The sequence below is a fragment of the Miniopterus natalensis genome, chromosome 1 (genome assembly GCF_054644295.1).
Source record: "Miniopterus natalensis isolate mMinNat1 chromosome 1, mMinNat1.hap1, whole genome shotgun sequence".
Taxonomy (NCBI): domain Eukaryota; kingdom Metazoa; phylum Chordata; class Mammalia; order Chiroptera; family Miniopteridae; genus Miniopterus; species Miniopterus natalensis.
Window position 1 is genome coordinate 172,151,225 of NC_142081.1, and position 144,179 is coordinate 172,295,403.

General features: G+C 41.9%; 1 protein-coding gene across 7 annotated transcripts; it reads right to left on the reverse strand.

Annotated features, from left to right (window-relative positions):
• Nucleotides 1–43,229: 43,229 nt before the first annotated feature.
• KIT (KIT proto-oncogene, receptor tyrosine kinase) lies at nucleotides 43,230–120,908 on the reverse strand. 7 transcript variants are annotated; one of them, XM_016207249.2, is made up of 21 exons: nucleotides 120,786–120,908; nucleotides 88,070–88,339; nucleotides 85,016–85,297; nucleotides 83,842–83,978; nucleotides 79,360–79,528; nucleotides 75,307–75,496; nucleotides 73,120–73,235; nucleotides 59,949–60,063; nucleotides 58,148–58,329; nucleotides 56,878–56,984; nucleotides 56,653–56,779; nucleotides 56,057–56,161; nucleotides 55,857–55,967; nucleotides 54,575–54,725; nucleotides 52,656–52,744; nucleotides 52,012–52,139; nucleotides 50,849–50,971; nucleotides 47,273–47,384; nucleotides 47,058–47,157; nucleotides 46,623–46,728; nucleotides 43,230–45,497 (listed from the first exon to the last, which is right to left on the reverse strand). In XM_016207249.2, the coding sequence occupies exons 1-21, from the start codon at nucleotides 120,850–120,852 to the stop codon at nucleotides 45,369–45,371; spliced, it is 2,916 nt and encodes a 971-aa protein (XP_016062735.2). In that variant the 5' UTR covers nucleotides 120,853–120,908; the 3' UTR covers nucleotides 43,230–45,368. The 7 variants fall into 7 exon arrangements, with proteins under 7 accessions (XP_016062735.2, XP_016062731.2, XP_016062723.2 ...); XM_016207245.2 differs by having other exon boundaries at nucleotides 52,656–52,747; XM_016207237.2 differs by having other exon boundaries at nucleotides 52,012–52,142; nucleotides 52,656–52,747.
• Nucleotides 120,909–144,179: the final 23,271 nt, after the last annotated feature.

Consider the following 144,179-nt stretch of genomic DNA (forward strand, 5'->3'; position numbering starts at 1 on the left):
CTCTGAAATCAATAAAGATATGTTTTTAAAAAATCTGATGGCCATTATTTTACTTTTTAATTATCCCATATGATATATGTCTGGTTTGAGCAAAAAATTTTCCAGTCTAAAGTACAGAAGCAACAAAAAAGCTAACGCTGACAGCTTTATGCTTGGAAGTTTAAATCTAAGCCCGCAGCAATCCACAGTCGCTGCCCTGGCCAATGGCTTCTTCCAAGCCCGGCCTTTTGACGCGGGTGGTGCAAACATGACTTCTGACCCAGTTCGGGCAACTCTCTGGATGGCATTTTCTGTCCTCGCACAAAGGGGACGTTTGCTGCATGCTGGCACTTCACCTCCTGGAAGGCAGAGCGGTGTTTGCAGTTCTTGGGCACCTTCATCCCTTGAGACTCTCCCCCTTGTCACATAGTTGTCAGAAACTGTCCCCTGCTGACGTGTGAGCTGCCAACCTCTCTGGATCAGCACAGACCAGAGTAAATTGGAGCTAAGGAGCTCTCCTTGACTCCTCTGGCTACCTCGGAGGAGAAGAAATGCTCGGCACCCAATTAAAATCCCCGCAGAGAGGACCCCTGCCTTGCCTGGCCCTCCCGGAGCCCACACCTTCACTCGGCGCTGAGGGTTACTCACCCCTCTCAGTGCTCGGTCCTGTTCTAACGGCTCCCTGTAAGAATGGACAGATGGAATAAGGAAAATATTTTTTAAGTTAGAATTCTGCAGAAAGTCCTTTGGGAGAAAACCGATTATTGCTAGTATTATTATTATTATTATTTTAGAACCCAGTTGAACATGGAGTTACCGCATTGTCACCTATCATTATAGAAATTAGATGGGATTGCAGCCTGTTTGTTGTTGGTGGGCACGACAGAAACCCCAGGCTGCGGGACTGGACGGATGTTGAACACTAGTTAGTTCCATCTCCCTTATGCTGCCGAAACTCCTTTAACATTTTCCCCACCACCTGAAGATCCAACCTCTATTTAAAGCCCTTCATTAATGGCAGCTTGTTACATTCCTATGCAATTCAGTTCCAAACAGCCGTGGGTGCTGGAAAATCCCTCCTTCCCTGTGCCTGCAAAACTAGGTTAAGTGCCCTTGTCTGGGTTCTTGCGACACCTGTGTGACCACATCCGGACATTCCCCACCCTTTGCCTTGTGATTGGTCATTAGCTCCCCAGGCTCCACCCCCTGCCTCTCCATGCTGCAAACTCCTTGAGGACAAGCGTTGTGTCCCTCTTCAACATCACCTAGAGCACAGAACACTTACCAGGTAATCAGAAACTACCTGTTGAATGACTGAATGAGTGAATGGTGTGCGTGGGCCAACATCCTTGTGGCCCCCGGCTAAGGCTGGAGGAGAGTGCTCATGACAGCTGTTTAAATAACACAGCAAATGTAGCAGCTGCTAAGTGCCTTCTGCTCCTGGTGTCTGTGTTTCCCCATCTTTATAAGAGAGAACTGAACTCCACTGTGCCCCACCAGGGTGGTACCAGTCCTCCCCGGGAGGCGAATGGAAATTTGTGGGGAACTTTTTGGTCGTCACATGGTTTTCACCTAAATGCTTCTAGCAGGGGCCAGGGATTCAAAATGTTCTGCTTTGTCTGGAACAGTCTAGCACAGGGAAGAATTGCTCACCACACCACACCCATGAAATATTGATAGCACCCCACTGAGAGCTCCTGTGGATCAAATACATGCTGTGAATTGGGGGAATAGGAATCTAGTCCTGATTCTGCCACCAACTAGCATGTGACCTTGAGCATACTGATGAACTTCTCTGTGCATCGGTTTCCTCATGTTACATGGGTATGAAAAAAAGAAGCCTGATGTTTTTCCCTCCCAGAGCAATATCAAATAATCATGGTAAACACCCTGCAAAAAATGTAGGAGTGCCATACACATAGGCCCCATTGCTATTCTATGAGGGGTTTAGCAATTGGGCCAGCATTTCTAGAAATAGGAGGGATTATCCACAGAGTGTTGCCAAGGAGCGGCATTTGTTAGGTCCCTGACTGTGTACACTAGCCCTGACCTCATGGTCATATCAAAGGCGCTGCTGTGATGGGAAGGAGAGGAGGAAGGGGCTGGAGGACAGCATCAACCAGAGGAGGCACACTTGTGGGAGAGGGCATGTCCCACCTCTGCCTGGAATTGCCTTCTTCTGGATTTCTGCTGGCCAAATCCTGCTGCAATCATCAAAGCTCGAAGTCAGATCACACCCCTGTCCTGCTTTAAGCCCTCCAGTAGCATCCCATTGCACCAAGGACACTGTCTGCCACAGCTCACCAGGCCAAGAGGCCTTCTTCTCTGACCTCATCTCCAACTTTCCCCTTCCTTGCTCACTGCTCTCCAGCCACACTGGCTTCTGGCTGTCTCTTTAAACCTTGCTTTGTTTGTGATTAGACCCAGCTAGTTTTTACCTTAGAGCATTTACTCATTTCCTCTGCCTAGTGCTCTCACTCTGGACCTTTGCATGGTTTGTCTCCATCCCATTATTCTGATCTTGACTCAATGTTTCCTCCTCCAGGAAATTATCTAAAATAGTCTCCTCCACAACATCCATGGACCTTGAGGGTATTATGCCAAGTGAAATAAGTCAGATGGAAAAAGACAAATACCATATGATTTCACTCAAATGTGGAATATAAAAACAAAAACAAAACAAAGCAAAAGCAAACTCAAAGAGGTAGACAACAGATCGGTGCTTACCAGTGGGGAAGGGGGTGGAGGGAGGGTGACAGATGGAAACTACACTTCTAGTGGTGAGCACAGTGCAGATGTCATATTATAATTCTGTACACCTGAAGCTTATGTAATGTAATAAACCAATGCTACCTCAATAAAAAAAGAAATTTTAAAAAATAGTTAAGAAAAAATGTATATACAAAAAAAACATTGAGGCTCCCATTTGAAAAACAGATGAGGCAAATTGTAGAGAGGACATTCAAATGGATGACAAAATTCAAAATGTTGAATCTAGATAATCTAGCAAATACAAATGTTTTTAAAAAATTAAAATAGTCTCCTCCAGCTACGTGTCCAACACCCCATCACTCCCCATTTTCTTCTTAGCATTTATCTATCTTGCTGCCTGAAGCCATTTGCATATTTATTTGTTTACTTGGGTATTTTCTCTCTCCCTTCAGCAGAATATAATTTTCACAAGAACTGACACTTTATCTGCTTGTTCACCACTCTAACCGCTGCATAGAGCAATGTTAAGCACATAGTAAGCAATTAATGTGTATTTGCTGAATAAAGGGATGGATGTATGGAATACAGATGGATGGATGGATGGATGGATGGATGGATGGATGGATGGATGGATGGATGGATGGATTCTTCCAAAGTTAGCTCAGAAATCACCTCCTCCAGAAGGCAGTTTCTAACTCTTCCAGGGGCATAATTCTTGCTCACATGCCAATCACAAAGTTGACCAGCTGGCACAAAATTCTCTGCTTATCTCTCTGTCTCCTTCCCAGGCTGTGAGCCCCTCAAAGGCAAGAATTATGTCTTCTTCATGATTGTATCTTTATTGCCTTGTCCACAACCATCTAACTGAACTGAACTGAACTGAACAATGACCAGGGCAACCCACATTTTCTTCTTGGAAGAAATCCAGTGAGGGGGTAAAAGGGTGATCTGTTCACCTCCTAGTGAGCAAAGCCCACAGCCCCAAAAGACTTTGGCACGAAGTAGCCAACATAGCCAGCTGCCTCCAAGTAGTTCTAGGGGCCACCACCTAAAACTGAGAATACGGTTTCAGATATTCCTGGTATCTGTTATAGACTCGCAGGATTTCCCTTTTTATTTTGATTAACAGATATGTTCCTTGAGAAATGCATAAATATTAAGATTTTGCCCTTTTAGATGGAAAATTATTTAATTCAGAATTAACTCTGAAAGATTTAACCTTGAAGTTTAAAAGATTTAAAAAATATTTTTGATAACTGTCTTGCACCAGACACTATGCTAGGTATTTTGGAATTTGTTATCTCTTAACAGTCCAAAACGTAAGTGTGAAGTATGCTCAGAAGAAAAGACGGGTTCAGAGTGGTTTCGTTGTCCAAGTTCTCACAGCTGATATGTAGCAGGATCTGGGTTAGATTTCCTTACATATTTTGGAATTTGTTATCTCTTACATATTAGGTCTGTGTATCTTCCACAACACCATTGGAACACAGCAGGAAATCACTCCTAATTTACCTGCTTTGTTGGTTAGAATTCTTCCATCTTGGGCTTTTTTTTTAAAGACAGACTCTCCAGAATTCCTTATGTCCCACCACTGGGCCTCCCCATCTTCACAGCTCGGACCCTTTAACTGCTGGCAGGGGTTAGCCCCATGAACCAAACCGACTTGGTCTGATATATGGGCATTCCTACTTGAAAGACAAATTGTTTGTGCAACATGTCCCTTTATAATAAAAATGAGATACTTGGAAGATCGAAAGCAATTTGGGTTTAAATCATTGCTGGCTTTGTGGGCCAGGGCAAATCAGCAAATAGAAAAACATTTGCCTCCTTTAAAAATTGTACAAAAATGTCATCACCGGGCAAAAATCAAACTTTCACAAAATGGAATATTTTGGCTACAAATCCCTATAATAATGATCACATTGTCTGCAAGTTCTGGCCATACATTATTAATACATTTTCAGAGAAAGGATTTTAGTAAATGCAGGTTTTATGGATTTGAGTTCAAGTGCAAATATGTCAGTGATGTTTCAGGTTGAGTTTCTTCATTGGCTGTGTTTTGGCAAGCAAGAGGTGGAGTGGCCAGTGGTACTCGAGAGATTAACTCGAGTTTATTTTAGAATTCAATTTTTTTTTTTTTGGGGGGGGGGTTGGAATGTTTGTACTGATACAATAATGTGGACTTTAAATCTGCCCCTTCCGTTATTCCTCCTTGGCATCCTTGTTCAGAATTCCCACGGCATTCAGGGTAGTAAGGCAGTGGGTGCAGTGAGGAGCGCGGGCTCCCCCAGACCATCGCCTGGGTGCCCCTCATTGTAGAGAAAGGGAGCGTGTTGTGTCCAGATCTTGGCCTACCCCTTCTTAGCTGTGTGGATTAGGACAAGTTGCTTAAAGCCCCAGTTTTCTTGACACTGAAATGGTGATAATAGCACGTGCTTCAGAATGTTGCTGCAAGGGTGAGTGAGAGAATTCGTGTGAAAGTGCCGGGAATGGTTCTGGGACCTCGAGAGTACCCCTTGCTTTACCAGTTATGGGGTAGAAAGTAGTGGTATGTTACTTGTAGTCAAACTTTTTACCAAATTAAGAGCATGGGTTCCCGCTGGACTCATCCAAAGCCAATCATTGGGGTGTGTATTTGTGTTTGAGTCCACCCATGTGCTCCCAGGGGAGAGGTGACACTGTGATACACAGAGCCCCCCGCACAGAGGCTGAGGGCACGAGTTCTGTAGACAGGCCGTGTAGGTTTGTATCCTTGCTCCGCCGTGTACCTGCTGGGCGGCCACAGGCAAGTTCCGCAACCTCTCTGTGCCACTTCTTTGTCTGTAGAAGGGGAGAAATAACTTCGGTATGTTGTGAAGGTTAATTGAGTTCATGTATGTTAAGTACTTAGTATCAGCTACTTTTATTTAACTCTGTATTTGTGATTGAGCTGGAAACAGAACTCTCTTTGGCTTTTAAGTCCCCGAGTCAGTAGCTATGTTCTCCATTTCTAGGATCAGCCGGACATGGCATCAGACAAAACTGCGGCAAAGAAAGAGACAGAGATTCCAGGAGGTCTGCGCTCAGGGCGGTGCCAGGGCAATGACCTGTGATGGGCACAGGCCGTGGGATGACAGAAGCCAAAAGCCTAGAAGAACAAGAGGAGAGGGGGAGGGAGAAGCCGTACGGGGAGGGGAGCACCCAGGGCCCAGGGGGCCGGGGCGCAGCTGCGCTCTCCGCCTCCTGCTCATGGCGCTGTGTTGAAGGTAGAATTTGAAACCCGGGGTTTGGGAACGTTGCAGGCTTCCAGGGTCAGCTGGGCAGCGCAGAAGAAGCCTGTAGACTGGTGTTGGTAGAAGTGGTGGAGCCTCTTCTTATAACATTGTACCGAGTGTGTTAGTTAGTGCTGAAGGCCCAGCGTTCAAGTGGACACATTTCCCCGAGATTTGGAGGAACAAAGCAACCAGGTACTTTGTGGTGACATGGGGGCAAAGGCGTCCAGTACAATTAGCAGGAGACAACTAGGGCTGAAGATAAAAGAAAAGCTAAATTACATAAAGTTACCCCCCAGTGCTCAGATCTGTGCTTGTAGATTTAATGTAACATAGACCATTGTGTGTGCAGAGTTCTGGGAACTGGGGGCTTCTCGCCAGGCTAAATATGTTATAGCTGATTACAGGGACTAGAAAGCAGCGTGTTTCTACTACTTCCTAACTGTGTGGTTTGGGGAAACTTACTTAACTTCTCTTTGATTCAGTTTTTTCATTGTTATGGACTGAACTGTGATCCCTCCAAACTAATGTGTTGAAGCTCTCACCCTCAGAACCTAGGAATATGACTGTATTTGGAGATAGGTCCTTTAAAAAAGAAGATTTAGATTAAATGAGGCCATTAGAATGGACCCTAATCCAACCTGACTGGTGTCCTTATAAGAAGAGAAAACTTAGACACAAAAGGAGACACCAGGGATGTGCAGGCACAGAGAAAAGGCCATGTGAAGAGGTAGCAAGAAGACAACCATCTGTAAGCCAAAGAGGAAGGCCTCGGAAGAAGCCTTATCTTGGACTTCCAGAACTGTGAGAAAATTAATTTCTGTTGTTTAAGACACTGGGCTGTGGTCTTTTTTTTTTTTTTTTTTATAGCAGCCCTAGCAAATTAATACACTCACCTCTAAAATGAAGGTTAAAAATAATATATACCTTATGAAGTTGTTGTGAAGTTTAAATGAGATATTCCATGTAGGCACTTGTTACTTTGCCAAGGCCACAGTTAACTCAGTAAGCATTAGAATTGTAGAAGGTGCACCGACAACTTCTGTTATATGATGAGGTGGGGTGGGATAAGATAGGGTGAGAAGAGGTTCTCCAAAATACGTGGGTGTTGGCTTAAATAACAACTATTACGTATGAAGTGATTATTATGTGTGGCTCCTGTTTAGGATTAGATTTGGTTGCAAGCAACAGAAAAAGACCACAATAATACTTAAATCAGATAAAATGTATGTCTCTCTCCACTGCAAACAGTTCTGGTACTCCATTATGTTACAGACTTGAGCTCTTTCTATTCTGTTAAATTGTCATATGTGGATTTTATTCCCTAAGTCTCCTCATTGCCCAAGATAGCTGCAGGAGCTCCCACCATTGTATCCCAATTCTATTCAGGATAAAGGACAAAAGGATAAAAAAGTGCAAACCTTACTTTAAAGACACTTCCAGAAAATTAAACACACCTCTTGCACTTGTATTTCTTTGGCCAGAATTCAGCTCGATGGCCACACTTGAATGCCAGGGAGACTGAGAAATATAATCTGTATTCCAGACAGCCAAGTACCCAGCTAAAAATCCAAGACTCTGTTATTAAAGATAAAAGGGACAAGAAATATTTGGTAACAACAAATGATCTGTGTCAAACATGCAATGTGTGTACTTATGAAACAGGCACCATTATTACGTAATGTTCTTCAGATGGGGAAACCTGGCCTTGGTTTCTTCTTCAAGAGCCCGACAGCTGGGAAGTGCCCAGGCTCTGATCCGACCCTCAGGCTCTCTCCTACACTATAATCCGTCCTCTTAACAAGTAAGGTCGACTGCTTCTCACACAGTCAAGGATCCTCAGGGTGATGGTGACAAGCTCCCCAAACCCCCAGTGCCATCGGACAGAAGACTGTCAAGTTAGATAGCAGTCGCTTAAGCCAGACATGGAGAAAGTTCAAACCTTGCCACAGTGATGCATGGAAACGGGCCTTGAAGAAAAGTGTAATGTCATCTTGTCATTCCTGGGAGATGCTTAGTGATAGGCAAGAGAAAACTGTCTGGGATATTTTGGGGGGGCTCCTCTCCTGAAAAGGCTTCTGGTGAATCTGTGGTTAGGAACAAAGGGCTTATATACATGAAGAAAAAAATAATCGCTGTATCTGGTTAGCTTAAAGATTCCCAGGGAAAAAGAAGTCTGACAGAAAAGTTGAAGGAGTGAATGTTAGACTGGAATAGAAAAAAAAGCTTTCACCAAAATCTCAGGGGAGAAAGAAGTGCTGGGAAGTGAGGCTGCTAATAAGTGAGCAGGGGGTAAAGCTGGCAACAGTTCTTAAAGGGGGGAGTTACTGAGCTGCTTTTCAAAATAATGTTCATCTCTTTCTCATTTTATTCAGCTCATTTATAGGTGTCCATTACAGAACATCTAATCTTATAGGCGACTAGGCTAAATAGAAAACATTAAAGAAGTCTCACTCCGATGAATTAGGCCAAGGCCACAGCTCAAGGAAGCCCGGGAGACTGTGCGGGGCGTTGAGAGAGTCTCAGAAACAGAAATCTCTCAACCAAAAAAGCAGCCAGTTCCCAAACCTGCAGCGATGCGTTAGACTAAGGGAGGCTGGGTGGGGTGGAGAGTGACTGAATCCACATGCTGCCAAGGTGCATGGAAAAGAAAGGACAACTGCCCCCCCCCAGGGTAGCTCTGTTGGTTGGGCACCCTCCTGTGCACCGAAAGGTTGCAGGTTCAATCCCCAGTACAGTGCCCACGAGAGGCAGCTGGTTGACATCAATGTTTCCCTCCCTCTTCCCTCCCTTCTGTCTAAAATCAATTTCTAAAAAATATTTTTTTTTAAAGGAAGAACAACCTAAATCTTGCTTGAAAGCTAAGGTGTTTGCCAGATTTTTGTTTTAAGGGGTCCTTTAAAGCAACCCTGGCTGGAGTTTTCTTTTATAGGCCCAGAGGAGAGAAAACAACACTAGGCCTCATTGAATGATGTTTCTCAAAACCATGAATTCTTCAAATGGCCACATGTGTGGGGTGAAGTAGGTAGCCCTGGTGTGGTCTGAGAGGTGAAGAGCAGCTGGTACCACACAGCACCACACACCCACACACCCACACACCCACACACCCACACACCCACACACCCACACACCCACACACCCGTCCCTCGCTCTCACCTAGTATTTACTTAATCCTCCCTGTGTTAGCCCTCCGCTGGGTTACAGTGTTGTTTGCCCAAAGCACCTGTTAAAGGGCAAAGATTCCCTAGCAGGGTAACCCACTAGCACAAATGTGTTTCTTTTTTTTTATTGAGGTAACATTGGTTTACAGCATTATACAAATTCCAGGTGTACAACATTATCATTTGACATCTGTGTAGACCGCATTGTGCTCGCCACCCGAAGTCTAGGTTTTGTCACCATACACTGAACCCCCTTTACCCATTTCACCCTCCACCCACCCCCCTTCCTCTCCTGTAACCCCTAACCTGTTGTCTGCCTCTACAAGTTTGTTGTTGTTTGTTTCTGTGTTTACCTTTAGATTAGGAAGACCTGAAGCTGGGTGCATGGTCCTGATTGGGACCTTCCAGAGGTTCAGGGAAAGAGAAGGGGAAGGGGGAGTGTGGCAAAAGGGAGAAGCACTGGGCACTGAAGATGCAGGAACCGGGTTAGGAAGGGATCAGAGTTATAAATGGGGGCAGGGGGGCGCCCTGAAGGTTTTCTGTGTCCCTCACAAGTTCTACCAGGGCCAGGCCTATTCCTTCCAAGGGCTCGTCTTCCTCCTCCAACCCCCTGGTGACCTCACCCTGGAGTATGTGCCTGGAGAGGAGGCACTCACCTTCTTTTAATTATCAAAACAATAAAATAATAGCACATTCCTTATAGATACGATTGGTTCTTAACTTGGAAGGGAGGTGGTAATCAAACTCTTGTGAGAATATAATGAAAACTCTGCTTCCACTTCTCCAAAAAATGCATTTTATCTGCAGCCACACAAAATATTATATATTTTCTCTTGATTTATGGGCAATATGAGAACCTATCTTTAGATCCTGTAAGAAACATGTTCCCTGCTTTAAATGTTCTGATTTATTTTTTAATAACCATAACACAGAGATTTTACTTTTCTGCATTTCTGCTAAGTCTTCCATATGCATGCAAAATTGTAATTGTGCAATCATAATCTATCTACAGGCAGTTTATGTGTTCTATTTTATAAAATCTAACATTATCTTGTAAACATTTTTCTATGTTCGTATATAGTCTTCATAATTGTAAATTTGAATGCATGCATAATATTATATTGAATTGTTGCAGTGTAATTTTCTTAACCATTTCTCAATGATTAGGTGTTTAAATGGCTTCTAGTTTTGTAGTATAGATAATGCTGCACTGAGTATCTTTATACATTATCTTGCTGCTGTTGACTGTTTCCTTCAGACAAATTCCCAGGAGGGATTTTACTGAATCAAAGAGTAAGAACACTTTTTCTGGCTCTTAAAAAATGATGTCATGTTGGTTTCCAAAGGGGTTATAATTTTTGTTACTGACAACAATATATAGAAATGTCCTAATTTCACCACACTTTTGACTGTAATGGGTATTATTATCAAAAACCCATTTTCTTCTAATTTAATAGTTGTCATAGCATCAAGGGGACAGCTTGCTGTTGGATTACCAAGGGGTGACATAGAGAATGAGAAGAGTCTGTTGGGAGGGTAGGAAAGTTCAAGTCTGTAAGGGGAATGAATAACATGTCTCTACTCTTGAACAGCAGCTGGAACCAGGCAGGAGATGTGCGCTAAGGAGAGCACCCAATGACTTAGGAAATAATACATTTCCATTGTCTGTTCAATCCCTTCTCAAACCTTCACTTGTAAATTCTACCATCAAAATGGAAACTGATAGCTGGGTTTAATCTGAACCAGTAGGGTTACCCTGGGTCACTTTATGGGGCTACTATTTTATAGTCCATATTGGCGGTCTATCCCATGAGCATGTTGCTCTCTCAAAAAAATTGCCCTGTGCTTGATAGCAACGCCATTCAATGGAAGCATAACGCAAGCCACACACGTAATTTTCAAGTTTCTAATAGCCATATTTTTAGAAAAGTAAGAAAAAGCAGGTGACATTAACTTTAATAATATATTTTCTTGAACCCATCATATCCAAAATACTACTTACCATTTCCATATGTAATCAATACAAAATTATTAATTAGATATTTTACATTCTTTTTTTTTTTTCATACTAAATCTTTAAAATTCAAAGCATGTACTTAGAGGACATCCCTATTCCAAATAGCTACATTTTAAGAGCTTACTGGCCACATGGGTCCTGAGCAGCGAAGGTCTGTAGTCCCAGCCCATCAGAGGATAATGGGATCCTTTTAATACTTTGAGCTACTGGGAAATCAGAACCATGTTCTTTATCAAGAAAGAGCATTTCATTAAAAATACAAAATATCCTGGGCCATATGACTCATGGTGGTCTAGGGCTACATATTTTGTTAAAGTGGGTTGCTAGTGCCATTTTTGACAATTCTATGGCCACATCAGAATAGGTAGACTCTCAAGCCCCACTTCAGACATATTGAACCAGGATCTTTGTAGGGAGTCTGGAAATGTGTACTTCTAAAAAAGATTTTTAATTATTGGTTTTAATATTCTAATAAATGTGCTGTTATTAATGGGAGAAAATTGAGTCACATAGAGAGTAAGTGACTCATGTTTTCATAGTCAGTGGTCAGCCAGCCCTCGAGCCCTGATCTGACCAGGCTCTTTTCCACACCACCACGCTCACTCGCAACTATTCTTTCAGCATAGGTCCTGCCGCAAACACCTGTCGTGAGTGATAGGTGGTTTTTAGGAACAGTCAAAATATCTTTCTGGAAAGGTAAAATATATTAATCCAATTAACCCAAACAAGAGGAAAAAGAATGAATTTCTTCCTCTAATTTGCCTTTGTCTCAGGTTGAAACTGCTCTCTTGTCCAAACAGTTAGAAGCTGATGGTCATAAGGTTAGTAGGCCAAAAATGACACTCATCGTGGCTCATCTGTCACAAGATATACAGCCCAAGTCCCTCTTCTTGTTATTACTATAGAAATATGCAGGTGAATGCTTCGATAGGAAGGTTTGAAACAAAAGCCTTTGAGGAGTTTCAGCAACAGCAACCAGCTAGCCAAACTGCCTGCTTCAGCCAGGGCCATGTGGCAAAACACTCTTCAGACCCAAGTATGGTAATGAAACAAGAACAGCAAGAACAGCAGGTCTGTAAACATCCTGATGACAATGGGAACAAACAGCTGGGCTGAGACCAAATCCGTTCAGGCAAATGTGCTCGTGCTTTGGATCCAAGAGCAAGACAAGCGGATGCAGGCGAGGCGGCAGCTGCAACACAGCTGTACTCGGGAGGCCTGCGATAGTGTAACTTGCAAATCATGCTTGAAGAATTCATTCTCTCGAGCCTGGACGGGAACACAGTCACATGGCCCCCAGTCAGCTCGCACACTGCAGCCAGGAGGGAGACAGAAACGCAACTGGGCTAATAAGCAGCATTGGCCCCACTTCTGGCTGGACAGGGCTGTCTTTCAGGGAAGGAATTGCACAGGAAATGCACTATATTTGGAGATGGCCCTAAATTTAGAACTATTTGAATGATGGACTGGCTTGAGCAGAGAGTGTGACTGAGAGATGCTTAAATGTCTCCGATAAGCATATAAGGCATTTGTTAGGGTCTTGATCATAGGGTCTAAAATAAAGCTTATTCTGATCCCTACTATTGGTCTGGCACTTTGGGTTTGCAAAGAGCCTTATGTTAACTTTCACTTCACAAATGAGTAAATGAGGTTCAGAGAAATTAAGTAAACATTGGATATGTGTGTATGCACTATATTATATATATACACTCTATGAATATACACATGATATTACATATATTTACACATCCTATATTATAATACTATATATAGAGATAGATATGTCTACCTGTGTAGAAGTATAATCATTCATTCAACAAATATTTATTGATCAATTACTAGGTGCTAGATAGACAATATAGGTGCTACATCAACAAGTGTAAGGGATCCAGCATGGTCCCAGGTCTCGGCACTTACAGTCTATTTGGAAAGAAAACATTAAATAAATAATCAGAGCATAAATGTATAATTAGAGTCTGAATAAGTGCTGCAAGCGAAAACTACAGGGGGTCATGGGGACGTATAAGAGGGGTCTAGCCTGGCCTGTGGTGTCAGAACACTTCCCTGGGCTGAGCCATCAGGATGAGCAGGGGCTACCTACCATCTGGACCCTGTCTGCTGAGAATCTGGGAATAAAGCCACTGGTGTTGGGGGTTTTACCAGGCACAGGTGAGGCAGGAGGTTGTCCTAAAAGTACTAATTTCACAAAGTTAAATCATAATTCTCACCCCAATTAAAAAAAGTTGGAACTTCATGGAAGCCAAGGTTAAGCAAACATCGGATAAAGTTAAAGTCCAATCAATTTAATAAACACCATTTTTCATGTAAAATGCTATCACTTGTGTTCTAGGTTCCAAAATTTTTAAATGTATCTATGACATAGCAAAACTATCACTGAATCACAAAAGCAAGCTTTTGTTTATATTCATACAAACACATGTAATAAATACAAAGGGTTTGTTGGTGCAGGCTAGAATCAAATCGTTTTTCTAGTATCCAATGCTTCAGGTCATGCTAATTCTAATAAACTAAGCCAGCCTCTATCTCTCATCTAAACTAGCCTTGAGGGCCTTCTTAAGCACATATCATAGCATTATAGCTACTTTCTTAAAAACTGAAGAGTTTGAATTTTTACTGTAATCATCTCTAAGTAAAGGAGAGACTCCTTGCCACTGGTTGCTCAGATTCCGCAGTTTCCGAGAGGCAAGGCCATCAACAATTTGGCAGAGGCAGGGGGGAAGAAAAGGCCAGTGGAACCGAAGCGAAGTTTCAACACAGTGGTTGCCTTGGAACCCGTTTGACTGCTAAGTGTCTCCAGCATTTCCTTACTTAAGGAGATTTGTGCTCCAATTCCAGCCACATTCCAGCTCCAATAAAACAGCGACAAGATGCCCTGGAGGGTTGAAGACAAGCCCGAGGGGTGCAAGCAGGGTCAAATCACATCATGGGAACAAGATGGGGTTTTACATAGTTGGAGTGTTGACTGTTTTCCACTTGCCAACAGTGGGACGATTGTTCTCGTTGTTAAATAATTAAATAGGCAGTTTGTATTTATTTAACATACAGACTCGAGCCAATTCCTGCTGACAGCTACCAAAATAACCCCACATTTCCCCATTCCCAATGGCTCGGAGACTGTTCCGTGACTGCGGGGGCCTCGCTGCTGCAGAGTGAAACGCTCCTGCTAGTCTCCGAACACCTTTTTTCATCACTTCAGACAATAAATCAATTCACAGCATGTGATCCAAAAACAACAGACCAGTTTTATTGGATGCGGCTCCATTCTCTGAGGCGCTTCCCACTACCAGCGTTGAGCTGTCCTGAAAGCAGATGCTCAACTGTGGGTGGGAGAAAAAGGGTACACTTTTCCCTTATTTGTGCTTGTCCAGTAAAGAAAGTGAATGTTGACCTAATGATTTTTAAAAGGGAGTGATGAGTTAGAGCAGAAAGTCAGGAGAGCGGGAGAAGCAGGCCAATGAGGGAGCCAGGGAAGAGAAGCGTTTAAATGCCGTGTTGGGTAGTCTGTGAAACTTTGGAACCATCTGTGATAACAGTAAAATCCTTGGCTGGTCCCCTGAGATGGCCACCGGGAGAGGGGGAAATACTGAGCCACCAAAGACAGCATCCTCTTAGTTGGAGGAGGGTGGAGCTAAGAGAGATACTAGGAATATATAGATGTTATTAAGGCTTGCACCCTATCATCCATGCAGGACATATCAGAAGACATACAGACCAGACCCCTCTTGAGGTTTCCTGGGGCCCACAGTGTGTAGGCACTATCTGCTAAAGAGGGATCTTTAGTGGGAGCTTAAGTGGGAGAAGAAAGCTATTCGCCCTGCCCTGTTTGGCTATCTATCCATCAGCCAACAGCATGACAATGTGCGGGTATCATCTTCGCGATGCTCCCATTAAAGTGGGCACCAAAGGAGAAGAAGCCGCCAAAGGTAGGAAGCAGAAGGGAAGACCCAGTGGGAAGAGAGATTATTTTCCTTCTCACATTTTACCCTCGCCCCCGCCCTGACTCTTGAACGGTCTCTTCTACTGTGCAATTTGCTTTTCGAGTGATTCTATTGAGAGTGGACACAATAAAGGCCCCTTTGTGTTCAATATTAAAACTAAGCATCAGTGAGTCAAAATGGCTCTACTTGGAAGTGTTCAACATTAGCAGCACCGTAGAGGTGGGAACTAAGGTGAAGAAAACCATTCACACAAGTAAGAAAGAGGCAGCCTGTTAGGATGGCACAGGCATTTCATCTGGAATATAGTGTCTGAAGCAGGAGGTCCCTCTTCTTATCATCTGTGCATTTTAAACAGTCTGGACTCAGTTTCCTCATCTGTAAAATGGGTCTGCCCCACTTGTCCTTGTTATCGTATTGTCCTGAGGATTGAAAAGGATCATGGAAATGGAAATGCTCTGGGCTCTGCTGTTCGTCATTACTCCTGTTCTGTTGACCAACCTCGAGGCACCATGAGTTCATTTCTACCTCTTCTGGAGATGGGAAAGTACAGATCCAACCTCAGAAACAGCTTTTCTTTTAAACCGTCACTCTGCCCCTCATTTTTTCATTTGTGAAAAGAGGAAGTGTTCGTGTAAGGCTTCCAAGGTTTCTTCCAACCTTTAAAATAAAGGCAGGCAGCCCATTCAAGACTGTCAGTCGTGGAGCTTTGGCCTACTTTGGAACGAGAGGCAGGGTCTAAGTCAAGCTCAGCTTAATCTCCATTAGCTCAGCCTCTGAGGCAGATCTGGGCTTGGATGTCCCAGGAGCTGGGGCAGACGCCTCGGCATGTTTGTAAAGCACGATAACCGGGTGTGGATGATAGAGATGGGGCTCGTACCCGCTCATTATCTGGGGCCATCATCCTGGGAGGCTGATTCAGCTATTCGCAGACGAGAATGATTTCTGATCGCAGTCCCAAGTCTCCCATCAAAGCCGCTCCTGACATAATAAGCTATGACAAATCCTACCAATTTCCTGGGCCACGAGTCAGCTGACTGCGGCCAGAAGCAGTGGAGTTGCTGATTGTGGATTTTCTGAAGAGCCCGTTGCTTCTCTCTGTCCCTTAGTTCTTTCTCCCCTCTGCTTCCTCCCCCGCTCCCCTCTCTCCCCTGCTCCTCTCTGGCCTCCACTTTCCCTTCCCCAGCACCCCGGCTGATGAGGCACCGGTTCCCATATTTCTAAGGTTGCTTCGGGATCGGCACCCCAGCGTCACTCACATTTCCCTTCCCCTCGTCCTTCCCTGTCCCATTCCAGCTCCTCTCCATGGAGGACAAGGGAGCGTGTCCATGCTGGGGCTGAGTGCAGCCAGCAGGACCCCACTGATCCCAGCCCCGTGCCCGCAGTCCCCACATCCGTGCAACATTCAGCAGATCATAGGACCAAATACAAGTCCTCATTAGGGTGAAATATTTTTGTCCCCTGTGGACACTTAGTATCTGTCAATTGAATCCCTTGATATCCTTAATAAAGAACTGCCTGGTGGGCAAAGGGAAAAATGGTCACAGGTTGGAGGCTACAGAAAAAAGGCAAGAGAGAAAAAACAAGTTAATCTAAATACTGCGTGAGAGACCAAAAGCAAAATGAGAGAGAAGCAGTTTATGGGGGTGGGTGGTGTTAGTGGGATTTGGTGAGTCATATACGGTGGAGAGAGTTGGGGAGAGAAAAAGGGAGATGGAAAAAGTGCCGCTGGTTTATAAGCTGGATCCTCATACCATTTTTAAAAAGAGATGTGATTTAGAGGCTACCCTCCTTGATTATTTCTGGCTGTCTGATCTATAAGTCTTTGAATATAAGTCTCTCTGGAAATGGAGCCCTGCGAGCCACGGAGGCACAAGGCTGCACGCTGCGGGCGGGTGAGCGCAGGGCGCCTGGCCTGCCTTGGGACTGAGCTGGGACCGCTGCGGATTAGAGAGGGCGGCCCTCGCAGGGACTCCCCCGACGGCACTCTCATCAGACAGGTTTTTCAAAGGGCAGTGTTTTCAGCAGAATTAGAGGGAGATAAATGGCGGCCCCCTGCATTTGGTATTTCATAGGCCCTTTCTTCACTGAGAAGCCAGCGCTTTAGGTACAGGCTTACCTGGAGCCATTAGACTATCAAAGATGTAAAGCTCTTGCGCTGTGCTGAAAGTAAGTCGGTTTTAGAGCTTGAAGAATTGTCTTTCCCTGTAGTTCAAATGGCATTCAGAAATCCAATTCATGTTTGACTTTTAAAGCAGAATCTATAATTCTGTTCAGTACTCTCAACTGTTCAGTTTGATAATAAAACAAGCTGCTCTAAAGATGGCTTATAGTCATTAGGGAAAGTCGAGCTCTATAGGGTAAACTTTCTCTTTGGATTAATAATAGTTTATGTTTTTATAATTTCTTTCATCCAAGAATTTCAAAGCATTTTAAAATAGTTTGGGGTGACGGAAAATGTAATATTTTGTAAGTTAAGCTACATATGTCAATATTTTGCCTAGAGACAGAAATTAGTTATTCCATGAAAGTGATGTTGGTATCTAATTTTATTTCATTTACAACTGTAGAAGTCTGATTATTAATAATAATGACAGCTACTATTTATTGAAAGCAGAGTGGTTATTCTGTTAGGTACTGTGTTAAGTGCTTTACATGTATTATTTCATTTAATCTTCATATGAATCTATTCTAAATTTGTCATTCCAGTACAATTCTTTGAGAAAATACTACCTTTATCCTTTTTTTTTTTTTTTTTACAGATTACATAAATTAGGTTAAGAGAGGTTAAGTAACTTGTCCATTGTCACATAGTTAGTAAAAGTGCTAGAATATCCTCTATTGGGTAAGGACCAGTTAGTGAAAGTTCTGCTGGTCAGTTTCCTTCTCAAATGTCATCTACATGGCATTTTATGCAGCCTCTTAGATCAGGAAGTGATGCTCTTCTTAATCCTGGAATTGTGTGGCTGGAATCTCTGCCAATTCTTGAATGTGCCAAGGCCCCCATTGTCCCTTGACACCTAGTAAGTAAAGAAAACTCAAGGGTGATTTAAAAAATATAGCAAATAACAACCCCTCTCAACTGTCAGCCAGCTCTCTAGAATTATAACTTTAGCACATACTGTAGCCAATAATTTCAGGATTTGAAGATATAGGGCTGTCACCTTTCCCCTGGATTGCTTCAATATTCTTCTAATTGGTCTCTCTGCTTCTCCTTTTGTCCCCTATAATCTAATATTGACTGAGCATTTAGAATGGTTACCTTACTACATAAAGCCCAGATAAATTCCCTGCTTAAAATCCTCCAATGGTTTCTCATCACATTTCGAATAAAACCCATGGCTAGCCTTAGTTGCTTTGCTCAGTGGTTAGAGCATCAATTCTTGGACTCAAGGGTCCTGTGTTTGATTCCGGCCAATGCCAAGTACCTCAGTTCCAGGCTTGATCCCCAGCCCTCGGGGTGCATGCAGGAGGCGACCAATCGATGTGTCTCTCTCACATCAATGTTCCTCTCTCTCTCGCTCTCTCTCTCTCTCCCTCCCTTCTACTCTCTCTGAAAAACAATGGAAAAAAAGGTGAAGATTAAAAAAAAGAACAAAAAACCCAGAGCTGTGTTCTACATGACCTAGCCAAGCCTTCCAATAACGTGATCTCATCTTATACTCTCTTCCTGCCTACTCCATTCCAGCCCAACTCACTCAGCCTTTCATGGACCTTGAAACTTACTGAGCTCCTCCTGCCTGAGGGTCTTTACACGTCCTGTCACCTCCTGCTGAAACCTCCTACCACTACTCTTCTCCAAGTTTCTTCCTCCTGTGTCTCACGTCTTAAGTGTTATAATTGAACTTCAGTGATACAACATCCCCCCACCCCCCCACACAAACACACCACATCTAAGTTACATCCTTGCTACATGTTCTCCTAGCACCCTGTGTTTTTCCTTCATGGCTCTTATTCATATTTATCATTTAAAATTTATTTTAGTACTTTGTCTAATGAGTGTCTCTCCAATTGGACTGTAAGTTCCCTGAGGATAAATTCCTTATCTCTTTATCACCATTGTATACCCCCACATCTGAGACGTCGCTTGGCCATGTTAGGACCAATGAAATATTTGATAAGTAGAATGATTCTAATTCCTTATCAACCACCTAATTGCTTTGTGATCTTTGGAAATATATTCAACTTCTATAAGTCTCAGTCTTTTTGTATGTTAAATGGAATTTATGATAACTATGCCACGTAATCTATGTGAAGGAAATATATGATAATGTATATAAAGTGCTTCATAGACCATTAGACCTTGTATTAGAAGGTTTCAAACTTTAGGCTCGGCATCACCCTCCTGAAGCAAAGGGCACTTCCTCCATCCAGCCTACTTCATTAAGCTCACAAAGGAACTGACTTGGGCCAACACATGGGCAGTTTTCACAAGGCTTGTAACTGGGCTCCAGGTCATTCAGAGGCTCAGAAAGGAGTGAAATGAGTCCAGCTCATCCCCTGAGGAGTGCACCGGTCCCTCAACCGAGCCCACATGCTCCTATTGCTTATTTAGGCTTCAGAAACTCAGCCACCTCCTGAGTGGCCTTTTGTTTTCTTTCCTAACTGACTTCTCCTCCAAAGCACAGAGCCAAAAGGAAACCCACAAGGGCATGCGTATCAACAGAACACATACTCTGTGTAGATCAGAGTGACTTGTATTATTTTAAGGGATAAAACCAAAAAATGGAAGAGCTGTGCAGGCACCTAACACATAGGGCTCTCATCTGTGCTCAAGAAGACAGCACTCTCCTAACTGCTTATAGATGTCTGCAAGGAAGGGATGTGTCTGATGCCACCTAAAACTTCCAAGAGATTTTGATCAAAGCCCTCTTTCTTCTTGTTGGTCAGGATTTGAAATACAGTCGTATCAGCAACAATGTTAGGGAAAAAGATAGAATGACTAGAGGTTATCTGCGAGGAGGGGTCACAATAAACAGAGGCCACCTATAGAGACCAAGGTCTAGGGTATCTGGATTTTTGTCTTCCTTCTCACCAGAGGGCAGATGGGTGATCTGGGTATCGTCACCCTTGGGACTCCCTGGAAGTTCTCTAACCCGTCCCCCACCAGTACTTTGAGGTGAACAGGGTGCCCCAGAGCGGGCTAGATCCATAGCTCTCCATTTCCCATGGGTTGGCTTCTGGAACAGATGAGAAAATAATCCACATTACAAGCGATAATCTAAAAACAATAGCGATTGGGGATTCTCACAGGGTATTGAAGGGGTGGAAGGTATTTTTCCAAGCTTGCAAAAGAGTTCCAGGGCCTGCCAGATACTGGGAAGCCACCACTGTGCAACCACACCTTATGACCACTCCTAACGCAAGCTTCATCCTTTCTCGCCTGGACCACTGCAGGGGACATCTAAGGAGATGCCCTGCCTCTGGTCCGGCCCCTTCTCCACATCCCCCAAGTCCATTCTCCACACTTTACCTAGTGATCTTTCAAAACAAATCCAATCGTGCCATCCCTTGCTTCAAGTTCTTGCATTGTTTCCCATTGCTCTTGAGGTAAAGTCCACACCATAACAAGGCCAAGGGCCTTGCTTACCTCTTTAGCATCACCCCTTGCCATCTTTTTCTCCTCTCACCACCACCACCTACCTCTTCCTACCTCTATTTTCCAGCCAGGCTATTCTACCAGCAGTTCCCAAAGGGGCCAGGCTCCCTCCTGGGACTCTGGGTTCTCGCACATGCTATTGTCCATCAATTACAAAGTCAACCTTCCCACCGCCATTTATTCAAAATATTTCCCTTGAGTTCCCACACTGTGCCTAAGACTGCACTTGGTGATTAATAAAGCAAAATTCCTGGCTTGAGAAGCTCGTAGTCAGTAGGCAGACAGATAACTACAGTCGAATATTATAGAGGAGAACAGGCACAAAATGACAGGAGCCCAAAGGAAGGCACCTCTGAGTTGGTCAGGGAGGGGTCAAGGAAAGCTTTACAAGAAAATAAGAATACCAACTATAATGACATATATTTATCGAAAATTTATTAATTCTGTATTAAGTGCTTTATGAACATTGTCTTATCAAATTCACAAAACAACCATAGAGATGGATGCTCTCAGGAGACAGGAGAGCATAAGGGTTGAGCACATGAGCTAGTCTTAGATTCAGACCCTGTCTCTGTCACTTATAATGTTTGTGGTATTGGGCAAGTTCTTTATTAAGAGAGAGAAAGGTGTAAAAATACAATGGTGTCTAGCACATAGCAAGCGTTCATTAAAAGTTGGTTCCTACTGCCTGGCTGGTGTGGCTCAGCGGTTGAGCATCGACCTAGGATCCAGGAGATCACGGTTTGATTCCTGGTCAGGGCCCGTGCCTGGGTCGCAGGATTGATCCCCAGTTGGGGTGTGCAGGAGGCAGCTGATCAATGATGACTCTCTCATCATGGATGTTTCTATTTCTCTCCCTCTTCCTTCCTCTCTCTGAAATCAATAAAAACATATTAAAAAAAAAAAAAGAAAAGAAAAGTTGGCTACTACTAGTATTCTTCCTCTTGGTTTACAGAGAGCTTAAGTAACCTTCCCAGGGTCACACAGCTAGTAAATGCCGGAGGTAGGATTCAAACCCAGAACTGTCAGACTCCAGAGGCCAGGTTCTAATCCAGGATGTTCCTCCTGGGTCTAAATGAGAACTTTGGGATGAGTATTTGAAGGAACTTCTCAAAGCAGGAGTCATACAGAACAAAGGAAAGGTGCCATTGAAATGGCACCAGCTTGGGAGCAGATCATTGGAACTGAAATCTGAAAAGCAGTGCTTCCTGCCTAGAGAAGAATGTGCTGAGGCTGATCCAGCTCCAGTGGGCCGTGCACGCCGGGTAAGAAAGCAGCAACAATTTACACTGTGCTCTGGGCTGGCCAGAGTGGGGTGGCTGGGCGGCCTCCAGGAGTATAGGACCCACTCTCCTTCCTTCCATCCAGGCTCTGCTCCCAGGAGAGTGGGGGAAGGGTCTGCCTTGCCCACAAAACAGCCCTCTCCTTAAACACCAGGTTTTGCCTTTCCCTGCTACTCTGACTAGCTGTAATAGGAGCTGGAGGGATGCATCAAAGAAATAGCAAAGCTGGGGATCCATTCAGCAAACTTTAATTGCTCCAAAGGAACAGTTATGGTGTGTCTACATAAAAGACCCTAATTATCTGTTATCCCAATAAAACAAATTTCAAATGGCCCACAAAGACCTACTAACCAAATGTGTAATCTGTAATTACAAATCATCCATTGGGCAATCAGTAGATGCTTTAAGCCATTACTGGAAAGTTTATGCACTTCCACGGGAGATGGTTTTCCTGAGGTCTTTTATGTTTGTTTTTAAATTGAAATATACATAGGAAGTTGATCATGGATATAGGCTACTGTTATGGAACTCATACATCCAGAATACTTCAACTCTGATGAGTTCACTGGTACAGACAGTGATTATGAGAACAGTCCCTGAATTATATTCAAGACAATGGACTTGGGCCTTGAAAACTGAAATTGAGTCTACACTAATAAAATGCTGGCCTTAGTTCAAGAACTAGCAGCTTTTGGTGTGTCTCAGCCATGACACCAGAGCATGCAGTGTAAGCAAACGGATCATGGCTTTTGGGCTGAGTGAGACCCCTGTAAGGTGGTTTCATTCACATATATTCATTCATTCAGCCAAAAAATACTTGTATTGCACTCCCCCCCCCCCCCCATACCAGACACTTTGCTAGTTGAGTATTAGATTGACAAGGTTCTGCTCCCATGGAGTTTGTCTTGGGAGGTTGACAAGAAATAAATGAATGGATAAGATACTTCCAGAGAATGGGCTACTACTGAGTAACTAAAAAGAAATAATGGGATAGTGACTGTCCAGTAGGAGGCTGGAGAGGGCTGATTTAGATTGAGTAGAAGGCCTCTCTGACAATGTGGTTTTTCAGCTGAAGACTAATTAATGACAAGGATCCAGTAACAGAAAGATCAGCAGCAAGCCTGCCGTGTGTGAGAAACAAACAGGAGTGTGCCAATGTTTCTGGAGCATAGTGAGCCAAACAATACAAATTAGTATTGAAGAGGCAGGCAGGGACTGGCTCATCTGGGGGCTTGTCATGGCAAGGAGCTTGTATTTCATTTTCAGTGTAGTAGAAAACTGTAGGAGTGGGTATTCAAATAGAGGGATGCCATGAAAATATATACATTGAAAAAGAACATCCTGGGCTCATGAGTGGATAATGGATTGTAGGAGAGCAAGAGTAGACAGGGAGACAGCTAGGAGGGGATTGTAATAAGCCAGATGAGAAAAAATGTAGGCTTAGATTACAGCGACAACGGTGGAGGTGGGGAGAGGTGGATGGATTTGGAATCTGTTTTGGCATCAGGACCAAGAGGACTTATTTCATATGAAAAATGAAGGGATGTGACAAATGAAGGCTCGCTCCTGAGATTTTCACCTGAGCAAGTGGGTAGATGATGGAGGCAGTCACTGAAACAGGGAAGATGGATACGGAGGAAGTTTCAGGGGATGGAGTTGCAGGAATCAACAGTTCTGTTTGGAGATGAGTTGCATCTGCCTGATGGATATCTAAATAAATACATTGCACTGACTGACGCAGAGCCCAGAGGAGAGGTCAGAGTTGGAGCTTTCACATATCGAAAATCATCCCTGCTCTAGGGATTTACCTAAAGTCTGGTAGCTCATGCATGTAACTTGCAAAGGCCCCCGTGATGTGATCTCTTTCTGTCCCATCAGCTGCATCCATGACTCCCTTGCCTTTCCTGCCTCAGGCCCTTATATCCTATCTATATTCTGCCCAGATATTCTTCTAGCTTTCCATCCACTTAACATGTAGCACAATGTCACATCTCAGGAAAGCTTTTCCTGACCCCCTGAGATAGATCATGTGTCCCTACCATATGCATTCATGGTTCCTTTTATGTGTTATGTGTCATAACTAAATTTGAATATGTGTGATTATTTGATTAGTTTCTGCTCATCCACTAGAATATAAGTTTCATGAAAGGTCTTTTACTATTATATGCAAGGACCTGGGTAATCAGGAAATATACACTGAAACTGGTCATTGATAAGTAGTGGTAATCAATAAATATTTGTTGAAAGAATGAATATATATATTTTTTACTCCTCACTAGAGAATATTTTTTCCATTGATCTTTTAGAGAGAATGGAAGGGAAGGGGAGGGGGGGAAGAAACATTGATGTGAGAGAGACACATCGATTGGTTGCCTCCTACATGCACCCTGACCAGGGACATGCCTGCAACCCGGGTACATGCCCTTGACCAGGAATAGAGTCCATGACCCTTAGGTCCATGGACCAACACTCTAACAACTGAGCCATGCAGGCCAAGGCTGAATAAATTTTTTAAAATTAATTGATGACTAGATAGAGAGGATGGTTTTATTACCTGGACAATGTTGAGAGTTATTTAGATTTTCTTCATCTTCTACCAGATGTACAATTAATACATCTTTTTTCTTTGGGGGATGTTGAAAGACTAAAGATAAAGTGCTTTGCTAATTTAAAAATAAGACATATAAGTACAGGGTAATTTTAAATTCAGAGAAAATTTTAAAACATCATTTAGTTAATAGTCATAATCAGTCTTCTTTACCAAACTTGTTCTTAGAGTTGCAAACAAATCCATTGCAAAAGACTCCCATTTCCCCTTCCCTCTCATCCTTTGCTCACTTATGTTTAGGAAGTGAAAATGTTTTATAAGATATTCCAACTAAGAGGGGCCAGGAATATTCCCAGTAATCTTCTAATAACTGCAGAATTTACCTCCAAGCAGAGGTTAGAAAAGCTGACTGTATTTTTCTCTCCTGTTGCCTTTTTCATTGACAGCCAAAGACCCGGGACCCAGGAAAGCCTTCAGAGGGCATCTGTGGGCCACGGGAAATAAGGTGCAATCTGCTCTTGAGCCAGATGTAAGAAGCCCAGCTACCTGCTGGAAAGAACCCTGTGCGGAGGGAGAGGCCCTGAGGCTCCGCGGACGGCGGGAGGATGGCCCGTGAGCCGGCAGCGCCCCAGCGGCCCGATCTCCCCGCCGCCCCCACCAAGGTGCCAGAAATGGGAGCGAACCAAGGCTGGCGCTCCCGGTTCAGCGATCGCCCTCCCGTGACGACAGAACAGCTGGCACAAGTAAAGCAGACAAAGGCCCAGTCAGCCCACAAAATCAAAGAGAAGTCATAACTTGTTATTGTTTTAACCCTCTTACTTAACCCTCTTTAACCCTCTGTAATGATTTGTTAAGCAGCACAAGATAATAGAAATAGAAATCGCTGCGGGGAATGGGATGCTTCCATAACAAAAGCCTAAAATATGTGTCATTGAAACCACAAGGGCAGGTAGGTCCTAGAAGAGCCTTGAGAATACTTTTAGTGTCGGCTGGATGGACACAAAGAACATTTTTATACAGCTTTGAGAAAAGGCAACCTGTGTTATGTAGTTGCAGAAAGTTTGGCAAAACTGTCACCTGCAGTCACAGGGAAGACAGAAGGGTTTTTAATGTACTCGTAGTTATGGCTAAGGAAATTTCCAGGCAGAATGTTAAAAGTATCAACTTCTTTTATCTATGATGACATAGAGAGAGCTTAACTACAGAAAGAACTGTTCAATTTTCTTGTCGAGTTTAGAGGAAATAGAGGAATCCCAAAAGTTTTTCCAGCCTGATAAAGGTTCTGAAAAAATTAAGAAATGTTCTCAAGCGATGATAAAACCTGAGTCACTGCCAGTTTAAAATGGCCTCAGGGTTAATCCAGATGAAATATGTGGTGAGGCTTTTCATTAAGACTTTGGGGAAGATACAAGGTAGTGCCTCAGAGATCCTCTGAGCTGGACAAAAACCGACTTCTATTCCTTGGGTGAAATGAAACAAAGGCAAGTTTTCAGCATATAAGTGATGAGAAGAAAGAGATGCTTCAGAAATTCATCTGGCTGTAGAATGGAAGATGGAAAGCCTTGAGAAATAAGGAAAGGAAATAAGAAATACCCACCCTGGTGCTGGGGATTCCTTCTCAAAGAGAGTTGCATTTTGTTCATAACCCAAAGGAGAGTACAGAAGACTCAGCACCTACTGTAGTGCCTAATGTGTAGTAGATATGCAAGAAATATTTGTTAAGTGGAGCAATGCATGATTTGAAAGTATTTCAAGATCCTAACCACAAAGGATCAGCTCATTGGATTAAGGTGCTCCAACTCTAACTGCCTGCAGAAGCAAAAACAAATCTTCAACGTTTGTAAAGCAAAACTGACACATCTAAAAGAGTAAATAGAAGAACTGGCACAGTGGGAGATTTTAATACATCCCTCTTAAACATCTTGCTGACAGGTCACGAGTATACACAGGTTTCCGTGTTCGAATGTTGCTGACCAGTCACGAGATAACTCGTGTCTGAACTTATATTAAGTAATTTTAAACACTTTGCTGACTGGTCACAACAGAAAAGTAGCTGGACACATGGGCAAGTTCTGGCTCAAAATGGTAGGTCAGCAAGGTGTTTAACTATTGATAAAATAAGCAGACAAAAATATTAATATGAATATAAAAGATTTGAATGACATACTAATAAATTTGACCTAATTATACACATACTAGGTATAAATATATAAGTGGATAATGGATATAAATTGACTTTACATATTTATATACACACATATATATGTACACTATACCCAACAGCTGTAGACTACATGTACTTTTCAAATGCCAATGAAATATTTATTTAAAGTGTCCAAATGCTACACTACAGCAAATTTCAAAAATTTTAATAGATTGAAATCATATAGAGTATTTTCTCTGACCATTGAAGAATTAAGCTAGCAATCAGTAACAAAAATATCCCCCAATATTTGGAAATTAAGTAAATGACTTGATTAGAAAAAGATGAGCAGATTAAAACAAAAAAGTAGAAGGGGGAGAAATAATAAAGACAAGGGCATAAATTAGTGAAATAAAAACACTGGGTAATACAATAGATTAAAAAAAATTGAATCTTTGAAAAGACTAAATTTTTTACAAACTTCTTGATGATGTGATTAAGGAAAAAAGAGACAGTGCTCAAATAACCAATATCAAGAATGAAAAGTTATTGTCACTCTATATCTTATACTTACAGACATTAAAAATATAACAATAACATTATAATCCATTTTTGTCATAAATTTTAAAATGTAGATGAACTAGACAAATAGCTAGACAAACAAGACCTACCACAACTGGAGTAAATAAAAAAATCTAAACAATCATATATCTCTCTTTTGAAGTAATTGAATCTATAGTAAAACCTTCCTGCAAAGAAAACTCAAGCCCACATGGCTTCATCAGTGAATTCTTCCAAATATTTAAGTTATTTAAGGAAGAAAGCACATCCATCTTATACAAACGCTTCGTGAGAATAGTAAAAGAGGAAACACTTTCCAACTTGTTTTATTAGACAGACAGAACTTTGATAGTAAATCCTAACACAAACATTATAATGCAGGTCAGGCTGTCTCATAAACATAGATGCAAAATTCCAATATAATTATTATAAAACTGAATGTAAGAAATAAAATACATCAGGACCAAGCTGGGCTTATTACAAGAACGCAAAGTTGATTGAACATTTGAAAATCAATAGGTGAGATTCACCACATTAATAGAACAAAGGAAGAAGTAATATAAATCATCTGACTTGATGCAGAGAAAGCATTTCACAAAATTTAACACTCATGCATAATAAAAACTCTTGCAAACTAGAAATAGTAATACGCTTCCTTAATCTGGTGAAGGGCATCTACAAAAATCCTGGAGAACACTGTATCTTGCGATCAGGAGCAAGATGAGAATGTCCCTATTATTACTTCTACTCAACATTATATTTCAGGCCCTAGTCAATGGAATGACAGAAATTCAATAATGTAGTAAAAAGGAGTAAAAGGTAAAAAGATTGGAAGTCAATAAATAAAACTGTTAATATTTACAGATGACGTGATTTGTATCCATACCCAAGAAATCTACATAGAACTTATAAATAATAAGTTAATTTAGTAAGAGTGCTGAATATAAGATCAACTAAAAGATTATTTGTGTTTTTATATACCAGCCACAGTTAGCAAATAAACATTTTTTCAAATATCATTTACAGTAGCATCAAAACAATCAAATACCTAGGACTAAGAGCTGTTCAAGGTCTACATACTGAAAATTATCAAATGGTACTGAGAGAAATGAAATAAATCACAAATAAAGTAGAAGATATGCCAATTTTCATGAACTGGAAGATCAATATTGTAAAGGTGTCAATCTCCTCAAATTGATTTGTAGATTTAATTCAATGCCAATCAAAATCCCAGCAGGTAACTTTTTAAAAAATTGACAAGGCAATTCTAAATTTTATATGAAAATACAAAAGCTGAAGAAAAGTATTTAGCCCTCCCCCCAGAAAATTATGAAAAACTTTTATCTTAGATTATCAGACATCCAGATTTATTACAAAGCCCCGGTAATAAAGGTAACGTGATGTTTACACAAGAATATACAAATAAACCACAGGAACATAACTGAGAGCACAGAAATAGATCTATGCACATGGATATTTTATTGGCAATAAAAGTGGCAACGTAGAGCAGTGGGGAAGGCATGCCCTCTTCAATAAATCGAGCCATGTCAACTGAATGTCCATATGGAAAAAGTGCTACTTGACTCTTACTTTCCACCGCATACAAAAATCTATTCTAGGTGGATTATAGCTTGAATGTGAATGGTAAAGAAAAGAGTACCACTTCTTGAAGACAAAATATGAGAATATCTTCATGGTCAGAAAAGAGGAAACTATTTCTTAAACCAAAAACAAAGAGTAGTAATCATAGAGAAAGCAATTAATATATTAGACTATATTGAAATATCCACCTAACAGCCAGGGTGACCCTTTAAAAATATATATATTATCACTTCCTGTTAAAAGTCCCCAATGACTTCCCATTGCACTTAAATAAAAAGCTAACTCTTGCCCTGATAGAGGGGACATCTGTCATTCTTTGTTAGTCAGAATCCTAACCCACTTTCTGCATTTGGGAAATTCCCTGACTTTTGAGTTCTGATGGGTGGCAGGCTCCACTTTCCACTCAAGAATACACCAGATGTTCACTTTCAGGCTTTTTTGTCCCCAAGAATTGGGCAAGTGACCACTTAGCCAACTGGCTGTACTTGCCCACTGTGATGACTAATTTTATGTGTGAGCTTGACTGGGTCGCTGCGGCCGGGTATTTGCTTAGACACTGTCCCCGTGCCTCTGAGTGTCTCTCTGGGTGAGGTTAGCGCTTGAATCTGTAGACTGAGTAAAGCGGTTGCCCCCGGCGTGGGTGGGCAGCCTGCCCTCACTGAAAGCTTTACTGGAACAGAAGCCTGAGCTGGGGGGTCCTGTTCTCTGCCTGGCTGCCTTCGAGGGGGACATTGTTCTTGCACCTTCAGCCCTGGCCTTGGACCATCGGCTCTCCTGGTTCCCCAGCTTGCCGGCTGCAGATGCGGGGGCTTCTCAGCCTCCGCAGTCATGGACCCAGTTCCTTACAGCCGACTACGCAGGGTGTCCCCCGAGAATGTGTACACACTTTCACAGCTGATAGCTCAATTTTGAAAATGAAATGAATCTTAATAAACACTGCCTTTATCATTATTCAGAGTGTATGTGTCCTGTACGTTATCCACACACGCGTGTACATTCTACTTCGTATTGGTTCTGCTTCTCAGAGAACCTAGTGCGCCCACCCTTTCAAGCAAGCGCTGGTGGCCGCGGGGAGTCCCTCCGGGCGGCGGGTACAGCAGCGCTGGGTGCCGCCCAGCGGGATGTCCTGTGGCCAGTGATGGCATGGTAGCAATGTCAGGGTCCAGCTGCTGCCCCTTGCTCTTGTCACTCTTCCGCACCTGTCTGGGGCAACTGAGGGGGCTACCTACACTCCTTTTGGTAAATTCCTTTCTGATATAATCACCCAACCAGCCTGTGACTAACAAAGAGACTTGGAAACAGGGCTTCTAAGGCCTTTCCAGTCCTGCTTGCTGCCTGCTCACCAATTCCATCACATTCCACCCTTGCCCCTGGGACCCTGCACTCCATCCCTCAGGCCCCTTTTCCCCAAACTCCTCTGCCTGGGGTCTTTTGCACCAGCCCTTCCCCAAGTCTTCACGTGGTGGCTCTTTCTTTTTATTGAGGATTCAGGTCAAAAGGCTCCTCTCAGGGAGGATGTTCCTGGGGGTGTGATTTAAAGCAAGCCGTTTCCCATCAAGTACCTTTATGATCACCCTCTTTTCTTTGTAGTACTTGCAACTATCTAAATGTGTCTTGTTTGTGTTTTACTTGTTTATGGTCTACCTCTCCCTTAGAAGTTAGCCCAGGAGGGCAGGGACCTTTCCTGTCAACGCTGCATCCCCAGAACCTTGAGTGGTGTCAGGCACACAGTTGTCTGCAGGAATCATTTGCAGAATAGAAAAAAATGAAGGTCCCTCTGGGGTGGTGCCCTGGCCAGACTTCTTCGAGGCCTTCTGCCCTGGCTCCAGGGCTCACGCTTCACCCCTGAGCATTAGTTTCTGAGTGCAGTAAACTGATGAATTTTGTCTTTCTGAGGATCCAGGCTTTAGCCCCCTCAGGGTACCAGCAGGGGTGGCTCTGTTCATGTCAGTTACTGCCATTTAAACCCTGAAAACTGCTAGAGTGTTAGACAGTGAAAAGTTAGACCACTAAAAGCCACGATCACCCCAAGCTACAAATGTCATCAGAGAGCCCTGGCTGTGTTGACAACAAAGGGCACCCACTGGTACATTTCACTGAGAAGCAACAATAACAAAAAAAGATTTATTTCTTCGTTCTGGACTGACTTAACCCTATCACTATGCTTCATGCTAGAGGAAGCTGGGTGCAGAGAGGAGGAGGGTCTGGTTTCGCAGGCTTTGGAGAAGTATTTACAGGGCCAGCTTGGTTGGGTGGCAAGGGGGCAGAGCATTAGGGACACGGGGAAACAAGGAGGGGAGAGAAAGGGAATGAAGAGAGCAGGTCTCAGAGGGCTGATGAGAGATGGAGAGCAGGAGAGGAGGGAGCAGGGGGAGAAGATGGACTGAGGGTGGAATGAGAGGAAACAGAAGGAGAAAGACAGAGTAAAGGAAAGGGAGGGATGCACAGAGAGAGTGCGAGACCAAGGGAGGAAGGCAAGACAAGTGCATGGAACTGTGGCTTACGCACCAGTTTTTTCTTTTTAATTCCAATAAAAGCAAGTTCCCTCACTGAGTTACTGAAAGGAACACCTGTGTTTTTAATTTGCATCCCCTGAACTATCTTTCCCTCCTTTCTCTATCCTGCAAACTCCTGATTAGCGATACCTGAGCTAATCAGCAAGACCCTACAGTGCAGTCACCACGTGCCAAACGCTGTTGAGGACCTTACCTGTATTAACTCTTAATCCTGACAACAATGCTGTTAGCCTCACCCGGCCAGGCGTGGCTCAGGGGTTAAGCATCCACCCGGGATCCAAGCAATCAGGGTTCGATTCCCGGTCAGGGCACATGCCTGGGTTGTGGGCTCCATCCCCGTTTGGGGGCCTGCAGGAGGCAGCTGATCAATGACTGTCTCATCATTGATGTTTCTGTCTCTCTCTCTCCCTCTCCTTTCCTCTCTCTGAAATCAATAAAGATGTATTTTTTTTAAAAATGCTGTTAGCCTCATTTTTCAGACAGAAAAACTGAGATACAGAAAAGTTAAGTAACTTGTCAAAGGTCACACATCTGATAAAATGATAAAGCTGGGACTCAATTCTAAGCAGTCTGGCTCCAGAGTCTATCTTCTCAGATATGCAATCATTCAATAAATATTTATTGAGGAGCTACTAGAATCCAGACATCATAAAGTCTCTTCCAGCTCCCCAGGCAAAGCTAGTTGTTCCCTTCTCTGTGCTCCCAAAGTGTTGTGAATACCCCTGACCCCACCGTAATCAATTGCACATGGGTGACCTCCGTCCCCCAGGAGCCCATAACTTCTTGAAGACACTGCCTTATTTATCACTCTATGCCTGGGACCTCGTCCCGTGCCTCCTACAGAGCAGGTATGCAGAACATGTTTGTTGGATAAAAGAAATTAAATGATTAATTAATATTAACTGCTGTGACTTTGGAGATAGTGAAACTCGAATTGTAGGCTTCAGCGGGCTAGCATGGAAAACGCCCAGGCAGCGGTTAAGACAGGCAGGAGAGAAAGTATATGGCGATTGCCTGGCTGTGGCCTGACTCGTCCACCTCAGACTTGCCCACAGCAAGACGGGGGGGGGGGGGGGGGGGCGGCAGGGGAGAGCGGTCGCCAAAGCCACGGCAGGAGGCGTCGAGCCAGCAGCGCATATTTCTTAAGGAGCTGTGCGCATCTCCGAAGGGTTCAGGCCGCATGTTGCATCCCTGGGCTCGAAGCCTGTGGCTGGGGCTGCCGCCACGTGCCCCCGCCTGAGAGAGGGCCTGGCGAGGACACCATGTGAGAGCACCGTCATCACCTGCTCTCAGCAGCTTCAGCTGCAGTCACAGAGCCATAAACCCTAGAAACTAACCAGTCTGGTGGTTTTTAAGACCTTTTTCTTGCTTCAAGTAGCAGAACTCTTTCTTCTAGCAAGATATACAAACCAGATAAAAGTCAGGGAGCTCTGGTTAAAGCAAGGGTGAGGCCAGTCCCGTCCTCACGCTCACTGAATATTTTGAAAACCACTGAAAGATTATGACCATCTCACTTCAAAGATGCCGAACTCCACCCCACGGAGCTGAAATGACCCTACGAGGTCACCTAGGTGCTGAGCAGCACGTAGGCGGGATCCAACGGGTCTGAAGAAGGGTTCCCTCCATCATGTCCCTCTGCTTCTTTTATAATAAATACACGTCCACTAGAAACAATGAGGAAACGGTGCTCTGTGTTTTCTCATGTGTGGTTTTTGGGGCGCTCTCAGGAGCCTACAGCTGAAAGTTGCTGCTCGCTAGGACCAGCCTACAGCCAGATCAGACAAACTGTGAAGCCCCGAGTTATACTCTGTGCACTTGCATAACACCTGACAGGTCGAAAACTCTTTTTCAGATGTGGCAGCATAATTTGTTGATAGATTATTTGTGTGAGAGGCAAATGTTACCAGAAGACAGCATGGCCTCCCTTTTGCAGCCTCCACTTTCTGAAGCCTGGGTTCATGGGAGGCTTTGGGCTAGGTTTCCCCAGAGCACCTGTAGGGAGGCTAGGGGGGTACTTGGGGGGCTGAGCCATTTATGGGTTTTGCCTTTGTCCTTTGAATGGTACATAAAGTTATATACAATAACATAAACCTTAAAAATACATACGGTAAAATTAAATAAGGGGAAGCAAGGAGCCAGGTATGAGATCCGTACAAAGAGCTTAGCATCAAATTGTCTCCGTTTATAAGAAGCAGATCACTAATTTAGTTCTAACTTTTCTGGAGTGACTACAAAGAGCAAAGGCAATGGTTTGATTCACAAAATCCATCTGGCTAAAATATTTCTTTTCATGGAAAAGCACTTGTCCTAGGGTCAGAAAGACTTCTCTCGTGGATCTTAAAAATGTTGTTAATAATAATATAGTAGAAGTGATCTGGGCACAGTAATTCATTGAGTGATATAAAAACAAAAAAGCAACACTGTTTAAAGTGGGGAAATAACTTACAAAACGTCATGATACAGACGTACCTTACACCTTTAATGTAAACTAACCCTATGAGTGTATACACCTTCATTCTCCAATCTTTTGGCATAGGGCAAGGTCCTTTCCTTGATTCTAAGTCCTCTGATTTGAGTCATTGTGGCATCTTTCTTCTAGAAACCGCATTCACAATGCATCATCTATAATTTGGAGCTAAAATGGAGTGGAAATTAGACAATTTGTGAAGCATTTTGAGTACTTCTTCTAAATTTTTAATAGCCTTTTTCCATTTTTTTAATAGTTGTTTTACCTACATCTACTCTGACAGCAATTTTTCTTGGCTGCTCACCTATATAAAGTCTTTCCAAATATTTCCCTTGATTTTTATTGAAATAATTCCAGTCATAGGTTTTGGAATATTTTAATGTATGTATCAAAGTACATTATTATGATAAACTCAACTTACAAATATGTTTGGAAACAAAACCACTGACTCTGGTAAGCATACAACTTGGCTGGTGTGAGCCCAAGTGGATGGGTAAACTAGACAGTAACCTTACTTGCCCAGAGTGTTGAATGGTTCTAAACATCAGTCTTTAAGATTCACAGGAGGCCTAGAGGACTCTGGTTTAAATAATAGCTACTCCAGGAACACCATGAATTGGGTACTCAACTGCCAGAACTTAACATAAATTCTCTCATTTAATTCTACAAACAGCCTATGATCTAGGAGCTGTTCTTTTTATTTTTCCTGGATATGTGCATATAAGTTTAAGTATAGTTGATACACAATATTCTACTAGCCCAGAGAAATTACATGATTCACCTAAAGTCTTATAGTTAATAGATGGCAGGGTTAGGATTAAAACTGAGGTCCTTTCATCTCCAAACACCAAACTCTAATCACAATAATGTTCTTATTAGAATTCCCTTAATCTAAAATGGAAGCTGATGAAATAACCCCATGTCTAATTCAGAAAAGCATTTCTGGGTTTATGATGCAGTAGAAGTTCATCCATGCACACAGCTTTCTTATGTTCCTGGACAGAACTTGAATTTCAAAGGGGAGGGGAGACAAACTAATTATTCTTTAGACAATTGTGCATAAGCATTGTTTCCATCCACCAAGCTTTTGATGGATTCTGAATGTCAGGGAGTTGGAGGTTATGCTGCCTGACAAGTGCCTGGAGTGCAGCTATTTTCATTGCCTGTTAAAAGTAGACTAATGCTTTACTAATCAGCCCAAACAGGGGTAAGGATTGACATTCTTGGGGGTAGGGGAGTTGCAATCATTGGAGAACAGTTCAGAGAGAAAGTGATATCCTATTGTTATCTGAATAGTGAATGTCTAATGTAACCCTGCTGTGGTTTGCCTGTATTTTAATCATAGGCAACTGAACCGTAGAAGCATGTGTTTGATTGGAAAATAACTCCTTTTCTTCCAATTTCCTTTAGACACCTAAGAAAAGCTAATAACCTTACTTTTAAAATACATTGAATAAAAATCAATTCCTTCTACTTTCTAAGACCATTTTTACTTACAAAAGGATATTATACTTTCAGATTTAACCTTTAATGAGCACATGCACCTTTCCAGGAATAGCTCTAGACCCTTGCATCGTGTCTTTATTTAATAAACTGACCAAAATCTATTATCTCATACCTCCCCCAGACTTAGCCTTTAACCCAAACAAATACATGCATGCCATACATTTGTTACAAGTGGACCAAAAATATAAGACCTTAGACTTCTAGTAGCTAATGTGATAAATTCTTATCTAAAAACATCAGGCTTTTGGTATTTCTATAGTGTGGGAAATTTTATGTCTAATTTTTATGTGATGATCTAGGGTGATAATCATCATACAGTGGAAGTTAAAAATGTTTGTTGCAGAATATATAGTGGTCCTATTTCTTTAAATAACAGGAAAAATACATATATATGTATATATTTGTATAAAAATAGAAAAGTATGGAAGGGTCCAGCTGGTGTGTGGTTGAGCCAGGAGGTCAAGGTTCGATTCCTGGTCAGGGCACATGCCCGAGTTGTGGGCTCAATCCCAGTAGGGGGAGTGCAGAAGGCACCAGATTAATGATTCTCTCTCACCATTGATGTTTCTATCTCACCCTCTTCCTTCTTCTCTCTGAAATCAATAAAAACATATTCAAAAAGAAAAAGAAAAAAAAGAAAAACATGCAAGGAACCATATCAAAGTTAACATTAATTACCTAAGGGGAGTAACAGTTGAACAAATCTTATCAAAATAATAGTATCTTGCACACAAATTTAAAAAAACCCACCTGAAAACAAATTGGTTCTGGAGAAGTCTAGAAAACTTGCAGACAGGAAGGTGTACTTCCTTCCTTGTCTTCCTGTTGAGTCAAAAGGGGAGTCTGTCTTTGAGTGGCTGGGAATGCCCCATGGAGCCCCAGGATAGGAAATCTTCCAGCAAGAAGGGAGCAGCCACAGTCAACCACACCACACCAAGGCAAGATGGGATTTTAAGCTACTGAACTGCAGGGGACTTTCAGTGGTTTCCCAAATGTGGTCTGTGAAGGGCCAGAGAGTCTGGGGGTATCTGTGGAAAGAGGGGTAAGAGTCTGGCAGGCAGACTACTGGGCCCCCACTGCCACTGTCTGTTTGCATATTGAGATTTCCATTTAACTCGGAATTCATTATCAGTACCACTAAAAATGTTGAAAATTTGGCTCCATTTAGAGGGACTTTGAAGTCAAATAAAATTTACTTAATCTCCCTGAGTCTTAGTTTCCTCATCTGTGTAAACACAGGGCTGTTGTGAGGATACAGTGAAATTAAATATAGTTAAGTGCTTAGAACTTAATAAGAAAAAAGGATCACCTAAGTGGTAAATAGAGGCACAAGTAGGACAAGTGACAGGTTTGGAGCACCTTATACTATGCCATTGACTTCAATGTTCTCTGTCACCTTCAGACATTATGCATTTCGGAGACCTGGGTTAAACTGTCACCCACATATACTATGAGCACCTACTCATCCTTGGGACTTCCTCTTCCTCTGTTTGAAGAAGGCGTCTCATTTTGCAAGGTCAGGAACCTAAATCCTTGTCAGCCAGGAAGAAAGAAGGGCAATAGAGACCCACGAAGCTCCTGTGTAGTAAGCATCACAGTGGAGAGGACCCCTTCTTGTATCCTAGGCCAGGAAGAATGTGAGACCTTTACTGAACCAGGCTGACCCAAGTAGTCTGTCTTGATCACAGCAGGATAACAGATGCATAGACATAGTCTGACACAGTGGTTCAGCACCCAAACTCTGAAGCTAGGCTCCTTGGATTCAAATCCTGCCTCAGCCCCTTACTAGCTATGTGACCTTGGTCAAGTTACTTGACCTATCTACGCCTTAAAATTATAACTTCTTTATTCTTATGCTTATAAAATAATAACTATTGCATATGGTTGTTTAGAGGATAGGATTGGTATTGGCTATGTATATAAAGCACTTAGAACTATATAAGATGCTATATGAGTTAGCATGCATGCTGTATTCCCCATTGCTATGGCCAGGCAGACATAACTAATCAATGACAGAATTCTTTTTCAATGACTCTCTTTGGGGATTCTGTTTCCTTCTCAACAAAACCATTCCATGTAGTTGCTTATTGGATAGCTATCAAATGAAAACTATTTATTTCCACACCAAATGCAGATTGGTGCGGCCACTATGAAAAACAGTATAAAGGTTCCTCAAAAAATTAAAAATAGAACTACCTTATGACCCAGTGATCCCACTTCTGGGTATATTTCTGAAGAAACTCAAAACACTTATTCGGAAGAATATATGCACCCTTAGGTCGACTGTAGCATTATTTATAATAGCCAAGGTATGGAAGCAACCCAAGTGCCCATCAATAGACAAGTGGTTGGTTTAAAAAGTGGTGATACATATGTACATACATACATACTATGGAATATTACTCAGCCATAAAAAGAATGAAATCTTACCATTTGCACCAGCATAGATGGACCTGGAGGGAATTATGTTAAGTGAAATAAGTCAGACAAGTATGATTTCACTTATATGTGGAATCTAAAGAACAAAATAAATGAACAAACAAAATTAAAACAGACTATAGATATAGAGGACAGACTGAGTGTTGCTAGAGAGGAGGGGGTTTGGAGAATGGATGAGAAAGGTAAATGGATTAAGATGTACAAATTGGTAGTTACAAAATAGTCATGGGGATGTACAGCATAGGGAATATATTCAATAATATAACTATGTATGGTGCCAGGTGGGTACTGGAAATATCAGGGGGAACACTATATAAAGTATATGATTGTTTAACCACTGTACTGAACACCTGAAACTAATATAAAATAATATTGAATGTAAAATGTAATTGAAAAATTATAAACAAGAAAATTATTTTCACACCATATTAATGTATAATGTCAACTGAAATATGTGGATGTAATCAGTAAAGTCAGTTCACTCAAACCAATTTTTTGTAACACTCCACAAGAGTAACATGCATCCTGATTAGAGGCAGATGATGCCCTACAGGGGAGGTTTGGCACCCAGGCCAGGCGCCCTGTTACATGGACATCCATGTTCCAGCTGCCCTAGAATGCCTGTTACATGGACACCCATGTTCCAGCTGCCCTAGAAGGCCGGTTCACATCCTGAGACAAGCAGCCATGAAAACGTCCTTTGCCTGTCCTCATTCTTCATTTGCTATAGAACAAGAGTGGCCACTAAGCCACAGACCACAAAGAAGAAGGTCAGTCTCATAAAACACACCACGGTCCTGCTGATGTGCTTGAAAACGCACGCACTCCTCAAATCCCGCCGTGGATGGAGACGCATAGGTGAGCCACTTGAGAACATTTACTTCACCCAGGAGCATTTTCAGTGAGGACTCCAGCCCTTGTGAGGTTAAACCCTCGTAGAAGAACCCACATCATAAAAACTGCATTTAACCAACGAAAGTGGAATCAACAGCGAAGGAGACATATGGGTAACAGCTTGTTGATTTCTAACCAACAATAACAACTGTTGAAGCAAAGGAAAGGTGGTATTTTCACCCACACTCTCACTGATCTGAAATTCTTGATTTGCTCTCTCCCTGTCTAATGCTCCTCTCTGCACTTCAGACCCCAGCCACCTCTGCAAACACATTCCTTTCTCACGAGGCTCAAATGAACAAGCCTGTTCTTTGAAACACAAAGAGAAAAATGTTCTTGGAGGATAAGGGGAAGTTCACATGGTCATAAGGGAGTGGGCCGATCATGAACCTGTGAAATCAACAGATAATTCTGAAGCCACACTTTAACTTTTACTTCAACTGCCACACTCTCCAGCATTTAGAGGAGTTGGTCATGAGTAGCAAAGTGGTTGATTTGACTTTCCTTTTCCTGTATTTTTTAAATGAGATGGCTAAAAGATCACCCAAAGTCCAGGGAAACACAATAAAGGGCTTTCTCCTATACCAACTAGATGGGTGACACTGCTGTTCAAAATCCTAGGATTGAGAGGTCAAACAACTAAAGCTTGCCTCTCAACTGCTCAGAGCCATGAGGTTTAACGCAAGATGTGAGCCTCTCAGCGGCAAAAGTTTCTTAACTTTAAGTGCAGATAAATAATACCTACCTCCTGGTGTTATTGGGAGGCTTAAAGTCATATGTGTAAAACATCTGATATAGATCCAAGTACACAGTAGGCATTAAATAAATGGCAGCTATCATCATCATCATATCATCACTGTCATCATCACTGATAATCATCCGAACAAGGCAACTTACTAATTATCACTGCCATTCATCACCAAAACATTTAGAAAGACCCCAGAGAAAATAAATGGCTCAATGAATGAGTACATGCCATAAGAGAGTCAAATATGTGGTGTCATCTTACAAGGCAAGAATAACTGGAAATTAGTTTGTTAAAATTATTTGAATACCTATTAACTGCAAAGAGGAATGAGGAAAACTTTGGGGATCGTAGCAATGCTCTAAAATTGCATCATGGTTGCAAAACTCTATAAATTTAATAAAATCACTGATTGACATATTTATGAGTGGATTTTATGGTATGTTAATTTTACCTCAATAAACATGCTAAAAGTATTCCTCATGGACAAGAGCTGAAGGGGGATTACCTTGCATACAATGTAGAAAGACAAAAAAGAACAAAAATATGAAAGGTAGGTTAAGATACATGGATGATGGAATGAGATGCTCTAAGATACATTGAACTGGAATCCCAGGAGAAGAGAAGCAGGATGGGCAGACACAACTTAAAAAGAGCTGAGAATTTCCCAGTATTGATGAAAGACAGCAGGTCACCTGCTACAGGGCCAAGGGTTTTGAGATTTTTCTATTTTGGGTTGTTGTCTCACCAAATTTGTATGAAGTCATAACTGTGAGTTTTTTTGGAAATAAGGTCATTGCAGACGTAATTAAAGATGTCATACTGGAATAGAGTGGGCTTCTAATCCAATATGACAGGTGTTCTTACATAAAAAGAGAGAATTTGGACATAGATACACACACTGAGGAAGAGCACCATGGGAAGAAGGCAGAGATCTATAAGCCAAAGAACGCCATAGGTTACCAGAAAACCACCGGCAGGCCTAACACAATGACATCCTCTCCTTTACAAAAATGAACTCGAAGGAAGGCTGCCCAGTTGGTCCCAAGACCTCTCCTGGGGGCCTTTCCCCATGGAGACGCTGGCCTGACGCCCCTCTCCCAGGGTCCAGCCCGGGGTAGGGGAGGCCTCCTTAGTCTTCAGCTTCTGCACTTCCAGCCCGGGGACTTCTCCTTGGTACCTTCAACGCCTTCCCCACCTTCTGAAAAAGGAAGAGCACTTCTGCTACTTTCCCTTCCTCTCCGCCCTTCCCCACACGCCCAGGTCCCCCTTTACTTCTCCTTCCACAAAGCAGCTGTGCAGTCACGGTCGCGCTGCCCAAAGAACTTTCCTAGTTCCCCTTTCCCTGTCCCCGAAGCCTCAGCCCTTCTGTGCAGTAAAGCTGCCTTTCTAGGTCCCACCCGGGGGGAAAGCTGTGCTTCTCTATTTCCTGTCTTTTCTGGACCCATTTCCTCCCAGATGGCTTTCCCTTACTCCATACTGATGGAATGTTTAATTATTCATTCCAAGTGTATTAATTAACCACGTGTGAAGCACTGAGGAGCGTCTGAGATGAACACCTGTGCCTCAAGAAAATTGAAATGTGGCAATCACTTTAAGGTGGCAGGTAAGTTTGTTCTTAGACTAACTCCCGTTGATTTGCCTGGGCTTCCTGGAGGTTTAGACCTCTATGGCATCTTGGGCCCATGGGCAGAGTGCTCTGGGAGATGAGCGATGTCTGCATGGACAAAGGGGTGGAGATGCCAGCATGGGGAGACCAGGTATTTGCCATCACTGAAATACAGATCTGGATTCAGATTCTGGCTCCATGTATTACCAAGCGAACTTGAGCAAGTTTTAACCTCTTATAACCTCGGAGCAATTTAACCTCCGAGTTTCTGGTTAATTAAATATTTTAACAAGTAATAAAACGAATGACTCTTAGGACATATAGGTGATGATTGATTTTTAAGTCTGGATATAGTGGGGTGGGGAAAAGACTAAAACCCAAATAAGTACAGTACAAGGCAGAACAGATTGTAAGAGCAGTAAGAAGTTCGGAGTGCATGACAACTCAGGCAACTTCCAGTGGTCTAGAAAGGTGGGGGCTGTTGGGAGAGAACAGACACTGTGAAGCCCAAGGAGGGAATCAGAAGAGCAGAAAAGAGCCCAGAAAGAAGGCTGGGATCAGAACACAGAGCCCTAAGTTCCTAGCTAAATGTTGATATTTTAATAAGATAGACTCTGTATAAGAGAGTCAAGTTTCATGGCAAACTAGTACAATATTGTTTGCACTTAAGAGAAAAAAACAAACAAATTTTCAAGTGCGTAATCCTTTAAAAAAAAAAAAAAGTCCTCACCGGAGAATATGCATTTTGGTTTTAGAGAGGGGAAGGGAGACCCACAACCTAGGAATGTGTCCTGACCAGGAACTGAACTCGCAACCTTCCGATATACAGGATGACGCTCCACCCAACTGAGCCACACGGGCAGGGCGACTGGATAATTCTTTATAGGGTAACAAACTGAGCTATGCTGGAACAGAAGCATCTACTTCCTTCCTAATAAGACTAATTAGCTATGACAGAAGTTAGCATTTTTGAGCACTATTTATGTATTAAGTGTACCAACAAGGCAGCCTTGACAGCTTCACATTAGTACATCAAAGTAGATACTGCTATTATGAGAACTAAGACTTCAAGAGCTAATCTGCCCAGCATCACACAGCAACAAGTGGTAGGGACAGGGCTGGCAAAAAGATCTGAAGCCACTTTTAGCCGAGATACTAAGCACTCGATACTACACTTTGCTGTTAAAAGCTGGGCCAGGGAGGGAGGGACATAGCTATAGACTAGTAATACAGGGGCTGTTGATTGCTTTTAACTCAATATTTCACACATGAAGTCCAAATGACATTGAAGACATTCAGAAATGACTGGTTTTGGGGTCAATTAGCATTCATTCCTGTCTAAAATAATGAAAACCACCTGACTGAACTGTGGGTCAGTTTTTCAGGAATTACTGACATGTTCCTGCCCATACAATTCCCTCCCTTGAAATGATTCCTCTTCATTACAGGTCACCTTTCATCCTTCCCTTTCCCTTCAGGAGACACTTCTGCAGGGGTAGATGCCACGTCAATAAAGGAAACTGAGACTGACAGTGTTCGGTGTGCCTAACATATTCTTAATAGGATTACGTGGCTCAGGATGGTTCTGTTTCAAGCTGGAAGGGTTCACCGGCTCTATGCAGGACCCGCTGGTCTGGACAGTACCTCCTGACCATCAAGGATGCTCCAGCTCTAAGACAGCACTGAACCAACAGGCACGAGCACCTCCCTGCAAACGAGTGACAGAACTTAACTCAGGACTGAGAGGTGGAGCAGGAGCATCTCAAGATGAACTGACCTTTCTTCAAAACCCAGGCCAACAAGAACACAAACCACCCTCTTGGGAGACTCCTCATGTCAACCTTGCAGATTACTTTACTGTTAGTGTTACTTGTTAGTCTCTTTTAGGAGGAAACGTGGTTATGAGAGATAGAATCACATAAAACTGATATTTCACCATTATTTTGCCCACAAAAATGGTCATTCACGAGTCAATCATAGTAATGTGCAGAATTCTCCAAATGTTTTCTGTATTTATTTTTCAATGTAAATGGAGACCACAAATTTTAAGAATAAGATAAGAAAACATAGCATGTACCAAATTCTTAGTAACTGTCTGTTGAATTTTCAAGTCTGTGAACGCTAGTGATCCGAGTCTAGCATGGATCTTGTGCACAGTAGCCACAAACCTTCCTAATATCAAGGTGAGTGTACCTTACCACTTTAATTTCAGCTTGAAATAATAAAAAAAGATTCACTTGATTTATATATTTACATTTTTATTAGAATTCTTCAGAACTGTCAACAATTGGACAACATATCAGGAAAAAAACACATGGAACACCAACATCCTTTAAACCTGCACTGCTTCCATATTTACACATAAAGTTACTGTATATATAAAAAATATTTTCAAGGACTCACGGGCTTGGGGATATTCAAAAGACATTATTGCTACATTTCAATATTTACAAAAAAAGCCACAAAATAATTTCAAACATTAAGCCACTGCAAAGAAATACCTGATGTAAAAACAAAAAATTATAAAAATATAAACTTTCAAGAATATCCAAGACAAAACTCTCAGTGAAGTGCCCCTGAAGTACCTAGACATCTACAGTTAACAACCACTTTCCTTACTCTAATCAAAGTCAACAGAAATGCAAAGGAAATTTTCAAAGTATGGCAAACAGCGACAATCTCTTACGTTGACAACAAAACCCCAAAACCTGTTACCTTTGGAAAGGTGCGAGAGCGTAGAACTCCAGTGCAAATGGTTACTTCCAGATAAATGGCCACAGTTCTCTAAATGACACCTAAGGGACCTAGGCGGGGGAAACCGTGAAGGCAGCATAGCTGGAATCTTGCAAGACAACACACAAACCCTGCCATGTACCACACGGACCTCTTGAAGCTGGGCAGCAATGAAAAAGGCAGACTCTAAGAATAACATCCAGGCTACAACCTGAAGGGTAAAATTTAAATACGTTTCAGTGGGAGAGTAGCATTAAGAAGATCTAAGGGACAAGTACAGTATGCTGAGTATAAATAATGGAGTGCCTTAAGTGACGGTGGGCTGACATAAATAGGTACTTAAGCGCTCGGCCTCCTATATGCCTCTATGCAAGCTTTTGGTCAGCTTTTCGGGGCGGCCAGGTGAAGGGAATGAAGAGCAGCATGGACGACGAAAGCCAAGCGAGTTCTTGGGTACTGAAGGACCGTCTTGGGCTCAGGGCAAGAACACCCCCCAAAAGATGTGTCTACAAGCACATGTGCGTGCGCACACATACAGTATATAGGTACTGGCCTGGCGTCCAGGACATGTCTGCAAAGAGGCTGAATCTAAATTTCTAAATTTTCTTTCCTGCTACAGAAGCATCCAAACTAAGACAGCACTGTTTTCTCACTCCTACTGGAGTCATGCAGTAAATCGTTTCAAATGGCATCGAATCTATTGAGCACAATGCCATTCTGAAGCTATAGGCTTGTTCTGGAGAATCTATACAGCAAGTTCATCGGCTACAAAAGGAGATTTTTGTTAAGATTGTGCTTGACAATTACGTTTATTCTTTAAAAAAAACCAAGAACCAAAAACCACAGCACTGCGTCCGTCAAACTTGCCTGGCTCTCTATTCCTACATACAGCAGACCTGACTGAGCCAGAGTTGTCTCCAGAAATGACACCTTGTGGGTTTTCCTCCCTCAGGCATATGAACATGTACAATTGCAGGATGAATATATACAAACGCGGAAGGGGAGGCCTCTCTCCGGCGCGGCTCCCTAACGGCAAAGCCCGCTGAGAAAGCAGGTCAGTAGCGCAAAGGCTCACGCTCAGCAGCAAGCCTTCATTCAGGCTCAGGGAGCGTTTTCATGGCCTACGTCTCATTCCCAGCACAAAATAGTAGATTTCTTAAGCCCAGATATTCATCGACTTCTGACCTTTGTCCCAATAATGTTCTACTTTCCACATCAAGGGCTTAGGTCCCAGCTTCTAATCTTGCGGAGCCATCATGTCATTACGGACAGTTACGAGCGCCGAAGGTGACTACTGCCATTTATTCAAATAAGCTATCAACCATCCTTTCCGAACAGAAATGAGACAAGGCTCAGAAAGGACCCAAGGTGTCTCAAGGCCATCCACCCGCCCTTTCTCCAACTCAGAACTGTCTTTGTTACCGGGAGCTACTGTGCTATTGGGAGTATATGCAGTTTGAACCCTGGCCTGGCAAGGGGATGGGGGCTGATGACAAAAATCACCGGCCATGAAAGTGTGCTCATAAAGACGGGATTACAGAGGGGTGTCCATTATCCGGGAGCAGGATGCAAGTCGAACAGAACAGTCATAGGACCCAGAGGAACGGGGACCTCTGCGTTGGGGAGATCCCAGACATGCGGTCCACTTCAGGCGTCCTCGTGGACAAGCAGAGGCTGGGTGGACGAAGTGCTGCTGCCCACGGAGTTGATCCGCACCGAGTGGTCCACCACGATGTTCTCTTGGTTGGGGCTCCAGTTGGCTAAGTTGGAATAAATCTGAGGAAAACAAGTCCACAGTCAATACACTAATCCCCACATCAAACACTGTGATGAAGGGGCATCAGAGTTGCAAAGAACTGAGGAAGACTCTTAAACAGAGAGAGTTTAAAGACTTTTGCAACCCAAAACTAAATCATATTGACAAAAGGAAATGCCAGTTTGTTTACCCCGCCTTTTCCCCAAGGCATGATGATGTAGGAAGGGATGGCAAAAAATGTGCTTTTCTGCTGGGATACTTCTAGAACAGGCACTACCTAACCTATTTAAAAGGTTAACAAATCTAGACAGCTAACTATAACCCAACAACCGATATAATTTACTGAGAAGTCAGTGGCCCTTCCATGGGTCTTCCATTGAGAATCAAGCACATGGGTGGAAAATGCCGTTTAATTTGAAATACGCTTTGACACCCAGAAGAACAAGCTTTAACCCCAAAATACCAGTGGTGTATGCTTAGAAAAGGCAAGATAGCTCCAAGCACACAATCCAGAAAAAAAGCAATGTAAAAAATCTGAGTCAAAGTAAGGATCAATACCTTACTTAAAAGAAGAAATAATAGACTCGGGCTTTGAATTCCTCCCTCCCCAGATCACTGGGAGAGATCTCCCAACTTCAAACAACTCTTCATTCTGTACGGCTTGTGGGCATGACAGCTCGCTGCCATTTTCTGGTCATGCTTGTTTGAGCAGAAGGTTATTCCACTGTGGTAACAAGCTGTCTTTTCTATGCTTTTATTCTAGTTCACACCACCCAACCCTCCAAAGGCTGAATGGCCTTGGCACATGAAAGAGAGCCCATGCAGACTCCATGACCAGCATTGGGGGGGGGGGGGGGGGGGGGGCCTGGCAAATCCTTATTTATGGAAGCTTCTACTTCCACACTTCTGAGTGCAAAGTGCTCTACTCTCTCTTCCCCTCATCTCATATCCTTCTCTGGCTCAGAGCAGGGGTGTTGGGCAGAAAGTACTTGTTTCCTTTGCTTTACTTTCCCACCCAAAGTCCAATTTACAGCCTAAGCCAAGGAGAGAAAGGGTGGGAAGAGTCATCCTCGCCCCCAGAGCCTGAGAAGGACGACACACCTGAGAATGGAGGGAGATCGCAGGCATGCTCAGAGGGTACTCACATGGTTGCTGCTGTCTGAAATCTGCTTCTCAATCAGCTGAACAATCTGCTTGAATGTCGGCCTTTTGAGGGGATCAGCATCCCAGCAAGTCTTCATGATGTCATACCTGTAAACGAGGGCCATTTCCCATCACTCCTCAATGCCCTTCGCCTGTCTTCAGGTGTATGCCATACAATTATTTCAAAAATAATTCCAGGGCTAGGCAACTGGACACAATGAATGGCGTACTCTATGTAAGAAACACTGCCAAGACTTTCTGTGTATTTGGTGACAAGAGATGGTGAAAATTAAGCTACAGAAATGACATTTGACCAGGGTGCCCTAAACAGGAACCAAGTGACATTTCAAACTGGTCTACTTGAAAACCCTCAACATCTGGGTTTCTGTCTTTAAAACGAAAAATAAAAGGGGAAATAATCTTGTCGTGGCCCTTACATCTCAGCAGGTGCATGCTCAGGACTCAGCATTCGGAAACCCTCCTTGATCATCTTGTAGAACTTAGAATCGACCGGCATTCCAGGGTAGGGGCTGCTGCCTGGGGCACAAACGGTTTGCAAATCAGAGCTAATCATAAGAAAGCAGGACACTGATAAAAACCTTAAGAAGCTGCTCTGAGCCTATGAAGGTGCCTTTGGCAAGGATCATCTTACCTAAAGAGAACAGCTCCCACAGAAAAATCCCATAGGACCAAACATCACTTTCGAATGTGTACACACAGTTGAAAATGCTTTCAGGTGCCATCCACTTCACAGGCAGCCGAGCCTGTAATGGAAGCACGACAGATTCAGCAGTGGTAATTAAGAAATTCCAAAAAACCGAGTAGAAAATATTCCCATAGACGATGCTCCTGTGAGAGCTGAGGGTGAGAACTTGACTGCCCTCTCACAAAAGCCTTTTATCTATATGACTTCAGATGAACCCAACTACCTCCGAAATAGGTGGCTCACAAGTACACCATCCCTACTTTCAAGATGGGGATACTGAGTCACTACAGCATGGTGGTTAAGAGCACAGGCATCAGAGACTGACAGACATGGGTTCTAATCCTGACTCAGCCACTGGCCTTGAGTGACAAAGACTTGTTAGTTACCACTGGTTATGTTTTCCTTGTTCCCTTAGTAGAAGCACGGCCGCCCATAACAAGGATTACACTTCCCAGCTCCTTTGCAGCGAGGTGCAGTCATGCGACTCAGTTTGGGCCATAAGTTATAAGTGTTGTATGGAAGCTTTAGGAAAACCTCCTTAAAATACAGTTGGCATGTGCCTTTGTGCCCTTCCCTCCTGGCCTCTCCTCCACCTGCTGGATGCGGTGTGTCTGGCTAGTAGTGACCATCCTAGGCCATAAAGATTAGGGCTACTCCAGGGACAGTAAAAAATGGAAAGGGGAAATATTTGGCCCCTGAGTACTTTATGGAGCCTCTTGACAGGCCTGGACTGCTACTCCTAGACTTCTTTTTCTTTTCTTTTGGGTTTTCTTTAATATGCAACAGAAACTATCCCTAACTAATGCATTGGGCAAGTCATTTAAATATCTGTAACTAAGCCTCTGTATCTTCTTCTGTAAAACAAATATTTCAAATTTCAAGAGTTGTTTTGTGCAGTGATATGGGCCAGCATGCTTAGCACGGTCCTGCCTGACTCACTAACAGCTGAGAAATGGTCTAGCATAAGCAAGCACTCAGTAAATAGCAGTGGTTTATGATGATTATGACTATTCCAAGGAGGTGAGTGGCAGATTCAGGGCTGAAATTCAACAGCTGAATTTCACATCCTGAACCCTTTCTGCTAAAACCGAGCCAAACTTTCTGTGACTATTCCTCTTAAAGACGTTCTGGATTCCTGAATCTTAATCTACCATAGAAAACTCAGTCAATCCTGCTCTTAATCCAATTAGGACTGGACACTAAGGCCACAAATTTTTATAGTCTTTAAGTTATTTTAGTCCATAGGGAAAAAAAAATTCTTCCAATATTCCCCTTGCCTCTGAGATTTTGTGCTAAAGCTCCTACAGGGGATCTTAACCTGGTATCTACAGGTACCTTGAATTCAGGTGCCTGTGAACTTGGAAGGGAAGAGATTATATTCTTGTTCACACTAACTTCTAAGTGAAGTGTATTATTTCCTTAAATTACGAATGAAGGCAATAAAGCACAGTAGTCTGGGCAGTACCTGTGACTTTGTCACTGATAGTAATCACGGATATCTTATAGTACACTGTTTACATTCATCTGAAATTACAGCAGTATTTAGACCCACAGCTAGAACATGTTATTCTGTGTAACACAGCACATGTATTGTCACATCACAAATTTACTTTTTAATATTTTGATAACTGTATTTCAATTTAACTGCTTTTCTTGTTTATCCTACTGTTCTGACAAAAGACCCATAGGATTTGCCAGTCTAAGAAAGGGACCCTGGCACAAAAATGACTAAGAATCCATGAAAAATAGAAGGACTTACAGGGAAACTCACACAACAAGGAGATCTCAGATGACTACGATGTAATTTTGGGGTGGTAACATGCTATGTGAGTTTCCTTGCTTTTAACTTGTCCGTAAATTTTCCTTACTCAGTAGCCTGGTGAAAGTGACACTTGTGATTGGTCAGTTCACCTGACCTGAGCTGGAGTCCACAAAGGGAAGCTGGTGGGAACTAACCCACCCTTGTGAATTCCAACTAAAGTCACTAACCAAGAACAAGCAATAAGGCGCTGCAGCATCACCACTGTCATGATTATTTATATTTCAAATGAGACAGCTATGAAAAATAGTCAAAATAATAAGTGCCATGTAAGTATTAGCCACAAGGCGCCTGGCTCTATGCTCAGCACTTTATATATATTAATTTAATTAATCCTCATTATAACTTTATGAGGCAGCTGACAGTATTATTCCCAAGAGGAGAAAAACCAACTTTCCTAAGTGTTGGATAATTCTTGCCAAATATTTCACAGCCACTAAATGATGGAGCCAGATTCGAACTCAGAGAGACCGGGTCCAGAAGCCACTACTGTCTTCCTTTCCTCCTTTTGTCACTATTCAGGGGCCTAGATAAAGAGCCACCTTACAGCCTTCCTTCCTGCAGCGCACCAGGGTGGGGAGAACTTGCTTCTATTAACACTTCTAATGATGCAAGGAGATTGATTAGAAATGCATTCTTTGGTCCTGGCCTGGTAGCTCAGTTGGTTAGAGCATCATCCCGATACCCCAAGGTTATGGTTTGTCCCCAGCCAGGGCACGTACAAGAGCAACCAATGAATCATACATAAGTGGAACAACAAATCGATGTCTCTCTCTCTCTCTCCCCCTTCCTCTTTCTCTAAAATCAATCAATAAAATTTTTTTAAATATACAGGCTTTGATCAGGAGGTAAACCTGGCACTGTTTCTACAAACCCAAATCAGATATAGCCAATCCACAGAGATGCCATAGTGATGAAGGAGAAAATGTTTCCTCATCATAAGGGACACGTATAGCTACCTCCAGGAACGGATCTGAACTACAGAAATGGGCCTAGAAAAATGTAAAAGAATATAGATACAGGGCTACATGCCTTCCCTACTCACGGGACGCTGCTCTGGAAATCATGGACTCTGGTTTCAGCTTCTACCACCCTGTGTCATCTCAGACAAACATCACTGAAATATACTGCAGCTCTTAAAATGGGAAGACACTGCGTTCTAATGCCAAGGGCTTATGATACAATGAAAACTAGCAATGAAATAAAGCACTTTGAAATAAAATCACTATGTTCTCTAAACCAATTATAACTTATGAACCTATTTAATAAGCTCTCTATTGATTGTCAGCTCCAACATTCTCTGAACCAAATTCTGCACATTACCTTCGATTTTAATCTTTTTCACATGGCATGTCAATCTCAAAATAAAATTCTCCTGCTGTGACCTTCAGGTCCACAGTTGTTTCACTAGAGCAAAATCGAGTTCATTGCTATTCTCAGGCTATAATGGAAATTAAGGCTATTTCTGTTTCCTTCACATGCCCCATAATTACACAATTAGAATTAGGAATTCTATTATCAGAATGTTGGTTGTACTGTTCAGCATACCATGCAAATTTTGCTGAAGTACACTTAATGTGACGGCAAAATGCATGATATCTCAAAGGTAGGATTTGCATTATGAAAACCATAGGAAACAATTCTTAGAAAAACTTGAAACTAAAATCCTTCACTGGCCTGTCAAGCAGAGAGTGGGTACTCACGTTTCCTTTGACCACATAATTAGAATCGTTCTTGATGTCTCTGGCTAGACCAAAATCGCAAATCTTTGTGATTCGACCGTGAGTAAGGAGGATATTTCTGGCTGCCAAGTCTCTGTGAATACACTATCAGGAGAGAGGGGGAAATTTATTTTAAACTTTTAAAAGTGAAAACTATGTTTAATACTATAGTGCTGCTTATGTTGTATAAATCGGATACTTCTGCTTTACATTTAAACTATTCGGTGCACCAAAAATAAGTATCTAAATTATGCCTTGAATGGTGCTCAAAATTTGTGTTTCACATCGTTAGGATCTTAATTACTATAATCACTTTCCAAAACCAACTTGAATAAACGCTTTCTTGGGACTGCTTTCATTCACAGGAAAATACATTAAATAGTCGTATCACATTTTTTACACTGAAAACTCAATTTTGCATGCTTCTCTGTGAATGTCCTTATACAGAGTTTCTAAAATGTCTATGCAACTTCATCTTGACATCTCCCAAGGACACAGGGAAGAGGCTCTTTATTTCAGCTACCCTATATCCTCTTTGAGTTTGGTAATTGTTTGGAAATGTCACCAATGACACATAAGAGTCAGATCTGTGACCTTATCCTATTCTGCTCATCCCACTTCCTAGGGAATTCCTCTCGCCCTTCCAGGGAGCATGTTCCTGTTTTGGCTCCATCACTCTCTTCCCATACCCATCCTTTCCCCCAATGTTTATTATTCTCTCTGATACCTTATTTCCCCAACACTTTAGAAACCAGACATGCAATATTAGTAGTCTACCTTCAATAAAACCCAAGCTTTGCAGCTCTATGAGGTACCCCCAGTACCCCTTCCTTTTAGTGATACAATTATCTACTTTCTAACATTAACTTCTATATCCTAAAAGCCAAAGGTTTAAATGAATTCATTGCATATAAAAATAATTCATAGAAAGTTCATTTAGACAGAATTGCACGTTAAAGCTTATGAGAGCAGGAATTTCTAAAGAGACAGCAGTTGGAACATGAAGAAACTAAATTTCCTCTGCTTTTGGTTACCACACTTCAAAATGACACTCTGCATTCTAACTATGGCTCTAACTATGTTTCATTCTGGGGGAAAAAAAGAAAAGAAAAAAAAAAAGACTTCTGAAAATCACTCCCACTTACATTCTTGGAGGCCAGGAAGGCCATGCCCTTCGCCACCTGGTAAGAAAAGCTCAGCAAGTCTTCCAAGTCCAGGGCCAACTCATCATCTTCCATGATGGCAGGCGTCACATCTCTTTCTATGTATGAGCCTGCTGAGAGAAGGATTTTCTTAGCAATTAAACCTTACAGGCGAGGAAACACGAGACAGTGACAACAGTCACACCAAAGGTAATGAACGAATGAATGGATATGAACTTGTAGGTCAATGACCTCCCCAGTGTTGAGAACAGGTAGCTGCTGATTCACAAAGTAATATTCACAATTCTGGGCTATGTTACAAAATCATTAGGGGAGAAGAATGGGGGATGAATACAAAAATCTCATATTTTGATATGCAAAATATACATCTGATATATCCCAATCTGCAAAATACATATTTATATGCATATATTTTCATAGATGCAATAAGATGCTCAGATATAATAACCCATCCTCTGACCCTAAACACCCCCTTGCAACCCTTAAATGCCATTGGCCACTACTGGCATTGCCATTGGACCCTACAGTAAAGGAGACTTGTCACTACCAGGAATGGTGTTATATTCCATAGTGGTCTGAGAAATCCTCTGTAAATGAAGTTGATTTCATTCTTGAAGGGTACCCACCTATTCTCGCTGATCTCCTTTTGTCTGCCTTAGTTGGTACAACATAGGAAACTCCGGGTTTCATGTCCATGTACTCATTAGTACTATCACTACTGGGAGAGATAAAACATCCATCAAATCATGACTGAATAAAATGGGAAACGGGGGGAGCACCGATGGGGTAGGTTCTATCTCCCCATCCCTTTTTACATAATAGGTTTATTTTATTCAAAGAAAACTTTGCCAAGTTTGAATGAAGAAAATCTTGTTCAGTAAGAGATGAATTTTTAACATTCAACATTAGGGTCCAATCCCCAGGAATTAGATGGCTTTTTCTGTGTTCAATCATAGACAGTACTCGGTTTAGAAATTTCCCATCCCTTGACACCAGAGATTTAATGGGAAACAGAGCCAAAAAGCATCATCCCACATTACTTCAAACTCTCTAAATTAGCCCCAAGAGACAAGATGAAAGAGACAAAGAACCAGAGTTTATGAGATGTATTATGGGGGAGAAGACAGAGATCATTAACATATAGCGACTGATGGGAGAAGATTTAAAAACACCAAGTTTGGTTCAGATAAACACCAATAATTTGGATGATTTTCTGAACCATCTGGACCTCTTGAATCTGCAACATTTGGCTGGAGAGTCTTCAAGATTTCTAGTACTTCCTGCTTGTGATTAGCATAGAAACACCATGACAACTATCTCCTTCAGAGTGTGCGGATGGTTCCAGTCCCATATGGGATCCCAAAGCACAAAGAACACCACACAGGACTGAACAATTTAGGCCATTATTTCAAAAAGTTAAAAACCATATATGGGACCAAGGCTTTAGAAATAAGACAAATTAGCTCATTTATTCCTATAAAGAGCACATGCTCTGGAGGAACGAACAAAAAGTGTTTGGCATTGTGTTTTAATACCAATTGACAGTACTCAAGTTTACAGGATTAGAAAAAATTTAAAGCTTCACCTGGGATTTAAAATGTTAGCCAGAGGTACAGAAAAGGGCTTTAAGAGGTGACTGCCCATCAATAACATTTACTGTGGTCTCCGTAAGGGCCTGGAGTTAAGAGGTTAGGAGACAACTTGCCATCTCAAAACGCAGGGGAGAAACCCACCACGCAACTGCAGAAATATAAAGAATAAGGGGTTGGGCATGAGAAGTATGATTTCTGTGGGGCTGAGAGAATCTAGGAAGCCTTCTTTAGCGGCAGATCTTAATAACGGTTGGGGAAAAGAGGCAGGCATGGCAGAGAGGTTTTCTATTCTGCTTGTAAACTGCACTAATTCTCTTTAAAGGAACTTGAAGCTCTTTACACATCATTTAAATTCAGAATGCTATCAGTGATGAAAGAGATGAAAATAAGGTACAGAATTTCTTTAAATGTGCCTTTTTATAGCATAATGAGTTTTTTAAAAAGGGTAAGGTATATAGAAATAATTTAGAGGTAGATGGCGAGAAACCGACATGCAGTTATGTTCACAGCTCTCTGACGTTCTGTTAAAGGTTTTAAAGGAATTTACTGTGACAACTTGACAAGCTTGCAGATTTTCCCGTAAACAGTGTCTCATTGTAAAGATGCACACAGTACCAAGCTCCATAGGATAAATGGAATGACACACCGGAGCAGAGCCATGATAAGAGAAACAGGTATCGAGTTCATGCAGTTGAACAGAACAAACGCTTAGGGAAAACTAAGGATGCATTAAAAAAATACATTGGCAAAAATCGACGTTTCACACTACCTGAATCTTTAAAACACAATTTGAACTCTGTAAACTGTTAATCACATTTAAATGATTTAATAATCTGATTTTGCACCTCAAAGTATCTCAGTTCATTTTTTTAAAAGAATCAGCCTTGATTGCAAACCCTCATGACCCCAGAACTGCCTGTCAACAGCTGACTGTTTATGTAAATCAGCCTTACCACGAAGACTCCTTTGAATGCAGAAGGTTCTTATAAAGGGCGGCTTCTGCCTGATCTTCCTGCTTTGAGCAAATAAATGAATCGCGTTTTCTCCTCAAAAAATTCAAAAGATCACCATAGCAACAATATTCTGTAATGACCAGGGTGGGCCCTACAAGCATACAAGAGAAGGGTAGAAAGAGTTGGCATCTATAAACAAACCCTGCCTCCCATAAATACCCATAGGTGATCCAGGCCAGCAACAATCCGTTTCAATGGATAAGCCTACTGAGCAGTAACACAATCCTAGCTGTAAACACTGCCTATCAAAACGCAGCGTCATGTGGATAAAACTAAACAAGTGAGCCCCCTTTTACCTAAATTTGTGAGTGGTTAGGGGGCCCCGTGTGACTTCTGGTTATGTTGTTATCAGACTTCCTAGAAGAACCCTTGGATTCACTGCTGCTTACATACAGTGGGGCTCACACCCTCCTGATAACATTCGTATGGAAATGATGGCACACACTGCCGCAAAATAGGGAAACCAACCACGCGGAAAAGCCGGCTGAGTCTGTGTTCTGAGCACTACTAAGTTGAACACTTTCTTGGTGTTATGAATGGCTCAAACTGCAGCTATGAAGTTAACAGGCAACTAATTAACTTGGGCAGAAATGTCTCATGAACTATTCATGATGTGGTGAAGCAACGTTTATGGGGACTGTTTTAAGAGATTATATAAAGTTGTCAACTTGACCGTGGAGCTCTCAACAGTTCCTTTCACACGGCTTTGTTCCTTTCGACCAAAATGAAACCTGTGATGGGAGGCTCAACTGATGCTTCAGAATTGGAAATTTTATTTTTAACAAAAGTGAACTGTTTGCCTCATTTGGTGTATATTTGAGAGCTGGTAGGCTTAAAGGCCTATTTTTAATTAGGGTATGGAAATGAATATTAACCCTTTAGCAACCAAATAGGATCCAGCAAAATGGAAATCGTGCAAGATAAAAAGAAAAGCTTTCTGGATGAGATGAGACATTCTCGAGATGTTCACGAGGTCAATGTTATTGATGAGACACACAGAACAGTAACTAAGGTATATCCTGGGCTTTCCCATCCCATGATGATAAAACTAAAATATACATTCTTCAGAACAATAATTAGGAGCAGAGGATTTAGCGAGAAGTAATAATCTGGGTAAAAATCTTGCAAGGAACTTATAATCAAGCACTGTCAAAAGCATATCAAAAGTTCCCCATTCTGATCATTGGACAGATAATCAAAGGCCAGCTGGCGATGGCCTTACCTCCAATGGTGCAGGCTCCGAGAAGATTCACAATATTCATGTGGTTACCGAGGTAACTCAAGACTTTGAGTTCGGACATTAGGGCTTCTCGTTCGGTTAAATGGGCGCTTGCTAAAGTGAGAAACATTTTATTTTAGCAAAAAAAAAATTGTCTTTGGCAAACCAATGCTGAGCACATGCAGTATCCCAAAGAAACTTACGTTTGAGCATCTTCACAGCAACAGTCATGGCTGCATCCGACTTAATTAAGCCGTAAGCTGTGGCCTCGACAACTTTCCCGAAGGCGCCAGCCCCCAAGGTTTTCCCTGCAGGAAGGACGACACAGTAAGTGGTGGTAGTGGGACCAAAGGACCATTTGTGTCATTTTATTTATTTATTTTTAATGTTTTTATTGATTTTAGAGACAGAGGAAGGGAGAGGGATAGAGTGATACAAACATCGATGGAAGGGACAAACATTGATCAGTTGGGGATCAACCCTGCAACCGAGCATGTGCCCTGCCTGGAAACTGAGCCGGTGACCTCTTGGTTCATGGGTCAATGCTCAACCACTGAGCCATGCCGGCAAGGCCCATTTGTGTAATTTTAACATCAACAAAGGAATTAAGGACAATATTTGTCTAGACACATTTCCCTCTAATGTGCTTTATGCCAAAACTATCAAAGATGGTGACATTTCACAGAAAATACTTATTGTTGCAGGTGGAATAAAATACAGGAAGCTATTGGGGTTCCCTAAAGTCATTGTTATGTATACACAAAAAGGTTCCTTGGAAAGCCCCCTGTTTCATACTGACCAAAACTCAGCCTGTTTCTGGGAAACTCCCATTTGTGATCATAAGGAAGTTGCGTTGGGTCTATGTAAACATAATTGTTTCCATTTATCTCCTCAACAACCTTCCACTGCACTTCATACATGGGTTTCTGGTGGGCAGGAGAATGGAAAAGATTAATATTAATCTTTTAATGATCAAGGTTTCCATCATTAGAGTGCTCAAGGCGGAGAGCAGATAAATGGTTACCTGTAAGTATTTGTAGGTAAGAATCATCACGATAATGCACATCAGGCCGGCGGCAATCACAAAACCGATCAGCAAAGGTGTAAACAGGGTGTGGGAATGGATTTCTTCTAAAATGAAAGAGGAACATGGAATCATAACCTCTCAGCACAACTGGGTCTTCACCACAACCATGTACCCCAAACCACCCACCTCCCACCTCCCAGCCCATGGCAGAATTCAAAGCCATGCACCTCTCAGCTGCTCGCCTTGGTTAGTATCTTACTCTTGTTATTTGAAGGAATCTTTTTAAACAACTTTGAACCAGAGACTGTGGAAGAGAGCTTAAGGTTTCTACAGCACAAAAATTTTATGCCACTGGTCAATGAAAAGCAACATCTGAATGAACTTTGTACTTCAACCAAATTTCCTCCTTTGACAACTTTTAAGAAATTTCCTTTATGTGTGATTTCTATTTTCTTCTTTATGCTTTACTGCATTTTCCAAATTTTCTACATTGAGCAGAAATCTTCCACAACTGAGAAAAACATTTTTAAAGTGTTCTTTTTATTGCCCTGTCTGAAAAAAATCTATGATGAAGAGCAATGTAAGAATTCTTCCCCTCATTACTCAAAAACTGAAAATACAACATTTTTGGCACCCATCTTTGCCAACTCAGGAAAACAAAAACTGTGCCCAAAGAATGTAGGTGCTCAGTTTCTTTGTCTTCTAATGTCATACCAATTCATCAATGTGTCCACAAGGATCATTTAACTTCTGTTAGGAGAGCTAGTCACTCATGAATCACATTTTAAAGATGTTAAAGAAACAGCTCACTAACATGACTTCATAAAAGGCAGCATTAACTTTCTGATATAGTATCTGGCAATGTGTTAAAATAACTGATTTTAAATGGAATTTAAATTTTTAAATTGCCCTACTTCTGTTTCTGTTTGGATATAAGGTAAATATAGCCCTCCATTTTCCCTCTCTACCCATTTTTAATAAAAACAATTGGAAATATACAATGCATTATATACACACACGTGCATACATACATGTTCACACACATGTGTAAAATACATATAGTACATGGTTAAAATTACTACATACATTTTATTAACAGACTAGAACAGAATGAAACAGTGAGTTTGACGACAGTACAGTGCAATGCAGATATTACCAGAAATGACATGGCCAATGATGGAATGGACTTAAAATCATGATTCATATGGTAGCAGAGCCTAAACATCCCCTTAAATTGGATTAAAAAGAAATATACCTTTGCTGTTACCTTTAAATGCAAAGTTAAAAAAGGCAGAACTCTTGCCCACATCGTTGTAAGCCCTGCACTCGACCGTGCCGTTGAGCTTGAGTGCACTGTCACCGATGGAACTCTGAACCATTAGCTTGCCAAACGGTGACACAGAGGAGTTTTGAATCTGCACACTCACCGGCCCAACGGGAACAGAACACCTGGGGGGACACAAACAGCAGCCCGGACTTACTCCATGAAAATCCACACTCAAACACCCCGGGTCTGGCATTCTTTTCTAAGTTAGGGTTCATAATTGGAAATTTCCTTTTACAACCAGGAGTGTCTGCAACGAATGAGCACTCCCATGGCTCAGGGAGTGAGGAAAGCCCGTGGGAGAGAAGTCGGGGGGAGACTATGGAGTGAGGGGCAGGTTGGAGTCCCGACCCAAATGCCTCTTCCGTTGCCTTCTGACAAGCAACTTCAAAATCTACAAGACTCAGTTCCTGCAGCTGTAAAATGGGATGATAAGACCCAACTTGGAGAGTTAAACAGAAATGACTTAAATATCCTTAAATAAACTATAGTAAAATGGTGTATGCGGGGTTGAAAAGGAAAAGCATGGGGGAAGAAAGCACTGCCTCAAATAGGATGACCACAGGTAACCCCCAAAGCTCCTGCAGGGAGGACCCCATGACTGGAGGGTCTATGCAGGGAGGTACAGGTGGTCCCGCCAGGCTGCACTCCAGGTGGCGAATGTGGAGCCAGACCCTGAGGACTCTGTTTAAATGACCCCTCCCCACCCCGCCCCCACATGCCTAGCAGTTTTCCCTCCTTACCTTGCCTTATTTTCCCCCTCAGCACTTACCATCTGCCTATGTTAGTTTTTTCATCCTTTGTTCATCTCCACCCATCAGAGCAAGAGCTCACAAAGCTGGGACACGGGTGTCTTGTTCACTAGACCCGTACCCGGCACACAGCTGGCGCCCAATGAGCATTTGCTATAATTACTGGGGCTGCTTCTGCTGTGGGCAGACTTTCCAGGGGTCTTGAACCAGCCCTATTATTCCCCCAAGAAAATATTCCACTCAAATTCAGCTGAAAACCACAATCCTATGTAACCTCTTCCCACTTGTAATAAAAAGGTCTATTCAATGAAAAATAAAATTTCTACTAATACCCTGACTATTCGATTGTGATGTTACACGGGGCTTTTAAAGCCTGAGCACAAAATACCATTCGATGGATAAAAACAGCAACATTTTCATCTTCAGGTAATGAGAAAGGACGATTTAAGGCTTAAGTGTGGCTTCTCAGGGAGAGGAAGCACAAAGCCAGATGTGCTCTGCTCAGGGGCTGGGCACCTAATCACCGAGAAAACGGTTTAGAACACGGAGCTGACAAACGCCATACGCACGTTGTAACTGTGCGATCATTACTTTTTGGTAACTTGGCAATTAACTTCTGAGGTAATTTTTTTCATAACTACAGCCACATTTCCCACACGTTACCTCCTGTGTATAGAATGGAAATCTAATTACTCTGTCCTGGAAAATTGCTTTATCTACCTGCGGGCTGGAAATTGCATGATAAATCCAAAAAGATAACCACCAAAATAGAGAAGTCATTCAGTAATCATTTTCCAGCAAACAAAATTAATGTCTCCCAAGAAAAATATAGCAATTATGCCATCTCAAAAGCCACATGGACAGAGAAAAAAACAATCACTGAAACAAAGCTTTTGGGCGGGAAAAAAAAAATCTGAAACATAATTGAAATTCAGCAGAACTGCAGCCCTTCCCTGCTGCATGCTAAATGGTAACCAAAACAGTCATCTCACCTCTGCTCGGTTCCTGGACAGAAGTACCACTCTATCGTGGGCTCCGGGAAGCCTGCTGCTATACACTGGAGCATGCCATTCGTGAGTCTCTCGTGAGTCAAGATTTCTGGTTTTGCTGCAGGAAAAGAGAAGCAGCCATATGTCAGACGGCTGGAGGCCATCACTGAGGTCCACTCCACTCTCAGAATCCTTAGAACCTTCTTGAGGCTGAAGAAGGCCTTGAGGGAACATGTTATTCAAGGGGCGAATCTGAACCGGTGAGTGGAAGGTACAGGGAGGGGGATGTGAGGGTCAGGCCACCCTGCAGATGTGGGGGTCACCGCGAACTCCCTGTTCTGGGGATGGCTGAGCAGAGCACAGGAAAGCCTGGCAGGTTTTCTGTTTCCAGGGAGTGGGAATCCGAAAGACCGCTTCTCATTACTAACACTCCAAATTATTTTAACGGTTAAAATTCTGTTGAAAGGATTCCTGGCATCAGGATTTCAAGTTACTCTGGGGACTGGAATAGATGAAATACAGGAAAAGCGAAGGCCCCCTCTCTCAAGAATTTCCTCTTTTATGGGGGGGGGCGGTGAAGAGGTGGTATAGATAAATAGCTGGATCACCCTATTCACAGAAAACCCAAAACACAAGAGCAAAATACAATATGGGCTTTTAACTCCAAATTTTTATTTCAAATGCAAAATACAGACAGAAAATGAGAGGAGGAAACCAGCCACAGAGGTTTATTCATACATATATCTAAACCTGAGTACAATCACCAAAAAAGTAAATGATATCAGCAGGAATGCTTTAATTTGACATTTCTGTGTAGCTACAATAATCAACGGATATTCAATCGAGGGTGCCCTAAAGCACTGCAAATTCTTGAGATTATTTCTAAAGTAGAAGGGAACGAGCTTAGGTTCGGTAGTTCTATTACTAATATATTTGAAGCATTTTAACCCTTTGGGAATGAGTAAGCTAAACTATAAACATCTGATGGCAGGGACCCTGGATTCTTGGTGCACCATCGAGTGCCCAAGTGAGCACAGAACTTGGGAGGCCACGTGTGTGGTAGACAGACCTGCACACCAGCTCTGACACTACCAGTTCCCTGCCCTCCATCAAGTCTCCTCACATATGAAATGAGCCATTAATTATGCCATGGCAAGTGTTGCTCAATGGTTAGAGCATCAGCCGGCACACCAATGACTCTTGGGTTCGATTCCCAGTCAAGGGCACATGCCGTGGTTGCAGGTTCAGTCCCTAGCCCCAGTTTGGGCGCATGCAGGAGGCAACCAATCGATGTATCTCTTTCACATTGATGTTTTTCTCTCTCTCTCTCTCTCTCTCTCTCTCTCTCTCTCTCTCCCCTATCTCTCTTTCTCTCCCCCTCTCCCTTCCACTCACTCTAAAAAAAAATCAATGGAAAAAATATCATTGGGGAAGGATTATCAAAAAAAGGGGGGGGGCATTAATTAAATAGTACCCATTTCATAGGGATGTTGTGAGAATTAAATAAGATGGAGAACAAGAATGATTCACAGAAATGAATGAAAAACTAAGAACAATTTGCAGAAATGAAACAATTATTAATGATTCAGTTACTCTTTTCTGTTCAGAGTGCCCACCCTCCTTGGTTAATCAAGTTTGCTACCAAATAAGTTCACTATGTTTGCCACTCTAAATTTTCTCTTTCATGATCTAAAAATTGCTTCTTTAAGATAGTGTGAAATTGTGTATGTGTTTTAATCTGATAAATTGGGAATCTGACATCAATTATGTTGCAACTGATAGGAAAACTCTATGTGGTGAGAAGGAAAGACTGACAGATTAGAAGCATAGGAAGCGCATTTCCTCAAAGGTAGGTAACACTGATAAATGACATCTTTGTAGAACAACCTCTCTGCACCTCACCTCCTTGCAGGCAAAACAGCTTGGCAGGGATCAGAGTGTCCACATGCATGGCACACCCACCTGTCACTCAACCTGGCCCTGCTGATAGGCTGGCCATTTGGCTCAACACTCAAGACAGTGACACCACAAAGCAATCTCAAGGTAGGGGCATCCTTGAGAGTTTGGACCCAATGCCAGCTTTCACAAATAGAGCAAGAAAACGAGCCATCGCCTTGCGAAAGCATCCATCTGGCAAGCTTCATTTAATTATCATGGGCAACTGTGTAATCAGACTGGAAAGTAGGACACAACACACACAAAAGTGGAACTTTAGGAGAGTGCTATTGGCTGGAGACTTGCAGGTGCCATTCAGTGGGTGTCTCTGGAGTCAATTCAAGTGTTACCTCCTTTTCCAAGTCATCCTCAACTCTCCAAAGCCAAGGTGGTTGATCCCTTCTCCCTATTCCCGCAGCATCTCAGAGCGCCAGACACTCATCCAGGATCCTGGTCTGCCTCCTGCACCAGGCTGCGCATTCTCAGGGCAGCAACCACGTCCTACTGGTTGTACCTCTGACCCCTAGCCGAGTCCCACCTGTGCTGGACACACAGTAAGAGCTATTGAATGATGAAGTCTCCCCCAAAGGAACAAGTCCCTCAGGTTCCAAAGGAATCGATTAGAGTCACAAGAAAGGACCTGGAAGAAGAGTCCAATGGCGACGTTCCTGTGCAGGGGCACTATTTACACTACTTGTGCAAAAGTAAGAAACTCACACACACACTGGGACATGTGAACTCTTTTTAATGCTGAGATTAATGTTGAAAGGGGGGACCCACATCACAGAGGCAGCAAAGATAACGAGGCAGGGAGAAATGGGAAGGGGTTCATAAGCCAGATCTCATACCAACACTCCTTTTGTCGTTCATTCTTCCTAAGGCCCCACGACAAGTTTTAGTGGAACTGACTCAATAGGAAAAAAGGGCTGAAAGGGTACCTTAAGATGTTAACCATGGTTATCTCTGGGTAATAGGGTTATGGATCATTTCTATTTTATTCTTCTGTTTTTAAAAAACCCTTTTTAAAACATTTTTGTTTATAATGAACATGTAGCTAATAATGAAGCTATAAAACTTTTTTTAATTAAAAAACTGGAACAGCTCAAAATTATATAATCAATCACATTTAACTTTGGTAATAAGTGCTCCCGGTCCAAGCCTTCCAGCGTGACACCTGGCAGTAGTTACACAACGGCCGGGGCTGGCAAGTGGTGTGGTCCGGCTGGCCTACTTGCTCCTGTGTGCTGGTTAATTAGGCCAATTTTTCAGCTACTGTCCCAGTCATAACCTAAAGCTGGCGAAGCAGCATTTGTCCTGTTGGGCCTTAGGTTGGTCAACCAAGCTCAGAGGGTCCTCAAACTTCAGCGTGCATTAAAAGTACTAAGAGGTCAAAATGCAGATTCCTGGGCCCTACCCACAAAGATTTAGTAGGTTAAGGATCTGACCTAGCAGTGCACTTTTTAAAAGTACCTTCAAGGGATGCTTGATCAGGCCAGGACAAGGGTGAGGCAAGAAAAGCACTTAGGGTGCAGAGTTTAAGAAGGCACTCGCCCCTGAGGTCCTGCAAGTACAGGGTTGGCACCATGAGTGAGCACTTCCTTGAATTTTGCCTCTCTTGCCCCACGCTAATCCCAGCCCTGTCCCCAGTGCTGGTGACGAGAGACCCTGTTCTGAAAAGGCTAAGTGGCATGATGACAGTTTGGGCTGTACATGACAAGTTGCGCTATGAAAATGTTTAATGCATAAAGAATAAGCTAGGTATAAATCTGATTCCTAAAAATGAAAATCTGGGCTCATCTGCATTTTGTAAGTGTCTTAAAGCACTGTGGAAGGCATGAAATATACATTTTACTTTTAAAGATACATAACGCTCTGCAATTCTCCAGGTTAAAGCTAAGATATGGTTTCTTAGATATTCTGCAACCAGCAGGATTCCAAATGACACTTTCCCTAATTCCTCCCAAGTTGGAGGTGTAGATAAGCCTAAGAGGTGTATAAGTTATGTGTTTCCTGTGAAGATAAAAATAGTCCCTTTCTCCTCTCAAAATACTGTGGCCTTGAGCCATTCTGGTGTCTCCAATGGCACTAATCAGCTTCTAGGCAGATGTCAGAGTGCTTATAATTCCTACTGAGAATTTATTGCTCATGCAATTAAAAATCCTAACCATTCACTGATTTACCCCACAGACTTAAGTCTTCAAATAATAAAAGATTAAACAAAAAAGAATCATAAAGATGAAATTGTTATTGAGATAAAATTCTATATAACATTATATGTTTCAGGTGTGCAAATTTGGTATTTGCATATAATGCAAAATGACCACCACACAGAGTTAACATCCATCACCACGCAGTTATAAAAATTTTTTTTCTTGTGATGAGGACTTTTAAGATCAGCTTTCTTAGCAACTTTCAAACATGCAGTACAGTATTAACTAAAATCACTCTGCTGTACATTACATCCCATGACCTGTCTACAGTATTTTATAACTGGAAGTTTGTACCTTTTAACCACCACCCCCCTTCATCCATTTTGCCCACCCTCACCCCCCACCTCCTCCTGGCAATCACCAGTCTGTTCTCTGTATCTGAGTTTATTTTTAAAAATATTCCACATGCAGGTGAGATCATATGATATTTGTCTTTCTCTGTCTGACTTATTTTGCTTACAATAATGCCCTCGAGGTCCATCCATGTTGTCACAAATGGCAAGATTTCATTCTCTTTTACAGCTGAATAATATTCCACTGTATGTATACACCCCATTTTCTTTCCTTTCATCCACTGATGAACACTTTGATTGTTTCTGAAATGAACTTGGTTTTCTGATTGTAGTAGTTCTGGTGTTTAATGGCAATGCAGCAATGCTCTGTAGCAATCTGCCCCTATCCTGGTGCGGGTCTGAGTCAAATTCACATTCCTGCCATAATACCATTATAATAAAGAAACTTAAGTCAGCTAAAATAGGATTATAGAAAAACTCAGGTTAACTTTTACTTATAAAAGGATTATACTTTTTCAAAACCCCAGAATAGATATTTTGAAAATATATTTTGTTTTGTACATTCTTAAAGAGAGCCAGAAACTGGCATATGCACACTTTAACAGAAGTTTGTTTAACAAACAAAACAAAATTTCAGCTGTAATCTCCTGTGTATCTAGCTATCTTTAACAGAGTGTCTATCATTTAAAAAAATCATTCTCCTAAGGAAGTGATGTTCTAAACTAGTGGTAATCAAACTTTTAATGTAGAGGTGAGGCAGTAAATATTTTAGGCTTTGAGGACCACAGAGTAGTCTCTCTTAAAATAATTCTGCCGTCATACCACAAATGTAGCTCTAGACATATAAACAAATAAGCATGTCTGTGTTCCAATAAAACTTGACTTAGGGACACTGAAATTTTTATTTTATTTTCATGTCTCATAAATATCTTCTGGTTATTCTTGAGCATTCAAAAAAAATTCTTAGCTATGGGTCTATAGTTTGACAACCCCAGTTCTAAATAGCCATTGGAAAGATGTCCCAATTCCAAGACCAAGTACAAACAAACAAACAAACAGTGAGACTACTTGGAGAGGGCCTTCCTCAGCCAGAAATGTTGTGCAGGAGGTGCCATGGTCATGCGTCCCAGGTACAATACAACTCTAACAATAGTGACTTCATTTTGCCACATAATTCAGAAGTGGAGGAGACGGGTTATTGACACAGTGCCCATAGAAAGATTATGTACCTATCCTTAGATTTATTTAAATTTCCACTAAATTATAGGTGACCCTATATACATTTGTAAATAAATAAAGGAGGCTAATTTGATGTAAAAAACACACGTGGCTCTACTGGAAAAAAAAATTCCATACAGTAGAAGTTCCACTAATATAAAAGGGACCACTCATGTGTTTTTTAGAAAAGTAGGTCCAAGTTCAGGGTCATGGTTACATACTGAAACCTGTTTCTCCTGCTTTTCCATCACAAACATTAAAAAAAAAAGGCCAGATCACACCAACAAAGGATCTAATGATTTAGACAGGTTACTTAGTGTTCTTAACAGATGTGGTCTTTACATAGATCCCCCAAATTAGCAACACACCCTACCAGACCAAATGTGTTATGGCCCATGAAAGAAAAGTGATACCAACACTTGGGGGGGCCCAAGGCTGGGGAGGGTGAGACTCTTTAGTTGAGAGCCACATTTCCTCAATTTTTTCAGAATAGAAGAGAATCACAGCAACCTGCTTTTAAATTCTACTTGAAAAGTAGGTTGCCGTGATATCCCCATTCCTCCAGTTTAAATGTCTACAGCAATTCCTGCATCCACAGAGAGCTTCTTCCTAAGAAGGAGATACTAAAGTGTCACATCAAAAACAACACTCATAACTCCCAAGCAATTTAAGAAGAAAACTCATTTCAAGTTCAGGAACAGAAAATAAAAACAGACTTCAGACACTGTCAGTTATCGCCAATGAACACGCAAAAACATTAACGTAGAAAGACAAGCAGCTATTTTTACACAGATTGACTGTCACCCTAAGAAGATCTGGCAATTATTCCTTGGTTCGGAGCTGTCCTGAAAGCCAGCACAGTGCACCTTGCATGGCATGTGCTCCAGACACAGCAGCATGAGATCATGGCAGGTGATAACCTTACTGACTTCGGGGCACTCAGGCACGGCGGCCCATTTAAGATTAAACAAGATAGTTATATACTTTAATTGTCAGATGGGTTTCTTTTTCAAACTCAGTCACATCACTTCAGAGTCCCACCTCCCATTACACAATGTCTCAAAATTGCACCAGACATGGGTTAAAGAGATGACGAACTATCTATGCAACGAGATACCAAAATAATGTTGTAGGAGAGTATTTCATGACACGGAAAGATGCTCAGAACACATCTATTGTTCAGCACCAAAACACAAGATTACAAAGAAATAGAACCTCATTTTTGTAATTAAAAAAAAAAAAAATTTAATGGTCTTGAAAAATATATAGTAAAGGGGATATTCTAAAAGTGGCTTGATTCTTATTTTTGTTTATTATCTAGTTCTTCTATCCTTCACATAACATTTTTATAATAAAAAATTGTTTTAATTTAAAAACACAAGTATACAAATGTTTGCACAAATCAAGCTACATTCCAGTTACTCGGGTAGCCTTACAGCAAATTCTCAAAGGCAAGTAAATAAGTCAAAAAGGAGTTCTATTTAGCACTAGCTTTATTTAACATTTAAGAATTCCAGTAATTTAATATAGGAGTAGGCCTACTAGAATCTCCCTAATTGTGGGGGAGGGGGCTCTAAAAAAGCAAAGTTCTCCAGCAAAACTCAGTAAGTGTGTCAGCAGCAAGTCTTAAAACTTTTAGCCTCTAACCCAAGTATGGTTTGGACACCCCAATGTTTGGAAGGTCCTATCATCTTTAAAAAATGGAAATAGAAAGGCTAAGAGGTTAGGAAGTAGGAAAATATTTCCACCTTCCAAAGAGGCAAAGTTTTAGTAACTTCGCCTCATTTCATGAGAATATAGAAAGGCACAGCCCCAAAGCCCCAAAGCTGAGCAGTCCTTAAAGGCAAGCCCACCATTATTACTTTACCCTGGGAAAAGTGTCGCTAGGCTATCATCCAAAAGACCCTAACGTTTCTCAATACCCAAACTATGTCATGAGCTATACTTGCTTACAGGAACTGAAAAAGATTCCTGACCACAAATGAAAAGGGCTGAGTGCAAAGAGCAAGGTGCTGAGCACAAAGACCAAGGTGCTTACTGCAAAGACCAAGGTGTTTAGTGCAAAGGCCATGGTGCTTACTGCAAAGACCAAGGTGTTTAGTGCAAAGGCCACGGTGCTGGGCACAAAGATCAAGATGGTGCTGGGGCACAGGGTGCCAAGGGGCTGAGTGCAACAAAATAATAATTGCACTCGCCTAAAAGAATTTAATCACTCCACACCACAGCCTATAAATACAGAAGACGCCTTCCCAGTCAAGGAGAATATGCTGTTAGAGCATGAGCTCACCCTCTCCACTCCTTGATCAAAAAATAAAGTTTCTGCTCTGCTTTACTAAACTCAGTCTTGTTCTATTGGGGTGAATGGCACTGAGCAGAAGGACCTCAGTTTGGGTCCCTGACCTGTAAGGGTCAGTAACAAAAGGTCCCTAAGACCCCAGCCACATGGGTGACCCAGATGGCTGGCTGGCAAGCAGTCCAAAGCCATCTATCTACATGGCCGGCGTGACAGGTCTGCCCTCACCTTTGCCAGATGGCAGGCTGGGCATGTACTTTGTTTGCAGGGTGTTACGCTTACAGCAGCATCTCCCTAGAAGGATAGTTTAGCCACCCAGAACTGAAATTAACTCTGACCAAAATACATAGAAGGCAGCCCAGATTTTGCAAATGCAGTCAAAGGGAAACTTTCTCATCAAGAGGCCTCATTCTGGGTGATTTATTACTTTGATTTGGGTATATTGTATTATCTATAAATAATCGCTCACACCGGACAGCATGCTAATTATATAATGCAGCGATTTAGAAATAATACATTATTTAGCATTTCCTTAAATTGTTTCAAACCCCTGTTAACACTCTGCTGTAAATGGAGTGCAACTGGTGACTTCTGAGAGTTAATTTGGTGCAGTTCAGCAGTTATCTGGATATCCAATCTAGCTAACAATCCATGTGTCCTATGTAAGCCCAACACTGAAAGGAGCCAGACAAGAAATAACAAATGCTGGCACAGATGTGGAGAAAAGGAAATGCTTGTCCACTAATGGTGGGAATGTAAATTGGTGCAGAAGCTATGGAAAACAGTATGGACGTTCCTCAAGAAATTAAAAACAGCACTACTATACGATCCCACAATCCCACTCACTTGTGGGTACATATCCCAAGGAAACAAAACCATTATCTTGAAGAAATATCTCCACTCCCATGTTCAGTGGAGCATTATTCACAATAGCCAAGATATGGAAACAACCTGTGTCCATCAACGGATACATGGATCAAGAAAATGTGGTATACACAATGGAATATTATTCAGCCTTAAAAGAATAGACGATCCTATCTTTTGTGACAACATGAATGAAACTGGAGGGTATTATGCTAAGTGAAATAAGCCAACATAGAGCATAGTATCACTTACATGTAGAATCTTAAAAAAAAATGTTGAACTCATAGAAACAAAGTAGAAAAGTGGCTGCCAGGGGATGGGGGTGAGGGGAATAGGGAGAGGTTGGCAAAAGGATACAAACTCAGTTCTAAAATGCATAGGGCCTGAGGATCTAATGCATAACTGGTGCCTATAGTTAATAATACTGTAGTGCCTAAGTGTAATTTGCTAAGACAGTAGAACTTACATGTAGTCACCAAAACAAAACACAACAAAATGAAACAAAGCGAGTAGATAGGTGATGTGATGGATGTGGTAATTAACTCAATGAGGGGAATCCTTTCACAGTGCAGTAGACATAAATCAAATCATTATGCTGTACACTTTAAATATCTCACAATTTTATTTGTCAATTACATCTCAATAAAGCTGGGAAAAAAGGTACTGGATCTTCTTAAATTATTACAGAGGTTTGAAAAACAACTGATTTATCATATCAATCATAATTTCTTTTCTTTCCACAATTATGTAAATTATTTCAGAATTCACATGGGCTTTCTGAAATTATAAGCCAAATTAAACTTATAAAATATTTATCTTACCAATTAACATTTAAGTCCACTATAAAGTCTGAAATTTATTCAAGACATTTTGGGTAGAGAGGGATAAGAGCCAAATGGATAAATTAGGGTTAAAATACATGTTTGGCCTTTTATTTGTGCCTAAATCTGGTAAAAACCTTATTTTCTGACATTTATTTCAACCAAAGAGACCAAAGGTTTCTGAGAAGCTATGCATGGAATCTTGGTGATTTCTGAAGTTTTTAGAACTCTATTTTTCTCCCAATTTTGATCTGCAAGAAAAGCAAATGGCCATTTTCACCAAAGGATATCAAACCACTTTTAGAACTAGGAAACTGATCACTGTGCAAATCTTCAATAAGCAATACAAGAGTAATTACAGTAATGCAAGTTCAATGCAAAGAATCATGAATTGTTTTGTTTTGGTTTTTTAATGAAAGTTCCCATTAGTTTCCACTGTAAGGTCTGCTACAAAATGGCAAATATGTTATAATTCTTTGCCATTATAAACCACCTTTAATGTCACTAAGTCAATGTAGACCCATGTAAATTATAGCTTGGTTAGAGGTGTATTAAAACAATTTTTAAAACCCCCTACAATTTCAAGCTTTACATGCTACATATTTGTCCCTTAACATAAACTGACAGAACATGGTTTTTAAGAGTCCCACATAAGTGTTAAAAAAAATTTCTTTCTCAATATACTCAAATCTACATGTGAAAATTTCAAAACAAATGAATTTTTCAATCATCTAGCATTTAACCATTCAAAATCAAAGATTTTCATGAGCATTTCTCAAAGCTGAATTCATTAAGCAATTATGCATCAATGTCACTGACAGAAGTAGCCTAAATTTCTGCACTAATACTATGCATTTATTATTCTGATTTTTATTAATTCTAATTTTTACAGAGTGCAATTTCTTTCATCCTTGGGGCTAAGCTTATTTACAGAATAAACCATACAGCAGATCTACATAAGCTAAAATGTGTCAAAATGGGCACCACTGCTCCAATTCTAAATTTTATACTATTTTTAGCTTTTTATTTTAAATTTAAACATCAAAAAAACCTTGCCCCATAATAGTATTAACTAGATTATTTTTTCATATTTTCAATCCAAAACAAAAATCAACCAAGAAATTAGCTAACAACTATATTTCTGAAGTACAATTGGGACATATTTGACAACAGGCAAATGTCTAAGGTTCACAGAAAAATACTACCTCTATCAAAGCATTTAGAGATCAAGATATCTGATGTGTTAGGTGAGCGAACTAAATGCCTTAATCAGTTTAGTGTCTGTAGCAAATTGACATCAGTAAGGTTTCCTAAAGAGCTTAACCTAAGAGGGCAGAGTCCACACTACCCTCATTTCTTCACCTAGTGCCATGAATCAGGGGCTCGGGAGATGCCGGATAGGTGTCTGCAACCCAGGCCCCAGAATGCACTAATGGGAATCCCAAGAAAGGATCCTTTGGGAAGGGACCCATTTCCTATCTAGTTTCAAACAGGCAGGAGTTTCCCCAGCAGAAGTGATTAATACTGATCCTGTTGGGTGGCAAATGAGCCTGGCAAGTAACATGGTAGCAATTTTGTCACCCAGAGAAAAGTAAGGGTGAGTCCACAGATGTCTTCTTAAGGTCAATGACTCATAACCAACTGGCAGACCACATACTGGCAAATGGAAGCATGGAAGGGGAAAAGAGGCACCTCTTAATGCCTCCTTGGCCTTGAAGCCAGGGAGAGATAAAAATGGCACTTAATCTTATAAAATTCCCAACTACTGAGCTTCTCAAAGGAAGGTCTGTGGAGGATGCTATGTCCAAGATCTGTTGTTGATAGTCCACAGGAGGGAAGTACAGACTGAGAATAAGCATTTTGAAGGAGTAATTTTTACAGCTGTTGAATTTATTAACTTAAAAAATCTTGTGTTTTGTGTATCTCTTTTTCACTTCATTTTTCTAGTAACTGGTTCTTACTGTATTTTGTATAAAGTATCAATCCAGAATGAATTGGAAATGAAAAACAACAACGAGGTCCTTTACTGTGGACAGTTTGAGAAGCACCACACCAAAGCACCCAAAAGACAGTTTTGTGTGGACAGTGTGCATGTTATGACTGCAAGGGTACTGATTTGCTGCAGTCATCTCTTCAGTTATGTGAATATTAAGGTTCTTCAGAAGCAGGTAATTGAGCTTGTGTGTACTACACTACACTAAGCTCCTCTGATTAACACCTGAATTAATCGAGAGATATTTGAATTGTGGGCTAATGAGATACCATATAATCAAAACGGTTCCAAGGAACCGTGATATTAATTAACATGATTCCCTTGGAAAAGAGAAGTTCTGTGGTCAAACAAGTTTGAGATATACACTCCCTCCCAGAGCCCCTCCTGGGAAGTCGTAACACACCTCAGCGTATCAAGGATTCTGAGGCGGCCTATAATTAAAAGTGTTTAAGTGCACAGATGTGACTCTCTTTATCTAAAAACATATCTTCTTCAGGAAACACAATTTTGGAAATACTGGTACAGTCAAAAGACTCCAGATCAGCAATCAAAAATACCCAAGGGTTACTTACTAGCTATTTATTGTCTTCGTTTGTACATGGATCATGCTACCCAGCTCCCACTGAGCTCCAGCACCAACGAGATGATGACATAAAAATCACATCATGCAGCTCCTTGAGGGCAAGGAGTTGGCTCCCACTCTGCAGCCCAACCCACACAACATGCTCAGCAGTTACTCAGCTGTTCCCTAGGAATGTTCCAGGGTGTCTCATCACTCCTCAAACCCAGGATGGCTCATTTTGTGGGCCACTCCCTCAGAATTCTGTGTCTTTGGAGGCCTCCCATCCTCTGGCTGGTGTGGTGTAGCAGGCACCTGGAAACGTAGACTGGCCCCAGAGGAGAGCCAGGAGGGAGGCCTGCACTTGGAAAAAACCCCAGCTGATGATCACGCTCCCTGGCCTCAACCTCTGTGCAGAGACATTTGTCCTGCTGGGGGTGCAGGTCACAGCAGGGCAAGACTCAGGAGTTCAGGTCCCCATGTCCACATCATGCTCCCCTGTCCCACAGCACCCACGTGGTACTCAGTGGGGATCAATGAGCTGGATCAATGAGCTAGATCAATACTGCATCATCTTCAACAATCTCAACACAAAAAAATATCACAACCCCAAAATAGAAAGCATCAGAACAAAGAAATCATGTCAATCCAGCTTCCAATTGACCTCTGGCGCCCCATGTCAACAATCAACAATGCACGTTCCCTCAAAGAACTGTTCTTTTTAACTTCTATGGCTCCTCTCTTTACTTCAAAGGCAGCACCCATATTTTGAACGACAGGCTCCCGTGGTCAGTGAAATGTAGGACAAGGGAATTGGTTTTCGTACACATTCTCCCAACCACCAAACCACCGGGTCTTTGTTAAGGTCAAAATTATCATGAAACATTATTTACACAGTACACAGTGAGCTCAGTTCTGCAGCTGTTTCAAGCACGAGCCACAACGTGAAATTATAAAAAAAAAGATAAGGAGCACTGGTTTTACTCACTGTTCACGTAAACATTAAATGTCACGGAAGACCTGACATCAGAATTGGACACTAGGAACGTGTACGTGCCTCCTTCGGTCCCTTTTAATCTGGTTAGATGAAGGTCACTCACATATCTACAAAGAGACGACAAGAAGCCAATCACTGTGGGCTGCCCGCCTTGAGTAGGTCTTTTTCAGTTTCTATCTGGAAATACATGTCTGTTTAGGGAAAGTACAGCTCACTTAATTCAGTATTAGCAAGATCAGCATTAACAAATAGAAACGCACACACATATTTAATTTGGGACAAGTGCCTGTTGTGAGACTAGAGCGGGAAAGCCTTTCTCAGTGTAAAGGCCACTTCGCAGGCGCTGCAGCCTCTCCCGCCGCCTGGGCTGTCCTCAAGGCCACCTTCTCACCAGTGTCCTGAGCTTACCTGCCCCGCTCTGCTGTAAGGACAGTGGCCTGAAAAAGCCCCCGACTAGCAGCCTGTCTCCATGCAGACACCGCAGGGCCCTCACCTTCCTTCTCGAAACACCACGATCTCCTGGCGTGCCTCCTACCCCACTTCTTCTGAGCGCCTTTTGCAGTATTTACTATTCAAGCTTTCGTTTCACTGTAGGGCTGCCAGATACCTGAGCACGTGTGACTTGTGGGAGTCACTGACATGGGCTCCAGTGTGGATGGGGCACCCTGGGCAGCCCTGGACCCTCACGAGCTACACAACCGACAGGACACATGCAGTGGCGTGTTCAGGCTCCTCTCACACTGCACACGCTCGCAGGGCAGTCCACTCCCGCACTAAGCTACTTGCTGTTTGCTCGCTTTCAAACCCCTATCCCCAGTCCAGACTCCTCTGGCCTACGCCTCCGCTACAGAGCCATTTTTATGCCACCATTCCCGCCGCCTGGGTGCAGCTAATAATGACCCACACCGGCAACCTTCTCCTGCGACTTGCCCTTGGGCGCTTAGACGCACTTGAAAGTTGACTGCCGTCCAGGTCTATAACCCATGAGTGACTGGCCATGGGGAGGAACAGAAGCCCAGCTCCAGAGCACCCTGGGGTCAGGCCGTGCCTCAGCTTCACCTCACCTGCATCCCTTCTTTCCTCCTTTCCCCTCTCCACCCTGCTCCCCCACTCCCTGGTGGGTCTCTTTCTCCCTTAATGAAGCCCTTGCCCCCAAGAACCCCTGCCTGGGGCTCTGCTTCCAGGGAACCTGACCAAGGATACTTCCCATCTAAATATCACCTCTCGAGATGCCATGGTCAACCTCAAATTCAACACACCCCAAGCCCTTAGCCCCCTCCTCTCCTTGAATGGGATCGTCTCTCACCATCCAACCTGGCTGATGGACCCAAACTCCTAAGGGGCATCTTCAGCTCCTCCCTCTCTCTCCTACCCCCTCAATCACCAAGTCTTGGTAAGATGGTAGCCTGGACACCTCCCAAATCTATTCTCTTCCCTCCAACCCTTAGGCCTTGGCCCAGGACAGTATCATCTCCCACCCACCTTCTTACAATAGCCAACAGCTCCTGACTTGATAAATATACAAACTCTATCTAGGCACTCACCTCTTATTGCCCCTTTGATCTGGGTCAAACTACCTAACTCAGTTTCCTCTTGTATAGAAATGAGGGAAATACGAGTGCCTACTCATAGGGTTTGTGAGGGCTAAAATTATTGAGTTAATATATGAAAGGTACTTAGAACAATACAAGGTAGAAAAAGGCCCACGTGGCTTACATAAAGTGTTACTATTGCTACCGTTTTTGTTATAAATGTTTTGAGGATCAAACGAGAGATCTGATATAAAAGAGCTCAGGTTCCCTACCCGGCCCAAAGCTACTCAATGATTCTTAGTTTCTTATAGTTTTAAAAAATGATTAAAGGTGCTAACTTTCCTCTTCCTCTGGAGCAAATTATTTGATGTGTCCCTAGTACACGGAAGTCACTGCTTTGAAGTATCCTCAGAACTCCAGGAAAGAACTATCCTCTATTTTACAAATGAGAAAACTGAGGCGCAGACGTTTTTGTGCGCCCTAAACACACAGCAAAATTGGGATGAAGATTTCGGGAAGCAGCCCCAAACTTCCTTCTTTGCCATGTGTCCTCTCCAACTTTGATGGGTCACAGAAACAGGATCTGGTAAACCAAGTGGAAGAGGGGGGGAAATCTTTAATCCCCAGAGCAAGGGTCTTTTCTCACCTGATATTACTTTCATTCTCAGACTTGGGATAATTTTCCCATTTATCAGTGATGGTTTTGTTCATGTATATCCACTGTTGGTGTTCAGGTTTCGGGTATGCCTCATATTCAACAGTCAGATCTACGTTTTCTCCATCGTTGACAAATATTGTAGTATTCGCCATAGGCATGATATTAATGAATCCTTTATCTAATCGTGATGAAATAAAACAGCAAGAAACCGTTATCCACAGCTACCCAAAAATACAACTTCATCTTTGGATTACAAACATAGTAGACTGATTTCCAGTATGAATTGGCAATCACAAGAGGATTTAAACTAGCCCCTTGACATTTACTTTGCTCTTGTAGAATCACTGTCATAAAGGGAGAAAGGACACACACTTGAAATGTTTGTTCACCCTTTTCTATCTCTTCAGCAACTCTCTTACTTAAAGGTCTATCACCATCTTTTAACTCTTCTAGAACTACTAGTCTTGATGTTTATTAGGTTAAAAAAGTTTATAAAGGACTAAATAGCCCATACTCAGACTTAATATAAGTGTTTATTTGATAAGAAGGTTGACATAAATTCAGAAGGGACAGAGAGCCTCAATGTTCAATAAAAATGTTGTATTTCAAACAAAATAAACTCAGGTCTTCTCATCATATATTACAGATGAATCAAGGACAGCATTTTAACAATCAAACCATGTTTTTAACTAAACAACAAATGATTCCTATCAAACGTCTATGGGGTTGGGGAAGGGGGAGTTTTCTAGGTTTTTTAGAAGTGACAGAAGAAAAAAAATCATAAAAGACAAATCTGAATACATAAGCATTTTTAAATGTCTAAATAGTAAAATTAATTAAGGTCACAGGAAAAAGAGGGCATAAAAATACAGAAGAAAAACATTTTGTTAAGCGAGTACTAAAATAAGGGATCACTTATTAAAAGTAGCAAAACAATACAACTATTTCAAAAATAAAGTATATCCATCCTATTGAAAAATGACAACAAAACTCATTTGAAATAAACAAAATAATTTTGCAAGTGTGGTAAAAGTGGCAGACTGAATGACACACTCTGAATTGACACAACTCTTAGAAAGCATTTAGCAATGTAGATTTTTAAAAATTATTCTTCAATTTAAGCCTGTAATTTCCACTTGAGAACTCTTCTTAGTGAGGTGGATAGCTACATACAAAAGAAGTGCTATTTACATTAGTTATGATAATTTTTAAAATGAGAAACTGGTTAAATAAAGTAGGCCTTAGATATAATTATATAATAGTATTAAAAGAGCTTGAAAAATAACACAACAAAATAATTGCCATATTATTTTTATAGCCATCATTTATGGAATACTTACTATTCCAAGAAGTGCTCTAAGTACTTTAGCATACATTTAATAATTATAGCAAATATTTAATCTTACAATACTGAAAGAGAAAGCTTATGACCCCTAATTTGTAGATGAAAAAAATCAAGTCCTGGAAAGCCATATAGCTAGCTACCCAATGGGGGAACCTAGATTTGAATACAGGTCTATGAGAAGCTATGGCTGAACTCTTCTTACTATAGCATATCCTAGAGTCTCTACTTTAATTTAGAGAGAGATGGAATATGAATGAACTAAAACCCTGTTGCATACAAAAATATAAATATACCAAATCTTTAAGATAATTATATCAAGTCAGTGGAATTATGAAAGAGTTTTAATTTTATTTTCCTGTTTTTTTCAAATTTTAAAAATTAATTATGGGATTTAAAATTATCATTCATTATTTTTGGTGCTATTTGTTTAAATATATTAAAGTCTCACATGATGTTGTCAAAATAGTATTTACTGCCCTTTAGTTTCCTATAGATTTGGAATTAAAAAATAGAGTCCAACTGTTCTATGTACCAAATGAAAAAGAATTTTTTCAGGTGAGAATAGAAAATCATCCAATGAAAACTGGCTATGGAAACTACCACCTTTTCCTAATTCCTGAATCATAAATGATACCGCTTGCTAACTTAGGTCAATTTTGAAAGAATAAATATTTCCTCTTGAATGCTACACCAAATTTTCAGGTTTTCAAGGTTATAAATTCAAACCACACAATGCAAAATACTCAAATATTACAGACAACAATATTGCACGAAATATTGTTTCTCTCACAATCACCATGTGTGAAATACTTGCAACTCCCCCCAAGTATTCTACAGTCTGGTTTGCTCAATATAGTTTTATGCCCTACCGTGGAATAGAGCTTCAATTTCATGAAGTGTAAGAATTATTAGAATCAAAGAATTCCACCTGGGCTGATATAACATAAAGTATGATTTTTTCAAGTACATCTGCATTAAGAAACTGATAATATATTAATATTTAATTAAGTGCAAACACTGTGCCAGGTACTTCTATAAAATCTACTGCCTTTTCTCCTTCCCACAGCCTTGGGACTGTGAGGCTGTGTTTCTCAGAAGAGAAAATGCAGGCAGAGGTAAAGTAGGGTATATTCAAAAGTTAAGTGGCAGAGCCCCAACTCAAAACCAGGTCGGGGATCCCAAAGCCCTGTTCTCTCTAATACTCTACATTGTCTCCAAATCCTATTCTACTCTCAGCCCTCGGAGAAATTGCTTTTCTCTTTGTCTCTTCCTGTTCTTGTCCCATCCCAACCCACTCCTGAAACAATGCAAAACCAGATTCAGATTTCTCAGCCACAAGTCTTTCCGGTTATATAGTTATATTCTTGGAAATTGATGAATGGATTTTAAAAATCTGATTACATACAACACTATGTTCAAAACATCCTTACTAATTGCTTTCTGGGGCTGAAGCTGATATATCAACATGCTCCCTAATCAACTTAGCAAATTAGCACTTACTGAGTTTAATATTTTAAAAGCATAGCCTTCTATTCAAATTAATAAATGGCTCACAATCACATTTAGGGACAGAGGAGTACTCTTTCTCTGTGCTGACTCTATGATTACAACTAAAGTGTCTTCTCCATGTTCAGCCTGGTGAGGCCCTTTCAGTTACAACATGGGCAGAAATACCAAAATTATATGAGATTATTGTGGGACAAATCACAGACCTCTAACATTGCTACATAAGTTATTGAAGAAGTATGGGCGGAAAGGAAAGAAATGAAAACAAATATGGCATCACTTTATTATTGCTCATGATGAAGAATTTCTCTACTCCACAAGCACTTCATCAAAGTCACGCACTAAGAATAGAGTTGCATTAAAAAGACAAGAAAATAGATTAAATTCGAATACTCAAAAGACAAAAAAATGTGTAAATGAAGTAATTTAAAAATCATTATTACTTTCCATAAATCAAAAACATCAAATACTTCACTACACTCTGCTCTCTTTAAGTAGATGCTTGGAAAATGCACATTTAGTGAGATTTCTAGAGCAGGAAAGAAAAGGCTAGAGCAATGCGTAAGCAGGTATGATGGGGTTAGGGGCACAGGTTACCCTGCTCCGGTTTACGCTCTGTGGAACCAGTGACCCTGCCCCTGCCATCTCGCTGAAGGTTCCTGCGGCAGCCTCTCGGGATGGGGGGTCGGGTGAAACGGGGTGGGGAGACCCCAGTTCATTCCTCCATTCTACAAATGAGCTGGAGCCACGAGTGCTAAAAGAATATACCAAAAGGCTGAGGAGCCCCGCCAAAGGATTCAGAGAAATGCTTCGGGCTCTACGCATTTTCACTCCTCAACAGAGAAATTCTACATCCATTTCCAAAGTCAAGTCATTGAGCAAGGACTAGAATTTTTGAAAAAGTTCAACTTCTGCTTTGTTTGGTGGGGATGGGAGGGTGAGTAGCACAGAGAATGAAAGGTTTGAACAGCTTCGGTTATAGCTTTCCACTTCCCTCTGTTAAACAGGTAGAATTTGTTTTTGTGCTCTAGTTGGAAGAGGCTACAGTGATCATTTTCATTCATTCATTCACTCGGTGATGATAAAAATTTCTAAGAATCTGTTCAGCGTTCCATTTATATAAAAAGAAAACTAGTAATTTCTTCTTTCGCTACTGCCAGTAAGTTATACATTCCCATAGATATATTTACCTACTACTTCCAAGGTTGTTGTGACATTTGCTGATCCAAAAGTATTATTGGCGTAACACATGAACACTCCAGAATCATTCACTCTTGCTGAGCTGATAGTCAGCCTTTCCTGACGTACAAAATTGAAGTCACCCTGATGCCAGCTATTACTCTTTACCTGTGCTTTCGTCTGCTGGAGAAAAAAAATCAAAGATTACCATAAACTTTATATGCAGGATCTTTCCTAGATAAATTAAAAATAGCAGCAATTAACTTCTCCATATTAGCATTCATTATACACTACTTAAATAAGAATAATAAAGCATCATGACAAGTCTGTCATTGGAACACTTCATATTACAGGATTATATTGAGAGATAGTCATTATTAATGATTGGGAAAAACATGAAAATTCATTTAAGAACCATAGCATACATAGTTCCAAATCCTCTGCAGTGCTAAATGTTTTTTAACGGTGCCAAATCTTAAAAGTCACTACATAAAAAATATTGCAGAATACTGACATTTTACAATGAGTCAGCATACTTATACCAGTATTTCCTGTTATATATATTTTTTCTATTCTATATTCCAGTGATCGAAACACATTGCTGATAATAATCATGTTCTATTTTATTAACATGTATATTATTTTCATGAATAAAAAGAGAATCACAATGTCTACAACTAACTTGAAAATTCTCCCTACAATTTTTACCAAGCAAAATTTTCGCAACTCTCATCAGAGGGGGTTCCAAGGTATATATATAATACACATAAAACCTGAATTATTTAAGCACGAGCTAAAGAGGAAAGGTTGTGAATTTAACCTCATGATATCACCATCCCACTCTTATTATTTGTCTGAAGACAAAACACGGAGAGATTTCTTGTAAGGGAAAAGTCATGGGGGAAAAACTATAATATAAACTATAACGTTCTCCGAACAGATTAAAAGGAGTAGCATATAGCTTTCTGTCTTTTCCAAATTTTCTGAAATGTGACACATTCCTATTACAATGGGGGAAAAAAACACAACGAAAAAAATTAAGTAAATAGGAGCTGATACTGACATGGAATGAGATCCAGGGTGATCTGCTGGCCAGGCCATGGTGAACCTATCAGCGTCAGACCATTCTGACAGTCCTGTAAATCAGAACAACCCTCTGGAAAGCAACTTGGCACCCTGTTCATATTCCTGATCACTCCAGCAAATTTATCTCAAGGAAATAACAAAAAACAAAAGCTCTAAGATGTTTACTACAGTGAAAACTCAGAGATGAACTAAATGTCTAACAGGTACCAAGATTATGAATATGTGAATACCTGAAAATGTTTGTATTACTTAAAACACATAAATTGAGTGTAACTTAAAACTACAACCATGTGATAATACATGTGTGGGGAGAGAAAGAAATATAAAAAATGGCCCAGCTGGCGTGGCTCAGCAGTTGAGCATCCACCTAGGATCCAGGAGGTCACCGGTTCTATTCCCGGTCAGAGGCACATGCCCGGGTTGTGGGCTCGATCCCTAGTAGGGGGAGGGCAGGAGGCAGATGATCACTGACTCTTATCATTGATGTTTCTTTCTCTCTCTCCCTCTCCCTTCGTCTCTCTGAAATCAATAAAAGCATAAATAATAATAATAATAATGCTCCTCCCCAAACTCACACCTATATATATATATATTTTTTAAATGCAGGTAATGTAGCATTTTATAAGGACTAGCTATATGGGACTACTAAGCACTTGAAATGAAATAGTCCAAATTGAGTTGTGTCTAAAATATAAAATATGACCCAAATATTGAAGGCTTAATATGAAAAAAAAATGTAAAATATCCCATTAATAATTTTATGTTAATTACACAAAACAATATTTTCAATATAATGGGTAAATAAGATATATTACTAAAATCAATTTTACTTTTTTACTCTTTGTCATGTGCCTCCAAGAAAATTTAAAATTACACAGGAGGCTCACATTATATTTCCACTGCACAGCACTACTATATACAAGGGCAGGATTATATCTATTTCTCTTTCTCACGTTATCACAGTTTTGGAAAGTTTTTTACATTAAAATAAGCACACATAAATGCTGGCTTCCAAAGGTGAATGTTGTGAAATAAAAAGAAACCTTCTTTTTGTTAACTAATTGTGAGATCCTGGACAAGTCAAGAATACCACCAATCCTATGTTTCTAAGAAGGAATGAGGGAACAAGGGTCTTTAAAGACCTCTGCAATTAGGAGCACTATGTAGATTTAAAAATACTCCCTTCTAAGAGAGTCTTCTAATAATTAATTGGAAGATATCTGCCACTTCACTGCATAAGTTGTTAAGAAGAGGCAATAGCGAGGTGAAGTGACATTTTCTCTAGCCCTTCCCAGTCCATCATGTCACAGACTTGTCCTCTGCAAAGGTAGTGACAATGGACAGATAACATACCGTATTCTAGATTTCAGGTATCTTCCTTGTAGCTTTTGTAAGAGCCCAAGAGTCTACAATAGAGAGCTAAACAGGGACACTGAACAGGTCAGTGCCAGAAGGAATAGCTTGGTCATAAGTGATGCAATACCAACACCTAACCCAAAGAACCATAATTTAGGATGCCATCAAAGACCATAATCAAAAGCAAGTAAAAACAGGATGGTTTATAAGCATCAGAAAATCTAACCAAGACTCAAAAGTGTTGAATAAACTCCAGAGTCTCTTACATTTTAAAACAAAACAATTGTAAAAAACTCTAAAACAGTTTATCCTAAATTTCATTGTGAGATAAACTTACTCTAAATGGTCAGAATCTAATACTATGGATTTTAAAAATAATTTGATAGTGCTAAGTATTCCAAATTAAGCTGAAGGATATCAATAAAAGATTCACAGATGAACCCTGGCACAGAGCCATGAGCCCCATCTGCAAGTCACACATTACATATTGCTTGCACGTGATTTGGTTTTCCTTAACCCTTGGAGGTACACACTGGGATTTCCCCAAAGAGCTCCCAACACTGCAGGCTTATCTACCAGTGCCAGTGGATTAATTGGGAATGGCATGCGGGGCTCCTGGGAAAAATGGTTCACAACAGAACTGCCTGGGGCAATTTAATTTCTCATCTCAAAAAGGCTAATTTTCGTTATACTGAAGCTCAGATACACACACGGTCTAAACTGTTCTCTCATCTGAAATCAAGAATTATAGAAAGCCAGTTAATACAAGATTGTGTTCAGTAAGGTTAGTCAAAAGTCCATACACAAGCTATTGTTTTTTATTAAACTATGTGATATGAAAACTAAAACTTATTTCTCTAAGCCACTGGTTTGAAAGGACAAGTCTACAGGATGATCCATTCTTCTAGCCCATGGCAGGCTTCCTTTAGCAAGGTATCATCCATCACAGGTCTTCATGAATACCATCAGGATGCTTTGCATTATGCTAATCACCATGGTTACTTGTTTAGCAAAGAATTCTTCTAAAAGGCATAAAATTGCCGTGGTTGAATATAGGGCATGATGAGGAAGAAGAGAAACAGGGAGAGGAGGAAAATATAGCATTTCTTTTTTCCAATGTAATGCATACACGTGTACTGACGAAAAATCACCGTGACAGCTAATTAACAAGATGGCCAAGATTATTCAAACAAAAATTACTGAAAACTCAGTTCATGAAAATTGTAAACAAAGTGTTAGGGAAATTAGACATTTTAAAGACCTTGCTATTAATATGAATATTCAGAGAGGGGAAAAAAAACCTTCAAATATAACTGACTAAAATTTATTTAAGATATGCCTAACACAGTAATCTGACATATAGTAGACATTCAATATGCATTTGTTAAATGAATGAGAACTTAAACATGTCCAAATGTTTCAGATTAAAGATAACCATTTTATTAATAGCAACTAAAACAAAGAGAAAACCATTAGCAACTCGATCTCAGGTAACCAGCCTCAAAGGAGGAAACTGGATCCATATAAAAAGAAACCCATCTCTCGAATGGATAAGCCATTTTGTTGGGGAGAGAAAAGCATCCTGGTTAATATCTGAGAGCAATTATTCTTTTTAAGTACAGAAGGGAAAAAACTGGCAACTCTTCCCAGTATTTTAAATAATCTGGCCTGAATAGTATCAACAATAGCTTTAAAAAATCAAGGTATTTATGCAATTAACCATTAGGTTATTTTCTTAATTTCCCTACTGAAGTCATTCAAAGAAATAGTCATGAAATAATAACATAATTCTGAAATTCTCTCAGATTTTCTAAAACAAATTTACAATACATTTACTTGTTACCAATATTAAGTGTACACACCCACATACGGCATTATGAAAGGGGGAAATATGCATCTCCACACACTCCCAGACAGTTTCACCTCAGCCAGACACACCAGCTGAGCCATCCCCCAGGACAATTAATAGGCTTTAAAAAAAAAAGAAAATGAAAATCTCTCGCAAAGAGAGGACACTATATTGAGAAAAATGAAGGAAGCAATTCACTCACCTGGCTGTTTTCCTTTATCCACATTGAGTCCACAGAACTAGACACATCCTTTATCAAGCACGTCACTGTAAATTCTTCCCCTTCCCTAAGAAGATAGCTTGTTTTGGACACAGACACAACTGGTACAGCTCTGATGGCTGGAATAAAAAGAGACGTGGCCCTCAAATAATTTGTCCTATCAGAGCATGACATTTTAACTTACCATTTTAACTCAAATGCACATGGCTTATTTTGGCATCTTTTGAGTAATATATGAAGTACAGTACTAACTGATCTGTATTACTTGCATACCTGAAGACATCAGCAATTAAATCATGCATCCTTCAAGTAAATTCATTAATACTGAGTGAAAAAGATAGGAATGTCTGGTCTACTTTGAGATTATAACACTCCTGGACAATGTTATTTCAAAACAGGTAAAGCCCACACATGATGAAACAGCTTGAACCTTCATCTCACACAACCTTGATGGTTTCATGAGGGTGTGACCTACAACTGACTATATTCTTTCAACCAAACAGGCATCTTCCCTATGTGTTGTAAAAAATAGTATCTTGCTTGTTTCTGAAAAATCCCAGGTCTTACTTAATAAAAACTATTCAATAGCTGAGTGCCAACTGGTGTTGAAGGAGATGATCTCTGAGATACAAAATCTAGCTATCTTCCTGTTACCAAAATAGTTTACATAATGTCACAATAAGAATGAGGTCCACAGTCAGTTGGTACTTTCCCTTCTCGGCTTATGAATGGTTTGAGACTGTATTAAAATTCAATAGCTGAGGAGAAAGTCGGCTCATATATCAAGAGTAAATGAAGGAGTGAAAAACCTGTATGCTAATCTTTCCAGTGTAACTAAAGCTTCCCAGTGGGTTTCTCTTGGAAGAACACTTCATGCCATTATGAAACTGGTATGTCCTAAAGTCAGTAGGTTTAATGACTGTCCCCAGTATGGTTTAAATGCCAATCTATGGGAGACACACCCAGCTGAAGGCAGTCATGGGCGGGTCCCACAGGCAATGAAGAATTCACAAGCAGTTGACATTATTTTGAAGTCGGGGGAATTGAAGAGCCAGCTGCCTGCCTGCCTCTGCTAAGGTGGACCACTGAGAAGAGAGAAGCTTCTTTGGCTCAAAGGATGCTCCGACTCCCAGAAGAGAGTAATGAAGGCCCGTACCTGCCCTGACTTTCAGGGTGAATTTCTTGGACAGCACCGACTTGCCCTTCTTGGCCGCGGAGCAGTGCAAGCAGAGCCGATGGTACTCGCGCTTCACGTTTCTGATGGTGATGCCGGCCTTGGGATCAGCGACAAACGTCAGGTCCTTGGGAAGAGGTTTCCCTTCGCATCCCGTGAGGGAGTAATTGGTCACCTCCGGGTCAGTGAGAGGACAGCGGACCAGAGCGTCGTTGCCTTCTTTCCCGTACAGTGGAAGGTCCACTAGGAAAAGCTTTGCGGGATCTACAGCATACAGAAATCAGTGGTTTGAATGGCTGGTCACAGGCACTGGACACTTTTAAAAGATCGAAAATGTTACCTTTCATAACAATTCCCAGTGGACCAAATGGCCGCTGGCCTTTTTCTTTAGAGGCAAAAGTAGAATTTATCCAAATAATACTAACAAGTAAGAGTTAATGTTTATCAAACACTTTACACACTTCATGTATTTCATTTAATTCTCACAATACCCCTATGTGATGGGCACTATCATTATCCCACTTTATAGATGAAGAAACTGAAGTCTCAAAAAAGTGATTCTCCTACAATAACATGGCCTAGAAATGGCAAGGCAGAAGCCAAACCCAGCTTTGACTGATACCAAAATGTGTACACTCAAAACTGAGACTACTGTATTATAACCATCACTCTTTTTCTGCAACAGGTAATACTTCAAGGAGCATGAGCCAAGAATAAGCTGTCTGATGACACCTATAGGGTCAGGGGAAGGTATCCTTCCTTTAACCCCCCTGGGTGGGCCCTTTCTAGAATTCCCAGTCTCCAGGATCTTTTGGCTTCTGAAGAGAATCTAGAAAACTATCAGCCGGCCAGACACCCAGTACAAACAACATGTGGGCTTCACTCCATTCAAACACCTTAAAAGTTAAGTTTAAATATAACTTCTAGAAATCAAATAATTTCAAATGCACACGGGGAGTTGATGAGTTTCAGGAATGCTGTGGCAAATACTTTATCTTCTAAACCAGAACTCTTGGGAGTGAAAGGGGGTACAATGGACTGGGAAAGCCCCAGGCAGACTGGGACCCCATATAAGCAAAGGCAAACCTCGTTCTATATACACAATATGCTGCCACCCTTTACTGTGTTCAGATAATACTGATACACGGTTGGGCCAACAGATTACAGTTAAAATTTGTTTTTTAGTTATACTTTCCATCTAGAAATTAGATGTCCCACAGAAATCAATTTAATATCATTGAAATACACTTTCCACCATTTAATTCTGACCAATTTTGAAAGTTTTCCAAAATGAATTATGTACCTCCCAGCCTTACATTTATTCTGTGAATAAATTACTTCATGATGGGTGTGCAACGGTCCAAGGCCAAAGTTGGTTATTTTTCCATCTACCCTTTCTCAGCTGCTTGAGTCTAACTCCTTTAACAATGCCCTGATTTCCTACATTGCTATAACCTAGATTATGAAAGTATCCAAACACCTGAAATCAGTAATAATTAAGTATGGTTCTAAGTTATTAAGGATGACTTCCCCTATAAAGAAAACTTGTCAGAGGGATGGAGAAGGGTGGGTGGGTGGAGGGGGAGAGGCTAACCAAAGAATTTATATGCATATATGCACAACCCAAGGACACGGACAATGGTGTGGAGAGGAACTGGGGAGGGGGATGGGACGGGGTGGAATGGGTCATTGGGAAGAAAAAGAGACATTTATAATATTTTAAACAAAAAACAAAAAAAAGAAAAATTGTGAGTTCTGTGAGACTGATTTGACTAATTCCAGCAGTTTTCCCCATTTAGTCAGTTGTCTACCCATCCTATTAATAAGCAGAATGATACTTATTACCACCTGGAGAATACAGAGTACTTCTGTCAAAGAACAGCTCACAGGCTGGCTCAACAATTATGGAACCATGCCCAGGGGCCAGGCTGTGGCCTATTAATGTGCATTTCTTTTCAGCCACCCAACTAGGAAAGGACAACCTACAAACTAAGGCAGAGTCAATTTCATGGCAACCTTTATAGCAAACACGTGCATTAACCTTATTAACCCTGACAAAGCTAGAATATGCATGATTCTGTTTCCCTAATGACAACTAAGTAAAGAAGAAAGAGCAGGTGATCTTATCAAATGTTGCAGGGAGGAACTGAGACTCCTGAGGTTGCTCAGGTCTACAATTTGGGGTACATGTATTCCTTAAGTCTTCTGCAATACCATGGATGAGGCCTCCTACTCAGGCCTGTTTCAGTGATAGCCCCAGTGATGCCTGTTCTGTATATAAGCCCAGGACTAGAAGTGGGCCTGTACTTCTCTTTATAACTGGCTGTGTCTCTTAAGCTTCAAATGCTTCAGTTTTTACATTGACAAAAAGGTACTCCTCTCCTTGCCACCTCCCTCCCACCCCCAGAAAACCTCCTCTTGACAAAGATATTAAAAGCACAAACATAGATGAATCACTGAATTCATCACAGGAAATGAGTAATAGAAATCCAACTATCATATTTTTCTTGTTTCTAGGGGGTCACAATTTTTTAAACGAATCAACTGACATCTATTAAGAACCTCTGCAGGACATGGGGTACTTTGCTGACTGAGTTATTTTTCTGAGTTTATTCCCTAAAAGTGGGTCAGTTCTCTGGAAGTGTTGGTCTTATTGAGGCCTTTAGAGACCTTTAGTTCCCTGAAGCGTTTTTTACTAAGTGGGAGTATCTGAGATCTCAAGGCATTAAAACACAGCCTTCCCAAAGGGCCTAATTTATTCTCAGGGTTAACGCAGAGCACCAGGACAAATGGGCTGACCATACTGTAATCGCATTAGGAAGAGTGTCACAGCCTTGCAGACCTTCTGCTGGAATCATACCCAAAGCCACTATGTATCAAAAGATGGAGAAACTAACCAAGAAAAAATTGTTTTAGGCTTTCTAGATCCAGCCAGTAATATTTTATCTATGGTTTAGTCATCTATATGTCATCCCTAATTAAGAACAGGATATTAAGTTCTCTAAAGCACAGCATCAAAGAAAGCTGAGCATTTACCTCTAACAAACACATAAATGGAAGTGCTCAGGCCGCCCTCATTGGTGCATGTGTAATTGCCTGTATTGCTGGCCTCTGCTTTCTCCATGATCCATTCACTGTTAGTTTTCTCACTCAGTTGACCCAGGGTCTCAAAAGTCCATTTGACAAATCCTGGATCGGAGCATAACAGCCTAATTTCATCGCCAACGCTGACTATTAACTCTGATTTTGCTGGCTGGATGGACGGTGGAGACAGTTCTGCTGGACTCACAGATGGTTGAGAAGAGCCTGCCAAGAAAAATGAGAATCGTGTTGAGTATGATCTTTTTACTTGGTGAAATAAAGCATTTCTTCCAATATTGATTTCCATCTTCTGTGTACAATAAAAATAGGACAAAGCTGCCCTGCTATTTATAGTCAGAAAGAGTTCTGTTTAAAGTTTCTTAAGTTCATCTAGAAAACTAAGTTATTTTCTGCAACCCTCAATTAATCCTGAGGGCTACACTTGGTGTTACAAGCCAAGACTTGCTGGATGCCATGGCCTTCTCTGGGTTAAACATACAGCTGGGTCAAGTTTCCTTTTTGAATATGGGCCATTGCGATGATACTAACATGCTGACACCCGGCTTAAAAACAACAAAAACAAAATCCCACAAGATAAAAAAAAAACAACCACTGGCCTGTCATTCTTTTGGCAAAATGCACATGACCGTGACATAGCTTGGCTTTTTCTTAAAGCTTTGTGAATTCAGTTATTTCTATGTAGTTTTCCTTATATGGCGACATTCATCAAAAGGAGAAATATTTTTCAATGTTTCAAACAATAAGGCAGAAAATAAAAGTCCCATTTTGAAGATCAGACCGCAAGATATTTCATGGCAAATGCTGGTTTGCAGCCTGATCAATTTAATACCCAGATAAGTTTCCTAGGTAGGAAACTAATTTAAAGATGGAAACTTCAGACTCTGAATATAAAATTTGAACCTTAGAAAATTCACAGCAGCCAATTCACTCATTCATTCACGCATCTGTTGCATGAATGCAAACATCTGTTCATTAATATGATCTTATGATCTGCAGATGCATTGTCCAAGGTGCTGGGAGAAAGTCCATGTAAGTGTGACATGTGATCCCTACATGTGGGTTTTTCTCCAGAGCTTCAACACACTATTTGAATGTCAGAATAAGTGAAAAACACAGCTATAAGATTTGGGTTTAAGCTGGAGAAAAAGCAAAAGATGGTCTGGACCTTGATGATATCAAGAAGAGGTAAAGAGAACACAGCATGAGAAAAGGGCTAGTTTCTTTAGAGCTATAAAGAGACCAGCCTGGATGGAAATGGGGCTCTTTGTGGAGACCATGTGCAGTAAGCCTAAGCAGGCTACCTAGGATGGAACAGATGATCCAGAGCCCTGAACATCTGGCATAAATATGTGGAAGGTACCACAGAGACCATGTAGAGTCACCACAGGTATCTCAGTAGATAAATGACATGCACAGTGAGATACCAAACATCACCTAGATTCAGGATCAGTGAAAAGCTCTGGTACTCAGGGAGGCAAAAGCAATAAGGATTTGAGACTAAAGAGGAAGATGAAATATACTCTCAGAGGAAGAACACATTAATGGTTATAAGTCATAGCAATTAAAAATATAAAAGGTTGAATCATGGGTGGCCTGGATGAGGGAGAGAGAAGAAAAGGTCCTTGGGTGTGGTTTGCTGGAGCAAGAGGAAAACAGAACATGGGGGGGGGGGGGGGCGTCAATCATTTCTGCAGGTTTGTGGATGAAATGGCTTGTGTGCAGGGTATCTGTGCCCCCTCCACACACAAGGCTGGAGACAATAACTGACCTGAGTTCTGAAGGAGGAGTAGAAGCATCCAAGCTGGGTGAAGAAAGGGGCTGGTGGGAGGCAAAGGCAATAAGAGGAAACCATACCAGGAAACCCCCTCTCTGCAAGTTCAAGATGGCTGGGATGGGGAGACGGAGACACAGTCAGAAAAAGACTGGGGCAGGAGACGCAAGAGACCTGTTCCCAGGCGCTACCTGGGCGGGAGATGGACTTCTCACCTTACAACCTGAAATTCAGATGGTGGAGGCAGAGCAATAATATGTAAAGTTAAAGACTGGGATCAGATGATCAAGGGAAAGGGTTTGTGGAAAAAAGAGAAGCACACTGAGTGCCAATCTTAGAGAACTCTTCTAGCTAAGAAGGTATAGAAAAGAGTCAAGGGAGACTTATAACAAAAACAAACCAACAAAAAACAAAGACCACCAGAAAGAAAGGCTAAAGATGCAAGGAAGGTAACAGGTCTGAGGTTTCAAAAAGAAGGTGGGTAGCTCCTAGGGCAGATGCTGAACAAGATCAAAGGGAATGAACATGAACAAAAGTCCCCAAAATTGGTTAGAAAGAAACCACAGGAAATCCAAGAGTACAATTTCAGTTGGGTGGGAATTTGTTTGCTCCAAGGCCTCTCCTTGGAGAACTACAGCAAGAGGAAGCAGAGAAACAGATCTGTAGTCAAAGCTAAAACTGAAAGAACATCAAAACCCGTTGACAGTTGAAGGTAAAAGGAAGAGTCCATGGAAAAAGACAGGTTGAATATGCTCTAAAGGGCTGAAATTATCCCCCGTCTACAGATGGCCAGTCTCATTTCCAGTTTGTTATCCAGACAAATATTTCATCTGGGTGCTTTTCAACCACGGCATCAATTGTACCTCCATGACATCATGCAAAGTACACTCCAGATCAAAGGACACACAGCAGCCTTAATTCATAGAAGGTAACAATAAGGTCAATTATAATCATCAAATATTATTAAGCACCAAAAACTTGAGAAGTGCTAGACAAGACTACCTGTGTGCAGTAGGCTCAGCATATAAATGGAACAGCCAGAATTTGGAAATGAAGTGGCTGGGATTATTTTCAAAGTCACACAGAATATTAAATAATGAAAATGGCACAACAATAAATAGAGACACTATTATGTCAATTACTTATCCCCTTTAAAATGGGGGTGGTTCCAAGTGATTATGAGTGATTTGGACAGTAAATTCAATCCAAAAACTCTTAAAAGAATTTATATTGCAAATATTTCAATTAATTCAATTTTCTCATGACTGGATCTTAAGGACATAGGTAGCTATTGCAATCCAGGTGAATAAATATTGCTGACTCCCGGAGACCTACCATGCCAATGTAGGCAAGGCCTGGCTGTGTGATTTAAGGCAGGCCACTCAACCTCTCTCTGTCCCAGTTTCCACATCTAAAAAATGATGATAAAAATACCTTCATTTCATGGGCATTCTTCTGGGAGTCAAATGCAGTAAATACATGCAAGGAGCTTAACATAGGATGGAGCAGTTTTTTAATAAATGCTAGTTATTATAGAGAAGCAGTAAAGCATACTAGGTAAGAGCTCGGCTCTTGAATTAAGACTGCCCAGATTTGCATCCTGGCTCGGCCGCTTACTAAGTATGTAATCCTTAGGCAAGTTACTAATCAATTCTGCCTCCGTTTCCTCATCTGCAAAGTAGGGACAGTAATAGCACCTATTTCACAAGGGTGTTATGTAAAGCACTCAGAACTGTGCTTGGGCACATAGAAAACATATAATTAATATCTGACACAATTATTCTAAAAACAGAAGCTCTTAATACCCCCAATCAGTCCTGAGTTTCTCACTTCCTATGAATGTCCATGGTTCCATCATTTCTCAGATGGGTTCCTGCCTGATTTCTCCCTTCCTTGGCAGCAAATCCCAGCAATCTTTCCTTTGAAATCTCTACTATACATCCTTTCTACTCCTGCTGCCCCAGCCCAGACTAGCCATACACTGACCACCTCGCAGAGAGGTAACATCCTCTCCTAAAGGTCTCCATGCCTCCAGCCTCTGCACACCCCACCCCCGACTCACCCTATATCATAACCTGAAAATACACCCTTTTCAACAACCTCACTCCCAGTCTCAAACACCCTAACAGAGACAGCAGCTAACACTGACCTCAGGGACAGCTTACAAAGTACTTTCATGAAATTCATTTCTAGCTGTTCCCTCTGGATCCAACCTTTCTCTCTAAGGCAGACCCTTTGGCTGGTCGGCCAAGGATCCTGCGAACATTATTCCTCGGCATGCTCATTTTTCTGCCCATGCCCCAGACACACCTACTCTACCAATTCATCTCCCTGCCATGTGGAAAGCCCAGTCTTCATGATGTGGTTCCCTCACCACTCCAGGTCACAATCACCTGTCCTCACTAAATCCCATGAACACGTCCAGCCCCATCAACCACGTGGTTTGTACTGATGCTCAATAGTTGTCCTCATCTAGATCTTACCTTCTCTACCTACTCCAAGGTCTTAGAGCCTCAGAATAAGAATTCTAAATTGTACTTTTCCCCCTAGCATAGTCATAAAAGCACTCCCTTCAGTCCCTGAACATGTAAAAGACTAAAGGAGGGACAGGCTCCTAAACACCCAGCCCCTAGAAGAGATGTCCACTGCCCACTGACCTAGCCCCGCAAGAGGACAGAGGTCAATTCTGCTCCTTCACTGAGCAAAGGGAGCGGCTGAATTCATCCATTGAAACTACCATGGAGACCTGCAAAAAAAGGCGCCTCCAAATTTGAGATCACTAGTTTATGCTTTCTCCTAGGGTTTTAAAAAATAAATTTTAAAAATCATTACCACCAGAAGCATTCAGGGTTTTACTCTCCAAATAAATTATTTATAAGTTCAACCCTCAAACTCACACTATTAAAATGAAAATAGAGCTTGTTAGAGAGGGACTGTGGGTATTATTTATTCTCTTTTTTCCAAATTATCTTGAATGTTGTTATAATGTTCTCATAATAAAAAAAAAAAGACTATGGAGATTCATGTTAAAGGTGTGTGTGTGTATACACATATGCTTACCTTTCTATCTTTATTATATTTAAAATTCAATACCAATAAGGTATTCCAACTGAGTTTTCAAATTGCTCTGAAATTATACATTTTGAAATGTGTCTGGTACACAGCAAGTTCTCAACAGATGTTTGTTAAATTGGCTTTTATCGACATCAGGACTCCTTGCATTAGAAAATGTACTTCCCTAATTATGTTTGGCTAAGGCTAATATTAAAAGTTGTTTTCTGTTCCCTCAACACATGCTAATTAATGAGAGAAAAAAATACCCACCACCATTCTGGGAACCAGCTACTATAGTCAATGATAGCTCTGAGCTAGGAACTCCAGGAACTATTCAGCAAGTATTTATGCAGATACTTTGCTCAGTGCTGAACGAGAAGACAGTCCTTGCACTCAAAGAGCAAGGCAGGAAAGGGGCACTTGTGAATAGCCAACGATGAGAGATTTTAATAAGAGTTTAAGAGAGATGCCAAGATACCCCCCCCCCAGGACCTCTTTCACAAGTATACAATTCAACCATACCCAAAAGAATTGAAAGCAGGAACACAAACAAGAATTTTGCACACCCATGTTTATAGCAGCATTATTCACAGCAGCCAAAAGGTAAAAACAACCCAACTGTCCACTGACAGATGAGGTATATGCATACACCAGAATATTATTCAGCCATACAAAGGAATTAAATTCTGACACATGCTACAACACGAATAAACTTTGAAAAAATTATGCTAAGTGAAATCAGTCAGACTCACAAGGATAAATATTGTATGATTCCACATATATGAAGTGCCCAGAATAGGAAAATTCATAGAAAGAGAAAATAGTATAGAAAGTACCAGGAGCGAGGGAGAGAAAGGCATAGAGAGTTCTTGTTTAATGGGTACGGAGTTTCTGTTTGGAATGACAAAAAAGCTCTGAAAGTGGATGGTGGTGACAGTTGCACAACACTGTGAATGTACTTAATGACACTGACTTGGACACTTAAAAATGGTACTTTTTAATAATATGTATATTTTACCATAATTTTAAAAAACTAAAATTTTTAAAAAATCAGTAATTTTTCACGGCCCAGGTGAAGCCTCAAACTTTCTCAGCTATCACAGCTCTTTCTCATCGGACCACTCTGACCTCCAGTATCAGCCTCTGTGAGCCCCTACCTTCGGTTTAAATCATGTTATGTAAAAATTTGATTTGCCATCCTTTTCATTTGTTCCACGCAGTTGTGACTGGGGAGTGAACGGTATCTTCATTCCCATTTTGGTATCACCTTATACAAAGTAGGCGTCTCTAATAGCAGCTCTTTTAACCCTCTGGGTTCAATAACCTAAGAGTTTTCAACCACACCTACTGTCCAGGAGACTTTGAATGCTCAAGACTATAAGTTTCTCCTCTCAAATATCTTTGCTTTTCTACTCACACTATCTGAGTCATTAGGTTTTATTCTCAAACCCATTAATAAAAGTTGGACTTGACATTGTATTATATATAAAGTACATGTTATGAAAATTGATGAAATATGAGTGTGTGCATTGGGGGAGAGCTGTTGATTCTAATAACTCAAACACTTTATAGGGGTTGCTCAACTAGAAAAAGACTACTGTCAACTAAATGTGAGTTAAACATTGGAGGATTGTGGGAGGGCCTCCAATTCACAAACACAGGGAGTCTGCATTCCAACTGTTTCACAAGCACTGCATTTATGGAAACTGAAATTAGAAATTATAGACCTTGCATTTTGGGTGTGGTGCATGGTGAGGACAGCAGCTCAGAAGTCCCGGCGGTCAACCCAAACTCAAAGTCAACCAAAACTCAAAGAAAAGGTTTTACTTTTCCATCAAAAAGAACACAGCTGCCCATCTGTCTTTTCTTAAGCGAAAATACAATATTCAAGGTATGCCTATGTTTTTTGTGATCTGTCAGTTAAAGACTGGTTGAGAGTACAGACTGGGCTTCTGACTGTCGAAGGCGCTCTGACCTGTGGAAGTGGGAGCGACCTGCTCGAGCACTGGTGCTCCCTAGTCACCTTCTGCAGTGGCTGGACCATGTCAACCACTGCTGCAGTCTAGAGTCTTGGCCATCCCCCTAAGGTCTTCACATCCTTCACAATTGTCTAAAGCTGCAAAGACTAATTTATAGCTGAGGTTAAAAGTAAGGAAGTCATTTCAAAACCTTTTGTCCTTTGGACACAAATATAAGGAATCAAGCAAAATAATGGCAGGGAGGAAAACCCACAGAGAGAGGCCTACTCTAGTTCTGGGGAGTAGGGCAGGAACCGTGGCCAAGGCAGAGCTGAAGACTCCACTGGAGTTCAACTACTCTTTGGTTCGTGTACTATTTAACCACACTTTGTAATAAAAAAGCTAATGATTTGTATACCCTACTCTTTATGACATACTTTTATATCCCCATAGGAATAAGTTGGATAAAAAGCAAGATGGAAGGATACTAGTAATTACCCACAACACCCATGAGGCTTTCAAACAAGTAGATGATACTGGAAATAGAATAAAGCTGGGGGAAGGAGGATTATGAGCTCAGTGAAAACCACTCAAGTCCTAAAAAATCTCTTGCCTAGTGGCAGGGAGGCTGCAAATCCACTCTGGATCACCCACACAAACTGAAGGAAGCCATGCAGTGGAGGACCCCAGACAGTCCCCATTCCACTGTGGTGGAGCCATGTCACCACAGCCATTCAAGTCTGTCCTTTCCACGTGCGTCTATTATGATAGTGAACTAGATGCTGATGGGGAACTCAGCCTTGTGTAGAAGACAAATCCAATGCAAATGAAATAAAAATATTGAAAGCTGACAAATACGTCCCCAGGACTCAAAGGGAGCAGCTATTATTCTGCCTGGAAGGACCATAAAGAGCTCCCATGGGAGGGGCCCTGAAAGCCAGGAAGACTGTGTGTTTGCTTGTGTCCTGTTTGTAGGTATAATCAAGGAAGGAAGAGGCAAAGGCAAAGTTCTCAGAGTGTGAAGGTGTAAGTGATTCAGGAAAGGCTGGTACTATGAGGGCCCCCCCCCCCACCTCCACCAAACTGTGAGTTCTCAGAATCCAAAGCAAGGTCTGTATCAGTGGATACAGACTCAACGGCCTCAAAGCCTCACAGAGCACCAGGGATACAGAGCATGCTCAGTAAGAGCACGGGAAGGAATGACTGCACATAGGAAATGTGCTGGTACAGGAGAGGGGAAGATAATTTGGGACATCAATCTACAGAGCATGCTTCTCTGATCTAGGGTGTTTTCTAACTTGATTTCTTGAAGGTCAGTTTCACTGAGTGACAAATAATTTTCAACATTCTTTTATATTATATAACATAAAATAGAAAGTAAAATCAAATGCATTTTTCAGGGAGAAAAAACATGAGCTTACAAAGAAATTGAACTACCTTACAAGGATATACCCCCAAACATGCCATCCAAATCCCACCCTGAAAAGCGCGTCTGTGGACAAGTTTGAGAACAGTCCTAAATAGATCTCATCAATTCATAATTCTGGATTCATAATTCTGCTACTTCCAGAGGATTCTGGGTAAGAGAGAGTTCAGATATATCTTCAGCTTTGCAATACAGAGATTAAAGTACTTATCTGGGTAGAACACATTATTAAAATATACTCAAATTTAGACATGGAGTAAATAATTGACATGATTTCCTCACTGTATTTTAAGTTTCCCACTGCAATCCTCCCGTGATGGGGCCTGAAAAGAACAATTCCTCGGTAAAACCCAAATTAGTCTTTAGCTTTTAAAAATGAAAGAAATATTCTATCTGCATGCCAGGTCTTGTAAGCACATTAGGTACAGGGTGCTTAGTGACCATACAAAATCCGTTTCAATATTTGAGACAGTTTACGGTTTCAAGCAATGGCATTATACCATTGTAAAATGATCCGCCATTTGAAAGTCGGTTTAAAAAAATGCACAAAATAACAAAGACTTCACTGCCGAACAGTACTTGAAAAAGCAGTTCCTTAAGCACATTTCAGTGTTGGTGTAAAGATTATGAACTAACAGACAGAAGGGAAGTAAAGGACAGAGAAATAAAAGCTGGAGCATTAGTCATTAGTGGCAGAGAGATGGCTCAATAACAAGGCAAGCACTTCAGAAACGCTCTTCATTGATGAAATGGTAATTGAGCTCCTACCATTTGGCCTGGGTGGAGCTGGGGCTCCAGCCCAGTGGGGAAGAAAGTCGCATGGATAATTACCACACAATGAAGCAGAGGTGGTGGGCAGGAAGAGGGGTCAGAAAGGAGTCCTAGAGCTCAAATTAGAAAAGGTGTGTGCCCTGGCCAAGCTGTGGGGCAGAGGGAGAGAAAGATGTGTTAGATAGATGGCAGGACCACCAGAGCTAACATGACAGCATCAGTCAGGTGCGTGCTGAGGGGTCACGGTGTCATTCAGAATGGCTACAGCACAGGGGTGTGAGGCCAGGGAGGGGCTGAGGGCAGGACCACCATAGCGCCTCCTCCCAAGGTAAGGGGGTGCACCTGTCTGACGTGGATCTCCTGATGTATGTTTTGGGGGGGCCCTCTGGAAGCAGTGAAGGATAGTACTGACAGACTGAACTAGAGACAGGATAGCTAGGTGACCAGATCCAGACATGAGCTGATGACAGCGTAAGCCAGGGGTGGTGGGGACCCGAGGAGAGGTGGGTGTTTACTAGGTGAGTAAGGGGCCTCGGGGTTGGCTGGATCTGGGCAGCGAAGACGCAAGAGGAAGAAAAGGCTTCCCTGTTTTGGGCTTATGTGATGGGGAGGTGGGTGCCAACAGATTAGAGGAGGAATAAAAATTTAGAGGCATTTGGACCAGCAGATGGCAGGTGGAAAGTCCTGGAAACTGCTGGAGGGGGTGGGGCTCAAGGGAGGTCAGGGCCACAGACATACTCACAGGGGGTGGTAATAGGGGACTGTCCATGAAGTCACTCAGGGAGGGAGTGAAGAGTACAAAGGATAAAGGGGCAGAGAAGGAAAAGATGCGGCCCAAGGTGGCTGGAGTAGGGCAGAGAGGGCAATGGCTGAGAACCAGGACATTCCAGGCTAGGTGGTGCAGAGGGCCTTCTAGATGGACCGCAGAATCTCTGAAGACGTGGCAGCAGGCAGGGGAGCAGAAGCGGACAGAGAACCAGCCCCAAAGTCTTCAGCTCACAGGAGGATTGGTCACCGGCAGTAGTGAGGAGGGACAGAGTCCTGTCACGGACACCTCTCACTGCCATCCCTGGCTGCACACTAGATCACCAACCTCCCAGCCCCACCCCACGCCGACCACAGCAGAATCTCTGATGGTACTGCAGTCATGGGGTGTGGGAGAAGAGGAGCTTGACTGCATGTCCTGTTGGGGGACAGCAACCTCAGGACCAGTTGGGGGGGGGGGGGGGGACTCTTGGAGTCAGTGAGTAAGGAAGGCAGTGGCTAATGGCAGAATGGAAGACATGTGTGGGGGAACACATGGCCTCAGATGAAGAGTTGGTGGGTGAATGTCCAGAGGCAGGCAGCCAGGGAGAACTACAAAGAAGAAAGGAACAGGAAGCAGGGAGAGCAGTGGCTAGCAGAGAAGATAGCTAAGCAGGCCAGCCAGAGGCTCCTAGGGGCTGATGAACGTGGCTGTAAGGTGCATGACCCCATCTGGCTCAAAAGCACCAAAGGCAGGGCAAAAATACCATTTTTCAAGGCCCTCTTTCCTTGGACCTACTCTTTTCAGGAAAACATGAGAGGCACAAAGGAGTGAGTGGAACCACATTTTCCAGACACTCGATGAAGAGTGGTTTCCCAGGCTCCCTGGTGCTAGAAAGGGATTCTCCATGGCAAATGAGGTGCCCTTCTCAGGGGAGGCAGGGTCAGACTGCGCCATCCCCACCCTACCCACTCACCCACTCACCTTTCTGCGCGTTTTCAGCCTGGGTCGACTCACCTATGGTTAGAGCCCTTCCTGCCTCTGCTACTGAGAGTGGTTTCCTCCTGGGGGCCAAGTTAGCCCCTCTATTTTCTGCCTTAACCACATGGAAAAACCCAAGGCTAATAAATCACCTGTGTTGATCACACCTTTCCTGCAGCATTTGCATTTTCTGCTTTTCTGAAGGTTACTGTGATCCCTGGGCAAATCATGCAGACCTCGTGCTCTGCTACAAAGCATGTGCCCCACTCAGATCCCTCAACATTGCCCCACCAAGAGCTTCACTGTAGTTGAACCCTCTACTCCTTCCTCCCACTGGTTCCCGATTCACAAGCATGCCATCTGGTGGCCAGAAAAGACACCCTCAGGCTGCATTGCCTTTTGAAAAGCACACCCAAGACCACCAAGGGGACATTAAAAATTCTACATGCTTCTAAGGAAACTTACTAAGAGGACTGGACAGCAAAACTTCAAGCTGCCAATCAATGTCTTTTAAAGATGTGTCTGCTAAGATAGCTAATATTTTTATACTTTAGATGAAATGTAGAACTGCATGTTTTTGCTCTTAAGCACTTAGTGGAAAATAAGGAAAGAAATACAATGATGGGGACATAGAGAAGTTTGGGATTCTAAATCTTGGGCAAGTCACTTAGGTTCTCTAGGTCTCAGTTTCCCCTTCTGAAAAACTATAAAGAGGCCAGTAAAAGCCATCAAAAGTGCTAAGATTCTAGGATCTGTAATCAAACACTTAGGCCATACAAGGGTCAAGATAAAGCCCCTTATAAAAACCTGGTGGCTGGACATAAAAGGTACTCAGCTATTCGTGGTGAGAATCAATAGCAGTGATTCTTTTATGATAGAAGTAATATAACTAATCACCTATTTGTTTTTAAACTACTGTTTAAACAAAGAATTAGAATAAGGGTCTAAACATGGAATTTGATCTCGGGCTCTTACATCTTCTAGTGAACAACTGGAAATCCATGTATCCTTCAACACTGAAAGGACCCCTCTCAGTATATTATCTTTCAAAATTTCTTCTGGACACGCACACATCCCCAGCAGCAAGGCTTTCATTGGGCTATTTACTCTATTTCCTACTCACTCATCCTAAGAAAAATACAACCTCATGTTTGAGGAAGCAGGACTTCCCCTTTTGATCTCAGCCAAAGATATGTACAGACAGGAAACCTTCATCTGCCATTATGAAGTGGGTCTTTGGGGAGTCAGATAAGGTCTGGATTTGACAAGCACAATATATTAGGATCCATCCCTGCAGCAAAGAGGAACTTTCTCATTTCCAGTGGGTTTTTCCCAATAGCCCAGAACAAGTCCTGTTGTAAATATGTAGGTGTCCATGTTTCGAGTTCTGGAAAGCACTTACTGAAACCTGAACCAGATAAGAAGCACTAAGGATCTGAATCTAATAAACACCAGAACAAGACCCATACCATCTGTGAAGTTAGGGGTGTAGGTGGGAGAGCTCTTGACTTCTTTCAACATTAACTTCCTTCACTTACAGAAGGACTAAAGAACTAAGTAAAAATTCAAGATGAGTGAGCATGGCCAAGGTCAGCTATGCTAGTCAAAGGTCAGCCTCCCCTGCGACCTACCAAGCACCCAGGAAGAGCTTTGCGTGTGCGCGTCGCACCCCCAAGCAGACCCTCCCGGCTGCACGCTCCAGAGGTGAGGGCTACAGCTGGATCCTCACAAGCTTTTGCAGAAGGGCCTGTGAGGTGCAAACTGCCTTCGCGTTAGCATTGTCCCGCACGCGCGTGGAGGGTGCGGGCAGCACTCCAATCCCAACTAATCACCCCACCATCTCCTCCTGCCGGGAAACTGAGAGCCCCTCAAAATGTCAATTCCCAGGCTCAGGAGGAAAAATGAGGTTGTGCTAGCAGGAAATGAAGTTGTGCTAGCGGCAGATGAAAACCTTACGAAGTAAAACTACGTGACCCCATAAGCTCTAGTTCTACTTCTATAGCATCTCATTCTAAAGACATCAAATGAAATACCAATCGTTAGGGACAGGCTGGTCAACATTTACACGTACAATAAATATACGGCAACTAGGCACTGAACCTTTTTCATGTGGTAAAATATACATGACATAAAGACGACCATTTTAACCATTTTTAATTGTACAGTTGAGCGGCGGGCGTTAAGTGCATTCACCATGTTGTGCAACCATTACCACCATCCATCCTCCAGGGCCTTTTCATCATCCAGTGTGAAACTGCCCGTTCAACAAGAACTCCCCATTTCTCTACCACCACCACTCCTGCCCTCCAGCCTCCAGCAACCATTGTCGTCTCCTCTCTCTGATTTTGGGATCTCACACAGTGGAACCATAGAATAGCTGTCCTTTTGTGTCTTGCTTATTTAACTCAAAATAATATCTCTAAGGTTCATGTAAAGCATGTGTCAGAATTTCCTTTTTAAAGCTGAATAATATTCCATTGTATGTATACACCACATTTTTGTTTATCCATTCATTGTGACATTTGGGTTGTTTGCCTGAGGCATTTTTTTAAACCCTGTCTTCAAATGTGATCTACAATTCTCAAAGGCCTCTCTGATTTTCTAGCTCTGAAAAATGCTAGGAATTACACTTGGCTTAAACAGATATTTAAGCTAATTCTCACCATAATGGGTAAATCAATACATTTTACTAGTGGATACACTCTAAATCCTGCTTTTAATAGACTGGTCAGATAAGGGAAATTGCACCTTCCCCTCCATTTTATACAGAGAGCAGACAGAATGCTTTTTTTCCTTCTGCTTCCACTTTCAAAATGTCATTTTATAGCCACAAGGTGGTCTATACCAAAGGGAGTAAAAACAAGAGTATTAATAACAATAAGAAGAAGGAATTTTATCTGAGTCAGTTGCCAGAGAAAAGGTTACCAGCATTGCTAACTGTCTTGCAGACGGACTTGCATTACCAGGACAGAACAGCTTAGCTGCAGCTCTGGATAATAAGTTGAGGCAAAGCCCCTTTCTTCCCTTTTCACAGAATAGGTAGCAACATACAGAGGGCCCCTTTTTATTTATTTGCCTTTGTGTTACCTTGCCACAGATGAGGTTCTGCTTTTTAGGGTCTACAGAAAGCCGATTTCCAGAAAGGCAGTGGGTGAGTTTTAGCATCTGCATTGAATTTAAAGGACTAGGGTAAAGCTTGAGGTGAAGAGCAAGCAGCTCAGTGTCTCTCCCAGGAGAGGCCCCCACCCTAGAGGGGGGAAGGCCACACTTGGGTGGAGGGCAGAAGAAACTCATTCTGGTTGGCCCCAATGTTCTCACAAAATACAAAGCTGAGTCTCCTTGGGATGGGTCTTCAGGGGGCATGTTAGCAACTTACTCTCAAAATGGTTCAGAAAAAATAACATGTATATACATAGACAAAGTAAATGTGGCAAAATGTTAATGAGCGAGTCTAGGTGAAGGGTACCCTGGAGTTCTTTGTACTACTCTTGCAACTTTTGTAACTTTATTTAGCAGCACTTTAAAGTCTAGAGGCAAGCTCAGAGACTGGAGATGATGGTGCTTCTAAAGTAGTAGGAATATAGATTAAAAAGGTGTGGGGATTGGAGCCAGACCACCACAGATTCCAATCGAAGCTATGTGAGCCTTTGGGGAAGTTACTTGACCTCTCCAAGCCTCAGCTTTGACATCTATAACTTGGGAGTAAAATATTTCAGGCTTTTTATGTCATCTCTAAATCCTCATATAGCCTGCACTCAACAAATGGCCCTGTTACTAACTACTACTGCTGTAATTACCATGCCTGAGAGCAACAAAGGGTGGATAAGAGAGTAGCAGAGAAAGTATTAGAGCCAGGCTGGGATCTAAGATGGGCAGGAAAGCAGAGGTGGAGGGGGGATGTGGAATGAACTGAAGCTATGAGGGAAAATGGCATCTAATTAAAGATATATAAAAAGAAGGACATAGATAGGTACCAAACCATAAAATTATAACCATTCATGCCATCAACACTCCTGGCCAGCTCAGCAGACTATAGCTATTGTGAAAAGTGAAAAATTGTGTTTATGACTAGTTCCAACACTTAGTGTGTTTATTACATTCACTTACTCTAACAGGAGTTTACAATAGGTATAAAAGTCTAGGTTGAACCTCAACCATAAAAAACAAACAAAACTCCCACAGCAATCAACTAATTTAACAAATTAGTCAACAGATTATCAGTTCCTCTATTAAAGGCAAGATCCCTAAGTATGTCAGCACCTTTACCCTCTAGGTCTTGAAACCAATATCTTCAAAAAAAATCTGAGCCCACATTCTCAATATATGTATTTTTATAAATTACACATGTGTATGCTATTGGCAATCCTTCTATTAAATATCAGCAAGGCTTACTCAGTGTCTTAGTTGAGACAGATACCCACCTTGAAGCTGTTGCCTCTGGAAGGCTAAGCCCACGCTTTCACCTTCTAGAACAGGAATGAAGAAGTCTAGCATTATCCAAGCCCAAACAGATTGACTACAATAAGGCAAAGAAATGCATCTGTTCCTCTATTAGACTTGGAAGTGGGTGGGAAGAATATGATGCTCCAACATTAACTTTGTGAGCAAAGCAAGCAACTCTTCTTGGAAGCCCAGGGGCTGGGGCTGGGGAACAACAGCCATTTCCCTGAAAACTTCCCAGGTACCACCTTTACCACTCTGGCGGCTGGCTTCTGGTCCATGTATTAAGAACATCTCCAAGATCAGAGGCTTTCTCTCTTTTTTCATACTCTTGAATAATAATACTCAAGAACTTCTCTGGGGTGTCCCAGAGGCCAGACCCCAATTTGAACCAAGTCATGAGATTTTGCTGCCACTGCACAAAGGACTTTCCAGCGGTAGGGTTACATGGTGGTGGCAACTGCTCCTATAAATGAAACTCATTAGGTGACCCTCTATCAGAATTGCATATGTTAACCAGCCCCGTAACTTAGGAATAAAGATGGGACTGTACTCCCCCATCACTCATTCATTCACCTAAAAATATTCCCTGAATGCTTGCTGTGTGCTAGGCCCTCCAGCTGCAGGGAACAAGGAAGGTCTCTCTCCCACATGGAATTTATATTTAGTTCCACCACTGAGAAATAAACTAATAATTATACAATTATATAATTACAATGTGACGAGTACAAAGAAGTGCACCGTACAAGGAGAGCTGACCTGACCTATCCTGGGGGGTCGAAAAGAAACATATAAGCTGGGATCAGAAGTGCACGAGGAGACGGGTGGGGGGTGGGGAAGGTGGTGCTGCGCAGTGCTGGACGGACACCTTCAGGGAGTAAGAAAGCACTGAGAGCAAAGGACAAGGCAGGTACTATGTGCAAATGGAGATCAGAAGGAAACGCTGGAGACCCTGAACCGGACCTGCACGCACAAACTATTCTAAGAGCACTGGGCTTTAGTCAAAAGGAGCCTCAATCATATTTCCTTCTTCCTAAATACCACCTCTCCCATGCACACACACATTCTTTGAAGGCCTCTTGCAGCCTCAACCGAGGCACTGTCCCACGGTACTGCAATTGTCTGTTTTCCTGTCTGGACTAACTGAAACTCTATCTATCTTCTTAGTGCAACAGAAGGAGAACTGAGAGTTGCACCCTCATCTGACACTCAAGAGACCACAGGAGCTTTAACTTTTTAACTATCACAGCCCAGTGCTTTGACCCAGTGGTTTTTACACTCTAGACCAGTGGTTCTCAAACTTTAGCTTATCCCAGAATTACCTGGAGAGCTTGTTGAAATGGAGAGCTAGTCCTGCTCCAGAATTTCCAATTTTACTAGCTCTGAGGTGGGGAGGGAGTGCATTTCTGACTAGTCCCAGGGGCTGCTGCTGCTGCTCCAGGCCCCACATGGAGAACCAGGAACTCCCCTCCCCCACAAGACAGGCAGCTGCCAGAAGAAACCCATGGCATTAGTGCCTCAGAAATTTTTTTTACCAGTATCTATATCTTGGAACTCAAAGCAAACCTGCAAAAACAGATTGTCTTGAGTGAGCAAATCTGCCCGGCTTTTACACCTAGAAATCGGCCTCGCACTGGGTCCCCCTGACAAGCTTTGGCAGCCACTCGGGCACAGATTTCTCAAATCCCCGAGCTTCAGAAGTGGGAAAAGTTGCAGAATTCACCAGTCACAGCGACAGGATTCCAGAAGAGTGACACTGGGTGGCAAAGACAACTTCTGTAGCACATCAGACCTCAATCTGCTACACTACATCTGAGGGCCCAGAGCCCACGTCCACAGCCCGTGCTAATCCAGTGAGGGACTCTGAGCCCCACGTGCAGTGGGCGAGACACATAGAAAATAGCACAGGCCTCTCCTAGACTAAGTGCTCATGCACACAGTCCTGCCAAATACCAGGCATTTCTTAGTGAGTAGTCCCATCTATTCACCAATTTCCTAAACTGCTAATCAGATAATTGCAGCAACAGTTAATTCTGCAGCCATTCCACATTTTTAATAAACAAAATAAAAAATAATTAGACCAAAACAATCACATTGGTCTAAAAGCCCACTAATGGACAAAATCAGTTTATTCAAATTTGTTGCAACATTCATCAGATGCTTGTTGGTCAATTTGCTTAAAGAGTGTTCACTTTTCCCTTAATTTTTCTTGGGTGACATTCACTTAGAGCAATACATTTAGCCTACTACCCTTCTGCAAAGAATTCTTAATGACCAGCTCCACATTCGAGATGATTTCTTAATCTCCTTGTAGAAAACAAGACTGAATGTCTGAATACGATCTTGCTGTATTTTCCAGAATTAAAAAGTATAAAAAAATGAAATACTGCCATTTGTAACAACATGAATGGACCTTGAGAATATTATGCTAAGTGAAATAAGTCAGTCAGAAAAAGCGAAGAACCACATGATTTCACCCATATGTGGGATACAAAACTGAAACTCGTGGACACAAACAATAGTGTGGGGGTTGCCAGAGGGAAGGGGGTGGGTAGGAGAGGGGGGTAAAGGGGGTCTTAATATATGGTGACGGGAGGAGATGACTTTGGGTAGTGGGCACACAGAGCGACATACAGATCTTGTAACACAGAAACCCACACCTGAAACCTATATGTTCATATTAACCACTGTCAGCCCAATAAATTTAATATTATTTTTTAAAAAGTTTAAAAAGTTTCTAATATGTCCACTGAGAAAGTTTTACTTCTTCCTTATATGGCTCTAGAATAATGGCTATCCCTAAAAGAAAGTGGAAAAGAGACCTATTCTAAAATTGTAACCTTTTAGTATGTAATTTAAATCAATGGCCAATTGGAGGAAACTCAAGTTAAAGGAAGAAAATTTAGTATTTTTGGAAATCTAAATTAATATTATGTCAAGCCCTGGCAGCACTTTTTTTTCAAATCACTAATTAGAGACATGCAAATTTTTCACTGGGGGAAAAAACAGCTAGCTGAAAGGGAAAAATGCACCTAATTAAGTAATGATTTTTGTCTTTATTAATTGGTATTAAAAGTATAAATGAGGTTTAAATCTTTTAAACTAAAACAGTTTTAGTTTAAAGCTTTTAAACTAATCTCCTTCAGAACTCAAGGAATATCACACCAAACAAACATTGGCAAAAATCTGTCACTTTTCATAGATATTCCTAAGAAATGATAGTTCATATATAAGCGTTCTCGTACTCAAGTGATTTCAACCTTTTGTCATAAATAATCAGCTTGGAAAGCTAATGCTACATAGGCCACAGAGTGTTCAATTCCAGTTTTCAGACAGTTATGACCACTAACTTTTCTCTCTACACACATTTTTAATAACCTATTTTGCAAGAAAATTACTTTTAAAGGCAGCTACCAGTGATTTAATGTTTTAAGACTTTGCTACTTTGGTCTCTCCATTTGGTAGACTCAGAGGTTACCAAGTTTTATGTTAAAAAGTCCATATAGATTCTGACAAGATGGTATAGCAGCAGCATCTCCCCAAACACACCCCTACCCCAACCTTAAAACAGACAAATATAGCAGAACCCAAAAGGAAAACATCTACAACAAAATGAGATAAGGTATCCCCATGAACCCTATGTATGAGGAGGTAGGGACACACTACCAACAGCTTCAAGAGTTGCCATTAAGTACTCGTTAGAGAGCCCAGAGGGCCATTCTGAGAACACCCATATAAACTGGCAGGGGACTTGGCAAGTTCTAATTTCACTAGTGAGTGCAGAGGGAATTTTGACCCATGTATGTCTAACATGCTGGCATGTTCTGGGGTGGGGGAGCTCTAATCCCTATGAACTAACAAATTAGGACAGCCCCATACTGAGGAGAAACTGCTGGGAATGAATCTAAGATAAGCAAACTAGGGGCAATGGAAAGGTTCAGATGGGTTGGTGGGGGTGGGTGTGAAAATGGAAACAAAAAAAGGGTAAGATCTTAGGATGTAGAAAAGTAGAATCCGCCTTTTTTACCACTTCATGAAAACCATGTAAGTGGGTACCCTAGAACCTTGAAGCTAGAAAAGCTATACTGGCCCTACTAAAAATATAGGAAAACTCAAAGTAAACACTAGAATAGAGTCACAGTTGAATTCCAATAGTTATTTAAAGAAAAAAATAAAACAGAATGACATCCCTAGTATAGACAACAAAATCATGACAGAAAGACACAAAACAAATGAAAACTAAATATATAACCTAAGGTTTCAAAATAAGCTAAAAGAAATTAAATGAATAAAAGAAGCTATAAAGGACAGCATAAATCAGAATTTTAAAAACACAGAAATTAGTTGATTGGAGAAAATAGATTTCAAAATGGAGTTAAAGAACTAAGAAAAGAATTCAAAAAGAAAAAAGTCATTTTAGAAAGGAAGGTTAAATAAAAAGAAAAGAAGAGCAAAGAAAATGAATACTGTCTTACAAGAACTAAAAGATGGAAAGGAGGGGGAAACATTTAAATGCAAACAAATTATGAAGACATTAAAAGGATTTGAGGGAAAATGACTGATATAGAAGACAGGCAAAGAAGATCTAACATACACATAATGGGAGTGCCTAAAGCCAACAAAGAATAGAATAGCAAAAGCTATCCTACAAGAATACTTTACTACACTTGAATTTCATATTAAAGTAGTACATCATGTCACTGGGGGAAAATAAATCAGCCCAGAGTAACCAACACTATAAAAAGAATAAAGAATAAAGGTGAAAAAACATTCCTTTGGGTATCTGGGCAAACATATCAAGTTAAACATGAGAGAAAGAAAATCAGGTTGTCAGCTAACTTTGACAACACTTTATGGCAAAAGCCAATACAGTAAAATATTAAAGATAGTTGAGCAAAGAAAAGACAGACCAAGGATTTATATATCAGCCAACCTGACTTGTAAGCATAAAGGCTACAGACAATCTGTTGTAAACATAATTCAGAAAATACTTCCCATGAGTGCGTACTGAGGCATCTATTAGAGGACGCGCTTCAGAAAACCAAAATGTCAGGAAAGACAGGACCTAAGGACTAGTGGCAAGCATTAAATATATATTTACTTGTAGAACTAAGACTAAGTGGTGGTAAGAAGGAGATAGTAGAGTATGTGATTGCTATTTGTTGTGATAAAATAATTTTAGTACAGCTATCAGAAAAATTAGGGGCGGAAGGAGTACATATCTGAAAAATATAGCATGCTTGCTGATTGCTTTTGAGATAGTAACTGAGAGTAAAAGGATCTTCAGATCACAAGCTGGGGGAGAAGAGAGAGGAAAGAACAAACTACTAGCTAATTTAAATGTTACAGTAGGAAACCAATTGATGTGTCTCTCACATTGATATTTCTCTTTCTCTTTCTCCTCCCTCCCTTCCACTCTCTCTAAAAAATCAATGGAAAAAATATCCTCAGGTAAGGATTAAAAATAAAAATAAAAATAATAAAATGTACAAAGTCAGAAGAAGTCAACTTGATGTCACCTCACCCAGGCCAGCTAGTGACATGAGAGTTGAAACAGGATGTGCAGTATGACTGATGGTGGCTAAATGTCACTTTGTCAGACCCATGGTGCTATTGGTAGAACACAGTTATTATTCAAACCAAAGGTGGTCAGATATCAACAAGACAAAGAGGAAACAATTTTAAAAGGAAGTGCAAAGCCTCCAGTCCTTGGAGACATCCTGAAGAGCCTTTAGCCTGGAGCCCTCAGGCATCTCTCTCAGCTGTGAAAAAGCATTCTGGTATATTCTGAGAAAAATGCTTCCAAATCACTTTGGCACATTAAAGGCTCCATGAAGGCCTGAAAGTGAACACACCTGTTTGTGTCCCCGGGTGCTGCACACACACCTATTCAACCTCCTGGGTGAGCCCTCCATCAGAACACCTGCTCAAGAAGTTACACAGGCTAGAGCAGTAAAACGCTGAACAGCGGGGAATGCTCAGCCTTCGCAAGGGCAGGACCGGTGGCAGATAGGACTCAAGTGACAAACATCTCAAAAAGCTCCTACTGAGTCCCTGTCCATCTCTCTCCTTTCCCTAAATCTCCTGGTTTGCTTTCTTTGGCCCTTCCTTTCCCGTCTTGAACCCAGTCCCTCCTGACCCTGAGAAACCGAGCCTTTCTGTGCTCCCTTCCTTAATTAGCCATAATACGGAACTGAAATAAAGCTAAATTAAGCTGCTTTCTATGAGACACTAGACTTTGTTTTTTCTGGGCTCTTCGTGGGCCTGGGCTCATGAGAGGAAAGGAATTCACTAAAACAGAAGCCCCAAGAGGACAAGGATTTTTGCCTGATCTGCTCCCTGCTATACCCATCTCTATGTTTCAATAATTATTTGTGAACACATCTATGAATTCCCGGTAAAGGGTCAGTTTAAAAGAGACCAGAAGGGACCAGAAGAACGAAGCTGTAAACCTTAAGCACTACAGTTGTATGGTCAGAGCTACTGCTCCAGGTCTCTGGTAAGGACGGAGAAGCCTGGGAAAGCTGCCTTGGACTTGCCTCACCTGATGGCAGGCCACACGTCGGCTCTTCCACATCCACGCATTCACACATCCACTCCCATGGCCAGCCTCTCTATAGAAGGTGAGCATTCTAAATAATATCCCTGGAAAATGCTGGAATGTAAATTAGGCTACACATTCAGATCTACTAAAAAATGCATAAACCCTTCTACATATGCTAGTTTATTTTAAAAAGCAGGGGGGTTTGGATCTTTTTTATGAAACTCATGCATTTTAGTTGAGCTAAAAATTTGTCTATTTCCCTGCAGTAAAAATACAGACTACACTAAAATGAGTAGGAAACATTTAAACATCCCAATTAACCATTTTCAAGTGGCTATTCTAAAGACATATTTTGCATTAAGAATCCTGGTTTAATTTAACGACAAAAAGCTTAAAGACCAGCCCATGTGGTTTTACCAGGCCATTTCTTAAAATGGAAATCTTCCCAAGGTACATACTCAACATCAGCCAGTAAAAAAGAAATCTCTCTCTCTCTTCCTTTCTCCTTCTCTAAATATCAATAAAAACAATCCTCAGGTAAGGATTAAAAAATATAGTAAAATAAAAGTACCCATAGTCTTTCCAAATAGAACACTCCTCAACTTTTTAAAAATATTGTCTTGTGCCCAGCCGTGCATGGCTCAGCGGCTGAGCATCCACCTAGGATCCAGGAGATCATGGTTCGATTCCCAGTCAGGGCACATGCCCAGGCTGCGGGCTCGATCCCCAATCAGGGGCATGCAGGAGGCAGCTGATCAATGACTCTTTCAACATTGATGTTTCAACTCTCTCTCCCTCTCCCTTCCTCTCTCTGAAATCAATAAAGATATAATTAAAAATAAATAAATAAAAATTAAAAACAGCCCAGCTGGGCGTGGCTCAGCAGTTGAGCATCGATCTAGGATCCAGGCGATCAGGGTTTGATTCCCAGTCAGGGCACATGCCCGGGTTGCAGGCTCGATCCCCATTTGGCGGTGTGCAGGAGGGAGCCAATCAATGTTTCTCTCATCATTGATGTTTCTATCTCTCTCTCTCCCTCTCCCTTCCTCTCTCTGAAATCAAAGATTTTTTTTTAATTTAAAAACAAAAAATATTGCCTTGTTTTCTTAAAAACATGCACTAGCCAAACAACAAGTAGCCAATGCCACCACTCACCCATCACAATTTTAAAATTACCAGTTTACCCCAGAAGCCAAATCTACATTAGATCCCTATCTATAAATACTTCCTTCCAATAAAAAGAGAAACCAAATAATTTCCAAAGTTCTTTGTGATAAAGCCTCCATTGTTCTACCTCTGCCAAGTAATTCCTCTGCTTAGGGCTCTACAAAGGCCATTATATGTAAATTACTGGCAGCCCTGGGTTGCTGTGAAGTTTTAACACCCTCTGAAATAACTGGACTCACCTGGGGTAAACCCAAATGCAACTGGGTGGTTCACCTCACTGAAAGCTTAAGATACAAGGAAAGGAGTAAAGGTTTCTCCTCTTTTCGTTTTCCATATTATTTTCCCCCCTTGGTCAAGAACAAGGCTTTCCTTGCAAGTGTCATCATTCACACCTCTTCCTTAAATGATAAACGTGTGCCTCCCACGAACTGCCTAGGAGCAGTAACCAGTGCCCCTAATTACATTCTAATGCACGCCTGGGGAACCCAGGGCAGAATCTCAAAATGTCCTAAGCCACACAGGACCTTTATCAAGGCTTGGGGGTTTTGCTTGTTGCTAGCTTGGTTTTAGATGTGTTTTTTTAACAAATGAATTTATGCAGACTGCTACATACCTGGCTTATTATTTAACTAAATATTTAAAATCTGTTAATAAGCAGAGTCAAAGGTCATCTATTGCCACTATCGGATGTTGAATCTATAAAACCTATTATTTCAGCTAAGGTGAAGGGGTAGGCAGGTTAAGCACTGTAATTAGCCCTAGACTTAAACTCAACGCAAAGTACATACATATTCTCGAACCTGCTCTGGATTTGAATTGTGCATATAATGTATGTAAAATATGCAAAAGTGTGATCTGTACTTTTCCATTTTTAAAAGTTATTTCTGAGGAAGCAACTAATTGACCACATTACACTTCCACAAATCTCATCACATATGGCATTGTAGGAAATACTGCAATTATTGGAGACTATAAATGTGAGTCCCCTAAAATTATCCGATCTCATCTTCCACTAGTCTCCTCTTTCTACGGGAGTCTTTTGGCTGACTGTGACCCTTTGCTTGTGCTGTTGACACCTTGACCAATTCCTGTCCCAGTCTTTAAGATTAACTCAGGTTTCAGATTTTTCTTTGAATCAGCCATTCAACTCAACAAGTAACGCCAACTCCTCCAAGCCAATGGCAATGAATGCCTCCTAAATTCTGGACCAGGACTGTTATTTAAATCTTATTACAAATCTTACTATGTTAGCATCTCCCCAGCACTTATCTTCCCATAGATCCTAGGTGTAGACAACCAGAAGCTATTGAATTGTCATTTTGTTCCTACCACCTTCCCCTGCTGGACTGCTGGCTGATCTCATGTGTGCCATTGAGCCATGACCATGAAATGACCAAAGAGAAAGAGGACAGGTGAAAAGGGAAGTCAGGGTGGTGGGTAAGCCACAGAGTGAACACCCCACCCCTGAGTAATCAAGGCAAAAGGACTTCATGCTTACAGGTCTTTCGGCCTCCCCAAAGCATGACTGGCTCTATCTCAAAATTATCAGTCAGTTGGGCGATCACAGAACACAATCAATTTTAGGTTAGGGTTAATTATGGTAGATTATGGATTTCTCCAGACCTCGAACTTCCTTTTGTTTTTCTTATTTTGGCACTCAGCTTAAGCTATCACACTGCACAGTTCATTCTGTGGTTAGATACACACACACACCCCCATCCCCAACAGATCAATAACCCATTTTTAGGCTTCTTTATTGGCTATTTTCAATATAGCCAAAATTTGTGAAGAGAGCAGTGAATCATGTTAGAGTCTACCCAGAATTTATGAGAAACACTCTATCCCACGGCCAAGGCAGTGACAAAAGAAAAAGAGCTGGTTATTTTATTTAAAAAGATTTCAGACAGGCCCTTAAAGGGTCATCAATCCAATTGAGGTGGGGAGGACCTAACCATCTCACAAAGAAAATTATTTGGCTTTCCTCATACCTTCAGTGCAGACCCTATAATGCAATGAAGTCTTTTCCAACCCTTCCAATCAAAGAATTTTCCTTAAAAAAAAAATCTCAATTGTCTCAAAATCTCAATTGTCTTCTGCGGCAATTATCTTCTGGGGCAATTGTAAACTATTCTAATTTTGTCCCATTCCTCAATCCCTTACTACAAATATTTTAAGACTGTCATTCACTAACCCTCCTTCACCCTATCTACTCCAGGCTTAAGAAATCCAGTTTCTTTAAGTTGCCTTCCAAGGGCCTACTTCTCAAAGTTTAATTAACTCTATGCCCTTTTCTACATCCAGAACGTCCACTTTATTCTTCGAGAAAACCTATAAACATCCTTTTTAAGTGGCCTAATGCAGAGAATACCTTCAGGGTTATATCTTCCTGCTACATATTTTTTCATGAAAATTTACTTTTCGTGAAAATTTAATATTTATTATATGACTGCTGCACAGCACACAATTCTTTTGTTTAAATTCTTTTTAAATTTTTTTAACACAAAATTCTTTATAATCCTACCATAATATCATAGAGCCATGTTCCATGGACCATGGACCTGACCCTAGGAAGGATTTCATGTGTGTCTGCCATCTGCAGAATTGAGTTTCAAGTAAATGCAACCTGCAAATAATCAATGAACAAACACAGCAGAGCCCAACATCATATCCCCAACCACCACCACCAAACAAGCTGCTCCTCCCCTTGGCTTTATTTCCATTAATTCCAATTCTCCCAGTTACCCACACCTGCAATAACTCCCGTTCCCCTTTCCCTCGACCTCTTCAGTGCTGATATATCCAAGGTGCCTGGAAATTTGCCAACTGAAGTAAGTCTGCCACCTTTATCTTTCTCCTGTCCCTTAAGTGCTATCCCTCCTTTCCAGAGCACCCACCCTAACGCCCAGGCCCTCACCCCTTCATCTAAAGAGTCTGATCATCCATGCTCAGCTCCCCACCAACACATAGCCTCAGCCATGAGAGATCCACCACCCTAAAAGAGGCCCCTCAGAAACCAGGTATTTGGACATCCCTGGTCACAGCAGCATTATTCATAACAGCCAAAGGGGGAAGCAACCCAAATGCCCACTGATAGGTGAGTGGATAAAATGTGATATGCACATGCACATACATATACATATACATACAACATATGCTACGACATGAGTGAACCCGGAGGACATTATGCTAATCAGTTTTCAACCTTTTTCATCTCTTAGCACACATAAACTAATTACTAAAATTCTGCAACACACCAAAAGTATTATTTTTTGCTGATGTGACAAAAAAAAAAAGGGTATAATTTTGATTCATTCCCGCTGGATGGCTATTGTTGTGTTGGCTGTTGTCAATTTTTTATTTGACAACCTAAGGGAAAAGAGGTCAGTGCCCCCAGCAGTCAGGTATTGCATGTTTTAAAAATTCTTGTGGCACACCAGTTGGAAATCTCTGTGCTAAGTGAAATAATCCAGTCAAAGACGAATACTGAATGATTCCATTTATACAGGTCCCTAGAGTGCTCAAATTCATAGACAGAAAGTAGACTGATGGTCGCCAGGGAATGGGGGAGGGGGAGAATGGGGAGCAATGGGTACAGAGTTTCAGTTTTGCAAGCTGAAGTGTTTTGGAGAATGATTGCACAACAATGTGAATGCACTTAACTATTGAACAGTACCCCTAAAAATGACTAAGATGGTAATTTTTTATTATGTGTGTTTTACTAAAATTTAAACACACATCCTTTCCTTAGTCTCAGTTGCCCATGGGGGTGTTCCAGTTTTGGGAACAGGTTGCGGAGTGGGCTTAACGGGGTAGAACGACAGAGCAAGCAGCCCTGGACTAGTAAGCACAGCCCAGAGGGCCACTACTGAGTTCACCTCCACCCTGGCCTGGACTTCAAACCTGGACCAAACTCAACACTAAATGCTCCCTGAGGCTAAATCAGAGTCTACCTTTCCAGCCTCTTCCCCTCCAACTCCTTACCCCCAGCCATCACACCAAGAGAAAGATTAGATGAGTCTCAAATAAGATCTTAATGTCTTGCTCTCTATTTCTGTAGCTTTTTCCAAATGAAGTCTCAACTACAGACACTCTACCCTCTCTCTTTTAAGGTGTAGAAATTAATCTCAAACATTATCTCCCATGTGGACACTTTACTGATCCCTGATCGCTATCACCCACCCACCAAGACAGAAACTCTTCTTTGAAATCTTGCTCAAGCACTTTGCACTTCTTTTTCTGTTTTTTGTTTGTATTTTATTTTTTAATCATTTCTTTATTTAAAAAATGTTTAATGTTGACATTATTGCAGGAGTCCTCCCGCCTCCCCAGCCTCCCCATTTCTTGCACTTCTTAAGACACCAATTCTACTTTGAATAGGTGGCTGTGTTCTTACCTGTCCCTCTCCCACCCCTAGCCAGTTCCTGGAGCTGCAAGGACCAAGGCATAGAGACTGATAAACCTTTGTTAAACTGAATCTAAAATGTTTACTGAGCATTTACTGTGTTCAAAGTGCTATGCAGGTGCTGGAGAAGTAGAGAGATGTTAAACCAATATTTACTGAGCACCACTGAGTGTCCAGCCTGGGGTTAGGCACAAGTTCAGCTTGGTCCCTCACTCCTAGGGAAGGCAGTCATGGAAAAGCTGACCTCAATGAGCTTTCAATGCCACTTTACAAGGTAATAGGGCTCATGAAACCCATGTGAGCTACACTTCCTTATTCACCTTGAGAAAATGGCCATTTATAGATCTTTCCCCTCCTAAACTTTTATCCAGCAATCTGTACCCTTTTGAGGGAAAGCAGGTTCAATAAGGTTAAAAAAAAAAGCCAGGAAGAGAGGTATGCATTACCACTAACTATTGGCTTTAAAAACAACTAGACATTAAATGTATATACTTCATCTTAATACCAAAACATACTTCTAAGATAATCTGGTTTTAAACCATTTCCACTTTTTTTTTTATAATAGATAAAGCTAAAAGAAGAGCATAAAATCAGCCTGATAGTGGAATACTGTGCTGCCCCTGTGAAGGACACTGTGCTAAGCCTGCTATGTGCATAACTCATTTACCCCTTTCAGCAGCCCTATGCCACCATGCCCATTTTACAGATGAGGAAATGAAGCTTAAGGAGAGGTGAAGGGTCTTACCCAGATCACACACCTGGCAAGTGGTGGAACTGAATAAAAACCCAGGTTGTCAATTTCAGAGCCCAAGCTGGTTACTCTAATGCCATAGGCCCTAAATATCAATTTAACTTAATCTTTAAAATTTGCAAAAGTGTTGAAAATCTAGCTGTCAGAAAGGTATGCCTTGGAAGAGATCTAACAAAGCGTGCCATAACCAAACTGTAAGCATGAAGGCTAACGCATAAGATGAATGGGAAAATTATCAGGTATAAATGTTTTCACTGGAGAAATCTTCTGGTTCCCCCATCCTACCCCAAGACCTGTTCAATCTCTAAAACTAATGATTCCCAACTGTTATGTTACTCTATAAACCTCAAGACAAAAATTAAAGTTTGTTCCATTTTAAAAGCTGTCAAGTTAGTGCTTATTGGTACCTGCATACAAGGATTATAAAGAGAAACAGTCAAATTCTATATACAGTTTACACATGTGTTATGTGCCTATCCTATCCTAGCCCTGTGCCAAGCATCTTTACAAGAATCTCTTTCTAATTGTTAGGGCAATCATATTAGTGTAGGCTTTAATCCCATTTTAGGGATAATAATAATTCTTATTTTACAGATAATTACGGCAGACATACACTGAGCTTGCACTATGAGCCTGCCAGGCAACACCATTCTAAAAACTTTATACGCAGCAACACATTTCTGACACAGAGAGGTTAAGTAACTTTCCCAAAGTCACACAGCTAAAACTAGATGAAAAAGTGAAGCTCAGCAAGGTGAAGCAACTTGTTGCAAGGCTACAAAGCTATCAGCTGCGGTGCCAGCAGGCTAATTCAAGGCTGTCTCACTCCTTAGACCTGTGTTCCTTCTATAAGGTATCTGCATGGTACCACCTGGGCTTACCAGGGCCCAAACTAAATGCTTTAATGCCCAAGGGCTGGCAGTAGAGAGCGGTGTTGCCTAGACTAAAGCAACCCAAAGATCAGAGGTCCTATCTAGAGGGGCAGTTTTCAATTCTTCAAGAGATCTGGATATAAATTCTCCATTATTTTTTAAATATTGCCTCAATGTTCTCTTAAAAAGCATCGTGCAGGCCAAACAAAACATGGACTATCAGCTTGGAATTTCTCTTTATTTATTAAGAGTCTAAAGTCAAAATGTCAGAAATCAGAGGTGCTAAACCAGGCTTACTCACAAGTCCCCTCTTCTTTCAACAAAGATTTGCCCTACAATCAAACTTTTACTTGTGGTAACTCCCTTGTAGTCCCCCTCCCTACTCTGGATTTGCAGCCATGAAAAAAAATATCCAAGTTACAGAAATTGCATAGGAAATTTTGCGTATTTAAGATTCCTTCTAATGTCTTTCAATCCCTTTTTGTAAACGTTACCACACATGAATACAATAAAATAAAGCACTTCCCACATCTTAGCCTGTCAAGCTAAATTCATCCTGGAGAAAATTTACCGCCTTTGAGGGGGTCACTACACTGCAGTCCAGCTTCAAGAATTCCGCTTAGGACACTGCAGCTCATTTCCTGGTGTCCTTCTTTAATCAGCTGGGGGAAGACTTGAGGAAATGAGTCAAAATCCTACAAGCAACTTCTAGTGGCTGTCAACAACAGCAGCAAAATCCATCACCACAACAACATCTGTACATAAATGTGATCCAAGGGAAGCCACAAAATACTTGGTACATTCCTCAAGAGAATTTGTTTGAGAACAGAAGCTGTGAGTGGTAGCCTGCCCTTGTATATCATCGTGTTCATTCAGGATAATTGGCACAATGGTATTACCCATCACTGAGGGTTTTCTCTCTCACAAGTATGCCACGAGTTTATAATGATAAGACCAGTTTTATTTTTTGGAGTAGAGGATGGAAAAATGTTCAACTGACACCATCAGTTTGGCTACAGTTTATCTTCATTTCTGAGGGATTAACCTCAGGTTTCACTGCTGATTATTCTGGGAACTGACTTATCCTCAGCCAGCTCCTCCAGCTGTAAAATGGTAGGAATCCTGACATTACTGCCCCTTGGGCTTGTTGAGGACTGGAAATGTCAGGTCCAGGCCCCAGCACAGGGCCAGGCACACAGTTTCCAACTTAAGCTCAACAACTAAGCATGATGTATGTCATGTGAAATTTCAGGCACCACAGAAAGTGTGTATTAATGGCAGAGCATACATGATGTATAAAATCCTAAGAATAAACGTGTGGATGACTGGGAAAGACCAGAATGGGGATAAATTACTTATTTGGATCCCTTTGTAAGACCATCATATTATCTCCAGCAGGGTAATCATCCAGAATGTGTACAGCTGCTGGGGATGACTCTAGCCTCACACCTGCAGGAGCAAGGGGAAGGTATGATTCACTGCTTGCAGTGTCATCCTGCTGGGCACAAGTGCTGTAAATACTTGGGGGAGGGGAGAGAATGAAGGGTCCTGCAGAGCTGGCACCTCCTGGCCCTCAAAATGAAACTGTGGGTGAGCACACGTGGATTGAGGAGAGGGCAGCACAAACCACATCTCCCTGCTTTAGCCAGAGGTAGACTCGTAGAATAGCAGGATACCACCAAAGGATCCCTGTGGCCAGGAGAGGCAGGCACAGAAAGGAATCAGGGAAAGAGTTCAGAAAAGATGTAGAGTCTACACTCAGAACACCGGAAGAGGGGAATTTCAGACCCAAAGGATCCTTCAGGATGCGGATGCCTCACTGTCCTCTTGAGGAAACTGGGCTCCCCAGAATTGAAGCAACCTGCCCAAGGGCACACAGCCAATGCATTGCTGAGAAAAGAAAAACCAGAGGGCAGCAGCAGGCTTTGTCAGTACACCATACTGCACCTCCCCTCCCCAAGCCAGACCTTAAAATTCCCTTTGCCAAAATCTATTGGATGGAGCAGGCTAATTATGAGGAAGAAGGAAGCAATTATTTCATTTTTTAAAAGGGAGCTTTTCTGTGTGATTTGTCTTTCTAGTGCCCTACTGGGGTCCAATTCACATATCTTAACTGAAATTTAATATGCCAAGGCACAAAGATGTCAGGACCAAACGTGTCCTTTGAAACTGAGGTGGTCAAATCCGCCTGGGAATCTGAGCACTCACTCCGGATCCCTCCTACCTCACAAGGGTCCAGATCAAGGCCTCTCTTCCCCCACAGGAAAGCCCTCACAATGCCTTGCCGGGCGGGAAGCAGGAGGCTGCACCTTTAGACTTTAAGAGAAAACAGCAGAAGTCCATGGAGTCCCACAACAGTTCATAGCGATGCTTCCCTTTGGGGCCCTTGAACTCCAGTTCAGACTCACTTTCTACCCTTCCATCATCAGAGTAGACTTAAAGGTTAAACCAAAAAAAAAAAAAAAAATGACCTGGAAGAGAGCAGGGCTTCAGGGGCTGTAAGGGTGACCTGCACTAGTTCACGCACCAGCGACACCCAGAAAAAAAGGGGAAGGGGCAGGAATCTGACTGGGGGCTTCCAGGAGCCTGCAAATCCTCCTCCTCCACCTTGACACCCAAGTTTCTGAACAGATATAACCAGATTTTCACAACAGCTTTAAAATTCAAGATTTGCAGAAAGTTCCACTCCATCTCCCACCCACTCCCACCTCAAGCGGCCCTCAGGTACAGATATCACGTGGGAGGGGGTGTTGCAAATCTCAAAATTCCCAAACAAAACGGACCTACGATTACAGGTCTCGGACACCGATTCGAGGTGCCTGCAAAGCCCCGCCAGCCCGGCCACTCTGGCCAGGCGCCAGAGGCAGCCGGGGCCAGGGACCTCAGTGTCCCAGCGCTCTGCCCCTGCCTCCCCTGAGAGCAGGCGGCCAACGCAGCCTCTAGCCGCTGCGAGACGCGTGGCAGGAAAGAAACGGCACCGCAGTGGGAAGGGGCGAGCCTCCGGCACGGGATCTACAAAAGCAAAAAGTCTGCAACCTAGCGGCTGCTTTCCACACGCCCTGCCCAAGTTGTCTCCGTAGCCGGCACCTCCTGGTTCGCGGGGTACAGCCCCTGAGCGGCACGCCGAGCGCTCCTGGGGCAAAAGCATGACCAGGGTGTCCGGGGGACACCGCAGCCTCCGACTCCTGTCCGCGGGGGACGCCGCGAGCAGAGACGGCGGCGGGTCTGCCCCCGGTTCTGGGGCACAAAGAACGCCCGCGGTGGCCAAGCTGCAGCCACAGAGCGAAGAAAAGGCTCTCCAACTTTGCCCTCGGTGCGGCCGAGAACCTGCGGGCGGTCCTCGCGTGCGCCGGTTACACGCGCTCAACTTTTAACAAAAGGAAGCAGCGGCCGCGCCTCGCACGGTGTAGATAACGCGCTGGGTGCGAACCCCCTCCCCGCCCGCCTCTGCCCCCCGCACCCTCGGCACGGAAGCAACCCCGAACTAGCACGCAACCCGCGCCCTCAGGCTGCACCTCGCCGCCCTCGTTCCCGGACACCCCAGCTGAGCGCCCCCACCACCAGCGGCTGGGGGCTCCTCTCGCGCAGGTGAGCGAGGCTGGACGCAGGACAGTTCCAGGGACGCCTCGAATCTTTCCGGAGGCTGGAACGCACGGGCACTGGGGACCGACCGGTCGCCACCTCTCCCGAAACACCCCTGCGAGGGGAGCCCTCGGGGGCACGGGCAGCGGAGGGGGGCGCGGCCCCGGTGCCGCCGCACTCTCCCACCTGTCTGGAGGCCGAACGAGAGCAGCAGGACGCAGAGAAAACGCCAGGCGCCGCGAGCGCCCCTCATCGCGGCGGCTGCGCTGGGATCAGAGCTCCGGTCCGCGCTCCAGCTCTCGCCCGAGTGCACCGAGCGCGGCAAAGCCGAGCCCCCGGAGCCGCGAGCGCGGAGGAGCAGCCCCTCCCCCAGCGCCCTCCCCCTGCGCCGGCCACGCCCCTTCCGCGCCCCTCCTCGCCGGCCCTGCCGACGTCCCTCCCTCCCGCCTGGACCGGCTCCCTCGGGCCGAGGCCGGCCGCCGCTCTTTCGACCTGTTCAGTCCCCGGGGGGTGAGCCCACGGGGAGGGGGCACACCGGCCCCTGCCGCCCGCTCCCGACCCGGGAGCCCTGCTCGCACCTCGCCTCCCCCGAGCTGCGGTCGGGCCGCCCGAGGCGGCGCCCGGACGGGGGTGGTGCTGCCGGCTCGCTTTGTGAAGCGGGGCTCCGGGCTCGGACGCGGGCCCGCCACCTGGCAGGTGCTCCCCAGACAATGAAGGCCGCCGCCGGGCCTCCAGCGTGCTCCCGCGAGGAGGTGGTTTGCTGCTCAGGTGCAGGAGGTGGTGCGGGGACCGACTGGGTTGGGGGGGAGGGGGGATTGGGCCCCGATTTTCTCCATGCCTGTTAGTCCAAGGGGACCAAGAGGGACACCTGGCACCGTGGTAAAAGGCTGAGCTGGAGCTTAGGTGATTCTTCATGCTCAGCTTCTCCACCTGCTCCTTAACCTGTACGCGCGCAGTTGGTTTCTATTGATCTGAGTGGCCTCCGCCCAATAAGCTCCTCCTGAGACTTTTTTGGAGAAGGGCTTTGGAGCAGGGAGGAGTGCCTTGTGAAGTTTGCTCTGGGAAACTGAGTTTTTAAACCCATTTTCCCCAAAGTCATTGCTAAGCCCTCTGGGCGCCTTTCCCCCTCCCACCCCCCTCTCCTTCCCCGAACAGTCCTTTGCCTTTCTATTAGGCGGTTAGAGGGGTGGGGATCCCAGGTTCCTCTTAGCTGCCCTGGCCTGTACCAGGAGCAAAACGATAGTAAAATGATTCTCGTAAGTCAGGTTCCATTCCCTGGAAGTGTTTTACTCAAGGTGACAACAGTATCTGTATAGGGTTTTATAGTTCCTTCTTATTCTGAATATAATTTCATGCTCATAATAACAGCTTTGTGAAGGAAGTAGAGCAGATACATTTATTATTTTAGTTCCAAAAGTGGCCCCTTAGCTAATAGAGGGGAGGCCCAATGCATTCTAATAAACGAGTAAAACACCCCTGCAGAGAGCTTAAAAATGGAAAATAAATGGGAGGTGCCATCAGAAAAAACAAATAACTTAGATATGCCTACACTCTTCTCTAAAGTAACATCGAAAAATTATAACTAACCCCCCACTTTATTAATATTGAAAACTCTCCTGTTTGAGGTTGCTAGGACCTAAGTTGGTTTAAGAAAAATGATTTTTAAAGCTAATCGCTTAAAAATTATCACTACTCAATCAATATGTATGATTGCTTCTATTTAAATTTACTTATTCATTCAATAAGAATATCAGTTTCTACTGTGAACAAGGAGGCATTAGGCACTGGAAGTACCATTGTTAATATATGTAGGCCCTACCACAGTCCTTACTGTCAAGTGTGGGAACCCTTCCCCAATGTCCTAGCAAATGGTTCAAGTCATACATCTGTGGGAGAACTGAAATTCAAAGTTCTCTGTGTTCTGGGCCATTGGACCATATCTGTTAGGATGACAGAGATAAAAGCTACCACTCAAAGCAATCATAAGTTTCTGGGATCTTGATTTATTTCTAAAATCCATTTTGTAGTGAGAAGAAAAAAAAATTCACTATGAGTTAAAATATCAACAATATGCCTGAGAGAGAAAATTTACAATTTTCTTCTACAATCAACTGATACTGGAGAGGATAACAAGTCTTTTCAGAAAAGTGGGTGAAAATAGACCATATTGCAATTTAATTCCAGGCAGGAAACTGTCAGGAAAAAAAAACAGAATAGGGAATTATACAATGCTGGACTGTCTTTCATATTCACTATTCAACAAACATCTATTGAGCACCTAGGTAGGCAAAAGACCTACAACGATCATAAGACAAAGTCCCTCCCTAGGGGGATTCATGGTCCAGGGTGGTGGTGGGAGATAGATACCCAAAAAAGAAACTATAATATCTGCTAACAGGACTCAAGTGCAGCCAGTACACACCAAGTTGGCCATATCGGTTGGTAGAATATTAAAATCCTTGTGTACTGATTGGAAAAATGCCGCTCCTCTAAATACCTAAGTGCCCCCTCACTCTAACCCCTTTCTTGAGATACCCCAAATCTCCTCCGATCCATAAATTTTAATACCAGGCACAGCAGAGAGCCTCCAGTCCTTATGCCTTTAGGGTTATTAGCTATTTTTAATAATATTCCCTGCTACTATGTACTAAAAGGAGGCATCTAGAAGGCACTATGAGTAAACTGCTATGGGAATGAAATATTTTAGATCATGTCCAGCAGAAACATTTGCAATAATGGAAATGTTTTCTATATCAGGTAGGGTGTATGGGACCAGTTCTATACTCTGTTTTGTGATAGCCCTAAACCCTTTCATGAATTATACCCTTTATTTTTTATTTTCATAATTATATTAATTCTTGAGTGCAACTTGTAGAAACCCAACTCAAACTGACTTAAGCAAACAAACCAGAAACCTAAAATGTATTGGCTCTTATAACTGGAAAGTCTAAGGATGATGGTGTTCCAGACTGTCCTAGAGTCAAGAACTCAAAGTCATCAGGCCTTGAAGGGGTGTGTGTGTGTGTGTGTGTGTGTGTGTGTGTGTGTGTGTGTACACACACATGCATTTTCCTCCATCTCTGTACTTTCCTGTGTGTGTGTGTGTACACACACATGCATTTTCCTCCATCTCTGTACTTTCCTGTTGCTTCCCATACTTGTTTACACTCAGGTAGCTCTAGGCTTACAGCTCATTAGTACCAATGTAAGCAAAGCTTTTCTGCCTTCCTGAAAATCTATAAAAATACTGACTTGGCTTAAGTCACATGCCCATCTAGAACCAGTTACTGAAGCCAGATGCAATATGATGATTGGTCAAGTCTGAGCCACATACCCACCCCTGGAGCCTAGATTGGGGTCTACTTTGTCCACATCATGAGGCCATTCTCAATGGAGAGGCATGTGTCCTCCAAAACTGAGGTCCTGTCACTGGAAGGAGGAGGAATGATGCTACACAAATAGAACAAAAGTCTCACACAGCCTGAATCTTAACTTAAGTTGTTTTTATATATTTCTGATTGTAAAAGTAAAATGCTTATTATAGAAAATTTAGGAAATACCAAAAATGATAATGAATGAAACAAAACAAAGTCACCCAAGATATAATTACTGAAGAGTTCATTTCCATATGTTTCTTTTGAGTCTTTTTTCTTGCTTATTCTAAAGAGTATTTTTCTTTATATAATTTAAGATTTTATAATATTTGCTAGTTTTCTATCATGCTTTTTTATTAAGCACAACATAAGCATTGTCCCAAACCATTAAAAAGTCTTTGGAAAACAATCTCTAATGGCAGTATAATGTCCATTGTACATACCATAATTCTGGATGTTTAATCATTTCTCTATTTTTTTCAGTTTTTTTCCTACATAAATCACTTGGTGATGAACATCTTAGTGAATAAAATTTTCCTGCCTCTGATTATTTATTTAGGATAGATTCTTAGAGGTGAAACTACTATATCAAAGATATAATCCTTTTCAAGTTTGCTATTTAATAGTGCTTGCTTTTCTAGCAACCATTTGAAAGTGTTTTGTCCATAAAGTAAGAGAAGCGAATAGGCTCTGTACTAACAATAACCACTTCACAGTTTGTGAGGTTGAAAGAAGGTGACATATGCTCTTAGTTCAAACTTTAATTCAGTATATTTTGAAGATCTCTGTGCCAGATGTGCTACAATAGGTGCAGCAAGCGCAAAGTTAGATTTGCAGAGAAAAAAAGAGAGACACACAGTGGGGTCAAAGATTGTATTGTTATACATACTCTAAGAGAGCTCTATGCACAGGGTAATGTTTGAACACAGAGGAACCCCTAGATTGTAGAGTGACTTCATAAGGCTCCCCAAAGAGGTGGCAATTAGATTCTGAGGGATCAGGAGGAGAGGAAGGCAAAGCAGGGAGGGGAATGTTCAAGGGTAGGAAGCACACATGCAAAGGGCGAGAGGCTTGAAAAGCCTGAGGAGTGGGAAGATCCACAGTGTGTGACACAGGGACAAGCAGGGCCTGTTGGAGACGGGGAGATTTGAGACCACAGAGATAAACAAGAGCCATTCACGCCAAGAAACTTGAACTTCACCACCTTCTGAGATATGAAGCTTCACTAGGGGACTTTGGGCTGTGGCCAGATGTGATAAGATTTACATTTTGGAAAGACAGTGGGGAAGTTCAGCGAAGGATGAGTTGAAAGGAGTCAAAACTTGAAGCAGGAAGAAAATAGTAAGAAACCTGATGTAGTGACCCACGGAGAATGCGGACGGAATTCAGTCCGTGGTGGTGAGAATGGCGAATAAGAGGTGCTAAGGAGGCCTCTGTCACTAACAGTGCTGGGGAAGGTGACTGGGAAGAGGGACTCTGGGATGGTGCACCAATTTCTGGTACAATGTGTGTCCCTGCAGCAAGACAGGCAACTAGGTTTGTAGTGGACGGTGAAGGATTTGGAGTTGAGCCTATTGGGTTTGAGGTGCTCATGGGCTTCTCCAAAGCTAGACATGCAGGCCTAGAGCTCAGCAGAGGGCCGGTCGGGAGGTGGCTGTGGGATTTGGATGAGATCACCCCAGAGAAAGAGAGTACACCAAGAGGAAAGCAGAGGGTGAATCAGTACCCAGGGGAACACCCTCATTTAATGGACAAGCAGGAAAAAAAGATCCCACAAAGGATCCTGATAAGTCCGAGTCAGAAAGGTAAAACCCAAGAGGGCTGTAGCAAAAGGAGGTTTTCAGGAAAGTAGGGGTCTTCCCTTGTATTCTAGCTCTCAGGGAGGCCAAATAAGATATGGACAGAAACTCATTGATCGGAGTTTGTAACCATGATAAGAACTGACAACACCTAGGCCGTTCTAAATTCCTTATGTACACTAACTCATTTAATCCTCGCTATAACTCTACTTAGCAGGTACTCATAGTCTCCCAATTTCAGTTGAGGAAACTGAGGCATGAGGGAGCTAGGTAACTTGAACAAATTTGCATCAGGATTCGAACACTTGGCAAGCTTACTGCATGGCCCTTGTGCTTAATTACTGTAATAACTCACTTTTCTAGTTAACCTGGAGATCTTTGGTGACCACACACATACACATACACATACACACAGTTTGTGGCCCCAGAATCCAGGCTACTGTGGGTTGAGCAATACCTTACAAGTGAAGAGGTGAATCCAGGAATTTATTGCTTGATAAGTTTTCAAGCAATTTAATGGAAAAAGAAAGGAGGAGATTGGGCAAGAGACCAAGGGGAGCCTGGGGAGGCTTGAGCAGTTTAAAGGTTGAAGTGAAAGCACCGGAAGAGGGAGATTTGGGAGGTCCAGCTGGTGGCTGTGGGTGACTGAACAGGGGAGATGGAAACAATCTAAAGCCAAGATGGAGGAATGGACAGTAGAAAACAACAGGGACAGTCCAGTGAGAAATGGAAGTGTGCGGGGTTCATTTAAAAACCCTAGAGTTAAAATATGACACTAAAAGATTACTGGGTCATAATTATCAACAACCATTATGGAGAACCCATGCCTGGGGCACTGTACAAAAATAAATAAGTGACAACTTGATAGGCCTCTTATCTAAATCCATGCTACTTCCCAGAATTTAAGAGTATTTCTAAACTTCAGAGTCACATTGGTGTTCCATAAATCTCACAACACAGGGTTGACATCTCTGAAGTCATATATCTTTTATTGCCTTATATTAGAATTGTTTGTTACCCTGTCATAGCCTCTCCACTAAATATTCCATTCTTTGAAGAAACTGTGCTGTAATTCAACTAAAGGTCTTGCCCCAAAGCAAGCCATGCACACATTAGGCACTGCATGTCTGCAAAATGGAATTACTGACAAATTGCATCTGGGTGGTTTTTCCTATGATTTTTATTTTATCAGGATTTGTTTTGGCTTCAAGAAATCCAGCTTCTTTTTTTGTTTGTTTTAGAAATTATTGTTGTCATAAATTTGTATAATCCAAATCTATCTTAATCATATACTGAGTGCCATGACCTTTTGACCTTTTTATATTTTCCTTAGAATCTGCTAAAGAAGTCACATTGCAAGAGTAAGAAAAAATTGCTTTAAAATTATTAAATGGTTGATCCCGGCCAGGCATAGCTCAGCTGTTGAGCATTAACCTATGATCCAGGAGATCAGGGTTCGATTCCCCACCAGGGCACATGCCCTGGTTGCAGGCTCGATCCCCAGTCAGGGGCGTGCAGGAGGCAGCCGATCAATGACGACTTTCTCATCCTTGATGTTTCTATCTCTCTCTCCCCCTCTCCCTTCTTCTCTCTGAAATCAATAAAGATATATATATATTTTAAAAAGTATTGAATGGTTGAGTAAATTCAAGGAGTAAAATGTGTTTAACACAAAAAGAGTACAAATAAATCAGGTCCCCTGACTGGTAGAGGGAGGGAGTAGAATTGTTTAATCTATGTGCAATTCTTAAAATTTGCAACTAAATGGGGTCAGATTAGGGACCCGCCCCTCATTCTTGATTGACAGAAACTATTTCCACCGTGCAAAGGATAACAATAAGAGCATGGCCCTTGTAACACCAGTTCCGTAGCGTAAACCATTCCCAGCAACAGACGTAGCTCTAGTCATAGCTTATTCGCAGGCCTCCAGTGGTTAAACTGACTGTGGAGATGAAAGTATATAAGGGCAGGGCTGGAGTGGTTGGTGGAATGGGGGTGGGGGCTGGAAGTGGGGTGGGGTGAAGTAGAGTAGAGTAGGCAAGAGATAAATATTTTTTAAAACTTGCCTGATGCCTGGTCGGGTGTGGCTCAGCGGTTGAGCATTGACCTATGATCTGGGAGATGCAGTTTGATTCCTAGTCAAGGATTGTGGGATCAATCCCCAGTAGGCGGCATGCAGGAGGCAGCCAATCAATGACTCTCATCATTGATGTTTCTCTCTTTCTCTCCTCCCTTCCTTTCTCTGAAATCAATAAAGATATATTTTTTAAAAATAAAATAAAATAATTTAAAAAAATAAAACATGCCTGATGTTTTGAGTTGAGTATAGGTAGGTGATCATATAATTTATCATCCAAACTGGGACCCTTTGGGGAGTGAAAGGGGACAACAGGCATGAATCAAACAGTCCAGGATGAATGGTTTTCCTCAGCATGAAGATTATAGCAACCTCTCTGTTGCTACCCCATATCAATTAGGAATCAGATCTCTTGTATACCTTAGGCCCTTTAGGAAAGAAATACCTTGAACATGTGCTGCTGGCATTGAGTCCTTCCAAACTCAGTTTAGAGAAGGGTGTGAGGAAAGAGAGCGAGGGAGGGGGAGGGGGGGAGAGAAAATGAGTGCAAAAACACACATTAATCATAATTGACAATTAAAATCAATTAATTTTAACTGACTTGCACATTAAAAAAATAAATCATGACCAAAATCATCATCATCACCCATAATAATTATTATTATGTATTATTATTAGTGACATAATAACCAGAACTACCCACCTTTCTATTATGAAGTGTTTTTATGACTTATTAATGGGTCATAACCATGTCAAGGTATCATAATAATAGCTAATGTTTATTGAGTATGTAAGATGTCTCATGTGCTGATCTAAGTGTTTGCCTATTTCTTTCCAAACAACCCTTTGAGGTGTTTTAGCACATCTTTCAGATAAGCAGAGGAAGGCACTGGTGGATCAAGTGACTTAATTAAGATCACTGGGTAGTTAGTGGGGGAGGGAGCCTGAGAACCCAGGCATCCAGGAAGCAAATATGTACACTGTGCTGCTTCCCTCTGCACCACGGTGCATGTTCGTTCCACTTTAATACTGTAGTAGGTTTTCAACTTCATAACTGATTGTTCAGAACCAAAGGGTAGGGATTGTTTTTTCACCGTCTCTGTTTCCTCCACAATGTCCTGCACTCGTTAAAAGTTCAGAACTTGCTCGCTGCAAACTAACTATAAAAAAAGTATGTGGCAAATGGAGAAACTTGAACCCTGACAGGCTATTGGATAATATTAAGTAACACTTTTATTGTAAGGTGTGGTAATAGCGTTGTGCTAATGTTATAAATAGAGTCCTGCCAGGCCGGGCGTGGCTGAGCGGTTGAGTGTCGACCTAGGATCCAGGTGATCGGGGTTCGATTCCAGGTCAGGGCACATGCCCAGGTTGCGGGCTCGCAGCCGATCAATGACTCTCTTATCATTGATGTTTCTGTCTCTCTCCCTCTTCTTTCCTCTCTCTGAAATCAATAAAGATATATTAAAAAAAAAAATAGAGTCCTGATAGTTCAGAGATATATACAGTGTTAATGATGAAATACATGATGCCTGAGATTCCCTTCAAAATTATCCAGTGGGGACTGGGAAGTGGGGAGTGGGTGGGAATCTAGATGAAGCCAGACTGGTCGAGTGGCTGATGATTGTTGAAGCTGGGTGGTGGTGGGACATGGGGTTCCATTATATTATTGTAGAAGTTAAACTTTCTCCATAATAAACAGTTTTTTTAAAATTGCTTACAGCGTTTAACCAAATGGGAAAAACCATGGGAATGCCTGAGGGCAATGGGGAGCAAAATCAATGCCCCCAAGCACTCATCAGAAAGCTTGAACCTTGCCCAAGTCCCTTAAAGGCTCTGGACCCAGTGTCTTCCTTTCCTAAAACAAGAGGTTTGCCCTTGACAATCTCTGAGGTTCCACCCAGTTCTAAAAGTTCATGATTCTCTGATTGGGGGCAATAGTTGAAAGGGGAAAAAAATATCACCAACTCTTTGCCCTGGTTGCCCAAAAGAGAAGCTAAAACCTTTCATACTTCTTAACCTTCTCCAAGCATTATGGCTCTTGCCTTCATTCCTTTCACTCCCTAGTTATGTGACCTTGGGAAAGTTATTTAACCTCTGCACCTCAGTTTTCTCATCGGTAAAATGGGGTGAGAATAGGGTCGTGGCCACCTCATAGGACTGTGATGACAATTACATGAGTTAATATATGTATGTAAAGTGGGGAAAGCAGTGCCTGGCATATAGTAAGCACCAAATAAATGATAGATATTTTTTACTATCTTAATTTTATAGCTATTAAACTAATTGTGGTTCAGTGAGGGAGAAGTGATTTAGTTCTATCAGTTTTTTTGTTTTGTTTTGTGTGTTTTTAAAATATATCTTTATTGATTTCAGAGAGAGGAAGGGAGAGAGCAGTCTATCAGTTTTAATAAACAATGGAGCAGACATTTAAAGGCAAGTTTTCTGACCATAAATCAGTGCTGCTTCCACGAAGGACAGTATTATGAAAAATAACAATTATGAAAAATTATACTAAACAACAATCTAGAAAGATTAGGTACTATCCTAAGCTTCAGGCAGTCATCAGAAACTAAGTTAACATTTGTCGTTAACACAAAAACTTCGTCTGAGTTGCAGACTCGGGCCGCTGGGTCTTGGAGCCAGCCAGCCCCCCTCCCAGACAGCCTGGAGCCCGGCGGCGCGGTCGGGCCTCGCCGGCGGCTGGAAGGTAAATTACACCAGGCGGCCAGCGCCAGCCCAGCGCGGCGACAGGGCCGAGGGGTGCTTTTGTTTGCAAACTGCAAGCTCCGGAACCCTGCACGCTGCGTCCCTTAGAAAGAGCTGGGCGTCCCGGGCAGGCTGGCCTCAGGCAGCCAGTTTATTTTTCAAGTGTTAGCATCTGGGAGTAACCCACCCCCGCCCGCAGCTCTACCATCTTCCATCTCTCCTCTTCTCTGTAGCATGATTCTATCATCTCGAGATTTTTTTTTAAATAATCCTTTTATAGTTATGTGCCAAAGAAATAAAATTGATCTCTATGTGGTCACAGAATGTAAAGATAAGTAGTTACTGAAACAGAGGAAGTCACAGAACCATGTGTGTAGGACGCCCCAAAGTGTGTTAAATATTAGGTGGAATTATATGATGGTGCTGATAATTTGACTACTTTTGACCAACAAAGACAGCAATTTTATACGGTTCCATCAAATATATAAGTACGTCTCTAAAAGGATACACACCTAGCTGCTCACCAGTCATCTTAGGCAAGAGGGGGGACTTGGGGAAGGGACGTGTAAGCAGAGGAGCTCACTTCTTCCTTTTTTCCTTTCTGCACTGTCTGAACTTTGATTCAATTATGTTCATGTATTACTTTTATAATTAAAAATAAATAAAATAAATAAGTGGCTATTGGCCAAGTTTAGTTTCATCAAATATTTTCTGGAATGCACTTAGAAATTATATAAATATTTGTGTCAAATTAAACATTCCTGTGCTGGATACTTTTGCATTTGGCGTATGCCAGGGCTGCACACATCAGATGTCACAAACTTCCAGGTTCCCCTTGATTGAATTTTGTATATTTCTCATCAGTGCGATATTATTATTTACTTATTTATTTATTTAGGAAGCTCGTGGGGGAGGGGGTAGTGGGCATAATTTTCTTTTCATTTGTTTTTAAATAGAGGCAGCATTTCTAACCCCTGAAGACTGTTATGGGCTCCACTGTGTATTTTAATTGGCGAGACACCTTCTGTGTCTTAGCACTTCCAATTCTATGCAGTCATGCCCGCTCAATGACGTTTCAGCCAGCAATGGCCCGCATATATCACGGTGGTCCCATGAGATTCTGCTGGAGCTGAAACACTCCTACCACCTAGTGATGCCACAGCTCAACACATCACTCTGGCGTTTGAGGCGGTGCCGGTGTAAACGCACCTCCTGCGCTGGGGGTCACGTGAAGGATTGATTGTACACACACCTATTCACAGTGCAGGACACTTGATGATAAAGGACTATGTTATTGGTTATGTACTTACTGTGCCATGCTTCTTACCATAGTTTTACTCTTCCTGCTTATAAAAAAGTTTGCTGTAAAACAGTATGCCATGTTATGCCAGCAGCCGCCTCATACCTCTCGTGTTTATCATGTCTCTGATTACATCACTTTATCTTGTGCTTGACTTAATGTGTGTTGTTTTGTACGGTCACATACTGTGCAGTAACACGCTGTACAGGTTTGTAGCCTCGGAGCCACAGGCTATCCTATACGGCCTAGGTATGTAGGAGGCTATCCCACCCAGGTTTGTGTAAGTGCACTCTGTGATGTTTGCACAATGGCAAGATCACCTAATGACGTATTTCTCAGAATATATCTCTGTCATTAAGCAGTGCACGGCTGTATTGTAATCACCCATTTACCCGTCTGTGTCCCCCCAGCCTCCCTTGCTTTTCCCCACCACAAGCAACTAGAAAACCACCACCAAGTCTGCTCCCCGAGCCCTCCCTAGCATAGAATGCCCAGCATAATAGGAGCTCATCAACATTTGCCGAATGAATGAAAGTGTGCATGCATTGGGGGTGGGGGTGGGGGTGGGGAGTTCTTCTCATAAATTGTCCATTTTTATCTTCGAGAAAAGACATGCCAGGGGTATAGCAATGGCAGTACAGAGCTTTAAAGAATTACTCATGTAGTGGTTCAAGGGCAAAGACCTAAAAGCAAGTCAGAAACGTCTTTGTGTTTTGTTCAAAGCCCACTAACACTTCAACATGTATTAAATGTTAATAAGCAGCTATCTGGGTCAGTGGGTTAAGTAATAGCAATGGTGGAAGGTGAGAGGTGAGGAAATACACAGAAATTACTTTTAGAGGCAGCTTGGCTCACCAGAGCACAACTTGTATAATAGCATGAGAGTGATTTAACCATGTTATCTTTTCCCCTTTTCTCATGCAGCAGGCTTGGTAAAGTGACAGCGTTCTCTTTACTCAGGCATCTGCAGAGCCTGACAAAATCTGGGAAATATCAGGAAGGATCCAAGAGTTGGGTCACCTTCTCCTTAGTGACGGGAAAAAATCACATTTACAAAGCCGATTATACAGTTTGTGGCTCATTCTTTCCTACTTCTCACATTTGACCATGTATCTGCACATTCTTAAGAAGGCCAAGGAAAGAAACAAAGAAAATTTGTAAGCACAAAGTTTCTGCTCTTTGACAGCAATTCAAAATAATAATAATAAATAATAATAAAATAGCTAACATATTTTGAGTACTTACCATGCGCCAAGTACCTTACTAAGATTATTGGTTGAGGGGAGGAGAGCAGTTTTGCCCATTAGGGGACATTTAGCAATGCCTGAAGATATTTTTAATTGTCACTGCTTATGGAGAGGTGAGCACAAGGAGGTGATACTGGCATTTGGCAGACGGAGGGCAGAGAGGCTGCTAAACATCCTACAGTGCACAGGGCAACCCTTGCACAGCAAAGAATTATTCATCCCAAAATATCAATAGTGCCAAGATTGATAAACCCCACCTCCAATGAATTAGCTCATTTAATACTCAAAACAACCCTAGGAGACTGTCCCATTTTACAGATGAGGAAACTGAGGCATGGAAAGATTAGGCAGCTCGCTCTAGCCACACAGCTAGTAAGCAGCAGAACAGCTTTCCAGCCCAAGCCTGTCTGACTCTGGAGGTCTTAACCTTGACTACGGTGTGTTTATGGGAAAGGAGCAGATAACCTTGGATTAGCTGTGGATTTTATGATTACATAAACAGAGACTCGCTGCAGTAGGGCCCCTAGTGTCCATCACTGGCTCTCTGCAGGGACTTGGAGACAGGTGACTTCAGCTCCAGCTCTCTGCTCAAAATGTGAATTCTGTGAGTGTACTCACTGCTCTTTATCATCTTAACAGCAAAAACTCTGAGATTGTATTATTTTTATTAAAGTGATATTGTTATAATTAGTAAAAAAGAATATTTAATAGAAATATTAATAAAGCAGTGTGTGAACAGCTCTCCAAAACAATAAAAGTATTAGCAAAATATTAAATTCAGTCTTTCCTCATTCCATGGGATTTCTCTTCAGCCACGCATATCAACGGGCAGAATGTGTCCCACATTATGTGAAATTCATGAAACAGTCTTATGTTCCTTATCAGCTGTCATTTTCCATATTTTACGAGAATTGAACATTTAAGTATGTCTCTGCCAGTGCAGTGCAATAATACCAGCCCCGGCAATAAGATATTTCACAAGGTTGTAATTGTATTTTATACATAAGGGCTCCCTTTCCCTTCAAAATCCCCAAAGGCCTGTCATTAGGAGACTCTATTGAAAAGCATCTATTTTCCATGAGGCCAAAACAAGTTCCATATATAATGGGCAAGGTAAAGCACACTAGGTATATTAGCATGTGTGCTGGTTTCCCCTCCTCAGTGGGTTATGCTTCTTTGTCATTCCTGCATCTTGCCATAATCAGATTTCTTGTTTATTGGCTTATTACTCCATTTGACTTGATAGTTTCCATCCCATGTGTCTTACGACCCTCTCGGCTATCTGTAGCAAAAAAAGGGATATTGTGGAGCATTCAGACACCCATACTGTACCTGAAACATGAGCATCCTAGTGTCAATGCCCAGACTTCTAATACTGCCCAGGAGTTACTGCAAAACAGCTTAGAATACAGAGAAAGAGGGAAAGAGGAGGCAGGAGAGAAGGCCCAGGACGGTCATAAATAGGAGGGGAAATCCTTACACAGCTGGACCCTGGTTATCTTTTTATTTATGCTGCCTTTTAATGAAAGAGTGTATTAGAATAAAATAATATCTATGTACTTGAAGAAAAGCATTCAATTTAGTAGGATGGCTGTTATTCAAATCTAACATTAAATTAGCATTAAAGCACATCATTGAACAAAATATAGACTAATAGGCATTTTATCTGTTAGATTTAAGGCAGAAGATAACAACAAACCCAAATAAGAAACCTCAGAATAAATCTGACTCTTCCCCATACACACCACAGGGAGGTTTTTTTCTATAATAAAAATATGAAAATCCTGTCTCAGAGAGTTTCAGTGGCTTTCATCATTATCTAAAAATAATATGTCAAAGCCTTAGCGTGGCCTTCTCCATTCGACTGTAATTTAGCTTTCTAGTCTTACTTCTTGCCAATTCTCACTCCATTTTATTTCTCTCTTCACTCAAGAAGCTTCAACTCCAGTCAGAGCAGACCACTCAGGGTCCCCCAAAAGTGTGTTGCTATTGTCAGACCCTTTGCCTAAATGCTCCTTCTCATCTCTCCATCCAACACAGACTATCCTTCTAGATGCAACCTAAATGACACCCTCCTCCCATTCCCAATGCATGCTGTTCATTTCTCAACAATGGAAACAAACATCCAAGGGGTATTTTTGTCGCTTGAATAGGTATCTGTAACACACGCTAGCTTCTGGGCTGAAATTTTATCCATCTTTTAGAACAGAATCGGGCCCATAATTGGAGACCAAGAAATGCTTCATTGAATTAAGTCATCAGAGGGAGTATGCTTTTGACACCTATTTGCCTTGGGAAGCTGAGATTAATATCTACGCTGGCCACTCTTCACATTTGGTGTATTTTGAAGGGATTTAGGTGGAAGTGGTGTGAAAAACATCCTGAATAGGTCAACCCCTCCAACGATGGTGAGATCTGATTAACTCATAATCAGGTTTATATCAGTTCAATAGCATTTCCCAAGGTCCTCAACCCTAACCATCCCACCTTAGGCTGAAGATGCTTCTGAAAAAGCTAAAAGAATTTTTCCCACTTTTGTTTTCCCAGAAAAACCACTTCCTTGCTGTAATTCCAGTCATACAGTAATTATTATATTGGTACAAGGATTTTGGAGTCAGTGACATACAATTTTCATTATAATTTGCAAAAACCTGGCAATTTAGCAATGTCTTTATTCTTAGTGGAGCTGCACATAACCAGTGTTACAAACATCCAACCTAAATAGGGGCCACTTGGGTACATTGTACTTTGGGATTTGTAAACATAGACATTTCAGTTCTTTGGATCCTTGATGACGCAGCAGCCACCACATTCCTTCAGGCTCCTACTCTCTTGTTTCTTTCTTAAAGACTCCCTAGGTCCTGAAAAGCGGACAGCAGAAATTGCTTTCCTGACTCAAAATTAAGAAGAAATGAGCACCTGCTGAGGTGCCAGACACAGGCCTGATTAAAGGACCCGCCCCTAGGATGCAATCTAGAGAATCAAGAGATGTTAGCGTTGAAAATGACCTTGGAGCAGGAGTTGCCAGCTCCCCCAGCTCCAGGCTGGTGGGTGAGAAAGTTGGCTACTGTTGGAAAAAAGAGCTTGTGGCCCTTTTTAAAGAGGAACAAACCCTACTCTACTCAGGTGACAGTTGCTGGGTAAGGATGAGGGACACACTGTTGTCCAGAATTTCAAATTTTCCAAGATAAGCTGAAAATCTAGATTTGGGGGGTAAATCTCCCTATGGGAACCTAATTGAAATTCATTTTCTTTTTCTTTTTTTTAATTGATTTCAGAGAGAGGAAGGGAAAGGAAGAAAGACAGAAACATCGATGAGAGTCATTGATTGGCTGCAGCCTGCAACCCGGGCATGTGCCCTAACCGGGAATCAATCCCCGCCCGATCTCAACCGCTGAGCCACACCGGCTGGGCGAAATTCATTTTCAAGCTCATATAGATCCAAGTAAAATCAATCTGTAGACTGGATGTGGCCTGAGGGCACCGGTTGGCAATCCTCACTTAGGGGCCCACCTCTATTTTACAGGCGGTGACGCTGCAGATGAAGTCAATTTCACACAACTGGTTGGAAGTAAAAGGATGACTAGGACCCAAATCCTCTGATTGCCAGTTTCCTTAAAATCACTCCCCTGAGATCAGGTATTTGAATCTGAAACAACTGGGAGTAAGCACCAAAGGACCTGGTTCAGAAGATGAGTTTTCAGGCCCATTTGAGTTTGAAGGACCACAGGACATCAGACCCATTTGAGGTTCCTCTAGTGTGTCTCAAATCCTCTAGAACGAGACTGGTACTTCCTTAACATGGTGATCATCAGACACACGCAGGACACCTTACAAACTGCAGATTCCCAGGTTCTAGCCTAGAACTAAGCAACCCAAAGCTCCAGGGACATGTATATTTTTAATAAGCCCCCCATCAGTGATTCTCAGTGATTCTAAAACACAGCTTCTCTAGCTGGGGGAGCCAATGTGGACCAGACCAGGAATTCTAGATTAACCCCCTCCCAAGGCCGTGGACCTTGAACGTGGAACACTGCTACTCTTCCAGGGAGTGACTATGTGCTCGTGTTTCCCATGTTTTAAAATGTGTTCTTTTCCAATTTCCTAGATTCTTGTTTTCTCACACTTTTAGGGGAAAAGAAAGAAGAAGAAAGGCTAGTCCTGTTGCGGTAAAACTTTTGGTTTTCAATAATACTGCTGGGTGTGAGATATTTTTATTCAGGTATAAACCTGAACAGCTGCAATGAACTACTTAATTAAATCATGAATGATAAATTCTCTATAAATTATTCTCCAACATTTTATAATTTTAATAGTTCTTATTTTTTTACTATAATCTGTAAACATTTAAGTGGAAGCTATGAATTAAATTTCAAAAATAGATGAGTGATTTTAGACTGTGACATCCATTTTCATAACATTCCAGTTTATTTTAAGGGGCAATTAGTAGCACTTCCCAAAATGTATCTAATTACTAGGCTAAATCAAACTCTGCAGTACTTGCTTGTTTTTACCCACATCAATCCTAGTTTATTTTCCACAGTGACCAAAACAATAAAAGAGGAAAAAAATAAAATTCTAAATGCAAATGGTTATAATAAACAATTATCATTTTGAAATCAGCTCAGATTTACTTAGGACAATAACTCATTTGTAGATCTCACGAAACCCTTGTTATTTTGACCCTTACTACAAATGTGGCCAAAGTATTTCCTGATCCAGTGTAACTGGAACCTCTTTATATCAAGCTCAAACAGTTGATTACATTGTTTAGAGGCTTAACTTGTTTTCAAATGCTCAGACAAAAATTCAGATTTCATGGCTGGTGATGACGCTCACTTATCACCAGTCGATAGAATAAGCATTTAGACTTGTCTTGTCAGGTAGTTGTTTGTCATCTCTCAAGGCATATGGCCCAGCAACAGATTTAAATAATGCCACTCCCTTCTTTAGAAGTTGTGGACGTAGTACCCTTGACTAATTTTTATGAGCTTAGGTAGCTTGGTCCTAAGAGGAAGAAATCAGTTTAGCTTCTTACTCCATGGTCAGAATTTAACAACACAGAAAATCTCAGGGGTAAATAATTTTTATTCTAGCCACTGCCTACTGCACAGCTCGCAGAGAGCTTTGAACAACTCTCTGAAGGACTAATCAGGCCTAATTCCATTTCAATCTTGCACAAATATTCCCTGAGTTGGTTCTTCATTTCTGATGGGTTTTCTGATGAAATTCTATACTTATCTAGTTTTAAAAGCCCCAACTTCTATTTTCAGGGTGACTGTATGGGGAAGGATTTTTGGGTCAACACAGACTGTTAGAAAAAGCAAACAGAGGGACACGGACCTCCAAAAGGACAGCTGCTACCCAGCTGCAGCCCACTGTGCCATGTGGCAAAGGACCTGGTGTAGCTAGATCTTCTGTCTGACTTTGCAAGCAAAGTTAGTGTTAGGATTTTTATATGAAACCCCAATTTTTAACCATAGGCAACTTATTTGAAATACTGCCAAGGTCAAACAATGCACTTGTATGGGATACTTCTGGATAATATACTGCCAGTTGGAAAAAAGATATTATTATAAGAACCATTGCTCTGTTGGTATACAGTCTTTGGTGCTAAGTTACTTTAGAAATTTCACCTTGGATAGCTTTTATGTAATAGCAGTACACATATAATTCCTACTATGTGCCAAGCACATATAGATACTGGAGATACAGTAGTGGATAAAACAGACAAAATGATGCTTGCATTCTAGCATACACTTATATTCATGGAATTCACAAAGGTTGAAACAGGAAAGCGTGAGGAATTAGGGGATGGAAACAATTTCAAAGAAATTTAGAACTAGATGATTTTAACAGACACTTTAGCATGCCATACAGAGTTTAATAAAATTAAAACTTTAAAAGCAGACTACTTCATGGGAAATGCAGCCATGTTTAAACCCTCCTAGAAGAATAAAGCATTTCTTCTTAACAGGGATTTGTTGAGTCCCTACTTTTTGCCAAGAGCCTTTCTAGAAAGAAAGGATACAACGGTGAGCAAAAAAACATAGATTTAGCCCTTTGCATTCAAGGGTGGGAAACAGAAAATAAATCAGAAAAAATAAATTAAAAATAAAAGGAATGACAAATCATGATAAGTGTTATATAAAAACTAAAATAGAAACTAATGACCAAAATGAGAAATGTGGTTTAGACAGGGTAGTCAGGGAACTTCTGACATTTAAAGTGAAGTCGAAAGAATAAAAAGGGAGAATCACTTGAGTGGAGGAAAGATTTCCAAATAGAGGAAACGGTATGTGCAAAGGTCCTGAGGCCTGAAAGAGCTTACTTATGTAATTGAAGCCTAATGGGGTGAGAGGACAGTGGGCTGAGTCTGGAGACAAATAGGGCCATGGATCCACATAAAAGCTGTGTGTAGTAAAAACTTTGGGTTTACCTTAAGCAAGGAAAGTTACCAGAGAATTTTATTCAGGGCAGTGACAGGATCTAATTTACACTTCTGAAAATTACCCTGGCCATTGTGCGTGCAAAATACACACAGAAGTCAGGCAAGGATTGACACAGGGGGATCAATTAGGGTAATGGTTGACTGCCCAAAGATGGTGGCATTGGAGATGCAGGAAGGGTATAGATTTCAGATATATTTTGTCTAGGGGCTTTGCCCTCAAGTCCCAGGCTCTCTCTGTTTGCCTATTCTTGTTATCCTTCTTTTTTTTTCTGGAAAATAAAACACAAGGTTAAAGTTAGCTAGGCCTTCTGATATGAAAAGTCAGTGTAGGAAATGCACAGTCTGTTCTGGCCTAATAATAACATTTCTGCGAACTGACTTTCATTGACTTCAAGTTCACAAAGATAAAAATCGAGGGCATGGTCCTGTCCGCTAAGTGTCTGCCTTAATGCCAAAATCTTGGGTCACTAGGAATTCTTTGGATTCTGAAAGATACAAACAGCACGATTGCCCCTCTTATCAAAATACTTTGCGTGTCTGTTTTCTTGCTTACTTGCTAAAAAACAAAAGAAAACGAAAAAACCCTGACACCATTGTTGCAGAAGAAACTTTATGGCAACTCTTAACCAAATAAAACTCATGAGGAAGTTTAAATGAGTCCAACAAACTCACTTGCTGTGTGACTTGAGACTCCTGTGGTTTATTTTTTTTTACTCCATGTGGTAGAAACCCAGTGATGCCAGCCTGGGCCCATTGGGGCAGTGTCTCCAACAAGCTGGGCTTGAGAATCAAAGACATTTGAAAAGGAAAATCAAAGTAAATATCTGGTATTTTTTCAGCTTGATACAGAGGTTGGAGCAGGGAGAGGAGAGCGGAGAAGGGGTCAGGATCTCTCAGCCTCGAGCCCGGGCCATCTGCAGGGAGTATGTTCTCTTAGACCCACTCTCTCTGTTTCCCAGTCCAAATAGTGTGCCCCCTGCTTTATTCTGAGGGTTCACATCTTCTGCAACCCCCTCCATCATGGGCTGGGACTGGGGAGAAAGAAAATTGGAGAACATCTAATATGAGAGGAAGTGGCAGATTTATTAGGGTTGGGCTGTTTCAAGTTCCTCAAGTTTTAACTTCCCTGGTGACAAAAGAATTGAGAAAGGGTCATATAATGCACAGAGTTCCATCTACCTTACCACCCCTTATTTCACCTAGAAGGGAGGCCCAGGATTCTCAATGCACACCCATTCTCTTAGCTGATCTCTAGAATCATTTTTTCTAAAGCTCTGTTCTCCATCCAATCCCACCTCAAACTAAAGACAGCACCACCCCTTTGACTACCCTGTTACAACTGTAAATGATTGCACACTAGATCCAGGGGATCAGTGCTAGTGAAGGGTTAACCTAGTAACAGAGGAAACAGAGGGTTTGTAGCCAACTTCAGGAATTCAGTCTGATGTACCAACTGTTTTAAACATCTTGGGAAACCTGCGAGGTCTGAATCAAGGGCTCCTCCCTTATGATGCCTTGGTGGATTTGTTGTAGTGTCAGAATGATAACAGCAAACACATATGGCGCCTACTATGTGCCAGGCAATGAGTTTCCTTAGGGGTTTACTCACGTTATCTCATTTAGTTCTCACAATGACCCTGCGAGGTCATCCAGCCGCATAGTGACATGGAGTCTCCCCAGGCAGCCTAGTTCCAGGACTGTGCTGTTAATACCCCTCCTCCCACCCTCCAAGCCCCAATCCCTGCTCCCACCCCTGGCTTTACTGATCTGTCTTAAGTCATGACGAGTATTCTTGTAGGATTTTTCCCTCTCCTTTCCAGTTCACGTGTTAAACATTTGGATTTGAGTCAAAGCGATAAAATAGGAAAGGGACTGTAAGAATAGTATAAACTACAAAATCTAATGGACCCACCAGATGTCAGGTACTGTGCTAATATGTATTCTACATTGACTCTCTGTTTAAGCCTTATAACAATTCTAAGAGAGAAATACTCTTACCCCCTAATTTAGAGAGGGGGAAGCTGAGACACAGAGAAGTTAAGTGACATCCCCAAATCATACAACAGGGAGAAACAGAACTAAGATTTGAATAGAATTAGTCTTACCCGCTTGGGAGCACAAGCTCTGAGCCTCTGACTGTGTGAGCTACACAGCCTGCTAGGACTCTTACCATCTGTTTTCTCTCTGGTCTTCACTCAATAAGGCAAGAGGGTTGGCCGCTGTAATGGGTTCCAGGGTGCTGCAGGGCTGGGGCATACATCCCCCAGCTAATGGATGTGCTCTCCAAGGATACCCCTGGTGGGAGAGAGTCACCTCGGCCAACATCATGCCCCTCCCCAGGGCAACCCACATACAATGTATAGATGCAGAGATATAAAAGCTCAGCCCCTTGTCCTAACTTGGGTCAGCTCTGAGTTCCCCATTGGGCAGTCGAGGCCTTCGTTGCCTCCTCACCATGGCCCACCTTCTCCCTCTGCCCAGCCCTGCTTCCCACACCCCTCACAGGTGTTGAGCCTAAGATCACTCCCCAATAAACTTCCTGCATGCAAATCTCCAGCTCCAAGTCTATTTTCCCAGGAATTTATCCCACTACAGCTGCCAAGCACCCAGCATCCTCTCCCAACCCTTAGCCCCATCATGCCTCTTCATCATGTGCAAGAAAAGGGGGAGGGGAACTAACGTTTACATGCCCTTGTACCCTACAAGACACAGTAGTGGATTATATAGATTATATAGATTACCCATTACCCTTACCTAGATTAACACTGTGAGCCCTCACCTCTTATAGAGGTAACTCCAACGGGCCCTAAAGGAATCATGTAAAATATTGCTACTTTCATTTTACACATGTGGCTGGCAAGGCCGAGAGAAAAGTGAGTTATTCAAAGTTACAAAGTTTAGGAGATAAACCAAATTTCTGGATACCAAAGCTTAGGTCATGGGGTAGGTTGAATAATGGTCTGCCCCGAAGATGTCTACATCTTAATCTCCAAAACCTCTGAATATGTTCTCATACATGGCAAAAGGGACTTTGCAGATGTGATTAAATTAAGAATCTTGACATAGGGAGGTAGCCTGGGTTATGCAGGTGGGCCCAGTGTAATCACAAGAGGCCTTAAAACAGGACCGCAGGAGGGTCAAAGTCAGAAGGGGATGTGAAGATAGAAGCAGAGATAGGAGTAATCTAAGACCAGGAGCCAAGAAACGTGGGCAGCTTCTAGAAGCTAGAAAAGGCGAGAAATGAGTTCTCCCCTAGAGCCTCCAGAAGGAAGGCTGGCCTGCCAACCCATTTAGGTTTCTGACTTCCAGAGCTGTAAGATGGTAATTTGTGTTCTTTTAGACCATTGTTTAAGGTAGTTTGTTACAGCAGTAACAGAAAATAACCCAGGAGGCTCTTTCGGATCTAGCATGTGATGCCCCTGCCTGTCCCCACCTCCCCCTGGCGTAACACTAAGGCTGCTCTTTCTGCCCTTTTTTGGAACCCCGAGAGGTACAGTGAAGGCCCCTCCTCTGACTAGCCCTCTCTTTAATGAAGTGAGTCAGGTATTGGCGGTGTTTGTATGCCAGACCCTACCAGGGTGGAGGGGAGGAAGCAGAACTTAGAGGAGGAAACGCCTAGAATGACTTTTTTTAGCAGAACGCCCCTGTGTTTACCTTTGGGGGCAAGTTGAGCTCCTCTACCTTGGAGGTGCTTGTTTTGCTGCTTATCACTGTATTCCCTTTCCTCTGTCTCTGAGATCAGGGTCAAGCTCTCCGAGAAGCCTAAAGCAACTTGAAAGGAAAATCAGGAACAGATATAACATCTTCATTCCTCTTTAAGATCAAAGCTTTTCATCACTGCTAAGAATTAATTGGGCATTGACTTTCTTAGGCTTGGGGTGGGGGTGGGAAGAGAAGCATCCTGGCCTGTTGGAATAGAAAGCAATATTTACTGAGTCTCCACTCAGTGTTAGTATAATCTCTGTTTTTTACCAAGAAGAAAATCAAGGCACTTACTGGGGATTGGCTAAAAAGTGGCAGATGTGAAATGCAAGCCCACATCTATCCCATCCCAATGCCCTTGGGCTCTTTCTTTACATGCTGCCTGTATATAAGACCTGTATTTTAAGAATGACAACATTGTGACTTCTCTTCCTTTTCCAATATCATATCCAAATTCACCAAATGCAATGCCAATTTGTACTTTAGAAAACAACATATTTCTAACTCCTACTCTAGATGAATCCTCCAAGGCCCCTCTCTCCCACAGCTCTAGACCCTACACCAGTTCTCAGTCCCTGCAACAACATCGCCATTCTCCTGCCGAGTGGTTCTACCTCCTGAAAGTCTCACCAGCTCCTCTGGATTCAAGTGTCCGGGCTCCTGAATGAAACTCCAAACCTGGGAAGACTTCCTATCTCTTCAAATTCCTAAAACCTTGATTTTTGCTACCCACTTGTTCCTGAAGCTGCAATAATTGTTCTCCAGACTCCTATTACAAAATGCAGACATGTTAAAGTACAGAATTACAGAGCTGGCAGATTCATTGGAAAATGCCCATTTTACAGATGGAAAAACTGAGGCCCAAGATCACACAGTTTGTTTAGTGGCCAAGTCTACCCTTTTGAGTTAATAACACAGAAT

Excerpts from the sequence above, each read along its gene's own strand:
- KIT (XM_016207222.2), bottom strand. The coding sequence starts at position 120,852 with ATGAGGGGCGCTCGCGGCGCCTGGCGTTTTCTCTGCGTCCTGCTGCTC. Across the intron at positions 75,497-79,359 it reads AACAACCTTGGAAGTAGTAG|ATAAAGGATTCATTAATATC; the intron begins GTAAATATATCT and ends CATCACGATTAG. Across the intron at positions 50,972-52,011 it reads CCTTCCTGGCCTCCAAGAAT|TGTATTCACAGAGACTTGGC; the intron begins GTAAGTGGGAGT and ends CTCTCCTGATAG.